Source organism: Giraffa tippelskirchi, chromosome 3 (genome assembly GCF_054371585.1).
Source record: "Giraffa tippelskirchi isolate mGirTip1 chromosome 3, T2T-mGirTip1v1.2.pri, whole genome shotgun sequence".
In the NCBI taxonomy this organism is placed as follows: domain Eukaryota; kingdom Metazoa; phylum Chordata; class Mammalia; order Artiodactyla; family Giraffidae; genus Giraffa; species Giraffa tippelskirchi.
The window spans coordinates 34,813,219-34,915,838 of NC_137277.1; the positions used below are offsets into that span (position 1 = coordinate 34,813,219).

The following is a 102,620-nucleotide window of genomic DNA, read 5'->3' on the forward strand; positions in this document are numbered from 1 at the left end:
GGGGGGCAGCAAAGCATATTTATCCCCCCCACCCCCCACCCCAAGGAAGGGGCCTCTCATCTGAGGGGCCAGAGGCCCTCTCTGAGCAAAAATGTAACCACAGGGCCCTAAGGCCAGAACCAGGACTGTCCAGGGAAGAAGCCGGAGAGAGCTGGCGAGGGCTGTGCAAACACACTCTCCAATCACTGGGTCACAGATTAAAACTGAGACCGAGAGAGGAGGGGTCGACAAGCAGAAGCTCTAGGACCAGAACATGGGGACCAGGATGTGCTGTGTACGTGCATGTGCCTGCACCTGTGTGCATGTCCACAGGCCAGGCGCCTTGCGCAGGTAACAGAGGACGGGACTCAGCTTTCTCCCTGATGTCCTCGTCTATTCTCTGCCTTCTCAGTGAGAATTTTACACAGGCAAGCGCCTGCTCTGCACCCTGGGAAGCTTGCAGACGGGTCCTGGAGGACCTGCCTAATAGGAAGGTAAAGGGGGTTGGGGGTGCCACGAAGGACAGGCGACCTGAGAACAGGCAGATTAAGGGGATCCCAGGCCCTGCCCTCCAGGGAAACCCCAAGTTCTCTCTGCCCTTGACCCGGTCTCAGAGGAACCTAAGGGTCCCCAGGAGTTTGGAAGGGGAACAGGTATGAAGGGAGGCCTGGGCAAAGTTTTCCTCACCAACTTGAAAGACGGCTTGTACGAGAGAGAATGGACTGGGTTTCTATCTTTCCCATCTCTCTCTCTCTCTTTTCTTTTTAATAGCCAAACCTAGACTTTTTTTTAAATTATGTATTTATTTTTGGCTGTGCTGGGTCTTTGTTGCTACGCCGGCTTTTCCCTAGTTGCGGGGAACAGGGATTAATCTCTAGTTGCAGTGCGCAGGCTGCACATTTCTTGGTGTCTCTTATTGTGAAGCATGGGCTCTGGGGCTCATGGTCTCAGTAGTTGTGGTTCTCAGGCTCCAGAGCACAGGCTCAATAGCTGCTCCGAGGCATGTGGGATCCTCCCAGACCAGGGACCGAACCCGTGTCTCCTGCTTTGGCGTGTATGCGTGCTGTTGCTTCAGTCATGTACGGCTCTGCAACCCAATGGATTGTCACCTGGCAGGCCCCTCTGTCCACGGGATTCTCCAGGCAAGAATACTGGAGTGGGTTGCCATGCCCTCCTCCAGGGGATCTTCCCCACCCAAGGATGGAACCCGCATCTCCTCTGATGTGTCTTCTGCATTCGCAGGCAGATTCTTTACCACGAGCCACCAGGGAAGCCCTGTATCTTTCCGGTCTTGATCCATTTAAATGTGTTACTAGTCCAGAAGATATGGACATTTAAGAAAAGAATGTGGTTGGCCCTTAGATACTAATAATGATTTCTAAGAAACAAAGCAAGCTGAAAAACAATTTGTATAAATCACTCCAAGCTGTGGAAAGCAGTGATCACTGAATGGAGAGGGAAAAGAAGCTGGGAAGGAGGAAGAGGAGGATAACTTTTAAATTCTATAATATATACATGTATATATAGATTATATATAGTTTATATATTAAACATAAATAATAAATCTATGTTATTTATATATTTATAATTTTATATATTTAATATAAACTTATATGTATTTAATTTAATCTAATTAAATATTTATAATTTAAGTATAAATATATATGTATACTGCAGTACAATGTTTGTTTTTACAATGAAAACGTATTTGTGAACTGTTTGAGCAATTTTTTAAACACTAAATTTTTTTAAAAAGTTAATGGTGTTTAAAATTAAAATTCTGGGATTTCTCCTGAAGTCCAGTGTTTAAGACTCTGTGCTTCCAATGCCAGGGGTGCAGGCTTAATCTCTGATGAGAGAACTAAGATCCCACATGATGCATGGCCAAAAATAAATAAAATAAAAATTCCTTCTCCTTCTACATAAGAATGCCTGAAAGGGTAAGTGAATAGATTTAAAAAAAAAGATAAAAGCATAAATCTGCTTCCTACAATTGTCACCGCATTAGCTCTAAGTCTGGGTTCTCACACACCTCACAAAACAACACTGCTGGAAGTAAAGTCTGGAAAATTCCCGATACATGTACTGTTCCTCCTTTTACACACCCACACCAGACAGTTCGAGTTACTAACAAGTTACTAACAGATGCCTCTGATGCTGCAGTTCAGGAATCATGCCTGTGAAACCCTGGGTTAGAGCCTGACGTTCTGCTGCCCCTGCTTCCCTGGGCCACCAGTGTGAGTGCCAGAGGGAATTCACTAGAAGCAGAGATGCCCACCAGGAGAGCAGCCTTGCCAATGCCTTAGTCTCCCTTGAGTAGAGTCGAGAGCAAGGAGCACAGGCCAGGCTTCAGACTGGCTCAGCCTGCGGGTCCTCTCTGTGGGCCCACAGTGAACTCCCTGGACTAGATGTTTCCTGGTTCAAGTCCCACCACTTGCCAGTTACGTGAGCCTGTTTTTTAAAAATTTTGTTTTCCACGATAACATCTCTTTATTTTATTTATTTACTTTGCCCACACTGTGCAGCATGTAGGATCTTAGCTCCCTGTTGCCTGACCAGGGATTGAACCGGTGTCCCCTGCATTGGGAGCATGGAGTCTTAGCCACTGCACCACCAGAGAAATCCCTGCATGAGCCTTTAAAGTGAAGTTTGCCATAATTGTCCTAACTCATAAAGTGATTGCATATTTCTATAACAGCCATCTTCTGGTTCATTACTTCTCTCAGCTTTCTAAGAATAGGTCCTACCAACCAGAGAACCATTTGATTTTTGGGTTTTTGTTAATGAGTTCAGGGTATAAAAACTGGGAGACAAGGATTAGAATGGAGTTGAGGCGCTCTGAAGGCACTTCAAGAGGACTTTGAGATGTTTGTGAAAAACCAGAGTGGGAGGAGCCAGGAGTTAGTGAGTTGGGATCACTTAGGGAGAAAAGAGAGGAAAAAAAGAACTCTATTGGCTCCACAGCATGGCCTGGAAGAAGGCATCTGGACAAAAGAAACATCCACTGAAGATTTTTTGTAAGTTTAGGTTTTTTTTTTTTTTTCGCTTCTTTGTTTTTAATTTGGCTGTGCCAAGTCTTAGTTGTGACATATGGGATCTAGTTCCCTGACCAAGGATCAAACCCGGGCCCCTGGCACTGGGAACATGGAGTCTTAGCCTCTACACCACCAGGGAAGTCTCTCATGGAAGATTTTTAGATAGCTTGTTAAGAGATGATTAATATCGACTTCTTTCCCATCCTCTCAATGTAATCTTCAGGAAAATCTACGTTGCCTTTTAGGATTTTCTGTGAGTGAATTCCTTAGAAAACTCAATGAGATGATGGATTCTGCATCGGCTACTGAATAATCCCAGAGACAGTTCCCACAGAAGGTGAGGCTGGAGGAACACACAGATGGCCCTGGGTTTCCTACCCCCAAAGCAAATGTTAAGAATTCTTTTTGGACTCCCATACCATGGTGCTCCAGAGTGTCCTGATCCTAGTGCTCATCTACCTGCTGCCACAGTTACAAGAGGATTTTAATTTGTTTAAAAATTAAAAAGTTTCACTTGTTCAAAGCTCTTCACTGCTTTGTAATAGACAGGAAAATAGATCAATATTTTTCTGAATAGAGGAGCTTGGAAAGAGGAATGAGGATGGAACAGAAGTGGTGGATTCTCTGCTGGAAAGCTAAGTAACTTGGCAGCCCCAAATGAGTTAGTGAGCAGGCTTCCACACACCCAGGAAGGTAGAGGGATACAGGAGCCTGAGGAGAAGCCATCACGACTGTGCCTGGAGGAGCCATAAATAGTGAGCCTCGGCTTCTGTATCTGGAGCATCCACTGTCCAGAGCAGCTTTGCTGCCCTTAGCTCACTGATGATCCAGAAGCCAGAACAGTAAGTGCTGGGAACCCTAGCTCTCTGGATTCTGATGCTGATGGATCATGTGGTCTGTGCATGGGTTGGAAAAGAATTTCCAGACATGAGGCAGAAGGAGAGGAGAATAGAGTTTATTAGAACGGGAGACGCTGTCAAAACAGCAGGATGGCTCCTTTCGCAGGCCAGTAGCCAATTTTATAGCCTCAAGAGGAAGAAAATTCCTACTGAAAGGTTAGCGTTAGGTGAGGATGCTATGTGCGTGCCTGAGTGCCGACTCTTTGTGACCCCATGGACTGTAGCCCGCCAGGCTCCTCTGTCCACAGGATGGTCCAGGCAAGAATACTGGAGTGGATTGCCATTTCCTCCTGCAGGGGATCTTCCTAACCCAGGGACAGAACTCGGGTCTCCATGTCTCATCTCCTGCATTGCAAGTGGATTCTTTACCACTAAGCCACCAGATTGGTCAGGATGTTATAGGGTAGATATTTTACCTGTGAAGTCAGGGAATTGGCCGGTTTAGATCAGGAGGCTCATGGCAACAGTTGCTATGAGGCTTGATTAATTGTGGAGATTTTTGTCCTGTGACCTTGGTATAAGGCTCCACAGTCTTGTTGGGGGCTGCTCCTGGGAGACTGGTACAGACGGGGAAGTTGGCAACAGATGGCCTGAAAAGCCCAGGTTAAACAAACCCTAGAGCTACAGGGAGCCACTAGGATCAACCAGAGAGGCAGTGCCACCTACCTTGCTGATGGTATGTATGGTGAGCTAGGGGCAACAAGAGGTCTCAATCCTTCATCCTGCACCTCCTTTTCACTCTCTGTTTGTCCCTGGCTGGCCCTCGGCTGCATGCTCTCGCAATAAGGTTGCAAGGGACTTCCCTCTCGGTCCAGTGGTTAAGAATCCGATGTCCACTGCAGGGGGCAGAGGTTCCATCTTTGGTCGGGCAATTAAGATTTCCACATGCCACATGGTGTGGCCAAAATAAATGAATAACAATAAATTCAAAATGAGAGTACCTCAGCTCATCCTTGCAGGGGACGGCTCTGGGGCTGTCCATGGTCACCAAGCAGCCCCTTTGCTGGCCACCACACCCAGGGTAGTTGCAGAGACAGCAGCCCATGATAAGAGGAGTGGAACAGCCACAGGAGGCTGACATCAACTTGTGATTTCCGATCAGTTAGGCCAGAGCTGATAAGGAGAAGGTGCTGCCCGCGATGGCCACACTGCCGGCTGCTGCTGAGTGCTGAACCTGAGAGGGCTCTGTTCTTGGCCCTTTGTCTTGTCCTGAACTTTTTCACTTCACTCGTTCATCCCCTCCTTCATTCCTTCATCCACTCATCCATTTGTTTTATTTACTGAGCTCAACTGTCTCTCCACATTCTCTTAACTTGTTATGGATAGAATAATGAATAAGACCTAGATGCTTCTTTCTCAGAACTTATTGGGGGAGGGCAGAGGGATGAGGCAGACATGTGACCTAAGAATACAAAGATGCTTGATAAAATTGGGAGTCTACTCACATGAGTGGGACAGAAAAGAGGTGGCTATAAGGGACTTATCTGGTGGTCCAGTGGCTAAGACTCTTTGCTCTCAATGGAGGGAGCCTAGGTTTGATCCCTGGTCAGTGAATTAGATTCTGCAGCCAAATAAATAAATTTTTTTTAAAAAAAGAAATAACTATGAAAGGGAAACTGAGCTATAGAGCAGATGGTTTAAATTTCTGTTCTTTTTTTTTTTTTCAAATGGCCTCTTCTCCAAAATGAAGAGATGGAATCAACCCACTCAGCCCTTTCAGAGAAAGGTCAGTGACTTCACCTTGGGTTGCAAAGGAGAAACCCAAGTAACAGAAACCAAATGCAAACAGTCTTAACGGAAAAGGAAGGGGCCATTTATTGGAGTTGAACATAGAAGAGAACAATTATAGTTGAACAATTAAGAGAAGATTTAGGCCTCAGGGTTTCAGGTACAGCTGAATCCAGGCATTCATCCAGTCAGCAATCTGCCTCTCTCCAGAGCCATTTAGCCATTAGGCCAAATCTGATGACAGCACAGAGTCTCTGAGTTTTTTTTCAAAGGTCTAGAAATGTGTTGGAGAGGCCCCTAAATATTGCTTGGCTTCCAAATGTGAGAAGAAAGAATACGACAAACTAGCGAGTACATTGCCTTGGAGGTGATCTGCTCCCCAGCACTGCTCTCTCCTAATCACCAAGGTCAGCAAATAATTCTTCCTGCTCTGCATCCATGTCCTCTCTGCAGGCTTGAACACCATTGACTGTCATGTCCTTGACACTGTCCTCACTCCCGCTTCCACAGCACTCCACTTTTCCTCCTGCCTCTCTGACCTGTTTTTCCCTCTTCTGTTCTGAAGGAAGGATGGTTAGGAGTGAGCCAGGAGAAGGGTTGGGAAGATAATCCCACTGCCCACATGAAGGCCTGGAGGTGGGAGATGGCCTGGATCTTTAAGGAACTCTAGTCGTTCAGGACTTCTGGGAGGTGTCAGAGGGAGAGGATAAAGCCTGAAGTTGGGGATCAGGGAAGGACCAGATCATTCCTTGAAAATCACGCAAAAGAATTTGGCAGTTCTCTTGAAAGTAATAGGGTGCTGTTGGGGGTTGTAACAAACGTGTAACATAATCAGATTCATGTTTCACTCAAGAAAGAGACCTTTGGCTGTGAGGCGGAGGCAGGTAGACAGCAATTGGTCGTAATAACTTAGGAAAAAGACAATGGTGACCTCACGACTGCCATGGGGATGGAGAAAAAGGGGACAATTCATGAGACAGTGATAAGACTTGGTGCCACTGAGGTATAACAGGTGAGGGAGAAGGAGGTGTAAAAAGTGACACCCAGGTTTCTGGTTCTGAGATGAGCAGCAGAGAAGTGGGTTTTGAGGGTGAAATGATGAACTGGGTTTGTACCAACTGAGCTGGAGGAGCTTGGGGGCATCTAGCCGGCAGTGTCTGGGGTGGGAGGTGCTTGGTGTGTCTGGAGCTCCAGAAAGAATCCTTGGCTCCCTGCATCCAGCTAGCACCAGAGGGGGCCCCCGGGAGGTGCCACCTCCCACCTGATCAGAATAAAGAATGTCAGCGGAACTTCCTGGGGGTCCAGTAGTTAAGACTCCACACTTCCGCTGCAGGAGATGTGGGTTCAATCCATGGTCGGGAAGCTAAGATACTGCATGCCTTGCAGCACAGCCAAAAAAAAGGTCCAGTGGCTGTGGTTGACCACAGACACTTCTCTAGAAAGAGATCTCGCAGCAGGATGTGCTCTGGGAGGAGCTTTGAGGGCCATGGGGAAGGGGAAGGAAGAGGAGGGGACAGACAGAGCCAGGCCTTTGTGACACTGGGCTTTTCTCTGCAGGGCTGGAGGCTGCAGAGACACCCGTTGTCCGGGACTGGTGGCCTCCCTGGGCAAGACTGTGGACCGCTGAGTTGCTGTTGAGTCAAGGTAGGTGCTGGTGGGAGGCAGGGTCTCCAGGGAGGGAGCTGGGAGGAGCAGATGGAGGGTCCCGGAGGAGGGATGTAGGAAGGGGAGCCCATGAGGGGCCAAGACATCCCCAGCCCTTATGAACACACGCCCAGCATTTCTGAGACAGGTCACCCAGGTATGGTGGCTACTAGGACCGCTCTGCCAGGTTAAGATTACTCAACCCATCTTCACAAGAAGAAAGGATGCAGGACCCTGTGAGAAGACCTCTCCTTTCTTCTCCAGATCCTGTAAATGCCCATAATGAAGGACTAATTATTCCTCCCTGGTGCTGCAGAGTACATTCGTTAGCCTGTTGGATTCCTATAGGCAATCGGAGGAAGGCTGGATATGTGTTAATACTGTCCGTTTATAGATCAGGAGACCGAGGCTTAGAGGGTTGGAGCAACTTGCCAAAGATTATAGAGTGGGAACGCAAGACGCAGGACTCCGAGAGAATCTTCTGGGCTCCCATCTGCATCCCATCTGGGCCCATCATCTGTCCCTCTCTGTCCTGGGTCTTGGCTATTCTCTACACACACACACACACACACACACACACACACACACACACACACACACACACGCACACACACGCACACACATGTACACACACGAAGAGGCCCAGCTGGCATGGGGTTGAGACATGACTGTGCGTGACCAACACAGACAGTAACAGGTGCCGGGGCCCCTGGCAGAGTGAGGTGTGGACTCAAGTGGAGAGAGCCCCCCAGGGGTGGGGTCAGAGAAGGCTCTGCTCAAAGTGTCACCTGGGCCTTGAGGCGGACAGAGGGCTGGTGTGCAGAGATGGGGCTGCGGGCATCTCGGTGAGGGGGACAAAATGCAACACAGAGGAGGAAGGTGGTGTGATGGCAGGAAAGAAGAGCTAGAGGTTCATTTTGGCTGCTAATGCATGTGTTTGTGGAGGACCGACCAGCAGGGGCCTGTCCTGTTTATTTATCTGTAAATAAGTGGCTTTTGAATATCATCATTTTGAGTCCTCACAGAAACCCTATGAGTCAGGTGGTATTATTAAGTCTCATTTAAAGATAGAGAAACTGAGGCACAAAGGCTCTAAGCAACATGTTGCCATAGCAACAGAGAGATTTGGTACCCAGCAGTCTAGCACCCAATGCTACCTTCCCCATCACTCTGTGGCTCCCCTCTGTTGCTTCCTCGGCTCCCAGGGTGAGCATGAATGCCAGGCTGGCTGGTGGCCACCTGGTCCACCTGGTCTGCATCCAGGCCCCGTCACCTTCCTCCCAGGCTCCCTGCCCCCAGGAACAATGCTCTCCTGCCTCCTAGACTGGCTCTCTCTCATCCAGGTGTTTCCTTCTCAGCCAGGGGCAGACACAACAGAGGAAGCAGGCCTGCCCGGTCCTTGGGGACAGCTGGGAAACAGAGCCGTCGGGAATCTGGAAAGCCCAATGGGGACTCATGGGATGAGGGTTGATGGGGTCCCCTCGGAACCTCAAGCTCTGCCTTTCCACCCCCGCTAATCACATGCTCTAAATCAAAGAACTGGGTGTGTCACCTGGCAAGTCTGTGTCTATGGAGAGAAAAAATCCGAGCCCTGGAGATGGCATCTGCCAGATACCCCTGTGGCGGGAGGGAGCGTGGGTGGGAGGAGAGGGAAGTGGCTCCGCAGTGGGGTGGTCCCCTCTCTGTGCTGGAGCAGCAGGCAGAGGACAGGAGGGGGCAGAAGTGCGGTCCTGGGAAGTTCCATGCCTTTCTTCCCAGGGGGTGGTATAGGTGGGCTGGGTGGTGGCTTCTTCAGGCTGAATAGTCTGGCCCAGGAGCCAGCAGTGGGTGTGGAAGGCCAGGGTAAGCAGGGCATCAGCTGTAAACTTCATGGCGAAACAGCAACCCAGAGCCTGGCCACCTAAGACCCTCTCAGTCCTGCTGTCTGCAGCCCTTCCTCTGGCCAAGAAGTCTTTCCCACAATTCCCTGCACAGAAAGAATGGGCCATGGCTGCTGTGTGTCATGGAGCCACCTCTGATTCTATGGCTGGTCCTGTGGTCCATGTTACTCCCGAGTCAGTGAACAGCTGTGCATTTGCACCCTCCCTGAGGACTGTTCGTTGCTAATGTTCTGTGTTTAAGGAGGAATGTCCTCTGAATCCCGATTCATTCATCCACCTGTTCATTCTTTGTCTCAGGTCCTGTCCCTCTGACAAGAGCTGTAAGTGTCTAAGATTTTACCCTACTGGTAACTAACAAGTTGAGGCTTCCCAGGTGGCTCAACGGTAAAGAATCCACCTGCCAGTGCAGGAGAAACGGGTTCGATCCCTGGGTCAGGAAGATCCCCTGGAGAAGGAAATGGCAACCCACTCCAGTATTCTTGCTGGGGAAATCCCATGGACAGAGAAGCCTGGTGGTCTACAGTCCAAGGGGCTGTAAAGAGTTGGACACGACTGAGTGACTAAACAACAACAACCACTAACAAGTTAGTCTGCCACAGTTTTATGGTCACTGGCAGAAAACACGAGACTCTAGAGTCACAGGTCTTTATCACTTGCAGTGAAACAAGCAGCATGAGCGTCCTGCCCTCAAATCCCCCGGGAGAGCCAAGATGTGGCCCCAAGATTTGCTGTGCCTCACCGCTGAGGAGCCCCGAGCTTAGGAAACCCTCAGTGTTCACAGTGGGTGGTGGTGCTGCCAGCAAACCTGCCACCTCTGCCCTAGAGGGAAACATTGTCTCTATTCCACTGGTCAGCAAAGAAATCTGTTCTTGGCCCTGGGGAGCACAGGCTCTCTGTTCCAAGGCTGTTTGTAATACAGATCTTGAAGAAGTGATCTGGAACGAAAGCTCATGAGGCGGGCACAAACCCATGGACGATTGCCTGCCAGAGTTCTCTTACTGACTGCACCCCAGCTGCATTGTTCCCTGAAATGCCTCCAGCACCCCCTCCTCAGTGCTTGGCCGGCCATTCCCTTCATTTGGAACGTGTTTCCTGCAGACTTTGCCCGGATCGCTCCCTTCCTCCTGCAGACTTCTACTCAGAGGTTACCTCCTCAGGGAGACCTTTTCATACTGCACCCCAGTCACTGGAACCTCACGATCCCCTTCTCAGCCATATTTCTTTAGCACCTCTCAGCTGTATAATTAATACACAACTTAATTATGGCATTTTTGTCTGCACCCCCGCCCCCCACACACATAGGGCTTCTCTTGTAGTTCAGTCAGTAAAGAATCCACCTACGATGCAGGAGACCCAGGTTCGATTCCTCGGTCGGGCAGATCCCCTGGAGAAGGAAATGGCAGCCCACTCCAGTATTCTTGCCTGGAGAATCCCATAGACAAAGCAGCCTAGTAGGTTCCCAGTCCATGGAGTCACAAGAGTCATGGGGACATGACTTAGCGACTAAACCACCCCCCCGCCACCCGCAACAAACCCACAGGTAGTACAAGTTTTATGTGAGCAGGTGTTTGTCTACTTTTAACTTACTACCACATCTCCAGGACCTGGAGTAGCATCTGACACTTAGGAGAGGCTCAAAAAATACTCCTTGTGTGAATGAATGAATTCATCCACTTATCTGATCTTCAGCGGAAGACCTGGTTCTCCTCACTTGAGTCTGTAGGACAGATAAGGTTCTGTCACTATTGAGCAAGTGAGACGAGGAACGAGTAGCTCAGGCTGGGAGTGGGGGTGAGGGGGTGAGAGGCCATGGGGTGGGGGGAGTGAGAGGCCATGGTGCTGTGACCCTGGGGATGCTCCCAGGTTGTTGGAATTTTCCCCTCGGCCACTTCCCATGCTCTTGGTACCCGCTGCTGGGAATCTTCTGGATTGGTGGCCAAAGCTGGTGTGTTTCTATCCCATGGTGTCATATTCTTGCTGTGACTGGGAGAACTGGGAGAGGGCAGGGGCTTGAGAGCTGAGCTTGGATGTGCCGTTTGCTTGGTCAGCGACGCATAAAAAGAGCCACAGTCCAAGATGGAGCCCAAGACCAGTCCCTCCCACAGAGGGTGAGCACAGTGTCCTTACCACTCCATCCGGGTCCCCCTTCCCACGGGAAGGCTGTCTCTACCAGGATTCTGAGCATCAGCCTCATCTCTGTGACCTGTGCCTTCTGTCATGCCAGCCGTGCCAAACAGACTGGCTTCTGCTCCCTAACCTGAGAACAGTTTAGAGACAGGGACCCTGTATTGTCTTCACATGAGTGCCTGACAGTCATGATACAGTGAGTCAGGGGCTACGGAGGAGTAGAGAGGTGTACCATAAAGGTTTGTCAAATGACTCACATGGCACCTCGGGGCAACTCCAACGCCCAGCTCATGTCAGGCACGTCTGTAATGAACTCTTCTCTCTTAGAACTGGGGCCTGGGTGGAAGTGGACAGTCCCCAGCTTATGATGTTTGGACTTAAGATTTTTCGACCTTACAGTGGTGGGAAAGCAAGGTGCATTGAGTCGAAACTGTGCTTCAATTTCTTATCTTTTCCTGAGCTAGCGTATGGGGTATGATCCTCTCTCATGATACTGACAAGGCAGTTTCTAGCCAGCCGCACGATCACAGGGGTCAACAACTAGTACACTCACAACCATTCTGCATCCAGACAAGCATTCTGTTTCTCACTTTCAGTGTTCAGTCCATTACATGAGATCGTCAGTACTTCACTATCAGGTAGGCTTTGTGTTAGATGGTTTTACCCAACTGTGGGCTCATGGAAGAGTTCTGCGCATGTTTAAGAGGCCAAGCTGTGATGTCCTGTAAGAGTAGATGTGTTCAATGCATTTCACCTTAAGATATTTTCAACCTACGAAGAGTTTGTGTGTGTTTGTTGCTCAGTCGTGTCTGACCCTTTGCGACCCCATGGACTGAAGCCCCCCAGGCTCCTCTGTCTATGGGATTTTTCAGGCGAGAATACTGGAATGGGGTGCCATTCCCTTCTCCAGGGGATTGTCCTGGCCTAGGAATCAAACCTGGGTCTCCTGCACGGCAGGCAGAGTCTTTAACATCTGAGCCACCAGGGAAGCTCCAACAATGAGTTTATCGGGATATAACCCCATTGCACGGCAACTAGAGGGTAGGCCCTGCTCATTGCTACTAGAGAAAAGCCCATGCACAGCAACAAGGGCCCAGCGCAGCCAAAAAATAAACAGATACATAGATGCATAATTTTTAAAAAGATAAGGCATGGAGAAAGGTGATGGGGATAAGAAAAAGGTGAGGTAATCATTCTCCACCAGTACAGCTGAGCTGCAGGCTCCTTCATGGGATGCATGCTCAGAAAATGATGAAATTAGCACAGGCCACTTATTATTTATTAATGACTCACTGATAACTGCCCTTGGTCTCTGTGAAATAGGTATGTTCTCATGCTTGTTGTACGGTCAGTGTGCCAATTGTGGGCTGAGAATGTGACGAGTAGGGTCACATCGCGGTCAGTAAGAAGTCATGGACTGGTAGACCCCCAGCTCCTAAGGGTGAGAAACCGTGTCTCATTTATTTATCTCTAAACACTAAGGCCTGGCACAATTTCTGCCATGTGGACAGTGTTCCATAGGTGCACTTTGGTTTACTCAGCAATCTCAGCCCCTAGAATCACTGCCAAGAGCTAGGCAGGAGCACCCTTGGGCCTCGGAGCAGCCCAAATAGATGTTCTAAGTCCACTGCTGAAACAGCATTCACACCAGAGAAAAGAAGCCTTTCAGTGTGGGATGGAGGCTTCCTTTAGCTACCAACAGCCCCTAAAATCTTCACTGTGTTACGGCCTAGTGCATGCAATCAGCTCCCATGACATTCATCTAGAGCACCTCAGAGGCGTATTCAGGTGTCTAAAAGGGCAAGCTTTATTTCCTGAGAAATTCACATCACCCTGAACTGAAGCAAATGCAATGTTGATGTGTTCCAAAAAATGACCTGGGTTCTGCATATTTCCTATCTGATGCAGACTTGACCCTGAGGGTTCTGCCCCACACGGGTGTGGTCAGCAGCCCAAAGGACAGGAAATAGATTACACAGATCCCCTCAGAGGAGCAAGGGGGTGGCACAGAGAATCCCCAGGTCCCACACAAAATATATGAACACCGGATAAATGTTTGATGAGTGAGCAAGTGAATGAAGAATGAATAAGCAGGCTGTCTGACAGTGACTGTTGAAGCTTCTTAGAATTTTACTTGCAAGAAAAAAAATCAGCCCAGGGCTTCTCTGGTGGTACAGTGGATAAGAATCCACCTGTCAATGCAGGGGACACAGGTTCGATCCCTGGTCCAGGAAGATTCCACATGTCACAGGGCAGCTGAGCCCATGAACCACAACTACTGAGCCCATGTGCTGCAACTACTGAAGCCCGCAAGCCCTAGAGCTCATGCTCCACAAGAGAAGCCAATTCAGTGAGAAGCCCGAGCTCCACAACCAAGAATACTCACTGCTTGCCGCAACTAGAGAAAGCCTGAGCATCAGCAAAGACCCAGCATGACCAAATAAATACATAAATGTTAAGAGTCAACCCAGAGCATCCACAGCTTTACAAGTAGAGCTGATTTACAATGTCATGTAAGTTTCAGGTGTACAGCATAGCAATTCAGTTTATGTATATATATATATATATATATATAATATATATATATATATGCATATGAATAAATATATAGGGCTTCCCTCGTGGCTCAGACGGTCAAGAATCTGCCTGCTATGCAGGAGACCCGGGCTCAATCCCTGGGTCCTGAAAAGATCCCCTGGGGAAGGGAATGGCTACCCACTCTAATATTCTTGCCTAGAGAATCCAATGGACAGAGGAGCTTGGTAGGCTACAGTCCATGGGGTGGCAAAGAGTCAGACATGACTAAGCGACTAACACTTTCACTTTCAAAAATAAATATATGCATATATTTATTTACTCTTTCTCAGATTCTTTTCCCTTATATGTTATTATATAGTTATAATAATATATAATACCTATACATTATAGTGCATGTATATATAGTATAATAATAAAATATAATATCGAATTTAGTTCCCTGTGCCATACAGCAGGTCCTTGTTGGTTACCTTTTTTTCAAATTTTTATTTATTTATTTATTTATTTTTGGCTGTGCTGGGTCTTCATTGCTGCTTGAGGGCTTTCTCTAGTTGTGGTGAGCAGGGGCTACTCTTCACTGTAGTGTATGGACTTCTCATTGCAGTGGCTTCTCTTGTTGTGGCACACGGGCTTAGTTGCCTTACGGCATGTGGATTCTTCCCAGACCAGGAATCAAACTCACGTCCCCTGCGTTGGCAGGCAGATTCCCAACCACTAGACCCCCAGGGAAGTCCCCCAATTTCCATTCTTGCCAGCTGAATATGACAAAACAAATTTCTCATGTCCTCCCCGATAGTCTTTTTTCTAATCTCTGCCAATGGTTTGTCACATTTTTGCATTCATTTTGATGATTATCATTCAATTCAGTTCAGTCGCTAAGTCGTGCCCAACTCTTTGTGACCCCATGGACTGCAGCACGCCAGGCTTCCCTGTCCATCACCAACTCCCAGAGCTTATTCAAACTCATGTCCATAGAGTCGGTGATGCCATCAAACCATCTCACCCTCTGTTGTCCCCTTCTCCTCCTGCTTTCAATCTTTCCCAGCATCAGGATCTTTTCTAAGGAGTCAGTTCTTCACATCAGGTGGCCAGAGTATTGGAGTTTCAGCTTCAGCATCAGTCCTTCCAGTGAATATTCAGGACTGATTTCCTTTAGGATAGACTGGTTAGATCTCCTTGCAGTCCAAGGGACTCAAGAGTCTTCTCCAACACCACAGTTCAAAAGCATCAGTTCTTCAGTCTCAGCTTTCTTTATAGTCCAACTCTCACATCCATGATTATCATTAGACTAAAATCATTCAGAATATTATAATTTTAATACTTTGAATTCAACTGTTTGATATTTATTTTATAATTTTACATCTGTGTTTATAAGTGAGCCAGATCTATTTTTCTGTTGTGGTAAAATATACATATCATGAAATTTACCCGTTTTAACTACCTTAAAGTGTACAGTTCCATGGCATTAAGTACATTTACAATGTTGTACAATCATGACTATTATCCATTTTCAGAAGCTTTTCATCATTCCAAATAGAAACTCTGTGCCCGTTAAACAGTGACTCCTCATTCCTACCTCCCCCCAGCCCCTGGTCACCTCCATTGTATTTTGTCTTTGTGAATTTGCCTACTTAGATGCGTCATGTAAGTGGAATCATATAATATTTGTCCTTGTGTGGCTGACTTATTTCATTTAGCATGATGTTTCCGAGGTTTGTCTACATTGTAGCATGTATCAGAATTTCATTCTTTTTTAAGGCTGCATAATTTTCTGCACACACCACATTTTGTGTGAACACTTGGGAGTCTTTCCACCTTTTGGCAATTTTTAAATAATGGTGCTATGAACACTGGTGTATAAGTATCTGTTAGTCTCTATTTGCAGTTCTTTTGGGTGTTTACTTAGGAGTGAAATTGCTGGTAAACGGTGAATCTCTGTTTAACTTTCTGAGGAATCACCTTACTGTTTTCCATGTCAGGTGCTCAGTTTTACATTCCAGCCATCCATGAGCCCAAGTTCTCATTTCTCCACACCCTTGCCAACACTTGTTATTTTCTGTTGTATTTATTTTTTAAAATAGCTATCCCAGTGGATGCAAAGTGTTTCCTCTATTTTTGTAAACTATCCTCATTAGATTTTCGTATCAAGGGTAGGCTGCCTTCTTCAGAGAATCTTTTCTTCTTTCTCTATGCTTTGAAACAGTTTTTGCTTTACTCTGCATATTTGAGATGACTTATCAGAGGAGCCATCTGAGCCAGATACCACTTTTTAAGAGCTAGTTCTTTGAGGGCTTTCTCTGTTTCCTCACTGGTTACCAATATAAGCAGTTTCTGTGAGTCTTCTAGAACCTTCTGAGTTATTTTTATTTTCCTAGAAAACTGTGTGATATCAAGGATTCAGGGCTTTCTTTGAATAGATCAATGTCCTATGTGATGTTTATCATTCCTAATATCATCTCTTCTTTCTCTCTTGATTAGCTGTCCCGTGTGTGTAGTTTTTTTTCTTCTAAGAACAAGCTCTTGGATCCTTTCAGAGTTCCTCTGCTTCTCACTTGGGGAATGTATTGCTCTGGGAAGCTAACTCTGGGAGTCCCTCCCTCTGGGGTCCCAGTGGGGCAGCTTGTGGTCATGATGGAGGGCTTGAGCTCTCGAGCCAGTGGTCTGAGTTCAAGTGCTCATTCCTTTACTTACTAACTATGTGACCTTGAATCAATATTTAACCTCTGTGCTTCAATTCCCCCATCTGTAGAATGGGGAAAAAAGAGTACCTACCTGACTCATTGGAAAAGACCCTGATGCTGGGAAAGATTGAGGGCAGAAGGAGAAGGGGGAGACAGAGGATGAGATGGTTGGATGGCATGACCGACTCAATGGACATGAGTTTGAGCAAACTGTGGGAGATAGTGAAGGACAGGGAAGCCTTGCCTGCCATGGTCCATGGGGTCACAAAGAGTCGGACACAACTTGGCAACTGAACAGCAACAACATAAGGTTAATATTAAAGAGTAGATAGTTTGTACTTCCCTGGAGGTTTAGTGGTTAAGACTCTGACCTTCCACTGCTGGGGCGGGGGCAGGCATGGGTTTGATCCCTGGTCAGGGAACTCAGGTCTCACAGGCCATACAGTGTGACCAAAAACAAACAAAACACCGAGAGTGAAGAGTTGACAGTTTTTAAATTTTTAGAAGAGTGCCTGGCAAGTAGCAAACATCATAGAAGCACTTCTTAAATAAATCTAGACTCCCCTTCCGTGTAGGAGAAGCCTCGGTCCCCTGGTCCCCCTTCCTTCCACACACAGACTTTCTGCACTTTCTCACCACTTACACTGTCTCTTATTTTGCAGAACCACCTCTTTGCAGAAAAACAACCACTTTACTTTCCATTCTGCTGCCTGAGAAAACCACACCCTCCTCTTACACACACCCCAGGCTCCCATGGAGAGCTCAGGTCAGTATGGTCGGGGGGAGAGGGTGGGGGAGGCCCCTCTTGAAGGTGAGAATGCCCCCAGGGCTGGCAGGGCCACCTCCACCCAGCCTGGCTGGGAGGTCCCCATTCAGCTGCCCAAATGTGACAACATTGTTGAGAGATGGACATCCATGCGCTTGTATGAGTCCCAGCTGCTGGCAGATCACTGAGCTGGACACTGGGAGTAATGACAGTAAAAGCCAATATGTATTGCCAAATGGAGAAGGCAATGGCACCCCACTCCAGTACTCTTGCCTGGAAAATCCCATGGATGGAGGAGCCTTATAGGCTGCAGTCCATGGGGTCGCTAAGAGTCGGACACGACTGAGCGACTTCACTTTCACTTTTCACTTTCGTGCATTGGAGAAGGAAATGGCAACCCACTCCAGTATTCTTGCCTGGAGAATCCCAGGGACGGGGGAGCCTGGTGGGCTGCTGTCTGTGGGGTCACACAGAGTCGGACACGACTGAAGCGACTTAGCAGCATTGCCAAACACTTGCATTTATTTAACAAAAATCTTCATGGCACTTACAATATATCAAGTAGTGGAAAAAGTACCTGAAAAATATTAACTTGGTAAGTCTTCATAAAGACCCCATAAGACAGATAGCATTATTGCCTTCATTTTACTGAACAGGAAAGTGAGAGAGGACACATACATAGTATGTGGTCCAATCAGGATTTGAGATGGTGGCATCACTGACTCAATGAACATGAGTTTGAGTAAACTCTGGCAGATAGTAAAGGACAGGGAAGCCTTGCGTGCTGCAGTCCATGGGGTTGCAAGGAGTCGGACATGACTTAGCAACTGAACAACAACAGCAATAAGGATTTGGACCCAGCAATCTAGCTCCAGTGTCCAGACTGTGAATGACTTCACTGTGGGCTGCCTCATGCAAACATCAGAAGGATTCTGCGAAGTAGGGATATCAGTACAATTGTCTTCATTTTACTGAAAGAGAAACAGTCTCAGAAAATTTGCTGGAAGCTATACAGCTCGTTGGTGGCAGAGCCAGGATTGGAACCTAGGCCTGGCTGATTCCAAGACCTTCTCCCTGCACCATCCTGGGATAACAAGCAGAGATGACCCTACCTCCAAGATGTATATCAACTAATGTTCATCCAGCAAGTAAGAAACCACTCCTCCCCCCACCAGGCATAGACTCTACTGTCATTGAAGATCCCTGTCTCCGGGAATGGTTGGGGACACCCCGAGGCAGGCACAGCTACCAGCTTGTTATCATTCATAAGACAAGCATCCTTTCCACACCCTGCTTACCCTCAGAGAGCTTCACCCAATCAGAAGATGCTTCAAACAATGACTCCCCCAATGAGAAGAAGCTTCAACCAGTAAATCACCCAATGAGAAGAAGCTTCAATCAGTGAATCCCCCAATGAGAAGAAACTTCAACCAGTGAATCGCCCAATGAGAAGAAGCCTCACCAGTGAATCTTGGTGTCTCAGTATTCCTGATTGTCTTTAACCAGCTGGGGTTTGTGCTGAGAGGATAAGGGTAGGGGAACACTGTGAAAGTCTCCTAAATATTTCAAAATCAACTTACTTTGCACTCACTTGAATTACAGTTAAGACCCACCGTGCTGTGTTTTAGGAAGAGAGGTGTACCGATAAACTTTCTTTGGATACGAGCAATAAAATGGTTCATTTAATTTTCAAAAATATAGCAGAGCATGGAAGGAACGACTGAAGCACCAGGCAGCAGAAAAGACAAAGAACCGAGTGGCTCTGCCACCAGGATAGGAAAAGGGAGGTTTTCTTCACTCCAGTCCATCATCCACACAAGGGTTACCCAGAGGGCGAGAGCCTGTTGGACAGCTTGGTTCTGTGCCATTCCAAGGCCAGTCTCACCGAGATTACAGTGAGTAAAGAAGGCTACTGGCAGGCAGGACCACCAGCATCCACTCTCAAAGATGCGACAGATGGCCCCCACCCTCCCAAAGTTCAGTGGGTGAGAGAAACATCCCCAAATTAGGATGCTTGTCTGGGAGCACGGAAGGGGAGTTTTCTCATCATGACTAGGACTGCAGTTGTCCTGGCTGGCTTCCCAAATTACAGTTGTTTTTTATATTGCCCCACCTCCCTACAGTCCTCAGAGTCCTCTCATCCTAGGGTCAAGAAGAGGGGCTCCAGAAAAGGAAGACGTTTATTTTGAGGGCAAAAGAGCAGTGTTTCAAGGGCACCAAAAGTATTGCTGTCTTGTCATTCCTGTGAACAGGGGCAAGATTGCAAACCTTTTTAGAACCATCTGAGCCTTTGTTCCGCATGCAGGGAAGGCGGAGGTCAGGCACAGGACGGAAGAGGAGCATGAACTGTATTACTCCAATTGATGGCGCATCTGGGTGCTGAGTACATAAATGTCAGTGAACAACTGAGGGGCTTCCCTGTGGTCCCTTGGTTAAGACTCCATGCTTCCACTGCAGTGGGCGCAGCTTTGATCCCTGACCATCCTGACCCTGGGAGCTTCATTCTGTGTTGCATATCATGTGGGATCTTACCTTGAGGCCCTCAAGCTCTGGAATTTGTGTGTTTAGTTGTCCCACAGCATGTGGGTTCTTAGTTCCCTGACCAGGGATCGAACCCAGCTCCTTTGGATTGCAAGGCAGATTCTTAATCGCTGAACCACCAGGGAAGTCGTGACCTTCATTCTTAATTCAGGGATGATTGTCCTCTGTGAACTCTGAGCATCTTGTCTCTTCACTCCTTCCCTTTCAGATCAGTTATCAGATCTCCAAACTAAGACAGTGATTCTCATTAGAATTAGGTTAATTCTGTAATCCTGTACATTAGAGTCTCCTGGGGAGCTATTTTTTAAAATTGATTATTAGTCCCCACCCTCAGATATCTGATTGTTTTGCTTTGGGGTGGGCTGTGCATTGGTAGTTTTGAAAGCTCTCCAGGTACTTCTAATGTGCAGCCAAGGTTGGGAACTAGGGGAAAAGACAACATCCAAGAGTAGGTTGGGGAGAGATTTGATTGTCCAGGATCGCAGGGCAACAGAGAGCTGGCACTGCCAAGTCCTAGGTCAGCTTTGAATGGCCGGAAATTGAGGAGCAGACCCCAGACTAGGGGGTCCCGCCACGGTCAGGACCCTGTCAGCTTTTCTTCTCCTTTCCTTCCTCCCTATTGTCTCTTTAGCTGTGATAATATCTACGCTGGTTGGAGAGCTGGGAACCTGTGTGTGTGGTTTGTCTCTCCACTTTCTTTTCTGTTTTATTTATTTAATTTTTAAATTTTTTGGCCATGCTGCATGGTACTTGGGATCTTAGTTCCCCAACCAAGGGTCAAACCCAAGGGTCGACCAAGGGTCAAGCCCCCTGAAGTGGAAGCATGGATTCTTAACTACTGGACCACCAGGGAGATCCCATGGAAACTTTTTTTCAGGCAGCTTTATCAGTTTATTTGTGCATTCAGGCTCCAGGCACACATAGGTAGACACATGCCCATGGTCTCACCTGGGTACACCCTCTTTTCTTTCCCTAGTGAAGAGGTGAATGGTTGCATATAAGATGACAGCTTTAACGGAAGAGCAATTGGCAAACAGAAAGCTCTGCTCCAGCAGCTCTGTGACCTTGCAAAAATCGCCTCTCCCCTCTGAGCCTCATTTCCTCATCTGTGAAATGGGAAGAGTAGGCTCCAGGGCCCCTCTGGGTCTGACCTTCTGCGGTTGGAGAGGTGATAGGGGGCAAGGGTCAGTTCTGTCTCTCTAGATTGCGCAAAACAGAGAGAACAGTATTTGTTCTGCCAAACTCACAGGGCTCTGCCCAGAACCCAATGAGACAACACACCAGAGAACACTTTGTATGTCCCTGAGTCAGAGAACAGTAGCTGCTATAACAAATGACCCCAGTGTCCATGGATCAACACAACAAATGCTTATTTCTCACTCATGTGGCCCCTCAATACGGGCTACAGTCTTTCAGGGACTGAGATTTCTTTCCTCTTAGGGACCATCATCATTTCTCCCAAGCTCATGGAGGACAGGGCAGAGGGTTTTATGGCCACACCCGAAAATGCCACATACCACTTTCACCGCATGCCATTGGCCAGAACTCAGTCACATGGCCCCCATCAAGCCACCACAAGGGAGTCTGGGAAATGTAGTCTTCTCATCTAGCCATGACAAAAATCAAATTGGTTTAACATGTACCACAGTCTTGCTACACCTACACAAGACTTTCTATGTGTCTACCTTTCAAGTGCTATTTAAATGTTAGGTATGAATAGTAATCTGGATATCTGATAGTTATATCCTACTCCTGAGTGGAGGGGAGGATAAGGAATGTTGTTTATTTAGTGGCTGTCCTGGATCAAGAATGATGTCAGAGGGAGTCATGGCGGTCCAGTGGTTAAGACTCTGTGCTTCCAATGCAGAGATGCAAGGGGCATGGGTTCAACCCCTGATTGGGAGACTAAGATCCCGTATACTGTGTGGTAGGGCCAAAAAAAGAGAAAGAATGATGACCCTGAAATATTTGAGACATGAGAAATACTTTGGTGGGCTTAATCAAATCCAGTCCATCTTCCAGCTCTAGTTTTCCAAGGTCAGGACAGATTCACTTGGGGCACCACACTCAGCTCCTTGGGATCCTGTGAGAAGCCCGGAGGTCACACAGTCTGGATGATGGAAACATCTGTGGGTCTTCAGTCCACGGTGGCTGCAGCCCCCAGAACAGTCTGGTCAGGCTTGCGTGGTCCATAAGGAGACAACGGGATCCTCTGGGGACATTCCTGCGCCCTGGCCAAGGTGGCCCAGGAGACCACACCAGTGGCTCAAGTGCACAGAGTTTAGTGCTTAGCTCCCCCCATCTGAGATCTCTGCCACCTCCCATCAGCTTTGTCCCAGCCAGCTCTGGTCTTCCTCCTTCCTGGGGTCCCCACAACCCTCGTGCCCTCACAGTCTCAGAGAATCTGACCTCCTACCCTCAAATTGCCACTTTCTCTTTTTTTTTTTTATTGGAGGATGATTGCTTTACAGTGTTGTGTTAGTTTTTTCTATACAACATGAATCAGATGTAAGTATACATAACATCCCCCTCACTCTTAAGTCTCCCTCCCACCGCCCCCCCATCCCGGGTCTGGTCATCACAGAGCACCAAGTTGAGCTCCCTGTGTTATACAGTAGATTCTCACTAGCTATCTGTTTTTAAACATGGTAGTGTATAATTCAAAAAGACACATGTACCCCAGTGTTCATGGCAGCACTATTTACAATAGCCAGGACAGGGAAGCAACCTAGACATCCATCAACAGATTAATGGATACAGCAGTTGTGGTACATCTATACAGTAGAATATTACTCAGCCATTAAAAGGAATGAAACTGGGTTATTTGTAGTGATGTGGATGAACCTAGTAGACTGTCATATGGAGTGAAGTAAGTCAGAAAGAGAAAAACAAGTATCATATATTAACACATATTATGGAATCTAGAAGAATTGTACTGATAAACCTATTGGCAGGGCTGGAATAGAGACACAAATGTAGAGAATGGACTTGCGGACACAGTGGGGGAAGGAGAGGATGGATCGAATTGAGAGAGTAGCATTGACATCTGTATGCCAGTCTTCCTTTTAACTAAAAGCAGCCTTCAACTCATCCCTCTGAGACAATCCAGCTTGATTGTTTCAATCAGACAGCTAGGGGTCTCAAGGTCAAGGGGCCAAGGAACGGATGTAAGTAAGGGAAACAAGAAGAGTGACCACTCTGAAGCCCTGGAGGAACCATGCCCCGTCTCAGGAGGGCAGCTGCTCCCCAGCCCCTGTCATTGGCACCTGGGAGAAGAATGCGTGCCCAGTGTTGACAGACTTTCCAGAGATGCCAGGAATTCGAACTTTTATGCAAAATCTCCTCATTTGTGAATGTTGGCAGCTAGTTCAATTTTTTTCCCCAAAGACACTCTGCAAGCCCAAACAAGACATGTCTGCAAACCAGATGTGGACCAAAGCCTGAGTTTGTTCCGGCTGCCCAGACTTTCGAAAACAGGGTATATTTAGGGGTTTTCTCCCCGGGCTACTGGCAGAGTTTGGTTTTTTTTTAACTTCTCTATTTTTCTCTGAAACATAAAAACATAACTCCCTGTGCAAAACAGCAGGGGAATCTAGGGCTCCAAAGACAAAGATTTGGCTACCCTTTTAATGAGTGAAGAAAACACAGTTATTAATATTACAGTTTTAAGTCTCTTCTGTGGTCCATATTGGGGTGGTGGGGAGAAGGAAGAAAGAAGAAGTAGAACATAGCATATTTTTTAAATAACACACCCTGTGCTTAGTCGCTTCAGTCATGTCTGACTCTTTGGGACGGCCCCCCACCCGTGGACTGTAGCCCGCCAGGCTCCATGGAATTTCCCAGGCAAGAATACTGGAGTGGATTGCTATTACCTTCTCCAGGGATCTTCCCGACCCAGGAATCAAACCATGGTCTCTTGCATTGCAGGCAGATTCTTTACCACTGAGCCACCGTGGGAAGCTTAACTCATCCTGGATTAACTCATTCATCTTCATGCCAAGTGGAACTAGGTAGATGGAAGGACGGCTTGGGACAAGCCTTCTTACCAGGCGAAATAATTTCCTTGCCAGTTTGGGGAGATGCTGCATTGCCCAGCAGAGTGGCCAAGTGGGCTAATGTGGACCGGAACACCTGACCACTTCCGGCTCGGAGCCCAAAGGAGACTCAGACCTAGACCTGCCCTGGGCAGGGGGGCAAGTGAGAGGCCGGAGGAAAGTGAGAGTATCAGAGATGCTGGGCGGCCCCAGACTTGCAAGGGTCCATGCCAGAGTTATGGAAGAGTGGGTCCATGACCATGAGAGCATGGGGTGCCTTGACCTAAACAAACTCTGACTCCTGAGCTGCAACCTGCTGGTTTTTTAGATTTGTCCTCTTTATCTACCCTGGTGGCTCAGATGGCAAAGAGTCTGCCGTCAATGTGGGAGACCTGGGTTTGATCCCTTGGTTGGGAAGATCCCCTGAAGCAGGGTGTGGCTACCCACTCCAGTATGCTTGCCTGGAGAATTCCACAGACAAAGGAGCCTGGTGGGCTACATACAGTCTATGAGGTCTCCAAGAGTCGGACACAACTGAGCACCTAACACTTTCACTTTCACACCTTCGTCCTGCCTACTTCCAAAGGAACCTGAGGAGATTAAAATATATGTTTGTAAAGCAGGAGCACCCCCAAAAGGGGCAAAGGAAAGAAGTCTCCATCTCTTGAGATGAGCAGGTTTTTGAGGCTGGGCCTCCACGTGGCTGTAAGTTTCCTGACAGCTCAGGCAAAAGCGGAACCTGTGGGGCGTGTGGTTTGTACTGACAACCAGAGACTGCACCCCTGTCTGTAGAGACAGCCCCTCGGTTGGAGCTGATTGTAAAGCGGAATTGATGGCACAGGGAGTGTCTGCCGTACTTCCTGTGTTGGTTCCGATCCTCCAAGAAGCAGACGAGGGAGACAAGATTGGACATGCAAGGCTTCGTGTGGGGAAACACCTGTGGGACAAAAATGGACAGGGAGCCGGTGAGGGCTGAAGCAGCGAGCGCTCAGACTGTGGAGCAAGCCCAACTCTGAAAGAAGGAGAAAGGGAAGAAGGGCTGGGTGGAAATGTGCTAGACTGACCACGGGCTGGGGAATACCTGAGCCAGAGTCAACCGTCCACAAAGGTTCCTGAGGGCTAGCTGGCTTTAGAATCCCTGCTACTGTCCGTATTGGCTGGAAAGTGATGGATTTCACAGCCCGACAGCCCCAAGCTCCTGGATCTCTTAAATTCCTTGTAGTGGGAGATGAGTTAGGTGCATTTTCGCAGCTACCACGCTTTCCAAATGTCAGTTACCATCTCCAGAATTTTGCCATGTAAGCACACTGCTGTTAAAAGAGAAAAAAATATATATAATCTTGACACTTGTTAAAATCCTAGCGGGGGCTTCCCTGCTGGCTCAGTGGTAAAGAATCCACCTGCCAGTGCAGGAGACTGGGGTTCGATTCCCGGTCTGGGAAGATCCCACGTGCCAAGGAGCAGCCATGCCCAAGTGTCACAACTACTGAGCCTGCGCTCTGGAGATCTTGAGCCCGCAGCTCCTGAGCCTGCATGCCACAATTACTGGAGCCGCACACCCGAGAGCCCGTGCTCCGCAACCAGAGAGTAGCCCCCTGGCCGCCACAACTGGAGACAAGCCCACAGCAACAACAAAGACCCAGCACAGCCAGAAATAAATAAATAAATAAATAAAATTATATATGTATTAAAAAAAAAAAAAACCCTAAGGAAGAATTTATTCAAGATGACTGCAGTAGAGGAGGGGGATGAGGCTCAGCTCTGAATAAGGCAAAGACGGAAGGGGATTTGCAGTCAACAAACAGAGGGAGGAGTTGGTGGGTGGAAAACTACTAAGAAAGGACCTCTGGGCTGGGGGATTCTCGATAAATGGTCCTAACAGGACTCTTGCTGGAGGCAGGTTGAGGAGTTACCCATCAAAGGTGGGGAATAGAGAACTTGATCATCAAGCCGGGGATTCTCGAATGACTGACAGCAGGATTCGTGCTAAAACTGGGCTCAGAGGTCAGGGACAGGACAGGGGCTGTGCTGAGAGCCTAGCAGAGAACAAGGCTTTGAGGATCCCGAGTTTGGTTAGGGAGAGAGTCTTTGTCACCTCCTGCCATTTATCTCATGTGTTTCTTTAGGTTGACTTTAAATTTTAGCTTCTTCATACTAGTTGAGGAACTAGTTACATATTTTTTCTATATATTAAAATCAGTGCAGAATTACTCAGATTTGGGGATCATCTGTGTAGCACCAAAAAGTGTCTCTTGGGACTTCCCTGACAGTCCAGTGGTTAGGGCTCTGCACTTCCACTGCAGGGGGCATGGGTTCGATCCATGGTAAGGGAACTGAGATCCCGCACACCTCGGGGTGCAACCAAAAAGAAATAAATGTGATTGTCCCACATATCTCTGGCAGTAAATATACCTCTCCCTGAGATACTCTGGCTTTACAAAGAGCACAGACATGCCGATCATAAGGCTGTTTTCCAGCCCTGGCCAGGATACAAGCTGCCAGCTCTAAGTTGATTGCTTCTGGGCTCCTTTTGAGGCTCAAAGAAGAGGCTAAAGACATTCTCAGGGAAAGAGGAGGTGGGGGAGAGGGTAAGGCTGGGGCAGCTGAGCCTCACAACACCCAGCCTGAAAGCCTCCCCGCCTCTACCCCCTCCACCCCCTACCCTAGATGTGGAGCTGGATCTCCAGCGGAGCGTGCAGGCTGTGCTCCGAGAGCTCAGCTCCCAGGCCCCTGCCCTGCAGAGCAACCGAGGTGAGAACCAGCAGGCATCCTCCGTGCACTCTGTCAGCTCCCTCTCTACCCCAACACCACCCCAGCCAGCTCTGCCCATGTGTTCTCGGGAAAGCGCCCCAACCCAGAGCTCATAGGATGAGGGGGGCTTCCAGCCAAGCCCCCATCCTGCTGGAAGTCCTTGGGGCCTGAAGGACCCAGATGCCTTCTCTGCCCGCTGGCTCACCCTCCCAGAGACCGTGGCAGAGCCCATCGGGGGTCTGCCATCCTCTTTCTTAACCACCTTCTCCAACTCCCCTTGCAAATTAGATTCTCCTGGCACTCCAGGCCTGCAGGACTCCCCGGCACGTGGCTGAGCTCCAGAAGCCACGTGCACACACATGTCCCCACTAGCACCCCACCTCTGTCCTTTCTGCCCTGGGAATTCACTGCCCACCGGGGTGAAGATCAGAGCTTCCCCACGTGTGAGAAACCCACCCACGGGCTCAGAGCCCGGTGCCCAAGGCGGTGGGGGGCAGGGTCAGACCTGGGGCTCTGGGGCTCCAGGTCTCAGGGTCCTGTTCAGCGCTGCACCCACCCTCTCCTGGCCCAGGCATGTGGAGGTGGTCCCTGCACAAGAAGGTTGAGCGGGATCCTGAGAAGAGCCCGGCGCTGGTCCGCATCCTGCTCAGAGAGCTGGAGAAGGTGGGTTCTCACTCAGAGAGCTGGGGAAGATGGGTTCTCACTCAGAGAGAAGGTGGGTTCTCGCTCGGAGAGCTGGAGAAAGTAGGTTTTCGGGCTTCCAGGAGGGGATGAGAGGAAGAAGGGCCATGTCTGCCCATCAGCCCCACGACCCCCACACTCTGGTCTTTTGGTTTCTACCATATTTCCCCTTCTCCTACACTTTCCCATGAGCAATAGTATGTGCACATTGATTCCCACTGTTTGACCTGAGTTAACATCTTTCAGAAAGAATTTCTAGATCACCACCACAAATGGAAATCCCATGTCACTCAACAGAAACAAAAAGCTCCTATAAACATAAAAGCAAAACTACTAAGAACTGTCAAAGTTATAATTATCCTTCTCACCACCCAGTGCTCTATGTCTGGGAAACGCTGCACTCAAGGGGGCCTCCAGGTTGAGGACTCGCCTGTCCTTTGCTGCCAGCTGCTGCCCCTCCCCCATGGAGGTCCCTGTTCCCCTCCCCCCACACCCAGGCTCCCGCACCTGTGCACCCTCCCCACCCCCACTGCTCTTCTTCTGCCAGTGCAGGCTCTGGCCTCTTTTCTATGCCCCTTGGCCTGGTAGGACACTGCCTTCCACCCCGTCTCCCACTGGGATGAGGCAAGTCCCCCCCAACCTCCGGCCCCCTCCATGCCCTGTGCTCTTTCCTGTCTTCCAGGCAGAAAGTGAGGACACCCGCCACATCATCATTCCCTTGCTGCACACTCTAATGTACGTGCTCACTAAGGTGAGCTGGGGCTGAGGGTCTGGGTGGTCGTGGTGACCCGCAAGTGATTGGGCTAGACACCCAGGAGACACCGGGTCTCTGCCTGGCAAGCCTGGAAGAACTCTAGGATCGCTTGCCCCTACCTGGCTTCCTCCCTTAGCCCTGTCCTTGCCCTGAGACATGAAGAGATGAAACTGAGGAGGTGGGGGGCGGGGAGGTAAAGGCTCAACCCCAACAGAGCAGAAGGGTTGAGAGGAGGGTTGATTTGCTGGAGGAACAGGATGGGGATGAATTTCCATCTTGATAAATGTGAATGGAGCGTCTTGCATGTGTGCATACTAAGTCGCTTCAGTCGTGTATGACTCTTTGCAATCCCATGGACTGTAGCCCACAGGCTTCTCTGTCCATGGGATTCTCCAGGCAAGAATACCTGTGTGGATTGTCATGCCCTCCTCCAGGGGATCTTCCCCACCCAAGGATCAAACCCATGTCTTTTACATGTCCTGTATTGGCAGGTGGATTCTTTATCACTAGTGCCACCTGGGAAACCTGAATGGGATGTCAAGAGGGGAGGAGTCTTAGAGATGATGGGAGAAGAAGCTAAAGGTGTAGACTTGGGAGGGAAGTGTGAGCCCAGGTCTGGCTCTTCTCCCATCCCATCAGCCCACCCCAGCCAGGGCCCTTTGTGACCCAGGACTCTGGGCACCCTGACCCCTCCCTCTCACCCAGGCCACGGGCATCACAGAGGAGCTCCACCGGAGAACCTACGCCTTTTGCACGAGGTTGCTGACCCTGCCCGCCCCCTACTGCACAATCGCCCTGGACTGCGCCATCAGGCTGAAAACGGAGACGGCTGTCCCAGGTGAGAGCACTCCCAGCTCCGCCTGAGGTCTCGCCTTCCTCTCAGGATTCCAGGCAGCTCGAAAGCTCCAGCAGCTTCCGGGAAAGTGGGGAACAGGGGCCAGAGACTCAGGGACTGGTTGGCTGAAGCAGTTGCTCTGCAGGGACGCTGTACCAGAGGCTGGTCATTGCCGAGCAGAACCTGACGAGCGAGCTGTATCCCTACCGGGAGAGGTGAGTGGCCCCAGCCAGCGTGCTGCCGCCAGGAGGATGAGCCAGGAGGCTGGACGGAGAGGAGCCCCAGCAGAGCTTCTCATTTGTCCAGCCGTGGAGGACGTCCTCCAGGGGGGATGGGGCGTCCTCCAGGGGGGAAGGGACGTCCTCCAGGGGGATGGGGCGTCCTCCAGGGAGGAAGGGACGTCCTCCAGGGGGGATGGGCCGTCCTCCAGGGGGGATGGGATGTGCCCTTCCCTGGAGGTCCCAGAGAGCAGTCAGGTCTTTCTTCTTGGGCCGGATTCAGAGCTCCCCCGCTCACATGCAGAACGTGGATGCGAGCCCTGGGCCACGCTGCGGTTCCTTGGCTCCGCCTCCAGCCTGCCCTTGGCTGTGATGTAGCATCAGGCAGCCCGGGGTGGCTCCAGAATTTCAGTAGTTCAGGCCACAGTCACACCATGAGGTCTGGGCTGAGTGTATAGCCCCTTTTGATAAGATTGAGGACGCATCCGTTGCTCGTGCTGGAGAGAGGAGCTGAGGGGGTTGGGGGTGGGGCAGGGGGTGCAGAGCCTCCTCCCCGCAGGTACCTCTGCTGACCTGGTACTGAAAGGGGCAGCCTGGGGCTCAGTGTTCATGGAGATGCGGGGAGTGGAAGGGACCCAGAACACCTGGCATCGGAGAGCCTGGGTGACAGTTGGGTATGGAGGAGAGGGTGGGAGTATTGAGTACTAAGGAAAGGGTGGGTGAGGCTGGTTTTCTGGTGTGATGAAGGTGATGAGAGATGGGGCTCACTTAGGGTTTGGAGCTCCAGTTTCTGTGAGAAGGATATAGGGTCCCTCCTGGAGGATATCAGGGTCACTGGGGCACGACGCTGAGGTGGAGAGTAACATTTCAGTTGGAATTTACCTAGACAGGAGACTAGAGGTCCCCAGAGGGACCAGGCGCCCCCCCCAAAGGACTGTGCCTGCTCTTCTTTGGCGCAGTCCCTACCACTCCTTAGTATTGTTCCCCCCAGTAGACTTTTGAACTCGAAGCTTCTGTATTTGGAGGAAGTAAATAACTTGGGGGGAGCCTGCAAGGCTCTGAGGGTGCCCCTCCAGTGGCCTTCCTCCCCATGGTCATCCTCATCAGCCCCCGGTCCCCCCCACCTCTGCCCTCAGAGTGTTCCTCTTCGTGGATCCTGAGCTGGTGTCTCCCTCCGTGTGCAGTGCCCTGCTGCTGGAGATCGAGGCGGCCCAGGGGCAGCAGACGCCGGAGGCCTGCATGCGCCACGTGGTCTCCCACGCCCTGCAGGCAGCACTGGGGGAGGCCTGCCACGCAGGTGCGCTGCAAAGGAAGCTGCTGGTAAGGTCACTGCCCTGCTTACCCACATCCATTCTCCTCTGTCCATACCACATTTTCCCCCTTAAGCCAAAAATAAATACACATTCACTAAGGAAAATTTGGGAAGAAAATGCAGATGAGCCGAGAAAGAAAATAAAAATCACTCACACCCCTCTACTCAGTCATGTTAGCAATTAACATTTGGTATATTTCATGAATAATAACGATGGTGGCCATCATAAAAACCACTGTTTTTGTTTTCAAAAAATATTTATTTATTTATTTGGCTGCATCAGGTCTCAGTTGCAGCACACAGGATCTTTTAGTCAGGGCTTGTGGGATCTAGTTCCCTGATCAGGGGTGGAACCCAGGCTCCCTGCTTTGGGAGCAGAAGAGTCTTAGCCACTGGCCCACCAAGGGAATCCCAGAACCAGTTGTTTGAACATCTCTTGGGTTCCAGGTACCATGTTAGACATTTTACATGTATCATCTTAAAATACCACGACACTGTGAAATGGATGTACTTACCAAAACAAAGGCGCAGAGAAGCCGATCGCCTACCTGCAGTGACACAGATAAGAAGTGGCTATGCCTGGTTGTGAACCCAGATCTATCTGACTTCAAGCCTGTGTTTAGTTGCCTTCCAGCCCTCTCCCTCCCCCATCCTTTTTAACACTGAAATATGCCATATGGAAATATTTTCCTTGGAAAGCTATGCTTCTAACGGGGCAGAGAATTCTCTCTCATGAACATGCTGTCATTCCTTCAACCAGTTTAACTAGTCCCTTGTTCCTCTTGTTGGCATTTAGTTTGTTTCCTAGCTTTTCTTTCTGACTCCGCCTCTCTAATAGCTCAGTTGGTAAAGAATCCTCCTGCAATGCAGGAGACCCCAGTTCGATTCCTAGGTCAGGAAGATCCCCTGGAGAAGGGATAGGCTACCCACTCCAGTATTCTTGGGCTTCCCTGGTGGCTCAGCTGGTAAAGAATCCACCTGCAATGGGGGAGACCTGGGTTCAATCCCTGGGTTGGATGATCCTCTGGAGAAGGGAAAGGCTACCCACTCCAGTATCCTGGCCTGGAGAATTCCATGGGGCCGCAAAGAGTCGGACACGACTGAGCCACTTTTACTTTCACTTTTCACTAGCTTTTCTCTCTGACTCAGCCTCAGCCCCTATCCACAACCAACCCGCAGCAGATAGAGGTTCTCTGGCCGGGGTGGCCCCAGGTGCTGGATTTCTTGGGCAGGTGAGGATGTCAGAAGGGCCAGTCGGAGTCTGCATGGGGTGGGGCAAGGTGCCGGCCCTGGGGAAGGTGGGTTGGCAGGTGGCTCTGTGGTGCGGTGCTTCCACTGCAGGCAGCTCCAGAAGAGGGGTTGCCCTCAAGGGGTCCACAATCCCCTGCTTGTCCTGCCCCAGGAAGTGGGTGTCTGTTCTTTCTTTGCCCATCAAAACACACTGGAGGCATTACTCTTCCTCCTCTTGTGTTCCATCTGGGACTCTCTGTGTCCTGAGCCCTACATCTTGGATCCTTCCTTTGATGGGCGTCTCTTGTGTACCGCTGTTCTGTTCAGTCGCTCAGTCGTGTCTGACTCTTTGCAAACCCATGGACTGCCGCACACCAGGCTTCCCTGTCCATCACCAACTCCTGGAGCTTGCTCAAACTCATGTCCATCGCGTCGGTGATGCCATCCAATCATCTCATCTTCTGTCATCCCCTTCTCCTCCCGCCTTCAGTCTTTCTCAGTATCAGGGTCTTTTCCAAGGAGTCAGTTCTTGGAGAATTTTGAGTGTTAACTTCGCTAGCATGTGAGATGAGGTCAGTTGTGTGGTAGTTTGAGCATTCTTTGGCATTGCCTTTCTTTGGGATTGGAATGAAAACTGACCTTTTCCAGTCCTGTGGCCACTGCTGAGCTTTCCAAATTTGCTGGCATATTGAGTGCAGCACTTTCACAGCATCATCTTTTAGGATTTGAAATGAACCTTAAACTGTGTCGGTTGCTTCCTGTCATACCTTTTCTCTAAAGGCACCATCCATACCACTCCTTTGTCATTGCCCACCTGCTTGGACCCACTGAGGGTTCTCGACTCACTCATCCCACCTCACCATACTGGACATCTCTCTTTCCATAACAGTCCTTTGGAGGGTTCACTGCACTCAGCCACATGATGGAGGAATGCCCCCTCAACTTGTACCTAAGCCCCAGGCTGGTTTTATTTATTTATTTAATATTTATTCATTTATTTAGCCGTGCTGGATTTTAGTTGTGGCATGTGGGATCTACTTCCCTGACCAGAGATTGAACCCAGACCCCCTGCATAGGGAGCAGGGAATCTTAGCCACTAGACCACCAGGAAAGTCTCCCCAGGCTGGTTTTAGCACAAACACCTCAGGCCCCTAATGCGGGCTGCTGTCCTCTCTCCCTGCACTTGGCCGTGGCTCTCGGGGAGAGCGGAGGGGAACTCTGACCAGCCTTCCTGACCAGAGTTCGTCAGCTGACCCGGCAGTCCCCGTGCGGCCACCTGTGGCTCTGCAGATGGTTTCTGGTCACCAAACAGGCCGTGGTCAAGTCGCCATTTTGACATAACAATGTCAGATTCGTCAGTGTTGCAAGAAGGGGGATCCCTTCCAGGGTCCAAGAGTGGACTCTTGTCCAACGCTGGGAAATGAATAGTCCAAGGAGACACACATGCTTACCAAGCAAGAGACTGTTGGGAAGGCACCCAGGTGGGGAGGGTAAGGGAACCCAGGAGGACTGCTCTGCCACGTGGCTCGCAGTCTCAGGTTTTGTGGTGAGGGGGTTAGTTTCGGGATTGTCTCTGGCCAGTCAGCTTGCTTGACCCATAGTCTGACCCAGGGTCCTTCCTGGTGGCACATGCATCTCTCAACCAAGACCCCAGTGCAAAGGATTCTGGGAGGTTGGTTGTCTCCATCCTGTTTTGGCCTCTCCTGAGTTCTCCCCGTTAGTTTTATCCAGACCTCCTGCTGTGAGACCACTTAGGCAAGCAGTTCTCATCCTGTCTGGCCAAGGCGGGTTGTTTAAGCCAATGGTTCCCTAACATAAGAACATTGATTTTTGTTTCTCAGTGATGCAGGCAATAGAGCATCTCAGGCCTCACTCCTTCCCTGAATCAGATGCTCCTGGGGTTCAGGGATAATCGGCTTAGGAGTGAAGCTGAGCAGGGTTTGAGGGCATCAGGATGGGGAAGGATTGGGAGATGCCTGGTCAAGAATGGGGTGGGGTTCAGAGCTGGAATTAATGGGTGCCTGCACTATTTTGCTACAGAAAAAAGAAATGCTGAAAATGACAGCTGTATATTTTTTAAGCACAGTCAGCCTGTTATGCCCTCTCCCTCACTTTATCAGAGTGTCCTTTTTAGGGAATAGAGAATGAGGGAGGGGCCAAAGAAGTGCCAGGAGAGACACAGGGACTGCATCATCTATCTGAAGTTAGAGACCCTCAGGAGCTTGCAGTTAAGAGGTCCTCAAGGGCCCCCTGGCACCGCCCCCCATTCTGGATGCACCCAAACTGAAGCCTGGCCTGGGGCGGCCCACTGCCTGAGACCCCAGCCTCCTTACCTGGAAATCTGCTCCTGGGGAAGCTGTAGGGATCCCGTGTACAATCATACCTGCTGGCTGGAGGACAAGTGGGGCCTGGAAGAGGTGGCCCAGCCAACCATGGTCTGGTGGCTAGGCCGTATCTGGCCAGCAGACCACATCCTGTCTGTGGAGGGCCTGGTCCAACCCTCAGGTAGGGAGTGGGGGAAGTAGACTGGTCTCCCCGCATGTCCACAGAATCAGCTGACAAGGCCTCAAGGCTAGGAGGTCAGCTTAGGACGACAGTCTGTCTCTCTGACACACTGTACCATGTTCTGCCTACTGGAGATGGGTGTCCAGGTGGGGCTGCCCCATGGCAGGTATCCACAAGGCTCGATCCTTCACTTCCTTTAAGCCTTTACTCAGAAGTCACCGTTCACTGATGCTTCTCTGGTCACACTATCTAAAACCTCAGCCCCTCCCCCAAATTTCGCATCCACTCCCTGTTTTAGTCTCTTGTCATTACTGTTATTTATCATACTGTACATTTCACTAATCTTGTTTATTATTTTCTCACCCCCACTCATGCACACATACAAAGAGATGCACTATAATATAAGCTGGGCTTCCCAGGTGGCTCAGATGGTAAAGAATAAGCCTGCAATGCAGAAGACCCAGGTTCGATCCCTGGGTTGAGAGGATCCCCTAGAGAAGGGAATGGCAGCCCACTCCAGTCTTGCCTGGAGAATTTCATGGACAGAGGAACCTGGCAGTCTACACAGTCCATGGGGTCACAAAGAGTTGGACATGACCGAGAGACTAACACTTTCACTATAAGCTCTCACTTTCAATATAAGCTACCTGGAGACAGGAATTTTTAAAATATTTGTTTGGCTGTACCGGGTCTTAGTCGCCACCAATGGGATCGAACCCAGGCCCACTGTATTGAGAGCTTGGAGTCTTAGCCACTGGACCACCAGGGAAGTCCTCAAGACAGGAATTTTTGTCTGTTTTGTTTACTGCTGTACCCTGGCATTTAGAACCGTGCCTGGCACCTAGTGGGTACTTGGTAAATATTTAATTAATTCACTTATAATCAATTTGTAAGATGAAGCAACAAGATGAGATGGTCCCCAAGGTCCCTTCCCGCTCTGATTCCTTGTCTCTGTCATCATTTGTGTTCATTCAGTTGATCATTCAGCCGGTGATTATTGGAGCCCTCAATAGTCAGAATGACTCTCTCTCCCTTAGGCCAGGAAGTTAAGACCTTGCTCAGCAGACCCCTAGCACAGAAGAGAGAGCAAGTCCTGCAGTGCCCACCTGTGTCACTTCTTTGGGTCCTGCATTCTCAGTGATGAGCTGGAATTAGTTGGAGAATAGGGAGTAGGGACACAGCCCGAGAATGGTGATCCAGGGTGGTTGTCAGGTCAGGGTGGCAAGACTGTGCCCCTGGAGAAGGAGCCTACAGTGCTGGAGAGCGTGGTGCCACTCTTTCAAAGAGGGAGGAACTCTTTCAAAACCTGTTTCTATTAAGGGGAAAAGCTCTGGTGCTTTACCCTTAGCCTCTTATTTTTTTTTTTTTTTTTTTAAGAATTTTTTTGATGTGGGCCATTTTTAAAGTCTATTTAATTTGTTACACTATTGCTTCTATTTTATGTTCTGGTTTTCTGGCCCTGAGGCATGTGGAATCATAGCTCCCCAACTAGAGATGGAACCCACACCACCTGCTTTGGAAGGTGAAGCCTTAACCACTGGACTGCCAGGGAAATCCTACCTTTCACCTCTTTAGCACTCGCTAATCTACCTTTTTCAAAAGAGAAAGCAAGCTTCCAGCTCTGAAGCCTTGGCAGCCCATAGTACCTGGCTAGAATTTAATAACAGAACTTTGTGATCATTCCCTGGTGGCTCAGACGGTAAAGAGTCTGCTTGCCATGCAGGAGAGCCGGGTTCGACCCCTGCGTCAGGAAGATCTCCTGGATTAGGGAATGGCAACCCAATCCATTATTCTTGCCTGAAGAATCCCATGGACAGAGGAGGCTGTCGGGCTACAGTCCATAGGGTCGCAAAGAGTCACACATGACAGAGCGCCTAATACTTGTGATCATTATATTCAGTTTACTTATTTTCTATTTATGAGAAGTGACTGTAGCATTTTTACTTACAGCAGCAATATGAAGTTTCCTTTTGAAATAATTTTGAACCAAAAAAAAGTACACCGATTTAAAGAAAAGTAGTGACTATAGGTGGTATGTCAAGGTGGTATAGGAGTGGCGGATGTTTAGGAAATGTGCAGCAAATAATGTATTGAACACCTACTGTGCCAGCAGAGTTCATAGGGGTTGGGGATGCAGCTGTAAACGAAACAGACAAAACTGCCACCTTCCTGGAGTTTACATCCTAGTGGCGGCAGAACATGATCCAGATGCTTGGTGACATTCTGAGGAGGGTGGGCGTCAGTGTCATCCCTGCCCCCCTGGGTTCCCAGTCGCCAGCCATCCCCTCGCAACAGGAAGTGAGGGGCCGAGGGGACCCCCCCACGTGCAGGAAGCATCAGGCAACAGCGGGTCCCTGGATGTGGGGAGCAGAAGCTTTCCTGGGGAAGTTCCTGCCGGTGTCCAGGGCAGAGGGGAGGTGCCACCAGGCCGTCGGTGCACCTGTGGACTGGGCGGAGCAAGGGTGGGTGGGTGCTGGGCCAAGGCTCAAGCTCTGATGCTCCTTCTCGGCAGGCCAGCTCCCGCCCCGCCCTGGAGGACTATTTCCACGCCGTGGTGACAGCCGTGGAGCAGATGGCCAGAGAGCCCATCCCGAGCCGAGAGGGCCACCTGGAGAGGCTGAAGGAAATTTACTGCTCGCTGCTGGGGCCGGCGGCGACCGCCAGGGGGAGCTGCGGCGGTAAGCGGCAGGCGCGGTGGGCTGCTGTCCGGGCACCTGCAGGGGGCGCCAGAGAGCAACTCTAAACCAGCCCTGAGTCGGCTAGTGTGGCTAAAGCGGGGGTGGGACACACAGCAACCCCCAGGAGCCTAGGGCCTGAGGATGCTCAAGCACTTGAAGGTCTTGGGTTAATATGAAGGTGGGTAATGTGGGCATGGTAACAGCTGACACCTACTTGGCACCTCCCTACACCCCATTTGCTGTTCTCAGCAGTTTTTACATAGATTAAATCAATTAATCCTCACAGTAAACTACTTATGAAATAGAAAGCATTATCCCCATTTTACAGATGAGAAAACTGAGTTAGAAAGAGGCTATAAATTTTGCCCAAAGCCACCCACCTCCTAAGTAGCAGAGTTGAGCTTCAAACACAGGCTGTCTGGTTCTTAGGTGTGTGGTATTAGTTGCTCAGTCGTGTCTGACTCTTTGCAACCCCCTGGATTGTAGCCCACCAGGCTCCTCTGTCTATGAAATTCTCCAGGCAGGAATACTGAAGTGGGTAGTCATTCCCTTCTCCAAGGGATCTTCACGACCCAGGGATCAAACTCAGGTCTCCTGCATTACAGGCGAATTTTTTTGCCATCTGAGCCACCAGGGAAGCCCATTGTTATATTATAATAACCAATGTGCTTCCCATGCAGGGGTCACAGATTCAATTCCTGGTCAGGGTACTAAAATCCCACATACCTCTCGGTGCAGCAAAAAAATAAGTATTCTATAGTGCTTCTGACTACCACATGGAAATACCTATTCATGAAGCTCCCCATTCACCCAACCCTACCCCCAGTCCCAAAGCTGGGCCAAACCCTGGAGCAAACCTGGCTTTGCTCTTCTTGGGTACTACTTGCTAACTCAACAGTAACGCTGCGTGGGCAGGACAAGACCTGTCTGGACTGCCCCCACCATCTCTGCCATATCCAGACACCACCCAGACTTGCCCAGCGCATCTTACTGACCAGCCAGCACCCCCGTTGATCCCTTGCTTCTAGGGGTCAGCATGAGACAGTGGTTATGGGCACCATGTCACGGGTAAAAGCATGGACTCTGAAGCCAGATTGCCTGGATTTAAATTCTGGCTCTGCCCCTTCCTGTGTAACCTCAGGCCAGTTACTTAACCTCTCTGTGCCCCTGACTCCTCCTCTGTAGTGAAGACACTATTCCCTGTGACCCTGGGTCGCTGGTAGGACCTGGTGAGGTGATAAGCGAGGTGAGAACAGTAGTAAGTGTTCCGTGACCGTGGGTTGCCCTCCCCTGAGGAAGCTTGCAGCCTCGTTCTGGAGGGAGCCAGGCTCTGTGGAAGTTAAACCCTAAGGCTGCCTGTTAAGTGTGCCCAGTGTGCAGCCAATAAGGTCTGGGGAGGGAATGACTCCCAGGGCTGGAGTGCCAGGAAGCTTCTGGAAGGTGGAGTGGGGATCAGCTGGCCCTGGTCTCATCCCTGGATGCAGGCTTCCCACTGCCCTTAGTACTTAGCCGTGAATCTGTAACATCCCCCACAGGAGCAAACGTTAATGGAGCATCTACTGCACCCAAGCTCCTAGAGAAGGCCCTGAGAAATCCAGAAGCCTCTCCCCCTGGTCTGCTCATGGACAGTGGGAAGGGCAGCGTGGTGGCAGCAGGGCTGGGGGTAGGACCGCAGTGGGAGGGACCACCAGCAGGAGAAAAGGTTGGGAAGGATAAAGTGGGCTGGCTTGAGAAGGGTCTGTGGTTCCAGCCAGGAGGTTTGCAGGAAGCAGGAGCCGCTAGGCGTGCTTGGGTCGCGAGGGGACCAGCGGTGTTAGCTCCGATGAGCTGATGGTGGCAGAGAGGCAAGGGAACTCAGCAAGGCCTGACTTGGGAGGGAGCGGGTCCCTGCCGTTTCCTCTGGGCCCCCTGACAGGAGCTGGGGGCGGGGGAGGGGCAGAGAAGACTCCCACATCCCTCTCCTCCATGGTCTCCACAGCCTGCTCCTTCCTTCAGGTGACCCCCTCCAGGACCGGCCACTGAGTGTCCCTCTGCCCAGCCCCCACATCACCTTCCACCTGTGGACCGATGAGGAGCAGCTCTGTAAGTGCCTTGGACCTCCATGGGGAGCGGGCTGGAAATAATGGGGGGTATGCATGTGTGTGTGTCTGTGCATCTGTGTGTTTATGTGTATGTCTCTCGGAGTGTGTGCAGGTGTCTTTGTGTGTCTGTGTGTGCATTGTGTGTGTGTCTATCTCTGTGTATATCTGTCATGTGTCTGTGTGTATGTTTATGCCTGTGTGTGCCTGTGTGTACCTTTGTGTGTCTGTGTGCATCTGTGTATGTGTCTGTGTTATCTCTGAGGGTCAGCTTGTGTATCTGTTGTGTGTGCCTGTGTGTGCCTGTGTGCATCTTTGTGTGTCTATTGGTGTGTGTGTGTCTGTGTTGTCTCTGTGTGTCTACGTATCTGTTGTGTGTGTCTGTGTGTGTGCTCCTTGCCCCTTGAGTTGTCTGCAGCACCTGAAAAGCATTTTCTCTGTGTCAGAGCCGCCCTGTGCATTAGCCTCTGGTCACGTGTGTCCAGAAAGTGACACACACCATGTTGATGCCAACAGACAATGCATGCCCCTAAGAAGGAGGCAGGCACCAAAGAAAGCATTGGTTCCTGGAGCAGGAGGGGGCCCACACTTCCCCTCCGTGCTGGTGTCGGTCCCTCTTCGCCCCCAGCCCCTGCTCTTCTCAAGGGAGGGGGAAATCAGAGGGGTAGGTTATGGTGGGAAGTGCCAGACTGGTGAACCGAGTTGCAGGTCCGCACAACCTATCATGTGCTGGGTCACCCTAGACAGGCTCAGTGCCCTTGGGCCTTCAGTTTCCTCACGAGCAACAAAATGAAAGTCAATTGGAAAAGCCCGGAGGTCTCTCCAGGAGCTGATGCCCTGTTGTCTGTGCCCCAGGGGAAGCTGCAGGGGAGTGGGAGCACAGGAGGGTGCTCGTGAGCCCATGGGGAAGAGGGCTCCAGAGTCCAGAGGCAGTGCATTAAGCTGATGTCTTCGTGGCAGGACTTCTCAGAGCCTTTTAAGCTGATGTCTTTGCAGCAGGACTTCTCAGAGCCTTTAAGATATTTACTTGTAGTATGAGTATGTGGGGTTCTCAGTCTCTGTTTGCCACATAACCTCTGTTCCTTCTCGAAGCATCTCGTGGGGCTTCTGTTCAGCTAACAAGTGTGTGGGAAACATGGAACCACCAGCCTCGCTGGGTGGGGCCCAGCCAGCCTGCTGTCCCCTCTCCACCCTGACAGTCCCCTTGGTCTCATGTCCCAGGGAAGGAACTGGTACTCTTCCTGCGCCCACAAACCCAGCTGCGCCTCAGTGCAGACTTGGAGGCCTTGGATCTTCAGGGCCTCCTGCCAGACTGGGAGTTGGCCCGGGCGTCCATGTTGTCCACCGACAGCGGCATCGAGCGGGACCTTCCTCTGGGGGCCGACGAGCTGCTGGCACCTGGCAGCCCTGAGGCAGAGCGAGCTGGGCTGCAGCGCAAAGGGGGCATCAAGAAGCGGGTGTGGCCCGCAGACATCGTGATGCCCGGCAGCTGGGATGGGCCCCCGGGGCTGCACCGGAGGACTGGCAGACCCAGTGGGGACGGGGAGCTGCTGCCCGGCGTCTCCCGGCTGCACACAGCGCGGGTACTGGTGCTGGGGGATGACAGGATGCTGGGGCGCCTGGCCCGGGCCTACCGCAACCTCAGGTAGGGCCCCAGGGGGTGGCTGGGGATGGTCGGGACACAGGTGGGCCTGGCCTGGGCTGGTAAAGGATGGAGAAGTGGGCTGGGGGAGGCCAAGACCAGGGTGGAATGGGGGGCGGTGGTGCACTGTGTTCCCCCCAAACCCCACGCCCGGCCACCATGGAGCACCATGCTCCCTGCTTTACCGCACCCATTCTACAGATGAGAAAGCAGAGGCTCAGAGTGAGCAGGTCAATTGCCCAGAGTCAAAAAGATATTAAGTAACAGAGCCAGGAGGTGGAACCAAGTCTATGGGAAGCCCAAACCCCTGCTCATGCCTGCACTCTGCTCCCCCTGCCAGGAAGCGAGAGACCCAGAGGTTCTGCCTCACCCCCCGACTCAGCCTGCAGCTCTACTACATCCCCCTGCTTGCTCCCGAGGTGCTGGACTCGGGGTGGGAGGGTTTGGGAGAGAGGGGACCTAAGGGAAGGGGTGGAGGGCAAGGCTGGGGGGTTAGCCCTGGGAAAGGGATCGAGGGTGTCAGGAGCAGGAACTGGGGTCAGACTTCCTTAGGATGCTGGGCTGGGGGAGACCTGGAGGGCTTTTGTCCCAGAAGCCACAGGCATGGGCCCTGGGGGTGGCAGAGATGCCTTTTTACTGTGGCAGCCTGCCCATGACCCCACGACCCCATGGCTCATTTCCTTCTGCTTGTCTGGTGGAATCAGTGGCAAGATGATGCTCAAACAGGAGGGCCTCTCTTACGCACACACACACACACTCCTACCCCTTCCTAGGGGGAGATGAAGCTGTACTGGCAATATTTCCTTTCTATCGCCCACTCTGCTTCTGACTGGGGAGCCTTAAATTCAAGGCACTGCTTGTCTCTCCCCTTTAAGGCTAATGACCATTTTTCAGTGTCCCTGGCAGGCGTTCTGGGGAAGGGAGTTTCCAGCTTCACCTCAGGTGTGAGACCCATCTTCACGTGGTGCAGAAATCCAGGCCCCAAGAGCTTGAATAATTTGACTCATTCCCAAAGCTAGTTTGTCTAGGACCGGTACCTGGGGACCCGCCCCCTACCGAGCAGAAAGAAAGTGCCAGAGTGGGCCTGACCTGTCCACCCTATCCCCTTGTTCTCAGACGTCTGCAGCATCCAGGCATTCGGAGCTGGGAGAGTTGGCCGCATTCCTGGGCCACGCGGACCCGTGGTACGAGAGCATCATCAACACCCTGTGCCCCACCATCTACAAGCTGGCAGAGATGGTAGGGGGGTGAGGGTGGGAAGTGGGGGGCCGTTTTCTTAAATTTCGACCTCAAGAGTCAGCCTCAAGGGGCCCCACAAAGGATAAGGCAGAAGAGGGGCCCTAAGGAGCTAGTGGCTAGAATTTACTCCGTACCAGGCACCTTCCTGTTTGGACAGGACCACTGTGTGGAGAGGACAAGAGAAACATTCTTTATTAAAGTGTGTGGGCCAATGATATGCTTCTCATTGGAAACTTGTGAGTTTCCTGGGCTGCTTTGCAATGGTTGCAACAGTTAACGTTCCTGAGCACAGCTCCATGCCAGGCACTGTTCTAAGCACTCCCACCCACAGCCCTACCAGCTCGGTATGCGTGTCTGTCTACCACTGCTGTCTTCACCACATCCCCATTTTACAGATCAGGCAGCTGAGGCACAAAGAGATTAGGTCTCTTGCCCAGAGTAACAGGATGAGTCCCACTCGGAATAAGGCAGCTTCATTCCAAAACATGTTCTCTGAGCCACAAGCCATCGTGCCATCCCCAGCCCCAGGCAGCAGTGAGAACGGGTAGGGAAGGGGCTCATCTTTCACTGATTTGAAAGGCCTTCTGCTGTCATATGTGCTGCAGACATTTTTTTCCCACTCTTTTCATTTCAGTCTTGTCAGAAGTGGGGTTTGTTTTGACCTACAGAATTTCAAATCTGCTTATCCTTTATGGTTTCTGCCTTTGCAGCCATGCTTTGAAAGACCTTCTCCATTCCAAGATTAAATTCACTGATAATTTACTCCAACACTTTTAGCGGCTCATTTTTTATATTTAGATAACCTGTCTGCAGTTAATGTCAGTATGTAATTTTATTTTTTCCAAGTGTTTAGCCTGTTGTCGTAAAGCTATTTATTGTGTATACCATCAGTTTGAAATACCACTTTTATCATTTATTAAATTCTTACATATGCTGGAGTTTATTTTTTCTCAGTGATCTAGTCATTTCTGTATAAATTTGTACTTTTATATTCTAATATCTGGCATGATACATCTACCCCATTACTCTTCTTTTGCAAAACTTTTCAGACTATGGTTATTTTTCTTTCCATATAAATTTTAGAATTCCATTGTCGGGTTTTTTTGTTTTAGGGTTTTTCTTTTTTTTGCCACACTGCAAGGCATTGGGATCTTCGTTCCCCAACCAGGAATTGAACCCATGTCCCCTACAGTGGAAGCACAGAATCCTAGTCATTGGACAGCCAGAAAATTCCTGTCAAGTTTTATTTTTAATCCCCTTGAGATTTTGATTGAATTTTGGAGAATTAGCTTCTTTAGCACATTAAGTTATCCTCTGGGGGTGTGGTATAACTCTTCACTTCTTAAAGTCTTTATTTCCCTCAGTATCGGTGTTCAGTTTTCATTTGTATTATTTTTTTAGATTCCACATATAAGTAATATCATATCATATTTGTCTTTCTCTGTCTGATGTAATTCCCTTAGTATGATAATCTCTAGATCCATCCATGTTGCTGTAAGTGGCATCATTTCATTCTTTTTTATGGCTGAGTCATACTCCATTGTATATATGTGCCACATCTTCTTTATCCATTCATCTGTTGATGGACATTTAGGTTGCTTCCATGTCTTGACTATTGTAAATAGTGATGTTATGAACACTGGGGTGCTGGATGGGTGTCTTTTGATTAGGGGTAGAAATCAGCTGGCAGGAAAGGCTTGGACTGTGCTGAAGAAACAGCCAGGTTAGTGCAGGGCAGGGGACACGAGGGGGTTTTGGAGTTTCTCTGTTAAGAAAGTGGCGGCTCCCACAGCAGTGTGGAGGGAAGCTGGCTGAAGACAGTCTCCCTCCCTCCCTCACAGCCTCTCTCCCTGGACACATCCCAGACTGTAGACCCCTTCATCCTGGATGCCATCACCTACTATGTTCGCATGGGCACCCAGCCCATCTATTTCCAGATCTACATGGTCAAGGTAAGCTTCCCACCTAGGGCTCCAATGAGACCATGGCAACCTGCTGGAACCCAAGACCCCACAACCTAAATACCCTGGCTCCAGAGAAACTGGACCAGGATGCAAGTCGTAAACTCATCCAGACATTCTTTTTTTTATATATATTTACTTATTTATTTTATTTCTTTGGCCATATCGGGTCTTCCTTGCTGCACACAGGATCTTTCGTTGCAGTTTGCAGACCCTCTAAGTTTTGGCTCATGGGCTTAGTTGCACCTCGGCATGTGGGATCTTAGTTCCCCGACCAGGGATCAAACCCTTGTCCTCTGCATTGCAAGGTGGGTTCGTAACCACTGGACCACCAAAGAAGTCCCCCATCCAGACATTCTTGGTTGTTAACTTTATCTTCTTCCTCTCTGGATAAGTAAGATGATCATTAACTTCTAACACCTCAAGTTCAAGCAGAAGCAGACTTCTTCACACAAAAGGACTCTCTGTCCTTACATCCTCCCCATCATCTTTGCCAAATTCACCTCTTGCAGCAACTGCCCTTACCTCTGCTATGCTCACCCCATTACATGATCAAGTGCTTCTCCTGGGTGTTCCTTGCGACACTCCGGGCCTCACTCTGGCACCTCACTGCCACTTTTCATGTACCTGCAGATGCCAATGCCTCCCCACCAAGACTCTGAGTCCCCTGAGATGAGACTATACTTTGTTCATCTTGAGTCTCCTGCTAGTAGCACAGCAAAGTGTGTGTGTGTGTGTGTGTGTGTGTATCAGAGGAGGGGTCAGTGTGCGACTAGCTGTGTGCAGTGGGTATAGAGTTGGAGGCAGTGTGAGGTAGTGAGAAGTTCATGGCTCTGCCTCCTGGTCCCTCTGCATGCTCGCTGTGTGATCACAGCTACCTTCACCTCTCTGACATTGATTCTCCCCACCTTTTAAAAAAAAATTATTAATTTATTTATTTGTAGGCTGTGCTGGGTCTTTGTAGCTGTGCTGGCTTTTCTTGAGTTGCAGTGATCTCTAGCTGCAGTTTGCAGGCACCTCTCCATGGTGGCTTCTCTTTTTGCAGGGCACAGGCTCTGGGGTGCATGGGCTCAATAGTTGTGGCTCGTGGGCTCTAGAGCTCAGGCTCAGTAGTCGTGGCGCACAGGCTTAGTTACTCTGTGGCATGTGGGATCTTCCCAGACCAGGGATCGAACCCATGTCTTCCGCATTCTTTACCACTTTACCGCTTTATTCACTTTACCAAAGCGAATTCTTTACCACTGAGCCACCAGGGAAGCCCCACTTTCCCCATCTTTAAAATGGGGAAAGTAATCTTCATCACAGGGATTTTGTGAAAATTCAAATCAGTAGAAAAATATATTAAACGACTGATGGGGGAAGATGAAGGCAAAGCGGTCAGCACATGGAAGATTCCAGGACAGTGGTGGGAGGATCAAAATCCCACATCCCAGGACTTCCCTGGTGGTCCAGTGGCTAAGACTCTATGCAGGGGGCCTGAGTTCGATCCCTGATCAGGGAACTAGATCCCACATGCTGCAACTAAGACCCAGTACAGCCAAATAAATAATAAATAAGTAAGTATTTTTAAAAACATCCTGGGCTGTGGGGGTTACTGGGAACTGCCCCTGGCAGGGATGACCTCCCCCAGCCTCCCTCCCACCACCGCCTCCCTCCAGATCTTCTCTGGTGACCTGAGCCAAGACCCTGCCGAGGACATTTTCCTCACTGAGCTCAAGGTCAAGATCCAGGACTCCAAGTTCTCCAAAGGTGAGCATCTGTCTCCCCTTTCCGAAAGCTCAGCCGACTCAGCTTCCTCAAGGCCCACTTCCAGAAAGTCCTCCCACCTCTCACGGGCCCCGTCCCACCCCCTCCTTCCCACCTCTGCTGAATACCAGGGTGCCCTGTCCCCTGCAGGCTCCCCGGCCCTAAGGGCAGCCTGGCGCCCCCTGAGGTGGGGCCTTTCTGCTCTGGAACAGATGCGACTTCACCTGGGCCTCGATGAGGGACGGAGGGATGGGGCCTCCCACCTTCCTTCACCCTCTTCTCTTCCCACAGATAGTTTTTCACCCCGGAGGAGGGGCGTGGCCGAGGGCCCGGGAGCGGAGCTCTCCATCTGCTACCAGAAGGTCAGTGGGCGTGGCGCCGTCAGGAGGTGGGCGGAGGTACCGCTGGAGGGAGGCAGGTGTCAGGGACATGGGAGAGGGGAGCGGGGAGCAGACAGAGGGACCTTCTGCCTTTCCTTTGACACAGCCCCCAGTTTCCCGACCTCCAGAGCGTTTTGCAGGGATGGGCGGGTTATGACTAGCCTTACATTTGGACGAGGAGGCCATCTGATGTAAGGAACAGAGCGCTGTCCCTTTGTTCAAAAATACCCTCCTCCCTAGCTGACCAGATGCATCAGAGTACAGTCCTCAGTCTGGAGGGCGGAACATGCCCCCGGGACTGAGTGCTCTGAGCTGGACGTTAGCCTAGCTGGGGCTCAGGGCAGCGGCGGGAAGCGGAGAAGGAGGGGTGGGGGGACAAGCAGACTGTTGATGTGGGAATGTGTGCCCTGTCCCGAGGACCCCATCTGTCCCTGCGTCCCCCTCCCCAGGCCCTGCTCAGCCACCGGACCCGGGAGGTTACTGTCTCCCTGCGGGCCACCGGGCTGGTCCTGAAGACCCTTCCAGACAGTGACACTGAAGGTGAGGAGCTGGGCAAGCAAGGAAGCTGGGGCCGGAGGAGGAGAGAGGGTGGAGGACCAGAGATGGAGGGAGCGGGGGAAGGCAGCCTCCCTCCCTGTCCCATGGCCCAGCTCCCACTCGTGCCGGCCCCAGGGCTGGGTGCCAGGCTGCTTGGCGAGGACCACCCTGGCCCTCAGGTGGGTCACCATCAAGTAGCCCAGGGTGACACTCCCCTGCCTGAGCGGGTATGGGAAGGGGTTAAAACGGGAAGGGGCGGTGATCACGGTGGGTTCGTGTCCTTCTTAAGACATAGCATCCCCAGCTGCCCTCCTTCCCTGGAGGCCCATTCACAGCCCCCCATCTCACCCTTCCTAGTTTCAGGGCCCACCCACTGCCACCCCACTGCTGCTCCTGACACAGACCACGCATGCCTGAAAGTTAGTGTGACAGAGGTTGTGAAGACCTCCAACTTGGCGGGAAGGTCCTTCTCTGTAAGTCCTGGGGAGGATGGGAACTGGGGAGATTCACACAGCATAGGGTGAATCAGAGAAGTGAGCCTGGGAAGGGTGTGCAGAGAAAAAGGAGTGAACCCTGAGCCTTTGTGAGCCCCTGCTGTTGAAACCAGTCTTCCTGTTGGGAAGAATCTGATTTCCAGTCTGTTTGAAATATTGAGCACCCGCTGGCATAAGTAGGGCCCTGGAAGAGGTAAGGGCCTACCCCGACCTCCACCTGGACCATCTGAGGACCTGAGATGTATACAGATTAACTACAAAATGCACCAGAGTACTGTATCCCCTGCTCACAGCAGCCAAAACAGCAATGGCCCAGCCTTTGTGTTTGTTTTTGGCTGCATCGGGTCTTCGTTGCTGTGCTTGGGCTTTCTCTAGTTGCAGCAAGCAGGGGCTACTCTTCCTTGTGGTGCTTGGGCTTCTCACTGTGGTGGTTTCTCTTGTCGCAGAGCACAGGCTCTAGGGCACGTGGGCTCAGTAATTGTGACTCATGGACTTAGTTGCTCCACGGCATGTGGAATCCTCCCGGACCAGGGATCAAACCTGTGTCCCCTGCATTGGCAGACGGATTCTTAGTGACTGCAGCATCTGAGAAGTCCCAGCAATGGCCCCAGCCTTTGACCAAATATAACCAGCCCTTTCAGCCCCATGGCCCTACCGCTGCCCTTTGCCCTTTGCTTTTATTGATACTCATAGAGATACAGACATAGGTCCTGCCCATTTTCTCCCTATCTGATGGCCACTCTGGATGTCACTGCCCTACTCAGCTGAGCTTGGAGTGCATGATCACACCTGAACCGTGTTGTCAGAAAGTCTGGGCTCCCCCCTCACCTACCAGGCATATGCTCCCTTTAGATCAAGCTGCCTACGAGGTCTGATGCCCAAGTGTCTTGAGAGCTTCTGTGACATCGTGCATCCGTGCAGGTCAAGGCCGCCACACTCTTATCACCTCCGACCTCATCCCAGCCCTGGGCATCACTTGACCCTTTCCTCTGGACTCTTTTTCCTAAACCAGCTCCTTAAATAGATAGTGTTCTCCACTTTGGTCCATGACCCATTTCTTTTCTCAGTCCCTGGGCTATCAAAGCTATGTTCATGGCTTTAGTCCAAGTTGTTAAGGGCACCTACATCTTTATCTCCTCCTCTGACATTCACCCTTGAGTGTCTGACCCCTAAGTTAGCATGAGCTGGGTGTCCCACAACACCCCAAACTCAAGATACTCAAAACCAAAGCCAGTGCTTTCCAGTAGTGAAGTTCTCTAGAGCCAGACTGCTTAGACTCAGATCCTGGCACTCTTGTTTACCAGCTATGTGACTTTAGGCAAGTGTCTCCAGTTTTCTGTGCCTCAGTCTCACCATCTGGAAAATGGAGATAATAACGGTAGCTACCTTATCTGGTTGTTGTGAGGACTGAATGATGGTGACATGTAAAGGTTCTAGAAGAGCACTTATCCAAGTCAGAGCTATATATGTGGTACTGTATTGTTTAGTCACTCAGTCGTGTCGGACTCATTGCGGTCCCATGGACTCTGGCCCGCCAGGCTCCTCTGACCATGGGATTTCCCAGGCAAGAATACTCGAGTGGGTTGCCATTTCCTTCTCCAGGGGATCTTCTCGACCCAGGGATCAAACCAGTGTCTCTTACATCTCCTGCATTGGCAGGTGGATTCTTTACTACTGAGACACCTGGGAAGTCCCAAATATGTGTTAGCAGCTGTTGTTATTTCATGCCCTCCTCTGCTGTGTCCATCTCCTGTCTAGTGAGGCCATTGTTAACTAGTCACCTTTCCCAGAAACCCGGGAGTCAGCTCAGACACCTCCTCATCCTTACTTCCCGTTGTCTGCTGGTGTCCTCTCTCAAACACTCTCATACCCCTCCCTTCCTCTCCATCCTCCTTCTGGTCCAGTGAGGTTGACCAGCTATCCCAGTTTGCCTGGGCCTGGATGATTTCCTAGGACCTGAGGTTCTTGGTACTAAAACTAGGAAAAGTTCTAAGCAAACTGGAGCAAACTGGTCATTCCTCGGCCAGACTTTTCACCCACCTCCTTCTGGACAAACTCAACAGCCCCCCATTGTCATACCAGTGCTCCTTCAGTCCACTCTCCACACTTCTGCCCATGTGATCTTCCTAAAACAGACACACCACTTCGTGCTTAAAACCCCTTGATCATTTTCCTCTCTCCAGGCAGAAGGGTGGAAGAACTTCAGTGTTGCATAGATTGGTTCCTCTTCCTTTCCATTTGCAACCCCAGCCAGCCCTGCATGCCCTTGACACTGGGTTATTTGTGATACCAAACCAAGCCTGGGTCCTCTCGTCCAGGTGCAGTAAAGCCAGTCTACTGACATTGGGTTGTGGTGAAGAGAAGTGTAGCTTTTATGGCAGGTGCCAAACAAGGAGTCCAGGGCAGCTGATGCTCAAAACCACCGAACTCCCCAAGGAGTTTCAGCACAGCACTTTTAAAAGCCAGATGAGGGAGGGGTGTCCTAGGGTATGTGATCAGCTGGTATACAATTCTATTATTGGTTGATGGCAAGGGAACAGAATGATGTCATAGGTGTTAACACCATCAATCCTTAGGTGCCACTGGGTCTGGGGGCCACCTGCTCATGATTATGTAATTAATAATTATCATGTAGTTAATTTCTTCCATTGGTGGTGGTTTTAGCATCTATAATAAAACAACTCAAGAAATGTGCATCAGATACTGTGATCTAGCTACTTCAGAGAGGAGCTGAAGCAGAGGATATTGGGAAGGGGCCTGTTCCTAGGAAGGCCCCGTAGCACCCTGCTCAGTTACGTTTGGAAGTGTGCTGGCCATCCTTCCTCTGCGCCTTGCTTGGCCTGAAACCCCATTCCTCACTTTCTCTTCCCTGTCCTCCTTTAATAACCTCTGTTTCTCTTTCAAGATTAAACTCAGGTGTCATCTCCCCCAGGAGGCCCTTCCCTGCACATCCTCCATCCCTCTCCCTGGAGAGCTAGGGCCCTACATCTATGCCCCCCCCCACAAACCCTGGGGACATGTCCATGGCAGCATTTGCAAAACTATCAGTGATGTGATCTCAACGTCTCTGTAGGGCTCAGGCCCTTCTCCATCCTCGGAATGGCTCACAGCAGGAGCTCTCCAGATGTCTCCTGATCTTCTCATCCAGCCTCCACTTCTGCAGGATCTCACCCCTAACCAGAGCTCCCTTTTTCTGGGGCAGCCTCTGCCCTGGAGGAGCCCTCTATGGGCTGAGAGTTCTGTACTGAGCTGAGATTTCCAGACAGGATGCTCTGTGTTTGAGTTTCGAGCTCCAGGGTGGACCTATTTCCTTTTCATGTATTTCCTCTTTCAAAGTCAGTTCCTTACAACAGTTTCTATTTTGAATGACCTCTTTAAATAACCTGGTTGTGGGATTTTTGAAAATCTAAACACCCTAGTGAGTTCCCTTTTACCTACAAGGTAGTTGCTAATAGTAACATATTTTTGTTCTCAATAGGTGAGAAACAAAAAGCACAGAGAGATTAAGAATCATGTCCAAGGTCACACAACTAATAAGTGGCAGAGCCAGGATAGAAACCTGGGTGCTCTGGGTGTAGAGTCTGTGCTTTGACCCTCTTCCTGGGAGATTCTTGCACACCCTGCCCAGAGACTTCTGGCAGCCAACCCTCCCAGTCCACAAGAGTCCAGCAGAAATGCCTGGATGTGCTTGACCTCTCCAGCCTTAGTCTCTGTTTGCCTGCATACATGCTCAGTCATGTCTGACTCTTTGCAACCCTATGGACTACAGCCCACCAGGCTCCTCTCTTCTTGGGATTTTCCAGGCAAGAATACTGGAGTAGGTTGCCATTTCCTCCTCCAGGGGATCCTCCTGACCCCGGGATCGAACTTACGTCTCCTTCATCTCCTGCATTGGCAGGCAGATTCTTACCACTAGGCCACCTGGGGAGCCCTTCGGCGCTGTTGTGAAAGTGAAAGTCGCTCAGTCGTGTCCGACTCTTTGTGACCCCATGGACTATACAGTCCATGGAATTCTCCAGGCCAGAATACTGGAGTGGATAGCCTTTGCCCTTCTCCAGGGGATCTTCCCAACCCAGGGATCGAAACCAGGTCTCCTGCATTGCAGGCAGATTCTTTACCAGCTGAGCCACCAGGGAAGCCCAAGAATACTGGAGTGGGTAGCCTATCCCTTCTCTGGGGGATATTCCCGACCCAGGAATCGAACCAGGGTCTCCTGCATTGCAGGTACATTCTTTACCAACTGAGCTATCAGGGAAGCAGTTCCCTGCAATTTGACAGCAGGAAGGTGGATCAGGCCTTCCTACAGTGGCGACCTTATGAAAAATGCCCAGGCCTGGGCTGGACTCCAGACCACTTAGATCAGAATCTCTAATTTTATGTTTGGGAAAGGTGGTTCTATGCTTGAAAGAGGTGGAGACTAAGGCTCTAGAAAATAGTGCCTGGTGGTGGTGGATCACCCAAAGCTGCTGTCCACATGTGGAAGTGGCCAGTGACCAGAAAGGCCCTCAGAGTCCCATCTGGAACCCCAGATGCTCCATCTTCTCCGTCCAGGGGGAGGGGCCTCTCAGGAGCAGCAACCCTCCTCTCCCCCTCGGTGCTCCCCAAGTCACAGGTTGGAGGGATGCCTCAGGGCTGTTTTCCTTTGGTCCTGGGTGCATTCTGGAGAAGCCACAGGGCTTTGGGTTTGGAAGGCGGGGTTTCCCCCACCCCTACCCAGGTTTCCCAAGCAGAGGATGGATCCCTCCTGCTTGTCACTGGTCCCCTGATACAAACTGATACAGGCCTGGTCTGACTCGCAGGGGTAAGTTGCCACTTTCTAGACCTTCTGTCTCTGCCCCAGGGAAATGATCTTGTATGCAATCCAACTAATAACTGGGATCAGGGCTTATAAAAACCCGAAAGTATCCCCCTATTGCACACATAACACGCCTGTCATACAGGAGGTGCTCAGGTCACTGGAGCACCTGGCAGGGTCCAGTGCAGCACTCCAAGTTGTTTTTGCAATTAAGGACAACAGATTGGAAAAAAGAACTGCACAAATGATGGGCAAGTCAAGGGTCAGGGCAGCCTAGAAGCACTTCCTGCAGGGCTGTCACTGCTCAAGAGTCACTTGCAGAAAGAGAGGTGGGGGCCCCCATAAACTGGGCAGGAGGTGTTGGCTGGGCCATCTGTGTTACCAAGGTGACACTCCCTGAGCTGTCTCTGTTGCAGGTGATGACAAACACCTTCCGGACAGCCAACATCCAGATCCAAAGCCAGGACCGGAGGCTGCTAACCCTGTCGCTGGACAAGGACAGCTGCCGCACATACAGGGATGTGGTCAGGTGAGGTTGGGCTCCACGGCAGCCAGCCCCTCCCCCTCCTGCCTTGAGCCCTGAACACCTTGAAGGGGGTTTGGATTCTGTGCCAGGCAGGTGTCCCTGATGGGTATGGACTCAGGTGATGACTTAAAGCCAGGCAAAAGAGCACTTGAGTAGCTGAAGGTGGGCAGCAGCTGAGATTACACTGTCCCAAATCTCCTCTACAGACACTCAGCCTGCAGCCCTTGACCCATCCCCGGGGCTGGCACTGTGCCCCTCCCCCCCCAAAAACACACACACACATACACAGGCTGCCCTTCTGAGGCAGCTATGCTGCAGTTAACGTGACACTTACTGGTCTCACCTGGGAGGTGTATTTGGGTCAGGCAGGCACACAGAGTGACCCACCTGGGCACGTCCTCTCCCTGTGTTCACTCCAGGCTGCTCTTTCTCATTTTGACTCTCCCTCAGCTCTCATCGGCCCCTCCCCCTTGTCTATACCCAACAATAAAGGGGCTACCTTTAAAATGCCCAGGCAGATCTGACCCGAGATGGGTCTCCTGAGCTGGCCTCTCTCTGCCCATAGGTTGGAGGTTGCTCCCTGTCCAGAGCCGTGTTCCGGGACCCAGAAATCCAAGGTGCTGGGGCTCAGCTCCCATCAGCAAGAGATGGAAAGGAACAAAGCCAAGGCCAAGCCTCTTCTGATGCCCATCAACACGTTCTCTGGCATCGTCCAGTGAACCCAAAGGGGAGTCCAAGAGTGGCAGGCTCGAGAGAAAGGATACACTACCCGTCCCGCCCCAAACACCTGCCCCAGTGGCTTCCAGCCACATCTAGAAGCCACCAAGTGCACGGAGCACAGGGAGCCGCCTGTGGCGGGTGTGATGGAGCAGCACCCACACAAAGGCCCGAGAAGGCCGTGACCAAGCTGTGCACACAGAACCCAGCTCCTCAAGCCCGCGTCCACTCCTGCATGAATTTCCAGTTCCTGCCTCTCCCACTATCTTCTCCCACTCAGGCTGAAACCAAGATGAGAGCTGTGATCCGGGCCACGGCCCAGCAGCCTGGGGAAAACAGGAAGCAGACAGCGGCAGCCACAACCCTCCCTTCCCGCCCAGGCTGTTCCCTTCAACCTTGCGACCCGACCACTCCCAGCTGGGCATCTCTCCCAGGTGAGAGGACATGTCAGATTCAGTAAATGCACACTAAAGTCTTTCTGCTTTCATCTAATATCCAGCAATACTTGTATTTTATTTCATTTAAATTTTTTCTTTTTGGCCACCCTGCATGACACGTGGGATCTTAGTTCGCCAACCAGGAATCGAACCTGCGCCCCCTGTAGGGGAAGCATAGTCTTAACCACTGGACCACCAGGGAATTCTCAATATGTGTATTTTAACAGACAGCGGAAGCATGACTTAGTCTAACCTGATGAATCCGTTTAGCTAGGTGAGAGCTTGGTGAAACGTTCACTGCTGTGTTCTCTCCACCTGCCCAGCTCCCTCCTCGTTCACATTCACTGAGGGCCTCCTGACTAGCGTTATTGCCAAAGCGGAGGTGGGAATGCAAGTTCATTTCAGAGGAGCCAGAGATTAAAGACATCAGATTTCTTGGCTTTGAGTTCAACAGTGTATATCCAGATGTTAAATCCATACCTATCACCCGGGCATGGTGACTCTGGGATAGAAAAGTCCCTTCCAAGTTCGGGACCCAAGAGTAGAGAGGTAGGCACTTCTCTTGTGGCCTCAGTGCCCCAGGAGTGGGGGACAAGTCTGAGCACATTCTCAGAGCCTAAGGAGATGGTGTAAGAGGGGCTGCCTGGGATGCTTAGGCAGATGGGCCCAAGAGTAGCCTTACAGAGAGCCCTTGTGCCTCTGTGGGCATGGGAAGCCAGTAAGGTTTTTCCCAGGTAGGTGAACGCAGACAAGCCCAAGGGGTCTTACTGTGAAAGGGAAGAGGTGCAGCCGTGAGGTGGCAGGAGGGACCCCAGAACCTGATGCCCGGATATGGACTGCAGATATCTTGATGGACACCACGTGGCGAAGGCCCTGCTCCTCACTGGCAGTCTACCCTAAACAGCTAAGATGGAGAGGTCAGTGAGTGTGCAGTCCTCCACTGAAGCTGCCCCATGAGGAGCCCAGGGAAGAGGGGGGACCTAGGAACAGCCCTGAATGTGACTAAGGTGATTTTAAACTGGAAATGACTGGCATCACTGAACATGGCTAGATTTTCTTTTTCTGTCGTTGGGGTGATGTTAATTGACTCATACCAATTTGGGCAATAAGTACTAGATTTTTGAACTAAATATTTGCAAGATTTACTTAGCGTTAGGGAGGGCTCTGAGCCTTCCCCCAACTCCCCACCAGTTTACAGAGAAAGCATGTCGTAGACCAAATTCTGCTGCACATGCAGGTGTGCATTGGCAAGTAACCCCCTCATCCTCACCCCCAGCCAAATTAGGTGCTCTGAACAAATCTTGCTTGAAAAGTTCACTGAACAGCTCTTGTTGAACACTGGGCTATCCCGGAGTAAAGGCTGCTATTCTAAAGTGTCTGGGCTGCTGGAATCTCTGGATTCTAATACCCTGTTCACCAAGGGAGGAAGTGTCTCCAAAAAAATTATAAACAATCCATGTGACATGTGAAATTTTGCCAATATCTGTTGGGATAATTAATAAATCCACTTCCGTTGATCTAAGATTGTTCACGTGCTAGTATTACTGCCTCTGGAGTGTGACTTTTGGATGAAATGTTAGCTAGCCACCTCTGGCGTGTGTATGCCCAAAATGGACAACAAAGCACTCTTAGGGATAGATTAAACCAACCAGGGACTTCCCTGGTGGTCCAGTGGTTAAGACTCTGTGCTTCCAATGCAGGGGGCACAGTTGGATCCCCGGTTGGGGAACTAAGATCACACATGTGGCCCAAAATAAAAACCGATCCAGGACATGCATAATGTTGGTGGGGTGGGGGTGTGCTGGAGGGCTGCCTGGAGGAGCTGCCACTTCAAGTCCACCCTCAGCTGTCAGTCCCTCTCAGAGGACGTCTCCACTGGAGAAAATTGTGCTGCCTAAAGTCATGCCTCTTCCAGGGGCTGCTCACATCCAGTCAGATGGTTCTAGGCCCTGGAGACAAAAATAGCACTTTGATTCTGATGAGAGAGAGACAGTCAACAAGATAAACCTGTGAAATAGAAGCCAGTAGTGTGTCTGACAGGGACGCTGCTGTAGAGGAAAATAAGCAGGAAGGTGAGCCGGTAAGCCTGGGGAGGGGGCAGGATTTGTCAGTGAGGGTGGCAGGGACGGTTCCTGAGGGGGAGTTGGATGGTCCCTAGTCAGGGGGCCAGTGAGTAAACAGTCGAAGAGCATGAAGCGGGGGAGGGGTGTCATATCACGAATTCCATTCTGGCTCCCCAAGTTTTCCTTGCCTCTAGCAGTTCAGGGAGGTAACTCAGCCTCGCGGGCGACGTGGGGCCCTGAGGGGCGGCCTGGAGCGCACCCCGAAGGCCCCAGCCCGCGAGCCTACCGCACCTGCGCATGTCCCGCAGGTGTGTGTGGCGGAGGAGGCTCCGTGGGACGTGGCAGGTGCGCCCCGCAGGTGCGCAGCCTCCGCCCCCGAGGTGCGGCGTCCTCCGGGCGGGGCCACTTCCGGGCCGGTGGCCGGACGTGGGGGCGGGGGCGGCCGTTGACCCGGTGACCGCGGCGCCGCCGGAGGCTGGAGGCGCCCTGCGGCTCGCTCCCCCGCTTCTCTCTGGGGGACCGGACGCGGCGGCCGCCGCCCGCACGCCCGGGTCTGAGGCAGCCGGGCAGCCATGAGCGCCAACCCCCAGTGGGACATCAGCAGGGCGCTGAGGGTGGCCAGGTTCTTCCACCTCGTGTGTGGAGTCCGGGATGCCTGCGTGACCCCATTCCTGACCCTCTACCTGCGGCAGCTGGGCCTGGCCGCGCCCTGGGTGGGCATCCTCATGGGAACCAAGCACCTCATCGCCGCCTCCTGGGCTCCCTTCTGTGCTTTCCTGGCCAGAAGCCGCCAGAAGCGGAGGGTGCTCCTGACAGCCTCGCTGCTGGGCTCGGCGGGGGCCAGCCTGTTTATGCTCCTGGTGCCGCCCCTGGACAGAGACCCAGGGGGACGCCGGTGTAACGGAAGCCACAGCTTGACCGCCGAGGGCCCACCACCGGGGGTCGCACTAACTGTGACTGTCACCTCGGCCTCAGAGCCAGCCTCCAGAGCCCCAGCAGGGGCGCTCAGCCTCCCAGGGGAGAGGAGTGCTGGGGTCACTGGAACCCGCGGCTTCGGTGAAGGGCCTGGGGAAAATGGCCAAGAACCTTTCAGTTATCCACCTGGCTCCTCCGTGGGCTCCACCCAAGGAGCCAGGAACAGATCTGGAGTTCTCCTCCATCCTGACACTCCAGGAGTGACAGATTCTCCCCGCGAAGGTGCTTTTAGAGTGGTCAGTCCGCCACTCCCTCTGTTTGCTGGGGGCACGGTGCTGGCAAGTCCAGCCAACCAGTCGGCAGCCGAGGGGGACGGCGGGGCCCTTGGCCTCTTCTTGGAAGGGCTGCAGTGGACTTTCATCCTCTCGCTGGTCTTTATGGTGTTCTGGGAGCTGCTGGCGTCCCCTCTGGAGCAGGTGGCCGATGACAGCCTCTACGAATACCTGGATTTTGTGGACGCCACCGACCGCTACAGAAGCCTATGGGTGTGGAGGCTGCTGGGCACATCAGTCGGCGTGTGCGGCATCGCAGCCTTGGTGGGGCCGCTGGACTGCTTCCTGGCGACCAGTGGCCCGCGGGGCGTGGTGCACTTCTACGGCTACTCCCTGGTCAGTGCCCTGGCTTTACTGGTGAGCATCGCCTTTCCCGTCCCCATCTGCCGGCGGCAGGAGCCCAGCTACAGGACGATCAAAGCCCTGTCCCTCGTGGTCAGCGAACCCCACCTCACTGTCTTGGCCCTCACCATCTTCTTGACAGGAGGCGTCACCAGTGCGGTGCAGAACTTCCTATTCTGGCAGATGAAAGACCACGGGAGCAGCGAGCCGATCATGGGTTTCTCGGTGGCCCTGGGCTTGCTGGGGGAAATTCTGCTTCATCCTTTCAAAGCTCCATTGCTTAGGAAGTTGTCCAGGGTAGGCACAGTGGGGCTGGGACTGGGCTGCCTGGCGGGGCAGCTTCTGTATTACTCATTTCTCTGGAGCTGGTGGGCCGTCCTGCCCGCTCAGATCTTGAGCGCCCTCAGCCACGGGGCTCTGTGGTGGGCAGTCGGCGCCTCCATAGAGCACCTGGCCACTCCCGGAACAGAGAGACCCCTGAGCGCCCTGTTCCGAGGCCACGTTTGTGGGAGCGGGGCCAGCCTGGGCAGCTTTGTGGGGGGCTTCATGGTGATGCGCTTCAGCCTGCCTGTGCTCTACCAGGCTTGCTGCGTCCTCCTGTTGCTCTGGCTGGCCTTGTTCCTGTCCATCCAGCCCAGACTTCCCCAGGAGCGGAAAATCAACTACTCCAAGCTGCTGGCTGTGGAGGCCAGTGACACAAGCGACTCTGAGCAGGGGACCGAACGGGACTGGCTAGTGAAGGCCATGAGGGAGGAACACTCGAACTGGAGGGGCTGAGAGACAGAGCCAGGATGCACACTGATCTGGGAAGGAGCTGGAAGGATGGACAAGACTCAGTCTGCTGAGGGCAAAGCCCACGAGTCCTGCGGGGCTGCAGGAAGCCCTGGAAGAGAGAAGTGTGTCTGTGCCAAAGCTCTGCGGGGTCATCTCACTGCATGATTTTCTTTACTTTTTTAGTAAAAGGAGATTAAACTTTTGTCCATTCAATCTTTTGAAAATAATGGTGCAAGAATACATTTGCTATAAAACAAAAAATGTTCCCTCTGTAGTCACTCTGTTGGCAATGGGGTTTGGAAGAGCTTTGCATGGTTTGTTGTTGATTACAGCCTTGGCTGAAGTGCTCAGATGAAGCTGATGGGGCCAGGAAGGCGATGGGACCTGCAGGATTCAGTTGGCAGAGGGGGCCAAGGCTTCGGTGAGTCATGTGCATTCCTGTGGATCCTAAGGCATGAGCCCTATCCTATAAAAGCCATGCTGTGGGCAGGTCAGGATGGTAATGAAACCAAAACTCTTCTCTTTGCCTGTCTCTCTCTGCATTGATATACAAGTGCCATACCAAACCCAGATACTTAAGTCTCCAATAAGAGAAAGTGATGGGAAGTGTAATGTGTGTTGGATGGGTGTGGAGGTGAATAGGTTTTCATTCTTACTCTCCAGTGTGTGCGTCACCAGGAGTAGGGTCCTAGACTCATCTCCCATACTTTGGTCAGAGCAAAAGTCATTTCACATCCTTTGGACTCAATTTTGCAGGCTCTACCACATAAGAGCACATGGAGATTTTTTGCATCTGCTTTGATGAGGGTACAGCAGCCTCCTTACAGCCAGGATGCTACAGATGGTCTATACTACCTCCAGAGCCAGGATGCTACAGGTGGTCCACATGCTACCTGTGCCATTGGACTGCCTACAACAGCCTTATGAATCAATCAGAATCATTCACTGCATCTTTTAAAAATTTTACTTGACTGCATCGTGTCTTAGTGTTGGCACACAGAATCTTCAGTGTTCACTGGGACATGTGGAATCTTTTAGTTGCAGCATGTGGGATCTAGTTCCCCGACCAGGGATCGAACCCAGGCATTGGGAGTACTGTCATCTTAGCCACTGGATCACCAGGGAAGTTCCTAGAATGTACCCTTTTATGTCCAATTCCTTGCACTCAGCATAATTGCAATGGCTTCTGACACCAGCTACCTGGAGTCACACTGCAGGTTAAGAAGCACACAACTGCCCTCAGTTCAGACACCAGCCACAAATTTTGGGGTCTCCAGAATCACCCTCACTTCTGACCAACTGGCTACAAATTTGGGGTTCCTACTTTCCTCCTCAGGTTCAATAATTCACTAGAATGACTCCCAGAACCTAGAAAAGCACTGCATGAAAGATTACAGTTGTACTGTAGACAAAAGATACAATTCAGAACAGCCAAGAGAAGAGACTCATAGGGTGAGGTTTGGAGAGTCCCAAAGGTGAAGTGGCCAAGTTCTCTCCCCACGGAGTCAGGACCCCTCACCTCTGAGTGCACCGATATCCACTGGGGAGACTCTAGCATCCGTGGTTTTTACCGGGACTCCGTTATGGCTGCATGGTTCATTGAGTCATTTAGCCACTGTCCACTTCCCAGAAGTGACGCTGATGTCACACGACTCAAAGCCCCAAACTTCTCTTGCAGCATGTGGTTGGTCTATCTGGCATAGCAGCCTTCTGAGTCATCTTATTAGCATTAGGGTCCCTCATTAGTCACTCCGTTAACATAAGTCAGAGGCCTGAGTCATCTCAATAGCATAAACCAGGGCCTATCTTTAGTTACTTCATTAACATAAACCAGGGGCCCTCCCAGAGTCACCTCATTACCATAAATACAGGTGTGGTCCAGAGAGACCCACCAAGAATAACAAGGACACTCATACCTTAGGAAATTTCAAGAATTTAGAGGCTGTCTTCCAGAAACCAGGGACAAAGCCCAGCTTGCAGGCCTAACAGAAAACATCAATACACAGAGATCAAGACAAGTCAAGCTGAATGTCAAGTGAGAAGTTCCAATAGTATTTCAGGAAGAGTAGGGTAGGCATGATGGTTGAGTGCCAGGAGAAAAACTAAAGGAGATGATCAAATAGGCTTGCATATTGAAGGAATGATCAAGTCACAAAGACTTAGACCCCAGATGTATGACTTTTACTCTGGTAACAAGCTGTTGGATCAGTTCAGCTTCATACCATTAAAAGTAAATGAAATTCTTAGCTGGCAGCCTCGTGGCTATCAGAGATACTGAGTTTTAGCATATGTTTGTTCCAGCTCAGAGGAAAGTAAAAACTGGAGGAGCCATTAACCTTTCTACCCAGGCTGACTTAAACCATCATTTGCCAGGTGAGTTTTTCAGAACACTTGATTCTAGCGGGATGGGGGATGGGGGGTAGGGGCATTAAAAAAGAATTCTGTGGCTAAACAATTTAAGAAATGATGTAAATGATGTCACCTCTTAGAAACTTATAATACATATGAGTAATTAAAGACCCTGGAAAGCCCCGTGGCCAACAAATTTGTTTAGCTTTGTCAGCCCTGTAATTCCCCTGATGTAACACATATTGCAACCTTCTTCCAGGTGCACAAATCACTACCTTGCAGGACTAGTGTTCCCTAGAGGGTACTTTGGAAAACACCAGTGTTGGTAGTTTTCTGTGTGACCTTTTTTTTTCCCCCAACAATTTTGTTTATTTTTGGGTGTGCTGGGTCTTCTTGCTGCATGGACTCTTCTCTAGTTTCAGCAAGTAGGGGCTACTCTCTAGTTGTAGTGGTCCAGCTTCTCATTGCAGTGGCTTCTCTTGTTGCAGAGCACAGGCTCTAGGGTTCATGGGCTTCAGTAGTTGCAGCTCCCGGGCTCTAGAGCACAAGCTTAATAGTTGTGGCACACAGGCTTAGCTGCTCCGAGGCATGTGGGATCTTCCCAGACCAGGGATTGAACCCGTTTCCCCTGCATTGGCAGGCTGATTCTTTACCACTGAGCCACCAAGGAAGCCCTGTGTGACCTTTTGGACTCAGGGAGAAATCTGGGCCCCAACCCCAGAGTGGCAAAAATCTGGGGTATCCATGCCAAGACAAAGCCATCTGATTAAGTCAGAGCATCCACTCATTTTACAGGTGAAGCAACTAAGGCTCAGAAGGTTAAAATTCAAAACCAGCCTTCCAGCCTCCAAAACTGTGAGAAAACGTCTATGGTTTAAACCACCCAGCCCATGGTGTTTTATTATGGCAGCCAGAGAAAACTAATACAGTATGCAAAGGAGTGTCAGAGATGGAATCAATAATATAGCCCTTGGTTATTGATTAATAATAAAGTGGAGGTCAGAGAAGAAGGAGGTACCAAGGATCATGGATGACTTTGCAATTCTGAACCCATGTGATGAGGGAAAAGGTCTGTAGAAGTGGCAGAGTCCAGAGTGATAGAAAACCAGCGCCTAGATCATAAAAATGGAAGACAATATAGCAAAAACACTCCTAGGTCTATCAGCATCCTTCTACAATGGATGACTGTCACTGAGACCAGGGATACGGCTGTTTAGTGATACTTGTGATGTGGGGCAGAGCAGAAGGCATTCACAATATCCAGAGGCTTTTCCAGAGCTACATTCAGGAAACCTGACTCTCTTTTCATCTCTGTTTGGGAAATAGCTTGGAGACAAGAGTTTGGACTGGACTGAAGTTCGTCTGGATCCTGGCAGCCTGTGGTCTGTGATGGGAGGGTTATGTGGTGAGGTGGCTTCTGCTACATGCTACAGAAGCAAAGCTTAAGATATGATCCCTCAGGCAAATCACTTACCTGTTGGTCTCATCTTCCAAGCCTGAAAAACAATATCTTGGTCTCTGTGATCTTCTAAGTTGTGCCATCTGACGACATGATCCCTTCCTTTGAGCCAACGTCACACTGCCTTGGCCGTTCTCACAGGGGAGAGCCGCGTGGTGTCCTGGAACCCAAGGGATGCGGGCTCTGAATGTTTATTTTCATTTCTGAGTCTTGTCTGCTGTGCAGCTTGGCCACGTGGACCCCCAAGCCCCAGCTGTAGATGACCCCTCTGCCCTCAGAGCCAGGGTCCCAGGGCGTGAATCTAAAGGCAGTCCCTGGGGGCTAGAATTGCATGCCTGTGGGTAGGGGATCCAGGGCAAGGGTCGGAGGGGCACGTCTAAGATGGAAGGGGGAGGCCCAAGTAGGCACCTTCAGTGCCTGAGGAAACTTCATCGTTGCTTTGTTTGTTCAGTCATCAAGTCATGTCCAACTCTTTGCAACCCAGCACACCAGGCTTCCCTGTCCCTCACCATCTCCCAGAGTTTGACCAAGTTCATGTCCGTTGATGCCATCCAACTTCTCATCCTCTGTCATCTCCATAGCCTCCTGTCCTCAACCCTTCCCAGCATCACATCAGGGTCTTTTCCACTGAGTCGGCTCTTTGTGCTAGGTAGTCAAAGTGTTGGAGCTTCAGCTTCAGCATCAGTCCTTCCAATGAGTGTTCAGGGTTACTTTCCTATACAACTGACTGGTTTGATCTCCTTGCTGTCCAAGGGACTCTCAAGAGTCTTCGCCAGCACCACAGTTTGAAAGCATGAATTCTTGGCCCTCTGCCTTCTTTATGGTCCAACTCTCACATCTGTACATGGCTACTGGAAAAACCATAGCCTTGTCTATACTAATGTCATCTAAATTCCAGCTTTGCACATGTCAACCATCATAGGCTGCAGCCCCGGACTTCTGTGTCACCTCTGCCCTGTGCAAGGGGCGAGGGCATCCTCTCAGGCCAGAGAGGCCATTTTCTAGCTCCACATGGAGTATGTGCAAGAGGCATAGGCTGAGGGCCATAAGCGGAGGGCTGCTGACAGCAAACCGAGACTGGAAGTGGCGGGTAAGGGGGGTCAGCTCACAGTTCAGAAGTATTCCACCAGGGGGCACCAAACACACAGGGAAACGCCCCCACTGGCTTCCCTGGGCAAACCCAGTCCCAGCTCTTCCAAAGCTCCAATTCAGGGGGAGGCCGGCTTCCTGAGGACCCTGTAGCTCCTGGAGCTGGAACGACAGAAAAAAACCCCGAGCATCAGGTGCCACTGATGCTGTCACTGATGCTGAGCTGGCTCTGAGTGAGAGACAGGACACACCTCCAGGAGACAGGGTAAGAAACACAGGTACCAGCAGCGCTGCCAGCCCAGAGCAGCCCCTCAGTTATCTCTTCCTGAGACAGGCTACCCTTCTGTTGCTTCAATCTTAATCAGGGTGGGCAACAGTCAGTGTTAGGTGTGACAGAAACGGGGCAAATGGCTGCATGGCCCACTTGAAGATCCAAGGGTTCATATCCAGAATATAGAAAGAATTAGAACATAACAAAATTAAGCAACCTGATTAGAAACGTAGGCAAAGGACTCAAATAGACATTTCACCTTAGAGTATATACAAATGGCCAACAAACACCCAAAAAGATGCTCTACTTCAAGAACCATTTTGTAGTTGTTCAGTCGCCCAGTCGTGTCCAACTCTTCGCGACCCTGTGGACTGCAGAACGCCACACCTCTCTGTCCCTCACTGTCTCCCGGAGTTTGCCCAAGTTCATGTCCACTGCATCTGTGTTGCCATCCAACCATCTCCTCCTCTGTCGCCCTCTTCTCCATCTCCAGTAAACATTAGGGAAATGCAAACTGAAACCATGGTGAGACACTGCTTCACACGCATTAGGATGACTGCTATTAAAAAAAAAAGCAAAAACGAAAAAACCCAGACAATAACAAGTGTTGACAAAGATGTGGAGAGATTGAAACCCTCGTACCCTGTCAGAGGAAACGAAAAACGCTGCCTTTTTCTGAATATAGGTCCGGTGAGGAAGCCTGACGTAGCTGCACCGGCGCCTGCACAGAACAACTGCCTCACCTTTTCTCTTTTCCAATCACCTTTCCCCACGCTCCCTGTGCCTCAAACCACCCTGCTTCTTCATCCTGTAAATACCCCCAAGGCCCTGGCCTTCCAGGAGGTGGATCTGAGGCAAGTTCTCCCATCTCCTGGCTTGTCTGCCTCCTGAATAGACCCTTTCTCTGCGGCAAACCTCAGCATCCCAGGCTCACTGCACGTTGGGCAGACGAACCTGGCTTGGTGACAACATGAGGTCCCTCCCATGGTCAGACTCTTACAGACAGAAAGTCGACGGTTGTTACCAGGGCTGGGGTCCAGGGGGTATGGGAGGTGTCGTTTCATGGGCATAGTGTTTTATTTTTCCAAGATGAAAGAGGATGGAGGTTGGTTGCACAGCTACATGAATGGATTTATTTCTCCTGAACTGTACACTTACACATGTTTAAGGTGGTCAATTTTATGTTTTACCACAATTTTTTTTTTTTTAAGTAAAAGAGGCAGGTCTAAAGGAGGAATAATCTGTCTCCTCTTGAGTTTGGCTCTGGGAGTTGAGGTTTCTGAGATGAACTGTAGGTTCTCAACTCTGCTCCTGTAGCACTAAGAGAGCTTGAGGTTGCCCTGGGGTAGGAGGGCCGCTGCCTCCTTCCTTCAGCAAAGCAGCTGCTCCTTCGCTCTCCAGCTACTAAAAGACTTAGCAAGGGAACTGCTCTGGTGGTCCAGTGGTTAAGGCTCTGTGCTTTCACTTCCAGGGCTGGGGGTTTGACTACCTGGTAGGGGAAGTTGTGCATGCTCATGACGGGGCCAATAAAGAACCAAAAAAGACTTAGCAAGGCCTAAGCAATTGTAGGGTCCAGAGGGCAGTTCACCCTACAAGGAATTTGAACTGTTTGGGAGATGGAAGGATTTCGGGGCACTCACAAGCTGGCGACACTCATCTCCAGGCTGTGAGCCAGGATCAAGAATCGTACTTTGCATTTTCAAAAGTGAATTCCTCCTGAGACTTTCAAGCTGTGGTCTGTGACCTTCATTCCAACTATAATTTTAGCCAAGGTTAAATTGGAGCATTTGAAGCTCTCAGTTCCTGTTTCCATAATATCCTTTCACCAGTGTTTTATCTGGTGTCATTTTTTTTCTCTTCTTTTTAAAAATTTTTTATTTTAAATTGCTGTATAGCTGATTTATGATGTTGTGTTAGTTTCAGGTGTATAGCCAAGTGACTCAGTTGTATGTACACATTTTTTCTTTCAGATTCTTTTCCCATATAGGTTATTGTGTGTGTGCTCAGTTGCTCAGTCGTGTCCGACTCTTTGTGACCCCATGGACTGTAGCCCGCCAGGCTCCTCTGTCCATGGGATTTCCCAGGCAAGAATACTGAAGTGGTTTGCCATTCCCTTCTCCAGGGGATCTTCCCAACCTAGGGACCAAATCCAGATCTCCTGCATTGCAGGCAGATTCTTTACCATCTGAGCCCCCAGGGAAGACCCATATATAGTAGTGCATATTTGTTAATCCCAACCTCCTAATTTATGCACCTCCCCTCCCCAGCCACTGTTTCCTTTGGTAACCATAAATTTGTTTTCTAAGGCTGTGAGTTTGATTTGTAAATAAGCTCATTTGTATCATTTTTTAAGGATTCTACATAAATTATGTAATACGTATCTTTCTCCATCTGACTTAGTATGATAATCTCTAGGTCCTTCCATGTTGCTGCAAATGGCATTATTTCATTCGTTTTTATGGCTGAGCAAAATTCCGTTGTATATATGTACCACATCTTCTTTGTCCATTCATCTTTTGATGGACATTTAGGTTGCTTTCATGTCTTGGCTACTGTAAATAGTGCTGCTGTGAACCTTGAGGGGGCATGTATTTTTTTGAATTATGGTTTTCTGTGGGTATATGTCCAGGAGTAAGATTGCTGGATCCTGTAGTAGCTTTATTTTTAGTTTTTCAAGGAACCTCCATACTGTTCTTCACAGCAGTAGTACCAACTTGCAGCCTGAAGGTAACAAGCATGGGCAAGAAAATCCCACATTCAGCTGAACACAGTGCTTTTTTGCTTAGTTACTCTTTTCTGAAATTTGTATTTAATGTTTCTAAAAGATCTGTGTTTGGTTTTGTTCATTTTGTCCACTGTTTTGCTCTCTTTTCATTTCTGCCATTTTTATTGCCTTCCTCCTTCTTTCTGTGGGTTTACTATGTTGCTGTCTTTTTTTTTTCTAACTTCTCGAGTTACACACTAACACCTTTTATTCTCAGTGTTTCTTGCTTTCTAATAAATGTAGTCAAGGTTTTAATTTCCCTTATGTGCTGCTTTAGTACAAATTTGGACATTGTAATTCAGCACAAACCTTAGCATTATAATTCAGTTCTAAGTATTTCATAATTTCCCTTGCCATTTCCTCTTTAGCCCAAAGGTAATTTTAATTTTTTCCTAGGAATATGAGATTTTTTAAGAGTTCTCCTTTTATTCAATCCTAACTGTATTTCATTATGGTTGGAAAATATAACCAGTGTCATTCTTTGTAATTTGTGGAGATTTTCTTTGTTGGGTCAGTATAAAGAGTTATGTGTGCATATATATTTTAGTTTAAGATTATCAGCTGTGTTAGTCAAATATTCTATCTTGCTTATTATTTTTTTTTGAAAGTCGCTCAGTCGTGTCTAACTCTTTGCAACCCCATGGACTACACAGTCCATGGATTTCTCCAGGCCAGAATACTGGAGTGGGTAGCCTTTCCCTTCTCCAGGGGATCTTCCCAACCCAGGGATTGAACCCAGGTCTCCCGCACTGCAGGCAGATTCTTTACCAGCTGAGCCACAAGGGAAGCTCTATCTTGCTTATTTTTTATCTGCTTGATGTATCCTATTCTGAAAGAGTTGTGATACCATCTCCAAATGTAACTGTTGATACATTCATTTCCCTCACTGTTTCATTTCATTTATTTATTTAGGTATAGTTGATGTATTAATATATAAGTTTTGGGTGTATAACATATATAGTGATTCACAGTTTTTTAAGGTTAGACTCCATTCGTAGTTATTATAAAATATTGGCTATATTCCACATGTTGTACAATATATCCCTGTAGCTTACTTTATACATGATAGTTTGTATGTCTTAATTCCCTGCTCCTATTCTTCCCCTCCCCATTTTCCCCGTTTTAGTTGTTTTTTGCTTTATGTATTTTGAGGGCACATTGCTGGGCATGTATATGTTTATGATGTTATTTCTTCTTCTTTTTCTGGTCATGCTGCACAGCTTGTGGGACCTCAGTTCCCCAACCAGGAATGAGCCCAGATCACAGCAGTGAAAGCCCAGAATCCTAACCACTAGGCCACCAGGGAATTCCTGTTGTTTCTCCTTAATTTATTATTTTCCTTATTAGCGTATAGCATCTCTATTTTCCCTTTGTTAATTTTTACCTTAAATTCACTTGTTTTCTTCTGATGTTAAAATTGCTACTGTGGAGTTCGTTCTTTTTTTAATGTGCCAGAATTTTTTTTTTTCCAATTTTGCTTTGACAGTCTCTTATTTAAAAAAAATATTATTGCATGTTGATTTTAGAGCCAGTCAGAGTCTCTGTATTTTGATTTGTGAGTTTAATTTATCCTCGTTTATATTTATTAATGTTGTGTTAGGGCTTCTACTGACTATCTCATTTTGTGTTTTCTGTTTACTATACTTTCTTTCTACTCCTTTCCATCTTTGGAATGGTTCACAATGCCCTTTCTTCAGTGAGAAAGTTTGGATTTTCTACTTTCCATTGGCAAGATCAAATTATTCTGTAGAAAATAATGCATTTCATTTATATGCTTCTCATGGTTAATCCTAGCTTATTATGATCCTTACTTATGTTTATTCTTACCCCGGTCAACTTCTTTTTAACATTTTGTTTATTTATTTATTTTTTGCTGAGCTGGGTCTTCGTTGCTTTGCTTGAGCTTTCTCTAGTTGCAGTGAGTTGACTTCTCGCTGCAGCTGGTTTCTCTTGTTGTGGAGCCTGGGCTGTGGCTTAGTTACTCCATAGCATGCGGAATCTTCCAGGACCAGGGATTGAACTGATATCCCCTGCATCAGCAGGTGGATTCTTATCCCCTGCACCACAGGGAAGTCTCCCTGTCAACTTCTTAACAAATCTATGCGTTTCCTTAAAAAGGACAAGTTCTGTAACATAGTCTCAGCACCCTCCAGTGTTCCTCCATCCATCAGTTCCTCATGCCCCTTCCCCAGTCACACGTCTAGCGTACAGCTTTATTTCTGAATTCCCTGGGTTTTTTAATAATTTATTTATATAACTTGCCTATCTCATTGTGTCATCCTCAATTCAATTCATTTCCCATCTTCCTGAGGCACTTTTTTTTTTTTAAATGCTTTCTAGGGAGGTCAACTTCTGGGGTAGTGAAGTGTGGTTCTTGGTGAACCACTGTCCCACAAAAATAACAAAAATACTGACAATACAACTAAAACCAACCATTTCAGAACTCTAGGAATGTACCAGCGCCACTGACTGAACTGAAAATTATCTATCCAAGAGAAACTCCTGAACCTCAATAGGACAGTGGTGTCCGTGGCCTTTTAACTTGGGGCTCTTCCTGTCCTCTCTCCCTCCCCAGCTTGCTGGCCCAGTAGCCTTGAAAATTAGCAGTCTCAAAGCTGATGGAGAAGATCAATTTCTTCTGGAGCTCTGTTAAAGGCACATTCCTAGAGCACAGTCAATGTGTGCATGCTACGTGCTAAGCTGCTTCAGTCGTGTCTGACTCTTCGTGACCCTGTGGACTGTAGCCTGTCAGGCTCCATGGGATTCTCCAGTCAAGAATACTGGAGTGGGTTGCCATGCCTTCCACCAGGGAATCTTCCAGACCCAGGGATTGAACCCGTGTCTCATGTCTCCTGCATTGGCAGGCGGGTTCTTTACCACTAGGGCCACCTGGGAAGCCCCAGAGCACAGTCAGTATTTTGTCCAAATTAGAAGCTACCTGAAAAATCTCCATTCCCAAGGTGTTATGGCTATTTGATGTAACTCACAGCTCGTGGGGTGGGGTGGGGGCAGTGGGGGTAGTATTCCTAGGACATCACCCAAAACAATAGTGATCTGCTAGTCATTTCTCAGCTGCCTAGGGTTGTGATTTTGGTTGGAACAAACAAAAGCCTGGCCAACAACAACAACAGTTTGAAAGTAAGCCCGGGAGAACTAGAAAACCACAGGGAACTCTGCAAAGCTCTTCCATGTCCCTAGGGATCTAGAAGACTGTGCACATGTACATGGTTAGGAAAGACCTTTGGGAAAAGGCTGCAGACACTCACCTCTGACTGACCTTCAGGCCTCGTGTACTCAGGAAGCAAAAGCTAAGTCTGTTTAGTAAAGTTTGAATGTGCGTCTTCAGACACAGACTGTCCTCGTCAGAGGGTAAAAGGTGTATAAGCAAGGCATTTAGGAAATCTTTAGAGTTTAGTGGCTTACCACTGAATTATACTGAACCAGGACTGAAGCCTAGGAAACTGGACTTTGAAATAAGAAGTTAAAAAAGGCGGGAGATGGGGATAAGTGGGTAACAGAACTCAAGGGCTACATACTTCAGAGAATATGTGTGTGTGAGTCACTCAGTCATGTCTGACTCTCTGTGACCTCACAGACTGTAGCCTACCCGGCTCCTCTGTCCATAGGCTTCCCAGGCAGGAATACTGGAGTGGGTAGTCTTTCCCTTCTCTAGGGGATCTTCCCAACCCAGGGATTGAACTCGCATCTCCCTTCAGCTCCTGCATTGCCATCAGATTCTTTACTGCTGAGTCACTGGGGAAGCCTTGATCCAAGGAAAGGAATGAATAAAAATGAATAAAGCCTCGGAAATCTATAGGGTACCATTGAGCATACCAGCATACACATAAAAGAAGTCCCAGAGGAGAAGAGCAAAATAAAGAATAAAAAAAAAAGTACGGCTAAACTCTTCCCAAACTTTAAACTTTTTATTTTGTTATGAGGTATAGCCGGTTAACAATGTTGTGATAGCTTCAAATGGACAGCGAAGGGACTCAGCCATACATATACAACTATCCATTCTCCCCCAAAGCCCCCTTCCGTCCAGGCTGCCACATAACATTGAGCACAGTTCCCTGCGCTCTACAGTAGGTCCTTGTTGGTCATCCATGAAATCTTCCCAAATTTGAGGAAAAGAATGTTTCATTGTACTGTGTCTAGGTGTGGATGTTTTTTTCTTGTTGCTTTTCCTTCTTAGAGATGAGATTTTTTCAATTTGAGGTCTCTTCTGGACATTTTTAAATTTTTTTGGTCACATTGTGCAGTATGTGGGATTTTAGTTTCCCAACCAAGGATTCAGGAAATCAGTCCTGAATATTCAATGGAAGGACTGATGCTGAAGCTGAAACTCCAGTATTTTGGCCACCTGATGCGAAGAACTGACTCACTAGAAAAAACCCTGATGCTGGGAAAGATTGAGGGCAGGAGGAGAAGGGGACGACAGAGGATGAGATGATTGGATGGCATCACTGACCCTGATGGACATGAGTTGGAGCAATCTCTGGAAGTTGCTGAAGGACAGGGAAGCCTGGCGTGCTGCAGTCCATGTGGTCGCAAAGAGTCAGACATGATTGAGTGACTGAAATGAACTGAACTGAACTGAACCAGGGATTGAACCCACGTCCCCCACGCTGGGAGGATAGCGTCTTAATCACCAGACTGCCAGGAAAGTCCCTCCTCTGGACATTCTTGGTCATTTTCTTCTTCAAATATTTCATCCCTTCCCATTTTTTTCTTCTTAAGAAATGTTCATTACTACTTTAGATTTCTATTTTTTTAACCTCAATCCTCTGTATATTAGCTCTTATTCTTAATCTCTTTCTGATGCCTTCTGAGAGAGTTGCTAAAAATGGTCTTCCACCTACTAGCTGTTGTCTACATCCAGCTGCTATTCAGTGCATCCATTAAGTATTTCACTCAGTTTTCATATCCAGTGTATTATTTAAATTCATTCATCTTTTATGCTGGCCTCTAGCTTCGTGTTTCCAGTATCTTCCCTCCTCTCTCTGAGAATATTTGTTATATTTATTTATTTTAAATGATTTTACTTACTTATTTATTTTCGGCTGTACTGGGTCTTTGTTACTACGTGGGCTTTTCTCTAGTCACGGGCCACTCTCTAGTTGCAGTGTGCGAGCTTCTTCTTGCGGCGGCTTCTCTTGTTTCGGAGCACGGGCTTTAGGGCACTCTGGCTACAGTAGTTGTGACACACGGGCTTAGTTGCTCCAAAGCATGTGAGAGCTTCCTCGACCAGGGATCGAACCTGTGTCTCCTGCACTGGCAGGTGGATTCTTTACCACTGAGCCACCAGGGAAGCCCCATTTGTTTTATTTATTTTAAATGCTTATTCCTTTGATCCATTAGTTCTGTTTCCTTTGATACAGGTTCTTCTGTCCATTCCCTTTCTTTTATAACAGTTACCCTCCTCAGACGTCTCAACATTTTTCCCTCCTGAACTCCTGTGTCTTTGGAACCACCAGCGACCTTGGCTGGCAGTATGTCCTTGGGCAGTCAGAGAGTCTGTCTGAAAGCAACCACTCTTCTTTCCCTCTCCTAACCAGGCCATACTCTTTCTCAGTGAATCTTCCAGAATCTCCTCCCCAGACACTTTGTTTTCCAGGGGCTGCCTCCCTCTCACAACTCCCCATCCCTTGGAAGAGGGAACATTCAAGTGTGTCCAGCTGGGACGCCCCTGTATCTGCTCCAGTGCTGCCTCGCTATTCTAGGCTAGCATCACATTAACATGGGCTCATGTTATTTTCTTGCCATACAGTGAAAGTAGAGTATACAGTGATTTTCCCCAGAGCAACATGAAGGAGAGAAATGGCATGGTCCGAGCCCTGTTTTATGGTATCTGGCCCTCTTCTGCTCTAGACTACCATTGTTGTTGTTTAGCTGATCAGTCATGTCGGACTCTGTGACTCCATGGACTGTAGCCCACCAGGCTCCTCTGTCCATGGGATTTCTCAGGCAGAATACTGGAGTGGGTTACCATTTCCTTCCCCAGGGGATCTTCCCGACCCAGGGATCAAACCCACGTCTCCTGCATTGGCGAACAGATTCTTTACCACTGAGCCACCAGGGAAGTCCAGACTACGATTAGAGAGAGAGAGAGAAAGAGAGAGATCCAACCTCTTTCAGTTTTCCTAGGGTTTTCTTATTAGTTTTTGTGTTCGGTTCAGGTATCCATCAACCTCCCTCCCACCACTGCAGCATCTCAGGACAGGACTAAAGATTAGCCCCTGGTGTGCAATCTCATGGAAACCTGAGGTCGGCTTCATTTGGTGTTACTGAAGATGAAGCTTAATCTCCAAGTCTCCATTCTTTTCTTCTCTGTAATGAGAAGTTTGGAATAGATGATCTCAGGTTGTCCTCGCTCTAAAATTCTGTGATTCCATGTGGTACACGCAGAGGTGGCAGGTAAGAGACATTGAGATATTTTAAGACCACTCAGTTTCCAAGGAGATAAAGAGACATTTTTAGGGGGGACACCCAACAAGAGAGAGAGTTATTAACAAAAATGAATGTCAAGTTAGACAGTAGAATGTCAATCAAGTTTCAAGGAACGAGAAGAGGAGGTTGTTGGCAGAGAAAGAGAAGTCACAAGAGAAAGAGAAAAACCACTGACTGCAAAGAGGCGTGGAGAAGAAATCAGCAAGTGTTGAGAATGACAAATGCGATTAACCCCCCATAGGAGCAGATGCCATCTTTTCTTTCTAATTTATTATTAAACATTTCTGACTTACCAATAATACTACACAGAATAATATAATGAAGTCTTGTGTCCCCGGCGCCCAATCTAAAACATTATGTGTGACCAATATATAGTAACCTTCTTTCCACCATCACCAAGAGGTAGTTGGCATTACCCTATTCACGGTTTATCATTCTCAGTAGTTCTTTATGCTTTTACTTCACATATATGTACTCAAGGGCAATATTTCATATTCAGAGAAATCAAGTTTCATGCTTAAAGATGGAACTTTATGGGGACTTCCCTGGTGGTCCAGTGGTTAAGACTGCCTTTCAATGCGGGGGTTGCAAGTTCGGTCACTGTTCAGGAAGCTAAGATCCCACATGCCTTGTGGCCAGAAAAACCAAAGCTAAAACAGAAGCAATACTGGAACAAATTTAATAAAGACTTTAAAAATGGTTCATATCAAAAAAATCTTAAAAAAAAAAGACAGACGTATGACAGTATTGAAATACTTATTTGAGGTAAAAAAAAAAAAGTGTGTCAGAGCTGGAGTCTCAGGCGAGGAGAATAACGGAATGGTTGGAATAACTTGGATCAGAGCACAAGAAGCTTCTTCCTGGTCATCAGATTTTCCCAAGGTGATGACATGGTGACTGGCAGAAACTCCCGCAGATAGACAACATCGGTCAGCTTCCTGATGGAGAGAGCCGCCACTCCTAGAACATCAAGGTCAGGAGGAAAGGGACAGTTTCTGTTGCTGCCTAGCAGAGCTGTTAGTCTGGACCACTGGGAGTTCACTTCTCAGAAACACCAGTGTTGAGAAATCAGACATCAGAACACAGCAGGGAGTCATTTACAATATCCAGGACAAGTCCCACAGCAGGCTGAGGTTTGGGGCCAGGCGCCAAGGTCAGAGCTGGCCCATGACCAGTCACTGAGATGAATACCACCAAGGTTCTGAATTATCCTTTCCCTGTAAGAGGCCCTTGAAAGTGCCTCTGAAGAGGCCTGTCACCCTCAGGCTCAGCAGACTGCCAACACGGAATAACAGAATCATTCCATGCAAAGATGGTTGGGGTCAGGGAGGGCCACTGGCCTTGCACAGTCCTACTAGTGACAACCCACCTGGGCCATCTGTAGACAATCCAGCCTTGCCAGGTACATGACTCAGCCCTAAACCCCCCCGCCACTGCAAACAGATTAAAAATGCACTCCATCGACACAAAGTGTAATTTGCATCGACACTAAATATAATTTGGGGGGAAAAAAAGTGAGAGGATTTTTGTAAATACACTTTTGAAATCTTGGTCTATGAATAACTCATTTAATTCGTGATTTGCTTTGATTTTCTTCCAAAACTCTGTGTATAATTGGGAATTCTTGAGAAACGAGGAAATCAAATCCACAGATTACTTTCAAATGTGTGAAATGCTGTATGAACGCTAAAATTAACAATTCATGGAGTTGGAATACTCTGTTTGTATGCATTTAATTAAAACATTTATTCTTCATTTTGTGGTTTCCTTTCTGTATTCTAGAGTCAATAATCATTTCCAGGCTTCAGACATAGTTGTAAGCTCTTGAAAAGCTCATAGGCCCGGGGCCCACAGGGCCTGGAGGATAAACAACCCAGTTGGGGATATTTTATGGGAGGTGCCTGGGTCTGTGGGCACTAGTTGGCTCCTTTGTCCCAGCTCCCTCCCTCTCCCCACTCATGGTCACTTATGGTGGTAGTGGGGCCAGCGTCCTGAAGACAACATCCCCAAATAGAGTCACCAGAGGCTTATTTCCTATTTTCTCATTCAACCACTGTAATAGGGGGAACCTTATTTTGTTCACTGCTGTGTCCCCAGCATAGAATAGTGTCAGGCACATCACAGGGACTCAAGTATTTTTTTTTATATATGTATGATTTATTTTATTTCTGGCTGTGCTGGCTCTTTGTTGCTGTGTGGGCTTTTCTCTAGTTGCAGCAAGTGGGAGATACTCTCCAGTTGCCGTTCACAGGCTTCTCATTGCAGTGGCTTCTCTTGTTGCGGAGCACTGGCTCTAGGGCACACTGGGTACATAGACCTTAGTAGTTGTGGCACATGGGCTCTAGAGCACAAGCTCCATAGCTGTGGCTCACGGGCTCAGCTGCTCCATGGCATCAATGTCAGTATTTGTTGAATTCATGCTTATTTCTGGGAAACGGGATTGGATGGTGAATCAATAGGGCTCCAGCTGTATCAATATTGTTTGAATGATGGACAATGAGAATCTATTCACTCATTACTCTTCTAATTCAAAAATAACATAATTTCACAATGGGAAATCACTTTACACCCATCGGGATGGCTCCTTTCAAAGAAACTCAGAAAGAACAGGTGTTGGTAAGGATGTGGAGAAATTGAAATCCTTGTGCATCGCCAGGGGGGATGTTAAGTGGTACAGCCACTTTTCACTTATACTGAAAAACAGTATAATGGTTCCTCAGAAAACTGAAAATAGAGCTACTATTTCACCCAGGAATCCCTCTACCAGGTATATACTCAAAGGAAATGAAATTAGTATGGCAAAGAGACGTCTGTGTGCCTATGCTAATTGCAGCACTGACATAGTAGTCAAAATGTGGAAACAACCTAAGTGTCCATGAGCCAATGAGTGGATACAAAATTGTGGTGTATATACGGACAATGGAATATTATTCAGCCTTCACAAAGGAAGGAGATCCTGCCATTCGCAACGACATGGATGAACTGTGAGGACATTATGCCATGTGAAACAAGCTAGACACAGAGAGACAGAAACTGCATGATTTCACTTATATGGGAACCCAAAAAGTTGAGTACAGAGGAGCAGAGAGTGGAATGGTGGGACCAGAGGTGGGGGTCTTGGGGGAGAGGGAGATGTTGGTCCAAGGCTACAAAGTTGCAGTTATATGGGATGAATACAAATAGAGATCTAGCATACAGTATGGTGCCTATAGTTCATGATACTGTACTTAATGCTGGAAATTTGCCAAGAGAGTAGATTTCAGGTCCAGACACAAAAAAATGATACCTATGTGAGGTATCGATGTTAAGTTGTGGTTGACTGTGGTTATCATTTCACTAGGTCGATACATATCAACACTTCAGGTTATACTCCTTAAATATATAAAATTCTTATTTTAAAAATAAATTTGTATATATTTTTCTTTTTTTCCAAATACTTAGCTAGTTCCCCCAGCACCACGTGTTGAGTAATCCACACTTTCTCCACTGGCTGAATGCCACATGAGCATACAATGCATACTTACATAAGCTTGGCTCTATTTCTGGGCTTTCTATTCTGATTCATTGTATCAAGGGATTCTATGGGTTCAACAGAAAGGGGCTCTACAGACTTCCAGATGTGTGTTTCAACCTGTTTTGTTTTGGGCCAGAGTGCAAAAAGAGCTGCTTTTTTAAGTCTGTGAATTTTATTTTTTTAATTAATTAATTTTATTTTTGTCTGTGCTTGGTCTTCCTTGCTGCGTGGGCTTTTCTCTAGTTGTTCCAGTGGGGGGGCTACTCTTCCTTGCAGTACGCCAGCTTCCACTGAGGTGGCCTCTCTTGTGGAGCACAGGCTCCAGGCGCCCGGGCTTCAGCAGTTACAGCACACAGGCTCAGTAGTTGTGGGGTGTGGGCTTAGTTCTTCCTTGGCAGGTGGAATCTTCTTGGACCAGGGATCCAACCTGAGTCCCGTGCGTTGGCAGGTGGATTCTTATCCACTGCACCACCAGGAAAGTCCAAGCCTGTGACTTTTAATATCTTTAGGGACTCCATAGAGTCCAGTGTCTTTGGTTTAAGACATTCCAGTCCTATCTTAGACCAACTTACTTGCTCAATCTCTTAGGTCATTGGGTTTTTTCTGCCTGGAGTGACACTAGCAACGTACTGTTTTCATAGTTTTATAACACATTTTAGTGTGCCACAGTGAACATCCTCTTGTTAGTCTTCCCTTTCAATATTTCTTTAAGTGCTCTAATGCTCCAAATAAGACATTATTTTGTCAGCTTCTGGGGGGAAAAAAAAAGTCTGGGGCTTTGATTGCAATCATGTCAAATTCCTAATTCCATTTGGATGAAATTTATCTCTTTACAATATTGAGTCATCATTCAGAAATGCTGTAAGTCTCTACTCAATTCTTCTTCTATATCCTTCGGTAAAAATTAAAAATTTTTCTTTTTAAAGATCCTGTGTATTTCTTGCTAAATCTATTTATTTCTAAGAATTTCCTTTGCTGCTGCCAATATGAATGGATATCTTTTTCTATCATTTTTTTTCAAGATTACAAAAGTAACGTGGTCATTGTATGAAAAAATAAACAATATAGAAATAAAAATAACCATCACCACACTCCCACATCATAATGTCTCCAGAAATATGGTGCTAGCCTCCTAGGATTGTACTTACCATACACACACCCGAACACATGCACGCATGTACACATGTGTGCACACACACAGACAGACTAGGTCACACTATACATTCTGTTCTGCATCTTGCTTTTGTCTCATAACAATTTGTCACAGAAATCTATTCATATTCATGCATATAAGTCAAGCCCAATCTCCTTTTAAGTTGCATAGAATTACATTCAATTCTTATCATTTTTCATTAACTAACCATTTTCTTGGATTTTCACAGTACCTGATCATAGCATCTGCCGTTATTAAAAAAAGAAAAAGAAAAGGAAGAAAACTTAATTTTTTGGTCTTTTTGCAGTAGCCAGAGCATCCAAAACAATGTTAAATGATTGTAGTGACAGAAGAAAATCTGTCATGTCTCTAACTTGAACAAGAATGTCTTCATTTTTTAATAATTTTATTTATTTACCTTGGGGTATGCTGAGTCTTGTGGCTGCAGTGGCTTTTCTCTAGTTGTGGTGAGCAGGGGCTCCTCTCTACTTGTCATGTGCACGCTTCTCATTGCAGTGGCTTGTCCTGTTGCAGAGCGCAGGCTCTAGGGCACCCGAGCTTCAGTAGTTATGGCTCCTGTGCTCTAGAGCACAAGCTCAATAGTTATGGCACACAGGCTTAGTTGTTTGGAGCATGGGGATCTTCCTGGACCAGGGATCAAACCCGTGTCTCCTGCATTGGCAGGTGGATTCTTTACCACAGAGCCACCAAGGGAAGCCCCAACAAGAATGTTTTTAATGCAAATTTTAATGTTATCTGTTGGGTTCATATATTTTTTTTTATCAAGTTGATACAGTGTCTTTGTATACTAATCATTTGGAATTTTAAAAATCAGGATGGATATTGAATTTTTCAATGCCATCTTGGCATATATCCCAATGGTCATGTCTTTTTCTCCTGAGGCATATTGATAGAATTACCTTTATTCATAGACTTCCTAATATTAAACTTTTTTTTGTATTCGTGGTCCTGGTGAATTGTTCTTTTAACATCATACTAAAGTTGATAATGTTTTTAATTTTTGGTTTTAATTGAAGTATAGTTGATGTACAGTGTTGTATTAGTTTCAGGTGCAGATATTTTCATCCTTGAGATTGTGACTGGCCTGCTTTTTTTCTTTGTTTACAACTAGTTTATAAAGCTCTTTTTGCTTACTTCCAACCATTCTTTTAATTCTCAAAAGAAATACAGCACAAACTGCTTTGATGCCCCTGGGAACACAGTTAAACCACATCGCTAGCCCCTTGCAACATAACTAGCCACGTGCCTGGTTCCCACCAGAGGTCAGTGAATGGACATGGCGATGAGTTTGTTAAGAGCAGAAGGGCCTTTGCTTTGCTTTCTCTCTTTCCCTTCCATAGTGACCTTGGAGATCATGGAGTTGCAAGATGGAAGGGGCTTAGACCCTTCACTGCTTAGGAGAGAATCTCCCAAAAGATCCACCTGACAAGGAGAATCCACACTGGACCTTGGTAAGCTATTAAGACTTGAGGATGTTTGTTACAGCAACTAACATCAATATCATCATATAGTTGACAGTGCAAGGAGCTTCCATAGCATCCATTTTGAAACATGTTTAATACAGTTTATTTGCATGAGTCCACTTATATGGAATATAAGACACACAGAGAATGGAATATAACAGAAATAAAGTGGTTCCTCACACCCAATACTCGGTGAGTACCTATTAATAGCACTATACTTCTCTATATGGCAGGACAATATTAATATTTTTTGAGACTTTAACCTAGATATTTTTTCCTCCAGATATTTTCCCCCTCTCCCTTTTCAAAAAGATCATTGTCTCAGAGGGAGGATGGAACAGAACAGAAAACAGAAAATATTATGCCTAAATTGGTTTCCAACCACCTAAATCCATCAGATTTTCCTAGATGCCTCGAGGCAAATATCAAGATGGAAAAGTGGGGAGTGAGGGGGTGGTAAGAAAGCTGGGCTCACCCAGGTAGGGAAGAAGAAGGGAGTCAGAGAGAGTACAGATTTCTGTGAACCCCAGACATCTCAGGGAAAGGTGGCAAGACTCCAGAAAGGGATGGTGGTGGGTGATGGGGGATGAAGATTCTCACAACTTCCAAGCAAGGTACAGAAGCAGCAGAAAGAACTACACAGGCATGTTCATGGCAGCATATGATGCTTTAGCAGCTGCCTATATGCACCAGTCTGGCCCTGGACCCCGGATTCGTAGAGGCAACCAAGGATGTGTCAATATACCACGGCAAGCAGGTGATTCGAGAAACAGAGAGCCTCCTCCTCAATGATTGGAATTACTTACCCTTGAGGGGGAAAAGGAGGGAAACCCCCGATTGACTGTGCCAGACTCTAGGGATTAAGGAGAGAAACATACTCCTTCGAGGCATTTAAAATCCTTACTGGTGCCCTGGTTACCCTGCTGGCTCTGTTTCTCGGGGTAGTTCCCGGTGGAGAACCATCTCTAGTGAAGGGACTTAAGCGGGAGTGGGATGGTGAAGGGGTAGGTGTGTTCTGGGTGGGGTCGGAGCTGTCATGCTGGCTCAGGAGGGGAAGCTGGGGGGTGAGAATAGGAAAGGGCGGGGTGGGGGGCGCCCCCCCCCGTCTCCTCCTCCTCGTCCCCACCCCCTGGCCAGGATTGAGGGCGGGCTCTGGCGGCCAGCAGGGAGCGCCAGAGGACCGTCAATGCCGCGGAGTGGACTCGCCGCCCCTCTCGAAACCCCGGTCCCACCCCGGCTCCGCGTCCCAGACGTGTAGGGCACCCGGGCCGCGCGACCGGCGAAGGTTAGGGAAGCAGAGGGAACCAGGCAAAGCCCGGGAGCCTGTGGCCGGCAGCGGCGGGCTCGAGGTCACGGCCGTTACCTATGAGCAGGGATCCCAGGGTGTCCGCCTCACACACAGGGTCTCAGATTTAGACGGGGACCTCGGGGCAAGTGAGCTGATGCACCATCCCGTGATGGGATCAAGGAAGGCAGGCGTCATGAAGCAAACATGCACACTGTCTGACATTTATGTCAACGCATTTTGGCATTTCTTCGTACTTTGCCAATCTCAAGACAGGACATTGGCTCTGAGTGTCTTACCCTTCAAGGGGCCTCCTCCGAGGCTTCCTCCATCTCTCCAGGGGGCAGCCTCTGTAGTCCCCAGGCTTCTTGCCCATCTCCCTCCTCCCCTGACCGACCCTCCAGCCCCCACCCACCCCTCAACACACACACCCCTGCACGTTCTTCTCCCCCACTCCCCGGCTTGGCTCTCAACTTCAGGCCTCCTCCAAACCCTATGCTTCTCTATCCACCCCCATCCCTGCCTCAACTCAGTACCTCCCTTCAGTTCTTTTCTTAACCATCTGTCTCAGCCCCAGCCTCGCCTCACACACACACACACACAGGAGCCCAGCGGGGACCCCAAGGGCAAGGCTGCCCTGCACAAACTCACCTCTACCGAACCCCCACCCTGATCAGCCATGGATGCCCAGCCCTTGCGTCCCAGCCCTGAACACCAGCATCAGATCAGGCCTAACTTCTTCCCAGAGCTCCTGGCGGGGGCGGGCAGTAAATGCAGGGGCAGAGAGTCAGACCCCAGCAAGTGGGGTCAGTGGGGACAGGGGTCAGAGGGAAAAGCCTGGGTTCTGCCTGTGGTTCACAGAACCCGGAGACCTGTTGCTAGGTAACCAGGTCTCCCAGCCCCTTCCCAGCACATCCTGAACTGCACATCGGCAGCCTCCAGCCATCTTCCCTGAGTCTCTCAGATACCCGCCCTCTGTGGGATCCTCAAGAGCAGGAGGAGGGGAGAAGCAAGCCCAGTCACCACCCCTGAGCTGCACCACTCCCGTTTCACTGTGAAGACCCGGCCGCTGGGCTGTTAGTTCACCACCGCCATGAGTCTGGGCATCATGGAGGAGGAGGACCTGGCCGAGTACTTCCGGCTGCAGTATGGGGAGCGGCTGCTGCAGCTGCTGCAGTGAGTGTCAGGAGGGCCCGCCCGTTCCCCAGCACCCCAAACCACCCAGGCACCGATCGCACCCATTCCCTGGCCCCAGCACAGCTCTCTCCCCCTCTCAGCACACCAGTCCTTTCACTCAGATGAGTGCTCTCCCTCCCCACCGGTGCCTGTCTCCACGGGTTCTTCCCAGCCCTGGCCTGCCCCTGGGGCTCAGCGTCCACTGTCCTTCTTGCCTGTGTCTTGGGCAGGAAGTTCCCCAGTATCGAGGACCAGTCGGACTCTCCATCCGTCCGGCTACTGGAGAAGAAGAAGGAGGCCAAGATCATGCACCATGCCATGGAGCAGAAGAAGGAGGTGGGCGGCTCAGGGTGAGGGATGCGAAGGGCCCACCCCTTCCCAGGGAGAGCCTGAGGACAGCTCTCTGTTTTGTGGGTGGTGGCGGCTAGAGTCAAGCATCTAGTGATGGTCCAGTGTTTCCTCTGCAGAGCGCAGGAGGGATCTGAGTCTCAGAGTACCAGAGTCCTGGGATGCTCTGCTCTGAACCAGACGTGGAGTGGAAACTGGACACCTGGGACAGGGCTCTGAGACAGGCGATACTGGAGCCTTCCTCGGTTCCCACTCAGGGGCCCTCCTGCCCTCCTTGCTGCCCCCCACCCCTAGACATTTCAGCGCAGAATGGAAACCCTGAACCTGCGCTGGGAGGAACTGGGCATCAAGGAGGCCCAGCTGAAAGCCCACATACAGAAGTTTGAGCAGTTCATCCAGGTACCGAGGGCCGTGGCCTGCTGCAGCCCGGGTACCGCACTCTGCAGTTGTCGCTCCTCCCCCCTAGCCCCCCAACCCGTCCCTCCCCACACCGCCTTCTCCTGGATTCTGCTGACTCCTCACCCTGGGTGGGAGGTCTCCTGGGTGCCCACCAATGCCTGGAGCTTCCCCTTTTGTGTCCCCCTCCTCTTGCCCCGTTTGTCATTTCCTGCTTGTCAGTCTCTGCTCCTCTCTGTTGCTATTTCCCATTTCCTTGCCTATTGTTGGTATAGACAGTTTATCCAGTGAATGAGCAAATGGGGAATGATGAATGAATGAACGTGCCACAGTCAGGGCCAGACACCTGGGGATACAGAGGTGACTTGTGCCCCCAGCTCACCCCACCCCTCCAGGCACTGGAGTTGAAGAACCAGGCACTGGAGTCCACTCTGAGACAATCACAGAAATCCCCTCAACCAGCCTCACATAACCCTGAGACATGCTTCTCCTTTCACCTCGCCCCTACTCGGGCAGCCTGGCCACCCCCGTCCATTCTCAGGGTGGACAGAGGCTTCGTGGGGGCCTCGCTAGCCTGGGGCCCAGGGAGGGCAGGGCCCGTGCCTGACTGGCACCACCTCCCCGGCCCCAGGAGAATGACCAGAAACGGATCCGGGCCCTAAAGAAGGCCAACAAGGAGCGAGAACTCAAGAGGCAGCGCATGCGCGAGCTGGCCAAGGCCAAGCAGGAGATGGCGGCCCTGCGACTGGAGCACCAGCGGCTGAGCGCCAAGCTGCAGGAGTACTCCATCTTCAACAAGTACCTGGAGAAGGTGGTGGAGAACTCGGAGGTGTGTGGAGGGCTCGGGGCTGGGGGGAGGCTTCCGCAGCCCTACCGCCTCATCCCCAGGGGCCTGTGGTGGGGACCCTCTGCTCTGGGGAAGAGGCCTCCAGCCAAGGAGGGCAGCTGGCAGAGGGCCCTGGTGAGACTGGACTCATTTCTCAAGGGTGGGGGCCTGGTGGTGCATCGTGTGCATGACGTCTGTGGGCCTGTCTCTATATGGGTCATGGGTTCGAGGTTTCGTTTTGGAGCACCAGCAACCAGCTCTGCCTGCCTCTGTCTGATGTGGTCCACACTCTCCCTGCTTCCCCTCCTCTCTGGTGTTTTTGGTCTTCTTTGGGAGTACATGGGGAGAGGAAAGGAAAGAGACTGGAACACACCAGCCTCACGCAGAGCTGGGCACTTAGCATGTGCTGGGCCCTGGGCTGCATGCTGCAAGTGGAACCTTGCTCAGTCTGCTCGCTAGGCCCCAGAGGAAAGCCATTATCTCACCCTGTTATGAGGAGGAAGTGGAGGCTCAGAGAGGGTTATGTAACCTGCTCAGGGATGCACAGCTTATAAGTGGCAGAGCCTTTGTTTCTAACTACCCTCTGTAGGCCACTGACCACTGCTTTTCGTAAAGTCGCCTTGTTGCCAGAGCTAAAGGAACTTCCCAGCTCTTTGCCCACCCATGCTTCCTGTGGCATTTGACACTGTTGATGCTCCTTTCTGAAACATACCTGTGCCCTTTCCTCTGGGGCTCCTCCCTCTTCCTCCTACCTTCTGGTCCTTCCTCCTCAGGCTCCTCTGGGGCTCCACTTCCTTAAGTTCCTTGGGTCTTTGTCCCAGACCCTCCACTTTTCTCCCTGAGCAAGTCCCTGGGCCTCTGATAGATGTCACCCATGTCGACAGCCATCCACCTGTGTCCTCCATGCCCATGCATGACAGCAGCAGGGCCCCTCACCAGGATGGAATGAGGTATGAGGTGTACCCTCTGGTGTGTGAGTCCAAGTCCATGTCCTATGGGGGGCTCAGGAAGACAAAGCACACACAGCTTTTTTAAAAGTCCTGGAAATTTCCATATAGAACCACTAACCTAGTTTATTTATGCGTGAGCCCCAAATCTGTGTTATTTCCTGCATTCTCAGGTACTGCCTACTGTATGAGAAATTGTTCATTTAATAATTGGTTTTTCTGGGGGTTAAGGGGAGTGAGGGAAGACTACTACATTAAAGCACTGGATAGATTACAAGACATGACTCAGATTTAGAGCTGGTAAAATGTGTCTTAGGACCAAGGAGACTGGCCTGGATCTTGCTGGCCCATATCTCGCTCCTAAGCTCAGGCCCCTACATCTAATTCACCGAGTCCACGGCTTCTCCTTGCCATCCCCAGGCTAGCCCTGCTGCTGGTGGGTCCGTTGCTGGTGAATGGCATGACCACCCACCCTTAGCCTCACCAGAACCCAGGCCTCATCCTTGACTCCTCCTCCTTCAATCCCTGCGGCCATCAATCAGCAGATCTGGTCTATTCTCCTAAGTATTTCTGGAATCCAGCCCCTGCCCCTTCCTCATTCAGACCACCGGAGGTATTTCTTAGAGGAGTTCAGCTCTGTGTTATTCCTGTCCAGCATTCTGCAGCCAGTGTAATCAAAATCTTTCTTTTTCTCTTTCTTTCTTCCTTTATTTCTTTCAAAGTATTTAAAGCATACTGAAAAGTATACAAAATACATAACAATACCCACGTATTCACCACAGCTCTATCAAATGGGAATTATATTCTCCTGTTTGTCCCCCCTTCTTCTTCTTTTTTTTTTTTTGCCACAACATACAGCTTGCAGGATCTTAGCTCACCAACCAGGGATCAAACCCAGGCCCCCACAGCGAAAGCACCAAGTCCTAACCACTGGACCACCAGGGAATTCCCATCAAGCTTGTTGTTGTTATTTTTGGCAACAGAATACATTATCCATAAGTTATGAATAGTATGTACATGTCCTTTTCTGACTTCTTTTTTCCAATCAATGATTTTTTAAAAATATTTTTGTATCATGGGAAATTTCAAACATACGAAAGTAAAGAAAATAGTCTACTGAATGCTCATTACTCATCACCTAATCCCAACAATTATCAACTTACTGTCAGATCCCCATCTCTGCTGTTTTGAAGCAAATGATATTTTTTTTAATCCATAAGTATTTCAGTATAGAACTCTAAAAGAGCACTTTTTAATATATCCACAATACCTATATCATGTGTGTGTGTGCTTGCTCAGTAACTTAGTTGTGTCCAACTCTGCAATCCCATGAACCCATATCCAGCTGACGTCAAAATTTCCTGATATTATACAAATACTTTTTGTATAGCTGGTTTGTTCCAATCAGGGTCCAAACAAGGTCCCCGCTCTGGGTTTGGTTGATGTGTTTATTAGGTGTTCTAGGCATTATTATTATGCTGATCAAAAGAAGCCAGACGTACTGTATGATTCCACTGATATGTTTCAGTTCAGTTCAGTTCAGTCGCTCAGTCATGTCCGACTCTTCTCGACCCCATGGACCACAGCACGCCAGGCCTCCCTGTCCATCACCAACTCCCAGAGTTTACTCAAACTCATCTCCATTGAGTCGGTGATTGATATGTTTAAAAACAGGTAAAATGAATCTTTGGGGATAGAAGTCACAATTCTGGTTTACCCGGTAGTGGTGGGGGCAGATATTGACTGAAAGGGGGCCAAGGATCCTTCTAAGGTGCTCAGGATGTTCTGAGCTCCCTTCTTCAATTATCAGCTAGAATACTATTAATACCATCAAGAAAAAGACTTCATAGAGACTTCCCTGGCATCTTCCCTGGTTAAGATGCTGCATTTCCACTGAAGGGGGCACAGGGAACCCCTGGTTAGGGAATTAAAATCCCACATGCTGTGTGGCATGGCCAAAACGTAGGAAGAAAAAAAAAAAAGGACTTCAGAAAGAGAATTTCCCTTCATCAACTATTTAGTAACTATATTGGCCATAAAGAAAAAGCTTGTTAAATGCTTGACACTTTGAGTCTTCAGAATAATGAGTTGGTTCTCCAGCGTCCTCGACAAGTGTCCTGTAATGTTGTTAGCATCATTGCAAACTCATGGGTTTTTAACATGTTTGATATGTTTCAATCCTTTGCACTTATTCTTACTGATGTTCAAAGGGTCCCATCATTGGATAATGGGAGCCTCTTCAAGTTGGTATCTGAGTCCTTTTGACATTGGTGTTAAGTTTAGAAGAGGTGCTCCTGGTTGCTCTGATGTAGCCCACTTTTTAAATTAAATCTATTTATTTCTAATTGAAGGATAAGTGCTTTACAATATTGGTTTGATTTCTGCCATACATCAACATGAATTAGCCATAGGTGTACATATGGCCCCTCCCTTTTACCTCCCTCCCACCTTCCTAGCCAATTCTTTACAACTGTTATATATTGTTGCACCTCTTAGAAATGCAGACCGGAAGTTATCTCTCTGCTCTCTCCTCCTAGGGATGCAGTCCACACTCCTCAGTGTTTACTGAGCACTTTTGTTTCACTTCTCTCCCCATTTTGAACTCGGGCCATTCCTACTAAACTCTCTTGCTCATCCTGAATATGCCACACACACCTCATCATCTTTATTCAGGCTGTTCTGTCTACCTGTACGACTTCCTCACCTGCCTTTGCATGTCCATCTTCTCTTCATACCTCTGGTCTCATTTTTTAACCATCCTTTCCCTGAAGAAGCCTCTTCTGGCAGCCCCTATCTCTTCTAATACTGAGTTAAGTGGCTCTTGCCCACAGAGGAAGTGTTTGGGGGAAAGGCTAGTTCCCAGAACACCAGTCTATTGCTGGAAATGTCATGAGATGGAGAGAGCACTCAGGGAGTGTCCCCTGGGTGGCTGGAAGGCACATGTTGATAAATCCCCCAGACATGGGTTGGCATCCTGGAGCTGGTGCTCACAGCACCTTCAAGAGAGGGAAAGGTCGCAGGGCTTTTGTTCTGCTTAGTTAGGATCAGAGCCGCGTGTGTGTGTGTGTGGGGGGAGGGTGGCTGAGCCTGGCCGGCCCCCTGACCCTCTGGTACCCACCTTCTCCAGCCCCCCGCCAGAGGGAGGCCTCAGCCATTGCTGAACAAATAGGAGAGCACCAGGTGGAAGATACTACCTAACACTCTCCCGTGGCCCCATCCCCCAGTCACCGATAAGGCTTATCACTCTGTGTTGTAACTGACTATTTACTTGTCTCTGTGTCCTACCGCGCCACCGCATGTGGTAAGACTTCCTAAAAGCAGTGTCTTATCTCCTGCTCTGTCCCTAGCGTTTAGCACACTTCCTGGCTACTAAGTGGTTCCTGGTGCATTCTTGCTGAATAGGCTCATGATTGCCATCCGAAACATCGCAAAGTCTACCCCGCCCCCGCCCAGCAACGCTCAACCCTAGAATCATCTGGGGACCCTTCAGACCGGTTTATTTATCCGGGTCTCTGAGGGTGGAGCCTGGCACGTGGCCTGGTTGACGCTTCCAGGTGATTCTAATAAAGTGCAGCCAAGCCAGAGAGGCTGCCGGGCCAGGTGCACAGGCTCCTGACACGACACGGGGGTCCACGACCCACACCATGTGACCCACGGCCCATACCAACTCAGGGTGGGGGGAGCGCAGGGGAGACTCCAAAGGCTTTACAGCCTCTGGCCCTTGACTTAGCCCAGGGCCTCCCTGCCAGGCAGAGGTGCAGAGGGTGGGAGTTGGGGGCGCAGAGTGGGGTCGGGTCCCCCGAGCGGAGGTGCAGTGACCCGAGCCCCCAAACACCCCCACTACCCCTCCCGCCCCTCCCCTCCCCCGCTGCAGTTTGAGGAGATCCACGAGGTGATCGCGCGCTACAAGACACTGGTGAGCATGCACCACGACCTCATGCGGTCGGCGCAGGAGGGCCAGGAGAAGATCGAGCGTGCCAAGGCGCGGCTGGCGCGCTACAAGGAGGAGAAGGACGACGAGATCCTGCAGCACAACAACGAGCTGGCACGTCTGCAGATGCGCTTCGACCGTGCCCGCAGCGATGTCATCATCTGGGTGAGCGCCGGTCGGGCGGGGGCCCACACACACACACACACAGACACGCACACATAGACACAGACACGCACACACAGGCAGGCGGATAAAGGATACACACACACTCCCCTCAGCTGCTGCTGCTAAGTTGCTTCAGTCGTGTCCGACTCTGTGCGACCCCATAGACGGCAGCCCACCAGGCTCTGCCATCCCTGGGATTCTCCAGGCAAGAACACTGGAGTGGATTGCCATTTCCTTCTCCAGTGCATGAAAGGGAAAAGTGAAAGTGAAGTCGCTCAGTCGTGTCTGACTCTTAGCGACCCCATGGACTGTAGCCTACCAGGCTTCTCCGTCCATGGGATTTTCCAGGCAAGAGTACTGGAGTGGGGTGCCATTGCCTTCTCCGACTCCCCTCAGCACACACACACAAACACGGGTAAGGGACACACACACAGATCCAAACACGGGTAAGGGACGCACACAACAACACATATACACCCACCCCTAGTGCTCACGCTCCACCCTCATTCCCCTCCCCAGGAATCTCGCTGGGCGCACATCCAGAACACCGCTGCCAAGAAGACCCTCTTGCTTGGCACCATTAAGATGGCAACACTGAACCTCTTCCAGATCGTGAGCAAACAGCTGAAGGAGGCGACCTTAGTGTCCCTGGAGGACACGCACAAACAGCTGGACATGGTAAGAGGAGCACAAGTACCTGGCAGGCAGGCTGGACATAGCCATGATGATTCTCCATGGGTTGAGGGGAGGCGTGATGGCTACAGAGCAGTGGTTCTCAAGTTTTCAGAATCGCCTGGGGACTCGGGCTTGTTGCTGGATCCAGCCCCAGAGTGTTGGACTCGGCAGATCTGAGATGAGAAACCGTGAATTTTCATTTTCCGCAAGTTTCCGGGTGATAGTGCTGGTCTGGGTTCCACACTTTGAGAACCACTGCATTAGTGCTAAGATTCTATTGGCTCCATCAGCAAGTCAGTAGAGGAACCCATTACTGAATTCATTAGCCTGCTGCACAACAGTCTTACTAAGTTCTAGTGAGATGCTGAAGGCCTGTGACTGGGGCCCGTTCTTGGGGAAAAGGGAACATCTGCAGGGGCAGGAATCAGCAAGGGGGCGACAGTATCAGTCACGTTAGTACCATTCTGAGATTTTTCTCTTTGAAGTAATTGAAAGGAAGCTGAAAAGGAAGTAATGTTCTCACTGTATATGATGCAAAGCTGTCTGATGCCATGTCTGTGTGCCCCCTGAATAATCTCACTTCTAACCAAAGGAAAGCCGCATCCCTTAACTTGGGAAACTCTGCACCGTGCTTCTTGTGACATGCGGAGAACCATGACTAATTATTTATCCTTTTGGCATATCCTTTTAGCCTTTATCTCTGCCGTGAAACAGTGGAAAGTAGGCTCCTAAAGGCTGGAATTTCTGTTTGCTTTGTTCTCTGTTGTATCCCCAGCCTCTAAAACTATACCAGCCAGATAGTAGGCACTCAGTACGTATTAAGTGAATGAATATAAAACACAAGCCAATGAAAGCAATTGACTGAGAAGTGCTTCGTCTGTTTGTTTGTTTGTTTTTAAAGAAAAAAGAGGGGAATTCCCTGGTGGTCCAGTTGTTAGGACTCTGCACTTCCACTGCAGGGGACCCGTGTTCTGTCCCTGAACAGGTAACTAAGATCCTACAAGCCTCACAGCACAGCCGGAAAACAAACAAACAAACAAAACCCAGCAACCTGAAATTCATGAAATGTAAAGAATTTCACCCACGGACCAGCAGAATTTCCTTAAACCAAAGAATCAGCCTGCATCATAAGGCATGTTAGAACAAAATTATTCATATTAACAGTCCAACGACTATAAAGGGAGTTTGTGAGAAAGTTTGTTGTGAAACAGCAATCCTCAAGCTTTTTTTGGTAGCCGGATACCTTTACAGTCATAAAACTTGTTGAAGACCCCCAAAGAGCTTTTGTTTATATGGGTTATATCAGTTGATATTTACCTTATGAGAAACTCAAGCAGAAAAACTAAAACTATTTAATTCATTTAAAATGACAGTAGGAAACATGTTAACACAAATAGCATATTTAAGAAATAGATTTATTTATTCATTTATTTATGGCTGACTTGGGTCTTAGTTGCGGCATGTGGAATCTTTCATCTTGGCGTGAGGGCTCCAGAGTGCGTGGGATCTGTAGTTGTGGCACGTAGGTTTAGTTGCCCCACTTTGCATGCAGGATCTTCGTTCCCTGACCAGGGATCAAATTCACATCCCCTGCACTGGAATGTGGATTCTTAACCTCTGGACCACCAGGAAAGTCCCATAAATAGCATTTTTAATGAAAAATACATTTTCAAAAAGTATTTTGTGGGATGGGTGGCATTTTGACACTTTGCAAATCCCTAAAATGCTGCTTCCTGGAGGACAGGTGGATTCTCACACCTGCTTCTGTATCCAGCCTGTCATGATAGCCTCTGTGATGGGAACATCCACGTAGACTCACCAGAGAAAAGACAAGTAGCAGAAGTAACAAAAGACAGGTAACACCTTAGCATTATTGTAGAAAGAGTTTTGGCCTTGCAGGCCCCTCTTCCCTGCTGTAGGGTCTCAGGACTTGAGGTGTCCTCAGGTCCCTCCCCTTTAGCTGTTGTAAAGAGAGATGGGGCAGGCGGTGGTGATCTCCAGCCTGTGGCCCCTGCCAAAGCACCCCCTGTTTGGACAGTAGCTTACAGTCCATCCACTCTAAATTCTGAGCTTTCAGACTCTCTCAACCATTTGTTGTCCTCCTCCCCACCCCCCGCCTGGGCATGCTGCATGGCCTTTGGGATCTTAATTTCGCAACCAGGGATCGAACCTGGGATCAAACCTGGGCCCCAGGCAGTGAAAATACCAAGTCCTAACCTCTGGACCACCAGGGAATTCCTGTTTTCAACCTTGACTTGCCTCCACAGGAATTCCTCATATTGCCCAAATGTTGTTTTTAAATATCCCACTTGATTCTTGTAGAATATGAGCCTACTGACACATACACAGGATTAAGTAGCCTGAAAAATGGAAAATAAAGAGCTAGGAAAATATTGTAATAAGTTGAAAGTTATATAAGGTAAATATATAAATAGTATTATAAATAATACATGTTACATTTATAGTAAATAGAAGTTAAAACCTAAGGTCAAGGCAAGAGAGAGATGTATAGACTCTCAGTTCTTGGATTATAAAGGACAGTAGTTCAACAGGGACAGAAGTTGGCTCTGAGCTGCCTTGTAACCAGAGGAAAAGCAACACACCTTTCTTGAACCAAAATAAGAAAACATAAGGTTTCCTCAGAGAGAGAGATCCTTTCCCACCACCTAACCTCTAGCTGAAAATTTTCACGGAGGCTTCAGAGACACTCAGTGAATTGTGTTCTCAGTAGCATCCCTACAGTGGATGCACGTGTGGGCAGTCACTCATCTAGAACTGGGAGCAGGGTACCACTCAGGGATCGTGATTCTGCAAAAGGCCAAGACAGTTTGCATTCCATTCACTGTCAGTGCAAGGTCCACCATTATTATCTTTGAATAAAATCCAAACTGTGCTTGGCAAATGCTAGAATCCCAAGGTGATTAAGTTTCCTCCAGAGAAATAAATGGACTCTATGGACTAAAAAGGGGCTTCCCAAGTGGCGCTAGCGGTAGAGAACGCTCCTGCCAAGGGTTTGATCCCTGGGTCAGTAAGATTCCCCTGGAGGAGGGAGGACATGGCAACCCACTCCAGTATTCTTGCCTGGAGAACCCCATGGACAGCAGAGCCTAATGGGTTACAGTCCATGGGGTCGCAAAGAGTCGGATACAACTGAAGCAACTGAGCACAGCACAGCACGTGGACTAAAAAAATTTAGAAAACAAAATTAAACAAAGTTTGCTGGTTTTAAAATGCAGAACTTCACAGTGCCTTTGCTGTGGCTCTGTCCTGAGACTCCAAGCTGATCAGGTTTCTACAGTTTGCTTGCCCACAGAATCCGTTTTGGGGGTGTGATGACTTTCTATAAGAACATAGTTTGGGAAATACTGTACTTGGCATCTCTGTAACCTCGGGAAAGTTACTCTAATTCTTTGTTTCCTCTTTTGCCAAATAGGAATTATGTTATTAGGTTGTTGAGAATTTTGGACAGTCTGTGTAGCCCTGTCTTTTGGAACACTCTTGAAAAGGAGAAACTGTCAGACTGAGATCTAAGAGGCCATCTAGGCCAACCTTTTCTCCCTCTTTCCTTTTTAAAGATAAAGAAATCAAGTCCCAGAATGATGAAGTGATTTTCTCAGAGTTGTGTCAGACCCCAAGTCATCTTTTTTGTTTTTTAAATTGAAGTGTAATTGATTTACAGTGTTGAGTTATAATAGTTTCAGGTGTACAGCAAAGTGACTGTTGTGTGTGTGTGTGTGTGTATATATGAATGGATAAATGCATATATCCATATTCTTTTTTTCGAATTCTTTTCAATTATAATAGTTTAGGATAGTGAATATAGTTCCCTGGGCTATGTATCAATAGTAAGTCCTTTTTGTTTCTCTGTTTAATGTACGATAGTGTGCATAAGTTGATCCATACTCCCTATCCCTCCCCCCTTCCCCTTTGGTAATCATAAGTTGGTTTTATATGTCTGTGAGTCTGTTTCTGTTTTGTAGATAAGTTCATTTGTACTATTTTTAGATTCCACATATAAGTGATAATCATATATGTCTTTGACTTCACTTAGTATGAAAATTTCTAGGTCCATCCGTGTTGCTGCAAATGGCATTATTTCATTCCTTTTTATGGCTGAGTAATATTTCAGTGTATGTATCCATATATATATATATACACATACCATATTTTCTTTATCTATTCATCTATTGATGCAGAACCACAAGTCTTCTAACTTATGAGGCTGTGCTCTTTCCACTGTATCATACTGATTGCATGTTCCTTTTTTAATACTGTTTTAAAATTTTATTTATTTTTAATTGGAGGATAATTGCTTTACAATGTTGTGTTGGTTTGTGCCATACATCACCATAAATCAGCCATAGGTATACACATGTCCCTCCCTCTTGAACCTCCCTCCTATCTCCATGATTGCATGTTCTTTACAACTAAAGTTAGTGAATAGAATTGAAATTTCCCTTGATGACTCAGGATTATCATAATGAGCCTCTGTTCTGGGTTTCAAGTAAATTGACCTGCTTGAAGGCTATTAACTAATGGAGAGACGTCTGCCCCGACCCTGGCTGACTCCTTTCTGCTGACGCTTCTATCCGCAGAGTCCTCTCTGGAGCCTCCCCCGTCTCCCTGTGAGACGGTCAGTCTGAACTTCATCCTCTCACTGCATCTGCCTCTAGGGGTTCCACCTCCATCCCTCTTCATTACCTCTAGTCTGCTAAGCCTGATTCTCCATGTCAACTAGAATAATTATCAAATGAGGGAAAGTGACCTCAGTCACAGGAAATGGTGACTCCTTACAAGCAGGCTATGCCCAGACGTTTTTGGATGGGTGGCCTGTCACCGGCTTGGGATTGACTACAGTCCTGTGGCCCCACTAGATCCAGCAGTTTATCCAGGACCTGTCAGACATCTGGGCAGAGGTGAAAAAGAAGGAGCTACAGCAAATCCGGGTTTGAAGAGCAGCCGTGGTTCCAGAATATTCCAAGATGGAGAAGAGAGGGAGGAAGTTCCTGGTGACCTTGCCGTCCAGTCAGCCCAGTCCAGCCCCCTGGGACGTACCCCCCACCCACCTTGTGCCTTTCTGCTGGTGAAATCCCTGTTTTTCACATCAGGCCTCAGCCCAGCCCATCCCTGAAGACATTAAATGCTATAAGAACTTTGTTCCTAAGTTCTCTCTCTTTTTCGTGGTTTATTCACGGGGAAGAGGGTCCACTGAGGGGAGAAGCCCCCAAAGCACTCCCTCTGGAAGCTGGTCACTTAGGCTGCTCAGGTTTGATGTCTCCTAGGCTTTGTTATTTACACAGGAAGGATCCACATGGCAACACACAGTGGAGCGAGGACATGGGCCCCTTCTTCTCCTCTGCTACCTCAATGTTTTTCTTAAGTTAGTGTTTCCAGTTGAAGTACAGAAACTCACTGGAAGCCTGAAGGGAGCTTCCTGGGTCAGAGCAGCAAAGGAACGAGTTAGGAACTCTTTATTCCCTGACCTCAGGAGGAAGCCCTGCCCTCCCCCTGTCCCCACTGGACCCCAAGACCTGCAGTACGGTATCAGCCACTCTGATGTAGGAGTAGCAGGGAGGCCGCCAGGTGATGCCACCTTAGCATCTTAGGCTGGAATGATGGCTTCACACCAGCAAAACTGAACTGCGTGGAGGTGAGCAGGAAACCTCGTGGCATGTGTGCTCAGTTGTGTCCGACTCTTTGCAACCCCTTGGACTGTAGCCCACCAGACTCTTCTGTCTGTGGGTTTCTCCAGGCAAGAATGCTGGAGTGGGTTGCCATGCCCTCCTCCAGGGGATTTTCCCGACCCAGGGATTGAACCCACATCTGCTGCATTGTAGGCAGATTCTTTGCCTACTGAGCCACCTGGGAAACCCATGAAGCCTTGTACTTATGGTCAAAAACTCAGCGGCACCATTCTCAGTCGCCAAGAGGAAAAGGCAGGTCAGAGACTGGACCAAAAAAGCAGCATTCACTGAACATATATTTCAGGTATACCATCCTGGTGAAAACCGTGGGACACTATCAGCCCAGTCAGCCCTGAATTACCAAACGGGACACTTGCCCATGGACACTGGCTCCAGATGACAGGGTCAGGAGTCACATTAGGCCTGCCCGTCCCCAGCTGGTCTCCCTCCTGGCCAGGTTGCCTCCCAGGAGGCAGAGGCAATGCTGTTTTCCCTCTGGGGCACCTGAGGAGGCAGCCTTGACATGGCTCCTCCCTGTGATCTAAGAGGCCCCACAGGAGAGACCACTATCTCCAGGGGAGTCCTCTGAAATGCCCCTATCTCCGGATCCTGCTGGGGGCAGTGGTCATGGGCAGTGGTCGCCTCTCACCTTTGTGTTCACCATCTGACAGCAGCATCAACATCCCCTAGGAGTTTACTAGAGAGACACACTCTCAGGCCCCATCTCAGACCTGAGAATCAGAAACTTGGGGGGTGGGGCAAAGCCCTCTGTGTCTTGTTAATAACAAGGTCTCCAGGTACAGGCTCCAAGCTTGAGAACCACCTCTTCAGCGTGAGCCAAACACTTTCAAGGATCTGGGGTCCCGCCACGTGAAGTCGTGCCCATCAGTAATCCCACCTGTAGAGTCCATGCACAGTCAGAAGAGCAGACCCAGCAGAAGGGAGATGCAGACAGACAGCCGGACAGCAGCAGCTTTGTCCCTGGGGTCTGACTTCAGGCAGGGTGGGCGCCGGTTCAGTGGGCTCTGCAAACATGCTGTCTTCCTGGCTGATGCTGGAACTTGAAGCCGCAGGACAGGGAATAGTTGGGAAGGAAACACAGACGTAAAGTGGAGGAGACAGAGTGAGTTGGAACTCACGGCCACAAGCTGGGCTCATGAGGGTTGACAGAAACCCATGGTAGTTCTCGTGGCCTCCAAGCCTGGAGGGGTGGGCGTCTGCAGAGTCCTGACCTAGATTACAGAGCTGAGTACCCACGCTTGGCCGGGAGCCGGAGACACGGCAGGAGGGTCCAGGGAGGGAGGGGCAGCTGTGCTGCAGATGAGGGGAGTGGGCGGAGCAGGAAGCTCGTGGGAGCTTCCGCATGGCTGGCGCTCCCCTTCACCCTCCAGGCCTCCCACCAGAGCCTCTGCGACTTGCCCCCCCACCTCAAAAAACACCCAAAAATGGAGGTCTGGGGAATACGGCCAACTGGCCCTGTCCCCAAGCCTCCCCGTGACCATCACCCGCTTCACAGGGGAAGGAAGGGGAAGGGGAGGGGAGCTGGCAGCCCCCGCCAAGGGACTTCTCTCCAGAAAGGGAGTGTAACCGAGCAAGGGCTCCTGTCCTGGCAGGGCAGGAAGCCAAGCTCCAATAGCGGGTGTTCACAGCAAAGTCGGGATGTACTTGCAGGGGACCAAAGAGAATGGGAAGCTCTTACTCAGAAAACCTGAAGACCCTGATGGCTTTCAGGCAAGAGATTTTAAAGACAGTGTAGGGAAGAGGGTCATAGGTGCCTCACCAGCTCGTGGACCTCCTGCTAACAGTGGTGGTGAGGTCACGTGATGTTTTGGGCATCTCAGTCATTGACCTCCAGGTTCCAGCCAGTCCGGGGTCTGGTGCTCACGTTCACCATCCACCACCTGCTGGGAGTCTTAACTTCTGGAGAACAACTCGAAGAGTTGGGTGATGTCGTTATCCGAGTCCCTTCAGGAGGACCCCGCGTCCTGTGACTGTTCCTGATTACTAACTGCTCGAGCCTGCTCTTTGGAGTTTGGGGAAGGTTCATGAGACTGATGCTTTTTTTCCTACAAAGAAGAAACGGGGAACATGGAGGGGCTTTTGTACTGGGAAGGCCCCAAAGGGTCCTGTTTGGTTTCAGTCCCCCCCTTTTCTCTGATCCTCCTCAGTCCTGAGGAGAATAGGGATGGGATAGGAAAGGGAATACAGTTTTGGATAGAGAAGTTAATCATGAACTCATCAGGGAACTCGGTTTTAGGGGGCCTGGGTTTCAGGAGGGCAGAGGTCTTCTCCAAACCCAGGATGGGTGAGTTCTGGGGGTGGTGCTCAGAGGGGGAGGGGTAGAACCTCTCACTGGACAGAGGTGTCAGGGCCCCCAGAAACAGGGTGGTGGGCAAAGCATATAGCTCTCATCTTTGAGCCTCCTGGGCTGTGTCCTGGGAGGCAGGAAAGGGTGCTGGACAGACAATTACTCCAGCCCCTCATACCAACTCCCCCCCACCCCTACTGTCTTCTGCCATGTCTGTGAGGTGGTTGTTGAGAGGTTCAGCCTGTAAGGGCTGCACACACTTCCTGGGAGGCTGCGGGAGTGGGGGGTGCCCTCAAGCCCTGCCACAGGCCCTTGCCAGAGAGGCAGAGGGCCCCTCCTTCCTCCCTTCCCCTCTCCTTCCTGGGTCCTCCATCTTAGAGTGTCAAGTTTCCTGCTTAACTGAAATGAGAAATCATGAAGAGTCACACTTAGAATTCCTGTGATCACACATAAGCTTATCCTAACCCACACGGGTTTATGCATGTGTGTATAACTCACTCTGAGACCACTTGCATTTTTCAGGTTTCAAAAGGGGCCCAGCCCTGGGGCAGAAGAAATTCTGTGGGTCTAGGCAGATTTCTTGATTGCAAGCAAAGCCACAGATGCACGGACTCCTTCCCAAACCCACAGAAAGGGGTGGAGCCAATCCAGAAGGCCAGCGATTCTCCAGAGCCTGAGTGAGAGGGCTTCCCCTTGGAGGGGGGCAGCAACTAGTGGTCACAGACAGAACCTCACTTCTCTCCAGCCCCTGGGCATGCCCACCCCGGACCCTGGAGCCACAGAAAGAAGCCCAAGACCACCACTCAAGAGAGATTTGGGTTCCCAGATGCAGGAGCTAGTGTTCCAAGAAAAAAAAGATGGAGTTAAGATGATTGGCGTTTTACCAGCAAGAAAAGACACCAGCCTGTTAAAGCAGAAATAACAGATTGGTTCCAGAAATGAATGGTTTTCATCAACAAAGGCAGGAAGTAGGGTTCCGGGTGTTTTATGGATAAAGGGAGGCAAGCAAAAAGAAGGCCTTCATAGACTTACTCTCAATGCTGTTAGCTCTTCCTGATTGGGGGCGTGGCCATGGGTGGGGGGAGTAATAGAGCTTTGAGGAGTGAAAGAGTCCAGGTAGAAAGACATCCCCATGTGTGTCACACATGCCACATCACACACACAGCCCCCACACGGCAATCGATGTCCCAAAGCTGTTGGTGATGGATGGGCTTAGAGAGTTGAAAGCTTTTGAAGTGACGTTAGTTTCTCTGGAGTAGCTAGAGAGTTTGTGCTCCTGTGGGATTAACTACATTGGTCCTTAGGATCAGATCCCTCCCTCACACCCCTTTTTCAGATCCCAAACTGGAGTCCCACATCGTACATCCAAGGCATTCAGGCAGCTTTTGGCAGCCCTGGATCTTCCTGTCATTTCAAGTCATCCCAGGGGTCATCCCTGGGCACCTGAGCCAGTGCCTCTGGTCTGGGACTTTCAGTGCAGCAGTATCTACTGAAAGGGTCCACAGCATGGCGTGGAGGGCACGCAGAGTCCCTCAAGGCCCCAGGGAGCCCCTTCCCCAGGGAGATGAGCCCCCGCTGAGAGCCATGGGCCTCATCTCTGATTTCTTCACCTGCAACACCCCGACATTCCCCCTAGCTTCATCTCTTTGAAACTTTTTGAAATTGAGAAGGTTTCCACTGCAAGCCACAGGATTGGGGATGGTAAGAGCCTGGCTCAGAAGCATCCAGAACATGATGATTCCACCTTCTGGGGGCAAAATAACCATCTTAGGAGTTTTATGAAGAAAGGAGCTGGATCTAAAAACATCCAACAGAAGGAAAGTCAGCTGCATCATGGTGTGAAACTGATTTTATTAGTTTTCCATCCTGTGTGACAGATTCCCACAAACTTGGAGACTTAAGGCAATACCCACTGCGTATCTCACAATCACAGATCAGAAGTCCCTGTGGACTCCATGGGTTCTCCACTCATGGCTGAAATCGACATATTGGTCAGGCTGGGCTCTTGTCTGGAGAGTGTAGGAAACAATCTACTTCCCAGCTCGTTCAGGTTGTCAGCAGAATTCCTTGCAGCTGTGGCTCTAAGGTCCCCTTTCCTTGCCTCCTGCCAGCCTGGGGCCACTTTCTGCTCCTCAAGGCCGCCTGCATCCCTTGTCATGTGCCATGTCTGCCATCTTCAAAGCCAGCGATGGAGTCATTGTCACCCCTTGAATCCCTCCGACTTTCTCTTCCAGTATCATCCTGAGAAAACTTTCATGTGATAAGATTAGGCTCTTTTGCCCTTTTGCCATATAAGGAGAAAACCACGAGGGCATAAAGGCCATGCAGGCCATTTTGAAACTGTACCTACCACACTGATCAGGGAAAGATGTGGAGGTGTGTATGTACGGCTGAGTTCCTTCACTGTTCACCTCGCATTGTTAATCAGTTATACCCCAGTACAAAATAAAAAGTTCAAAAGAAAAAAAGCATTGGGAGGGATTTCCCTGGTGGTCCAGTGGTTAAAAATCTGCCTTCCAATGCAAGGGATGTGGGTTTGATCCCTGGTCAGGGAACTAAGATCCCACATGCCTCGGGACAACTAAGCCTGCGTGTCACAACTCAGTCCACACACCACAACTAGAGAGAAGCCTTCGCACTGCAACTAAGATCTGACACAGCCAAAAATAAATTTTATTTTATTTTATTTATTTATTTTTTTTATTTTTATTTTTTTTTCACTAATGACAATTTATTGTAATTTGTTTAAAAATAAATTTTAAAAAAGATGTGGAGGGACTTCCCTGGTGGTCCAGTGGTTGGGACTTCACACTTCCAATTCAGAGGTGCAAGGGATGTGGGTTCAATCCCTGGTTGGGGAACCTGAGGCCCCATGTGCCATGTGGCATGGCGAAAAATAAAATAATATTTTAATAATAATAGTAGATATTTAACAATAATAAAATAATATAGCATCTTATAAAAAGGATGGGGATGGAGTGTCTAGCATGGCAACCATTGTTAATACTGCAGTGCATATTTGAAAGCTGCTAAGAGTATATTATTAGATCTTAAAAGTTCTCATCACAAGAGAAAAAAATGTTGTAACTGTGTGGTGATGTATGTTAATTAGACATGTTGTGATGATTTTTGCACCGTATGCAAATACCAAATCATTATGTGGTACACCTGAAACTAGTACAATATTGTATGTCAATTATGTGCTGTGCTAAGTTGCTCCAGTCCTGCCCGACTCTCTGCAACCCAGTGGACCATAGCCTGGGGTCTCCTCTGTCCATGGGATTCTCCAGGCAAGAGTACTGGAGTGGGTTGCCGTGTCCTCCTCCAGGGTATCTTCCCAACTCAGAGATCGAATTCATGTCTTTTATGTCTCTTGCATTGGCAGGTGGATTCTTTACCACTAGCACCAACAGGGAAGCCCGTATGTCAGTTATACCTCAATTTAAAAAGATGTCAAGACAGCTTGAAAAGGAAGAGGAAGATGGGGGAGAAGGCTAGGAGGGGTGAGGATGGTCCAAGGCCAAAATGAGACGGGGGTGGGAGAAGCCTTCCAGATGTGCTCCTGACCTAACATTTACTGATGATAGTTTCATCAAGACAGGGTTCTCCTGGGGCTAATAACCGTCTCAGGAGGCAATAAATGGGGTTTAGTCAGTCTGGGAGTATCCTGATGTTTTATGAAACCTTTATATACAAGCACATATGGATTTTTCATGAGCCAGGGGGTAGGGTGGGCAGGAGAAAGTCCATGCCTTTCTGTAGATTCTCGAAAGAATCTTAACCCAGTGATGTTAGGAACTACTGCTTTTCTTTCTTTTTTTTTTTAAATTAACAGCCTTGAGAGAGTGGAATGAATTGAGAGAGCAGAATTGAAACATATATTTCACCGTATGTAAAACAGACAGCCAGTGTGAATTTGCTGTATGATGCAGTGAGCTCAACCCAGAGCTTTGTGACAACCTCAAGGGAGGGGATAGGGTGGGAGTGGGAGGGAGGTTCAAGAGGGAGGGGGCATTCATACTCCTATGGCAGGTTCATGTTGATGTATGGCAGAAACCAGCACAACACTGTAAAGCAATTATCCTCCCAATAAAAAATTAGCAACTTTATTGAGATATAACTCATATACCATACAATTCACTCATTTAAAATGTCCAATTTGGTGGGGTTTAGTATATTGACGGGGTTTAGTATATTGACAGAATTGAGTGATTAGTACAGTCAACTTGAGAACATTTTCATCACTCCCCTCAAAATCATACCCATTAGTAGTCATTCCTCTTTCCTTCCAAACCCCCAACCACTAATAGACTTTCTGTCTCTCTGTGTTTCCTGTTCCAGACATTTCTTGTAAATGGAACCATACAAAGTGTTGTCTTCTGTGTTCAGCTGCGTCCACTTAGCATGTCTTCAAGATTCATCTGTGTTGTAGCATGTATCAAGTACATCATTGCTTTTTTTTTTATGAATGAATAATATTCTGTTGTATGGGTTTATTGCATTTTATATAACCAGTCATCAGTGGATGGACATTTGGGTCATTTCTGATTTAAGGATATTATGAATAAGGCTGCTATGAACATTTTTGTACAAGTTTTTCTGCAGACACAGGTATTTGTTTCTCTTGGCTGTATACATTTGAGTGGAACTGTTGGTTCTGTTTAACCTTTTGAGGAACTGCTAAACTGTCTGGAACTACTGCATTTTGAGATATTCTGGGAGGACTTTCATTTCAGGGATTAATAACAAATTAGCAAAAAGGGAATAGCCAGATGGAAAGCCAGGGTTTGATGAAACAATGACTTGGGACAGTTCAAGACTAATGAATACAACACCCAGATACAGACTTGAGGGAAGGAGGCTGAACCATGAATTAGAGACAAGGGAGCCATCCCAGCCCTACTGGTAGTTCACTTACAGCCCCCACGTGTGGCATCATCCCTCCTACCCTCCCTCCCCATCCACACTCTCACACCTGGGCATCAGCAGCCTTCTGTCAGTCAACAAATAGTGGTGTTACTGGGTACCTCCTATGTGCCAGGCACTGGGAGGAGCAGAGGGGACAGATTAGCAAACAACTGATATGGTTCCTGCTTCTTGGAGCATATAGTCTTTTGGGTAAGAGATATTAAATCAATATTTATAAATAGTTAAATAAATAATTATCATTCCACAGCTGTCAGGAAGTGCTGGGTGTTGAGATCTGATGGGATATGGAGGCAAAGAACCAACCAGGTCTTTTTGAGGAAGCTGTATAATATTTAGGAAGAGACTTGTAGGATGAATAGGTTTTTGTTTTGTTTTTTTTAGCCAGATAGTGGTGAGGAGGAAGGGGAGGGAGAGGAGGAAGGAGAGCAAGGCTGTCCTAACACAAAACGGGGGGCCTCTGGGTCTGGACGGCTGGATCAGAAGGCCAATGTCACTGGAACAGAGAAGATGAGGACAAGAGATGGGCTAGAGTGTGGGGGGCCTTTGGGATGGGCCTGTCCAAGGATCTCGTGTTTGATTGTTTAATTTTATCTATTTATTTTGGTTGTGCTGGGTCTTTGTTGCTGCTCAGGCTTTTCTCTATTTGCTGCGAGTGGGGGCTACTGTCTAGTTGCAAGGCTCAGGCTTCTTGTGGTGGTTTCTCTCGTGGAGCACAGGCTCTACGGCAGACGGGCTTCAGTAGTTGCAGCACGTGGCTCAGTAATTGTGGCCCACAGGCTTAGTTGCCCCTCCACATGCCTGATCTTCCTGGACTAGGAATCGAACCCGCATCTCTGGCATTGGCAAGGGGGGTTCTTTACCACTGAGTCACCAGGGAAGCCCAGGATCTTGTGTTTTATTCTAAGGAAGCTAAAGAGCACTAGAAGATTTTAGTAAAGAAAGAAAATAAAGAATAAGAGGCCAAAGGTTGTGGTCTGACAAGAAATGTTTTTGGTTTTGATTTTATAGTCACGAGCTTACAAAGCCAGTGGCCCAGAATCTAGGATCTGGGGGATGAGATTTGGGGGAACAGAAAGGGAGCAGATCTTAAAATCTGAAAAACAGAACTCACAGACCCTCTCTGTCTGTGCTAGGAAGGCAGGGCGCTGAGTGCTGCTGGTGAAGTCTGGGCTTAATCAGGTGGGCTCAGGCCCCCAGCGCAGAGCTCCTTCTGTGGGGGCCGTCCCACTGTTGGGTGCAAGGCAAAGTGCGTGATCTGGGGTCATGGCACTCAGTTGCTTTAGCAGAAGCCAGACCTGCAGCACTGTCAGCAGGCTACACGGCATGTCAGTGTTGAGCCAGGGAGGAACACGGTGACATTCGCCCTTGGAGGAGATGGCTTTGGCTCCTGTGTGGAGAATGGATTAACCAGGGTGCCAAAGGGCAGGGAGGCCAGAATGCATGCAGGGAGGCCACCTTGCTCAAGGATGTATTTTTTTAAAGTAGAATTATGACTGCCATATGGACATGAGTTTGAGCAACCTCCAGGAGATAGCAAAGGACAGGGAAACCTGGAGTTCTGTAGTTCATGGGGCCACAGAGACTTGGACATGATATAGCGAGTGAACAACAACAGACAAAGTG

General features: G+C 49.2%; 3 protein-coding genes and 2 long non-coding RNA genes across 8 annotated transcripts; 4 read left to right on the forward strand and 1 right to left on the reverse strand.

Annotated features, from left to right (window-relative positions):
- Positions 1-7,156: 7,156 nt before the first annotated feature.
- On the forward strand, positions 7,157-53,423 carry PIK3R6 (phosphoinositide-3-kinase regulatory subunit 6). Of its 2 annotated transcripts, none has more exons than XM_081578367.1 (20): positions 7,157-7,285; positions 17,174-17,277; positions 26,520-26,603; positions 27,175-27,266; positions 27,967-28,035; positions 28,744-28,876; positions 29,019-29,088; positions 30,228-30,411; positions 36,651-36,816; positions 38,812-38,898; positions 40,116-40,539; positions 40,877-40,955; positions 41,653-41,775; positions 43,617-43,727; positions 45,395-45,485; positions 45,774-45,844; positions 46,312-46,402; positions 46,757-46,872; positions 52,105-52,217; positions 52,780-53,423. In XM_081578367.1, the coding sequence occupies exons 2-20, from the start codon at positions 17,265-17,267 to the stop codon at positions 52,931-52,933; spliced, it is 2,271 nt and encodes a 756-aa protein (XP_081434493.1). In that variant the 5' UTR covers positions 7,157-7,285; positions 17,174-17,264; the 3' UTR covers positions 52,934-53,423. The 2 variants fall into 2 exon arrangements, with proteins under 2 accessions (XP_081434493.1, XP_081434494.1); XM_081578368.1 differs by having other exon boundaries at positions 30,276-30,411.
- A 1,860-nt stretch (positions 53,424-55,283) lies between these two features.
- On the forward strand, positions 55,284-63,551 carry LOC145541597 (uncharacterized). The gene is made up of 4 exons (XR_014079143.1): positions 55,284-55,440; positions 58,127-58,215; positions 58,551-60,167; positions 60,939-63,551. It is a non-coding gene; the product is annotated as an uncharacterized LOC145541597 (long non-coding RNA).
- MFSD6L (major facilitator superfamily domain containing 6 like) lies at positions 55,860-58,018 on the forward strand. The gene has a single exon (XM_081578369.1). It carries the CDS (start codon positions 56,004-56,006, stop codon positions 57,795-57,797), a length of 1,794 nt encoding a protein of 597 aa, XP_081434495.1. The 5' UTR covers positions 55,860-56,003; the 3' UTR covers positions 57,798-58,018.
- Positions 63,552-72,841: 9,290 nt separating the features above from the next.
- On the reverse strand, positions 72,842-80,471 carry LOC145541598 (uncharacterized). The gene is made up of 2 exons (XR_014079144.1): positions 80,264-80,471; positions 72,842-73,136 (listed from the first exon to the last, which is right to left on the reverse strand). It is a non-coding gene; the product is annotated as an uncharacterized LOC145541598 (long non-coding RNA).
- Positions 80,472-80,520: 49 nt separating this feature from the next.
- CCDC42 (coiled-coil domain containing 42) lies at positions 80,521-93,240 on the forward strand. 3 transcript variants are annotated; one of them, XM_081578371.1, is made up of 7 exons: positions 80,521-80,788; positions 81,019-81,124; positions 81,431-81,535; positions 82,164-82,361; positions 87,180-87,401; positions 87,921-88,079; positions 92,672-93,240. In XM_081578371.1, exons 1-7 carry the CDS (start codon positions 80,706-80,708, stop codon positions 92,717-92,719), a joined length of 921 nt encoding a protein of 306 aa, XP_081434497.1. In that variant the 5' UTR covers positions 80,521-80,705; the 3' UTR covers positions 92,720-93,240. The 3 variants fall into 3 exon arrangements, with proteins under 3 accessions (XP_081434497.1, XP_081434496.1, XP_081434498.1); XM_081578370.1 differs by having other exon boundaries at positions 92,951-93,240; XM_081578372.1 differs by lacking the exon at positions 87,180-87,401 and having other exon boundaries at positions 92,951-93,240.
- Positions 93,241-102,620: the final 9,380 nt, after the last annotated feature.

Excerpts from the sequence above, each read along its gene's own strand:
- CCDC42 (XM_081578370.1), top strand. The coding sequence starts at position 80,706 with ATGAGTCTGGGCATCATGGAGGAGGAGGACCTGGCCGAGTACTTCCGG. Across the intron at positions 81,536-82,163 it reads AGTTTGAGCAGTTCATCCAG|GAGAATGACCAGAAACGGAT; the intron begins GTACCGAGGGCC and ends CCCCGGCCCCAG. Across the intron at positions 87,402-87,920 it reads GCAGCGATGTCATCATCTGG|GAATCTCGCTGGGCGCACAT; the intron begins GTGAGCGCCGGT and ends TCCCCTCCCCAG.
- PIK3R6 (XM_081578367.1), top strand. Across the intron at positions 26,604-27,174 it reads TGCCCTGCAGAGCAACCGAG|GCATGTGGAGGTGGTCCCTG; the intron begins GTGAGAACCAGC and ends CTCCTGGCCCAG. Across the intron at positions 28,036-28,743 it reads TAATGTACGTGCTCACTAAG|GCCACGGGCATCACAGAGGA; the intron begins GTGAGCTGGGGC and ends CCTCTCACCCAG.
- MFSD6L (XM_081578369.1), top strand. The coding sequence starts at position 56,004 with ATGAGCGCCAACCCCCAGTGGGACATCAGCAGGGCGCTGAGGGTGGCC.